The sequence below is a fragment of the Heteronotia binoei genome, unplaced genomic scaffold, assembly GCF_032191835.1.
Source record: "Heteronotia binoei isolate CCM8104 ecotype False Entrance Well unplaced genomic scaffold, APGP_CSIRO_Hbin_v1 ptg000825l, whole genome shotgun sequence".
NCBI lineage: Eukaryota > Metazoa > Chordata > Lepidosauria > Squamata > Gekkonidae > Heteronotia > Heteronotia binoei.
Window position 1 is genome coordinate 144,230 of NW_026800106.1, and position 144,179 is coordinate 288,408.

The 144,179-nt window shown below is 40.6% G+C and overlaps 1 protein-coding gene across 1 annotated transcript; it reads right to left on the reverse strand.

The window, feature by feature from the left end:
- Positions 1 to 11,306: 11,306 nt before the first annotated feature.
- LOC132590825 (E3 UFM1-protein ligase 1-like) lies at positions 11,307 to 52,460 on the reverse strand. The gene is made up of 20 exons (XM_060263756.1): positions 52,227 to 52,460; positions 49,626 to 49,771; positions 48,661 to 48,689; positions 47,736 to 47,833; positions 44,711 to 44,825; positions 42,408 to 42,538; positions 40,830 to 40,888; positions 38,571 to 38,717; positions 37,473 to 37,648; positions 36,202 to 36,381; positions 31,479 to 31,602; positions 27,568 to 27,685; positions 26,809 to 26,813; positions 25,850 to 25,970; positions 25,580 to 25,746; positions 23,319 to 23,449; positions 22,518 to 22,598; positions 17,038 to 17,123; positions 13,826 to 14,006; positions 11,307 to 11,553 (listed from the first exon to the last, which is right to left on the reverse strand). Exons 1-20 carry the CDS (start codon positions 52,301 to 52,303, stop codon positions 11,338 to 11,340), a joined length of 2,388 nt encoding a protein of 795 aa, XP_060119739.1. The 5' UTR covers positions 52,304 to 52,460; the 3' UTR covers positions 11,307 to 11,337.
- Positions 52,461 to 144,179: the final 91,719 nt, after the last annotated feature.

Consider the following 144,179-nt stretch of genomic DNA (forward strand, 5'->3'; position numbering starts at 1 on the left):
GTATAGCCCTTTGTCAATTTCAGTAGGGCACTGCGCTGTACTGAAATTCTTAGTATCTTATTTCTTTGTATCCGTCATAATTAAAGGGATTAAATTTGCAATGGATATCAGAGGTAGGGTCATTTTAAGCAGAGAGAACATTAACTTGGGTGGTGCATTAATGTGACCAATATTATTTGGAGCCATTGGTACAAAACACACACACACTTACTCTCTCTCTAAGGTTGCCAACTCTGGGCTGGAAAATTCCTGGAGACCTGGAGCTAGGGCCTGGGGAGAGCGGAATTTGGAGATGGGAGAAAGTTCTACAGGGATGTTATGTCATAAAGTCTGCCCTCCAATATCAATTGCCGATCAGTTGATACCATTGTGACTGCAAGTCCCCCAGTAGCACTGGATTGATATAATATCTTGGATATTAACACTATTAGCTACAGAGGTGGTTAGTAATTATTTTTAGAGAGCTTTTCTATTGTTGTTACTCTTGACTTGTGTGTGAGATTATGACATAGCGGTTGAATCAATTACAGTTTTGTATAATCCTATTGCTGATGTTATAACTTTACATTACTTGGATATCACAAATGTGTTATTGAAGAGTTGGTAGAATTTGTGCATATTGTATCCACAGTGGCTTTTGTAGACCTTTCCTTTGGATTTTGGATCCACTGTGGCCATTTGTTGTTTGTATCTTTTAGTGTACATATACACAGGCTGGCAGAATTAGCCACTCACACCTAATAAAAGGTGGAAGTTATAAAAAAAAATGATGGAAGAGCAGTTTTAAGGGTGAAATATTTTTTTGTAGACCAGCAGAATGATCATATTACTTGTGACAGAATCTGTTAATGTTGCTCTGAAATGAGGCAATTAAAAAAAAATGAAAAGCTTTACCGTTTTTCTTAACAAGGAACTTCAAGAACTGTGGCAGTCAAAGACGATCAAACAAACGGATATTGCCATGTTAATATTTCCTCTACAATTTCTACAGATCATGCAGCACTAAATCAGGGAAGAGCATGAAATTAAATGACATATTGTTAGCAGATTGAAAGATGTATTTGTCTCAGTCAGCTCTGGAAAGAATATTCTGAGAAAAATCAACTGATTGTATAATATAGAGATAAATCTGAGAATAAGCAGACAGAAGTAAGCCACACATCAGAAAACTGTTTTGTCACTGAAAACATTTCTATTAAGATCTAGGTATAACATCACGATAACTGAGGACTTTTGGAGGGCATACATACCACTTCAACATTAACAAGTGTCTAACAGTTTTAACCAAATGTCCTTCATAGCAATTTTTTTTAAAAAATATGAATTTTATATGGAAAATGGAAGTGTAATATAAAATGGCATTCATTTTGGGGAAAGGTTACTTATTTCTCACATCATGTTATTGATACAAGAATAAAAAAGATCCACAGTACCTTTTTTGAATTAAACATCCACATGAGGATTTATCTTCTTTCCACCCTTGTTAGTTTAGCCAGAAAACTGTTAAATGTTGTAGTCTGTTACAGCCCCCCAAAAGTGCAACAGCACTGTAAAGGCCAGCTACTTTACAGCGATACATACATTCCCATGCAAAATCCTATGCCATCTGAAATATACATATCAAAAAACTGGTACCGTTCTCTGAAATCAGCACCTAGATTTTTCCTTATCTGACCTATTCCTCAAGCTGGATAATAAGATGAGGGAGACAGTTTAAGTGCAGCAATAAGCTCCATGTATATAATTCCAGTGTCCTATTGTTACATATATTGTGGGAAAAGAGCCTTGTCACTGGCACAATTCCATCTTCAAGAGACACACCTACATTTTCCAATGGGAGGCTCTTATTGCAACTGGCATTCTACTAAGCAAACTCTTGGATCTCAACAACAGGTATTAAGTTCAATTTGTGTCTCAGAAAGATCATGACAGAACTTCTAATAAAAATAATTAAAAAGAATCAATATGTTCTTTAAAGTTCTGGTTCAGTATCACCACAGGGCTAACACGAAAAGTGATTGCAGAAACTGACAGGTTATGGGTTAGGATTCAGAGATCTATTTTAGGCATGCCAGAGTGTCGTGATACCTAATTAATACTTGGATTAATATTCCAATTCAAAGCATATTTACATAGAAATAATTCACACTGAATTCAATGGAATTTATTTCCAATTATGGCCCAAGCTTTCACTGACTATCTTATTTACTCAGATATGTGGACATGGTTGATGCAATAGAGGCAAAAAGGAAGTTCAGCAGACTGAGAACAAAAATCACGTTAACTGAGCAAATGAGTTGCCTTTAATCACAGAATTATCCCATTAACAGAACATCATGGAATAGCCTCTGGAACTCTTAAACACTGAGCTTGTTTAAACAGGCTCAGTGAATTTTGCAAAATAGGAAGAGAATGCCTTTGTCTTGACAACCAGAAACCATAAAGTTGTATGTTTGACAATTGTTGTTCCAAAAGTCAATCTTGTTTTCTACTTTTATTGCTATTATAATTATTACTATGCACACACACAAAAATCCTTCCTTGGCACATCTAATACTAGCTAGTTTGTATATTTTATACATATTTGTTCTTTTTTCCCTTCTCTGGAATATTTTTAAGCAAAAGTTTAAGATACAAACAGGAAAATGCTCTGAAGAGGACATGGGGAATAGGAATGAGCCTTTAGGTTCTGCCAGAGAAAGAAAAGGTACAACATGCTTTATATTGCAGTGAACATTCTGGATAGTAACAGGTACATGCATTTGAGACAGCGGGGGGAAAGGTTACTTTAATACTCACATTCTGCTGCCAGTTGCTTCTTGTATCTTGTGCATCTAGATAAACGAAAAGATTCTTTGGAAGGTTTCACAAGATGACATCCAATATAGGTTCAGCTGGATACGTTGGGTCTCAAGAGATTTTAGCTTTGTGCAAGGCCACTAGGAAGGTCACATTACTTCCTTTAGATCTTAAACAGCTAGCTCCTTTGTTATTTTTGTCATATACCACTTTCAAGTTGTAGTTAAAATATGCGAGAGGAGGTACTTGGAGAGATTTATGTTTCAGAAGGGAGGAGCCATTCCAAAGATCTGGAGATGTCAGAAAAGAAAGCCCAAATTGCAATATAGCTACGCTCCTATTAAATGTGGTCATTCATATGATGTGGAGAGATGGCCATCTGTAGTTGCTGGCTATACAGTACACAAAGTATTTCCCACAGAAAAGAAGTGGACCAAGATGAGAGTCTCTCTGCAATTATACCTGCAGTGTGGTAAGCAGCTGGCACATTCACTTCTTACTTTTGTAGGGTCAATTTACAACTCAGAGAGGATCATTCTGACTTACTTGCATAGGGATATCATCACACTCACAGCTGGGCCATACTTGTATTAGTTTCAAAAGAGCTGGTGTGGGCAAAAGTGAGTAGCCCTCAGAAGCTCCATTTTCCCCATCATTTGCTTTGCTTTACTTTTCTGCACTGAATTTTATTATAATATTCTTGCACCACTAAAAAAAAAAAATTTGAGGTGCAGCACCCAGTAAATGTTTATATTATTAGAAAAAACAATCATTGTGTAAAGCACTACCACTTTATCTTTTTTTTAAAAAAATTCAAACGTTATTGTAACAAAAAAAAAGTAGTCCCTTGTGCAAGCACCAATAATTTCCGAATCTAGGGTGATGTTGCTTTCACATTTTCATGGCAGGCTTTTTACAGGGTGGTTTGCCATTTCCTTCCCCAGTCATCTACACTTTACCCCCAGCAAGCTGGGTACTCATTTTACCGACCTCGGAAGGATGGAACGCTGAATCAACCATGAGCTGGCTACTTGAACCCAGCTTCCACCAGGATCGAACTCAGGACGTGAGAAGAGCTTGGACTGCAGTACTGCAGCTTAGCACTCTGCGCCATGGGGCTCCTTAACTAAACCACTTTAATTATCTTCATGTCCCAATATAAAAAATGAGAAAGGAACTGATTTCACACTGAACTATTACTTATTATAGGCTAGACTGGTACTAATAACAATATTGGCACCAATAGCAATATTTGGTGGTGGTTCTCTGAGGTTTAAGGCAATGGTTCTCCCAGTCAGGGGGATATCAGATTCTACTGCAGTACCATAACAAGACTTGTCTATCTCAACCCCTCTTCCTTGAAGACAAAGCAATTTTTTTCAGACCATGGTCAAAGTTGAAAGCCAACTATATCTACCACCACTAGGGTTCCCAACCCCCCGCCCTGCTGGGGGACCCCTGGTTTAGGAGCCTTTCCCCCCGATCTCCAAGAACGTGGAAGCGGGAGGGGTGGGGAAAATGGCGCAGCCTCGTAATCCTTGCATCCTCTCCAGCTGCTACAGGCGTCTCCTCGGGGAGTCTGGCCGGCGGAGGGGGGGGGGAGCTCCACCCCCAGAGGACCATGTGCGTTTCTACCTCCGGAGGCTTCAGTCGCTGATTGAAAGGCTTCCTCTTGGGATGGGGTGTCTGTGTTACTTTGAAAAAGTTGGCAGCAACTCGTGAGTAGAGAGGCCGATCCCCCTTCAGCGTTGCCAGAAATGGGGGGGGGGGGAGAAGTCTGCTGAGTACTTCATTATTCTCTATGTGGAGATCGATTCTCATAGGGTATAATGGGGAATTGATCTGGAGGTTTTGAGGGCTCTGGGGGCGCTGTTTTTTGAGGTAGAGGCACCAAATGTTCAGTATAGTATCTAGTGACTCTCTCCAAAGTATCCACCAAGTTTCAAAACAATTGGACCATGGGGTCCAATTCTATGAGCCCCAAAAGAAGGTGCCCCTATCCTTCATTATTTCCTATGGAAGGAAGACATTTAAAAAGGTGTGCTGTCCCTTTAAATGTGATGGCCAGAACTCCCTTGGAGTTCAATTATGCTTGTCACACCCTTGTTCCTGGCTCCGCCCCGATGTCTCCTGGCTCCACCCCCAAAGTTTCCAGATATTTCTTGAATTGGACTTGGCAACCCTAACCACCACTGCTTTTTAACTGGTTCGCTCAAGGACACAGGTTTTGTGAGATACTAGGTCTTTCTGTCTGATATAAATAAATGATCCTTGAGGACTTAAATTAGTCAGATTAGAGGGGTTTTTTTTAAAGTGTAGTATAGATGTCCTCCAACACACATCAAATGTGTCAAATAACAACTTACAAGTAACAGTGAAAGACTAGTAAAATGTTTGAAAACATTATGTAGTTTTATTAAAATATTTCATATTTTTGTCTAGAATTTCACTATAACGTATTTGCAAAATGAATGTCTGTAACTAGGATTTTATATTTAATAGCAGGAAATTAAATAAACTTAGTTCAATAAAACAATGACCAAAAAAGAAATACCTTACCATGTTTCTTTAAAATTGCAGAGGCAACTCAAGAGTATTTATCTATCTACCAGTTTTGAGGTATGTTGTTTAGTGAAGAACACAAATGCAAAACTGCTAGAAGTTATAACCAAGTATACATAATGCTGAAGTTCCCAGTTAACAATATATAATGATTGAGACACAGGCTAGTAACTACATAGTAGCAGCACAGTTCTAAAACTTGTGAAATGAGATACTGACATGTGGAATCAGGATATAGGTTTCTGTCTCCAATCCAACATGCAAACTGTTCAGAGTCCAAGGAAAGTACTGAACTGGATGAATAAGAAAGGTCTGGTATCTCAAGGCTTATTACAGGGCTGGAGGCTTCAGGCAAGTGCTTCACCATGTAGTAAGCCGATTCTTAAATCACTACAGTTGTTTCTACTCAAAATTTGAAGTTAGAAAGGTAGAAAATCGATGATTAGTAGTAAGTCATTCAGTGATATCTTATAGTTACATTATAAATACCATTCTAATGGCAGGTGAACTACATATTCCTTTACATCTAGCATGTTATTGTGTACCTCAAAACCAGTATCTGTAAGCAACAACATCAAGAAGAAAACACAGGACCTAATTTGTTATGGCAGAAACTTTTAAACAAAGAAGAAAGTGTCAAACAGCAAAGCCTCTGCTTAATCCAAATACTGTTTTTTAAAATCCAAAAAGTCTCTCTTCAGCTACCCATATACAGTGGCTGAGCCAGAATAAAAACCAATATAATTTGCTTTTATATGGACTCAGCTATGAGAAGGCATAAAAATGCCTTCTCCAAGCTGCACCACCAGCACAACTCAGCAAGTGAACTCAGAATGTCTTTTCAAATGCCTTTCAGTTGCTGAGTTACACAGTTGCTGTGCAATCGCCACCATGACAGTGGCACAGCTCAGCAAATGAACTCAGAAGGCATTCAAAGACACAGTCTCTTTAAATGCCTTTTGACTAGCTCACTTGCCAAGTTGTGCCGGCACAGCTTCTGAACTAAAGTGAACTCACTCACTGATTAGTTCTCTTGCCAAGTCATGCCACCACCACAGTGGTGAGACTTGGCGAGTGAACTGAGAAGGCATTTTTTTCCTCCATTGAAAGTAATGTGAAGTAACTGAAGTGGCCAAGTTTGCGGATGACACTAAATTGTTCAGGGTGGTAAGAACCAGAGAGGATTGTGAGGAACTCCAAAGAGATCTGCTGAGGCTGGGTGAGTGGGCGTCAACATGGCAGATGAGGTTCAATGTGGCCAAGTGCAAAGTAATGCACATTGGGGCTAAGAATCCCAGCTACAAGTACAAGTTGATGGGGTGTGAACTGGCAGAGAATGACCAAGAGAGAGATCTTGGGGTCGTGGTAGATAACTCACTGAAAATGTCAAGACGGTGTGTGATTGCAATAAAAAAGGCCAATGCCATGCTGGGAATTATTAGGAAGGGAATTGAAAACAAACCAGCCAGTATCATAATGCCCCTGTATAAATCGATAGTGCGGTCTCATTTGGAATACTGTGTGCAATTCTGGTCACCGCACCTCAAAAAGGATATTATAGCATTGGAAAAAGTGCAGAAAGGGGCAACTAGAATGATTACAGGCTTGGAACACTTTCCCTATGAAGAAAGGTTAAAACGCTTGGGGCTCTTTAGCTTGGAGAAACATCGACTGCGGGGTGACATGATAGAGGTTTACAAGATTATGCATGGGACGGAGAAGGTAGAGAAAGAAGTACTTTTCTCCCTTTCTCACAATACAAGAACTCGTGGGCATTCAATGAAATTGCTGAGCAGTCGGGTTAGAATGGATAAAAGGAGGTACTTCTTCACCCAAAGGGTGATTAACATGTGGAATTCACTGCCACAGGAGGTGGTGGCGGCTACAGGCATAGCCAGCTTCAAGAGGGGGTTAGATAAAAATATAGAGCAGAGATCCATCAGTGGCTATTAGCCACAGTGTGTATAGATATGTATATAAATTATTGGCCACTGTGTGATACAGAGTGTTGGACTGGATGGGCCGTTTGCCTGATCCAACATGGCTTCTCTTATGGTCTTAATGGAGGATAGGAGCACCTTCTTTGTTGGCCCACAGAATCAGACCTCCTGATCCAATTTTTAACACTTTTTTTTCTTTTTTAGAAGAAGCATCAGCAGCTATACTGAAGCTCTCAGGCCTCTACTCCCCAAAACAAAACACAACAAAACCCAAAAAACCTCCCCAAATTGATTCTTTATTATATCTTGTGGGAACCAAAGCTTCCTATTAGAATACAACGGAGGTGGGGGAAAAATGGTTTTCTGAATATTTCCTGAATCCAAATACCATACTGGTATTGGAATTCAGGAATATCAGTAAATACCAATATTTTTCAGGTTCAATATACCTGAACCCAAAAACACCATTTTGTTTGCACATCCCAATGCCTATCATTTAAAACTTGATTTAACTTACATCTGTAACATTAATAAAGATAATTATTGAGACAACAGTGAAAACAATATAAAGAAGAGTTTGATTTGGAATAATAACAAAAATATCTTATTTGATAATTATTTCCTCAATAAAAGAGACATTTTTAAAACACTCACAAAGGAGCTAATGATAGCTTATTAGGACTCACTTTTCTTCTTGAAAGATTAAATTTGGTACACTGATATGGTCAGTAAAGTTCCAAAGAACCCAAGATAGAGACACTATTAAACAATGCAAACTGGCAGCCATGAGCTTATTTCCCCCTCAACGGTCAAGAAAACACACTTTAAGGGAGGGGTGTTGAACTTATTTGTTATAAGGGCCAGATCCAACATAAATGTGACCTTGTCGGGCTGGGCCATGAGCGTCATAAAATGTAGTGCCAGGTAGTGGAGATATAAACTTTATAAAGGACAGACAAAACACATGAAAACATTAACACTCGTTGGACTTAAAGGTGTTTTCTTTATATCTCTCCTGTGGGATCCAGGGAACTGGACAAAGAAAGCTGTGGTTCTTTCCTTCCCCAGGAGGGGGAGGAGCCTCAGCCAACAGAAGGAAGAGAGGTTGTGATTGAGAGAGCCTGGCAAAGCAAGCTATCCCTCCCCAAGGACAACAAAAAATAATTCTTTTCTTATGTGCAGAGTAAGAAAAAGAGCAAGGATGTGGTAGACCCACTGCGAGGGCAGGAAAATGAAATTGTAACAGGCAATGATGAGAGAGAGGAACTGCTCAATTCCTACTTTTCCTCAGTCTTCTCTTCTGAGGGAAACAGAGCTCAACATGGCAAAAACAGAACATATAATGTGGGTATGAAGTTCCAAACTAGGATCAGCATAGGGGTAGTACCCAAACACCTAGTTTCTTTAAATGAAACTAAGTCCTCAGGGCCAGATGAACAGCACCCAAGGGTTCTAAAAGAAATTGCAGATGTAATTTCTGAGCCTCTGGCTATTATTTTTGAGAATTCTTGGAGAACAGGAGGTGACAGAAGATTGGAGGCAGGCAAATGTTGCTCCCATCTTCAAGAAGAGGAAAAAGGAGGATCCGGTAACTACCGACCCGTCAGCTTGATCTCTATACCTGGAAAAGTTTTAGAACAAGTCATCAGTCAGTCCTGGAACATTTAGAAAGAATGGCTGTGATTACTAAGAGCCAGCATGGATTTCTCAAAAACAAGTCATGTCAGACTAACCTGATCTTGTTTTGAAAAAAGTGACTACCTTGCTGGATCAGGGGAATGCTGTAGACATCGTTTATCTTGATTTCAGTAAGGCTTTTGATAAGGTTCCACATACTATCCTTGTTGACAAGTTGGTAAAATGTGGTTTGGATCCTGTTACCGTTAGGTGGATCTGTAACAGGCTGACAGATTGCACCCAGAGAGTGCTTGTGAATGGTTCCTAATCCTCTTGGAGAGGAGGGACAAGTGGAGTGCCTCAAGGATCTGTCCTGGGACCTGTTTTGATCAACATCTTTATCAATTATTTGGATGAAGGAATAGAGGGAATGCTTATTAAATTTGCCGATGATACTAAACTGGGAGGTGTTGCAAATACAGTAGAAGACAGAAACAGGATACAGGATGACCTTGACAGGCTGAAAAACTGGGCTAAAACCAATAAAATGAATTTTAACAGGGATAAATGTAAAGTTCTGCATTTAGGTAGGAAAAATCCAATGTATGGTTATAGGATGGGGGAGACTTGTCTTAGCAGTAGTATGTGCGAAAAGGATCTAGGGGTCTTAGTGGATCATACGCTGAACATGAGTCAACAGTGTGATGCGATGGCTAAAAAAGGCAAATGCAATTTTAGGCTGTATCAACACAAGTATAGTGTCCAGATCACGTGAAGTGATGGTGTCGCTTTACTCTCCTTAGGTAAGACCTCACCTGGAGTATTGCGTGCAGTTTTGGGCACCACATTTTAAGAAGGATATAGACAAGCTGGAACGGGTCCAGAAGAGGGTGACGAAGATGGTGAGGGATCTGGAGACCAAATCCTATGAAGAAAGGTTGAAGGAGCTGGGGATGTTTAACTTGGAAAGGAGGCGGTTGAGAGGTGATATGATCACTATCTTCAAGTACCTGAAGGGCTGTCATATAGAGGATGGTGTGGAATTGTTTTCTATGGCCCCAGAAGGTAGGACCAGAACCAATGGGTTGAAATTAAATCAAAAGTTTCCGGCTCAACATTAGGAAGAACTTCCTGACTGTTAGAGTGATTCCTCAGCGGAACAGGCTTCCTTGGAGGTTTCTAAACAGAGGCTAGATGGCCATTTGACAGCAATGAAGATACTGTGAATTTAGGGGGAGGTATTTGTGAGTTTCCTGCATTGTTCGGAGGTGGGTGGGTTGGACTAGATGACCCTGGAGGTCCCTTCCAATTCTATGATTCTAAGGGAGGAGCCTCAGCCAATGGAGAAAGCAGGGGCTTCACTCTGTAGTTCCTATGCAATTTAGCAAGCCTGGCAAGGCAAGCTGTAATGCAGCAGAAAGCAAGAGAGGGAGAAGGAAAGTCGACAGCCCGTTGCTTGGGGACCTGATAGGAGCCAGCCTGATTTGGCCCCTGGGCCACATTTGACACCCCTGCTTTAAGGAATCTCTTAATTATCTCAGACTGTTAATTAATCATCTTTTTTCCTCACTAAGGTTATAGGCATATGTTATATATGAAAGTAACAAAAATACTTTATTTCCAAGCTAACTTTCTAAAAAATTCAACATGATACATGAAATCTTTGCAAAAAGATGGTTTTGGTCATTTTTCTCTCTCAGTAATATGAAATTTGCTTTTGGTATAAGCTCATCTTTCTGATTATGATTAAACCTTCATACAAACAACTAAAAATTCTTGACCAAGAAGTCTATCATTTAGGTACAGGGAGATGAAGTGTATGAGTATCCCATATATTGACAGTGAAGATTTTAAAAAAATTATTCAAAGCAAATGCATCTTGCAGCTCTGCAGATATGTAAGTATTCTTAAATTAAACAAAGATAATGAAATGTATTGGAGCAAATCACTTGGGGCTAGAAAAGTCCGGTCATTCATGTTTCAAATAGTTCTCCAGACATAACAGTTCTGTAAAACATGAAATCTTAAACAGCAATATACAAGCTAAGACAATTCAACAGAAGGCTTTTACATTACCTCATCTATCCTTTCAAATTAATGCTGTAAACTTCATCTAAATACCTGAGAATGCTTAACTAAAGGAAAGATAAACATAAATATTTGTTCAGTCTTCCTATTTTTTTTTTAAATAAAGAGCCGAATGTTGGTGTTATTATGCCATGTATTTACTTGTGCTGTATTAAGGGATACTCCAGCTAAAACACACTCCTAACTTTCCACCTCCAGCTGCGTAATGTTATTGCAAACATTTTCTAAAAGTCAAGGCTACTTCAAGCATCATAAACAAAGCGAACATCTTAATTTTCCTCATTAAAAATACTCTGACGCTGAAAAGCCTGAACACATTTTATTAAGACTATCATTCCTCAGTTACAGATGATTTTCTGGGCCGGAGAACAAGATCTTTGACTGAGGCAGTGAGTTCTTGCAGTTCTTTTCGGATTGCTTCCGTGCTCTCTTCCAGTTCCAGGTTATTATCCAGGGAATCGTCATCTCCTTGCCCTATCTTCTTATTTTGGCTTATCAGTTGTTTCACTACTAATCCCTGATATCTGACAAGAGAAGAATGCTGATCCTGGTAAAAAATAAATAATTAAAAGAAGGGGTTAGTAAGGCAGCAGCTCAGATAACATGTAAGCATGTTTTTATTATATTATTATTTCTGCAGGTTTTACCGGAAGGCAACTGCGCTAGAGAAATGCTACACAAAAAATAACCATCAATGTAGTTCACAATACTGATATGTAAATCACAAAGCAAGGCAATCTTCACTAAATATCTGCTCAATTTAGTTAACAAATACAAGACCAAATAGGGAGCACACACATTATTCCAACAGAAGGGAGATGATTTTTAAGTACTGACAGAGTGTGAGGCAGAGAAAGAATATCAACCATTTGTGAAAAGCAAATAAGGATTTGGATGTGTGTGGTTTTGAAGAGGCCAATCATGCCTTCAGAAAAAAATTCAATCATTTACAGGGGAATTCTCAGAACACTTTCCTGGGAGTAAGCTCCACTGAAAATACCTGACTAAGATACTGAGTAGACCTGTTTAGGAAGGCACTGAGAGACACCCAACTGCCTCTGTTTTCTACTTGCACATCACTGTAGATCATGAAGTAATTTGAAGTGTAGTAAAAGAAAACAGAGTTGCATTCTCCTGTAACAAGCAGACTTGTTCAGAGTGTGATGGCTTGCAGAATTCCACAAACCTGATTTCTTGCTAAGAAAAATTTGCCAACAAATAAATTGAATAACATCTATTTCCTCCTATACTGTCCCATGATTTTTAATCCTTCATCTGGAAGATAGCAAGTTTAACATAGTTTAGTGGACTCACTATATTTGACAATAATTTTAGACCTGTTTGGTTGAAAAAGTAGAATACATGTTAAAAATAAACAAATGTGCATATAATAATGCTGGTCCTAGGGTTACATGAGATACTGGTTTCAGTTTGGTGGAATCCACTAGGAAAGAGGGAGACATCCAGAGGTGACATAAAAAGAGAAAATATACATGTTTGGAAAATGAAAAACTCATCTTTTAAGACAGTCTGCAGTCATATGATTAAACTAGTTAATTTGTCCTGTTTTCAATAGCTATGTCTGAGAAAGATACTGTCAACCATTGAGCATATCTGCAAAACAATGTTACTGAAAGGTGATTTCAAAGATTCAAAATATTCAACAAAGAATACTTTGGTGCCAATACTCCCTATAAGCTGTGGAGTCTCGTGAGCAAAAATTCTGCTTCACGAGCTACTGGCATTAAAATTATGAGCAACTGCCAAAATCAGTTTGCTCTGGGGCCATGTTCCCTGAGCTAAGACAAAACTGTGTGAGCTGGATGCTAAAAACTGTGAACTAGCTCACACTAACTCAGTTTAGAAGGAACACTGTTTGGTACATCTTTTAACACCTGAGAATTTTATTGTAAGATTGCTTATCTCTTACAATAGCCAGTTTGGTGTAGTGGTTAAATGCGTGGACTGTTATCTGGGAGAACCGGATTTGATTTCCCACTCCTCCACTTGCACCTGCTGGAATGGCCTTGGGTCAGCCATAGCATTCACAGAAGTTGTCCTTGAAAGGGCAGCTGCTGTAAAAAGCTCTCTCAGTCCTACCTACCTCACAGGATGTCTGTTGTGGGGGGGGGGGGCGGAAGTAAGGGAGATTGTGACCACTCTGAGACTCAGAATATAGGACGGGATATAAATCCAATATCATCTTCTTCTTTACAGAAGTACAATCTCCAGGTTTCCACTGGCATAGTCAAATCACTTTCTATGCTGGAAATCTAGCTGAATCTGACACATCTGGAGACTCACAATTTTGGGGAAAAACAGAATCTAAGTGACATAAGAGAGAACAAAAGCTGTGTTGTAAAGCTAAGGTGGTCATTAATTTTCTGATTCTGTCTAGTAGGGACTAAAATTTTGTTGACGATGAGAACTGTTTAAATGGCATGCAGAAATACTATGTCCTTTGAAATGGTGCATTTTACTGCAAGCAATAAAACAGCCCACACCACACAGAACACATTTTAATAGTTAACATTACAAAATTCCAAATTCAGTGGACCATCCTCCAAAGTTATCTCCCAAAATGAGTTTATAGCCATTACCCAACCAATTCCATCATATGGGTGTGTGTGGGAGGGGGCTATTAAACCAAAGAAGCAAATGCCAAGATATAATTATTTGAAAAGTCGAAGCGGGTACTTCCTTATCTTTTGTCTCTCTCTCTCTCTCTTGGCTTGGCTTCGTGAACGAAGATTGAAGATAAATTACAGAGTAGAAATTCCAGTATAAAAAAACCCTCCATTGGTCTTCTCTATAAATACCTCTGGGATCTTTGTACTTAAGAAAGTAATTATCTGTGGTACACATCTTCCTGGTGCATGAAGCATGCAGTGAGTAGAGAACTGGAACAGCAAGACTGATGTCAGATGGAGAACAAGGGCTGGATCTTCTGTCACTTTCAGCTGTTCAATGAGAGCTTGTCTGTGTTGGAACAGGATTTGCCTAGAGAAACAGGACATATGCTTAAAACAGGATTTCACCAATTTAATTACTTGCAGATTTGGAATAATGACAAATACATATATGAGACAATGTGGCCTAGTGGACACACTGGAATTGAACCTGAGGCACCACTGTTGAAAATGCAGCTCTGTGGTATGCTTTCTTCTGGGCAGCATTCAACACGAAAATCTCACATTTCCCCATTTGTACTGCAGTGATAACAGCCACTTACTCTTGGGTTAGTGATAGCGACTTACTCTTGCATTACTTTGCTGTTTAAAAAGCATAAAGAATAATTTACTGATGCTAAATTGCCAAAAGTCACGACTGCTACCAAATGCATTATTCTAAATATATTATTCTAAATACTTTTGAGCTGCAATGATGTTATAAAGCTAGGTGGTAGCTGAGTTAGTCTCTTACAGCAAAATTAAACAGGACTCTGGTGGTGTCTTCACTGGGAGAATGAGCTCTGACTCAAAGAACCTTATACTGCAATGAATTCTGTTAGTCTATGCCAGGGATGGCCAATGGTAGCTCTCCAGATGTTTTTTGCCTACAACTCCCATCAGCCCCAGCCATTGGCCATGCTGGCTGGGGCTGATGGGAGTTGTAGGCAAAAAAACATCTGGAGAGCTACCGTTGGCCACGCCTTATGCCACCAGTCTAATGATGGTAAGGAGCTCTATTGATTTGGAACATCTGTTTAAAAAGGCCAGCAGTGCAATTCAGGATGTCCTGCTGATTCTGAGGAATACTCTGAAAGGAGCATTTATGACCATGATGCATTAGAGAAGCTGCTGCAGTCTCCCAATTAGTTAGATATGGATCTTTAACTCTCCAGTTACTTACCCTGCACTAATCCTTACTATTCAAGCACTGCCCAACTGATCAATCACAGCAGAAGCTGTCATAAATAGTAGTAAAGCCAGAGGACAAATATGTGCTAATCCCACCTGCAATATCTGATCATAATTTGTGAAGTACGCTTTTTGCAATTTTTGTTTAAACAAGCCACCCAATTCTCTCAGCCTCTAATACAGTACCCATAAGCAGCAACGTTTACCCATCAGTACTGAAGGATTTAACACACTCACGAGATAGATACTTGCACCTTGTTGACAGTGCAGTCCACAAGACTAGGGAATGCCAAGCTTAAGATCAAGGTCCTGCTAAGTGGTTTGATATCTATGTAAACAACATCCCTTAAGACTGTATATGTCTGATCAAGGTACAGATCATGGCTGCATACTAACAAAGAAGAACAAGTTAATAAGAAAAGTGGAAAACCGCTTTTCTGAAAAAACAGTTGCTATTAAAAGATATCTCAACTGTCTACTTATTTACCTTCCCCCTCTCACAGCTACGGCTGTTCTTTTATCAATAGTAACTACTTTAACAAGCATGCCCAAAATCACTTTCTTTAAAGCAATGCCCCAAACCTGTTGATGTTCACTGCAGGGTTTTTTTGTCCTCAAGATGGCAGCTGAGACCTCAAATTCAAATTCTCTACAACATTAAAAGAGACTGCAGGTTCTCTCCTGCCAGCACTTATGGAGGCATAATTGAACAGCACTCAGAGGCCATGAACTATGTTGAGATGGAAGAGGAAGGAGTGACTGCAGCAGTTTGTTCTTCATACCTTCTCTACTTGGGCCCTGCCTCTTAATGCTGGAAGCGGGTGGGGGGCAGAGGTTGGGATGCTCCACAGGGTGAGGAAAACTGGGACTTTCCTTTTGAGAAGGCAGAAAAGCAATTAATAAGATGTTTGGGTATGAAATTAATTGAAATCTGGGTGGAACTAGATCTTAAGGGGAGAGAAGATGGCTGTGATTGTTGTTTAGGACTCAGAACACACTTCTGCTTTGTATTCAACTTATGACTAACTGCCAAGGCTGATCTTCCATGAACATAATATCACTAGTTTGCCAATAATTATAGCTGCAGTAATTATTATTATTAGTGTTAATTACAGCAGCAATCAGTATAATTCTTGCGTATAATGCCTCAAAGATCAAAGCACTTACAAAAATTAAGGACACAACAATAGGCCCTACTTGCATGCAGGCTTACAGGCTACTAAGGGAAAAAAAGGAAAGAAAAGGAGACATAAAAAGAATGGAATGATGTGGCACAGGCCTGCATAAACATAGTATGCCTTATATGCCTTAAGGACATATAAAACATTGTGGCAATCTCCTTTCTTATGTATGATGGTCTGAATGTTTTGGCAGTTACTGCAGTGAAACAGCAAAAGGCAACTAATAATAGTTACAGACAGATACCCAACAGAACAGTTGACTCCATGCCACTCTATAAGTGATTGACATGAAGATATACACTGAGCCTTTAATGCAGCTCTTCTGGAAGTGGGACACTTTCCATTTTGGACATTCTGATGTGCTCCATGGCAACCAAATCTCTCAACCAGGATTCCACTGTGCATTTCATAATTCTAGAATGCATCAATACAAGTAGAAGCACTGATATTTATAGTGTAGTATTACACACACACACAAAGAGGAAAACTAAAAAGGGGAAAAGTTATGTGAGAAAGCTTAATCAAAATCCTGATCATGTATTTTTATTTTAATGGCCACAGGTCACTGTTTGAACGGGGATCTTGTTACAGTGCCATGCACATGGAAGCTGTGCTGCAGCAGGAAACAAGTGGCTTAGTATTTTGGTGCTCAAATCCACTGCTATACTCAGTTCACAGTCTTCAATGAGTTCACCTATTGCCATCCATCCATAGCTACCACCAGCCAAATCCTCCTGGGAAACTCAGAAAATCATTATGGTAATAGTTGATAGTAAAAAGAGTTCTTGGGATGGGTGGCACTGAGGGAAACTGTGGTGAGAATGGTTCATCAACAAAAGCGAGGGCAAGATATGTAGAACTCACACTTATGGGCAGCCACCACTGATTATTATATTGCTGCAGAATCAGGACACCCTTCCAATATAAAAGCAGAGAATTTGCTCCTATTGTGGACTCCCCAAAGCAAAAATTGAATTGCAAGAGAAGTACCTTTCTTTCTTCTTATCCCCTCTTTTCACCATAATATCACAAGCTTCGGTAGCAGCATCAAAAGCAGAAATAAATTCTTCCAAGCTCTTAAAAAAAAAAACAAAGAAGCAAATATTTGGCTTTTATGTCCTTTTCACTCGTGCCAATTCAAATTCTGGAAATTTCCCCAGCACTTGAAACATTTTTGTTCATGCAGAAGTAAAGCCCATGGAGGAAGGAATCCAAAACAAGTAAATGAATTCAAGTAGCGAGATATAACTACATTCAAAAATATTTGAAGAAAAAATATTAACTTGTTAACATTTAGCACAATATATAAAACAGATGAAATATAGTAAGGTAAAAGACTTGCTGTTCATACTTCCACCAATCAAGTATTCATTTGCTAGTCTAAGACCCCCATAGAATGAATTCCTTTCTCATTAAGGTCGTGGGGTCATTACGCATTTGCAACATACTAACTGGATGGAAATTTAGCACTAAGAAGGGCTGAGGAGAGCTCACATTCTTCATTGCTATTACTTTATAGAGCATTACTCTACAAGACTTCAAAACGCTGTACAATAGGCTACACTGAGATGCATTATGTTTCCTATGGCCAAATAAATACACTTCTAACACAAATTTATAGTTTCCAGTGAAAAATGTAAGAACATGAGAAACACCATGTTGAATCACACCAATGGCCCATCTAGTCCAACACTGTGTCACATACTAGCCAAAAATGAGGTGCCATCAGGTGGTCCACCAGGGGGGCCAGACTCTAGAAGCCCTCCCAGCCTTACCCTCAATCACCAAGAATACAAAGCATCACTGCTCCAGACATGGTGTTTCATCTATACCTTGTGGCTAACAGCCACTGATGCATCTCTGCTCCATGTTAATCCAGTCCCCTCTTGAAGCTCTCTATGCTTGTAGCTGCCCCACTTCCTGCAGCAGTGAATTCCACATGTTAGTTGCTCTTTTGGTGGAGAAGTAATTCCTGTTATCTTTTCTAAGCTTACTGCTCATTAATTTCAGAGTGCCCATCAGTTCTTGTATTGTGAGAAACAGAGAGAAGTCCCATGCATAATTTTGTAAACCTCTATCATGTCACCCCACAATTGTTGTTTCTCCAAGATAAAAGCCCTAATCTCTTTAAACCTTTCTTCTTAAAAAGATAGTGTTCCTTCCATCCCCTTAATCATTTTAGTTCTCCTTTTCTGCACCTTTTCCAATGCTATATCTTTATTAACGTACAGTGACCAGAATTGTATGCAGCACTCCAAATGAGATTTATACAGGAGCATTATGATACTGGTTGATCTCCTTTCAATCCCCTTCCTAATAATCTTCAGCATAGCATTGGCCTTTTTTATTGCAGTCGCACACTGAGTCGACATCTTCAGTGAATTATCTACCATGATTCCAAGATCTCTCTCATGATAGTTACTGCCAGTTTAGACCCCATCAATGCATATTTATAGTTTTTCTGGCTCCAATATGCATTTACTTTGCACTTACCCATATTCAATCTCATTTGCCCATTGATACCCCTTTGCCCAGCCTTGAAACATCCCTCTGGAGCACCTCACAGTCCTCCCTGGTTCTTACTGCCCTGTCATCCACATCCTTAGCCACTTCACTGCTTACTCTCAACTCCAAATAATTAACGAGCAAGTTAAAAAGCACCAGACCTAGTACTGAGCCCTGTGGGATGCCACTGCTTACCACCTTCCACAGTGAAAACTGTCCATACATACTCATTCTTTGTTTTCTGTTAATTAACTAGTTTTTAATCCACAAGAGGACTTGTCCTCTTATCTCACGACTGCTGAGTTTACTTAGGAGTCTCTGAAGAGGAACTTTATTCAAAGCTTTCTGGAAGTCAAGCTAAACAAGACCTACAGGGTCGCCCTTGTCCACGTTTGTTCATCCCTTCAAAGAACTCTAAAAGGTTAGTGAGACAAGATCTTCTCTTACAGAATCCATGCTGATTCTTCCTCAGTAGCTTTTGTGCCTACTAACTGTATCTTTAATAACAGATCCACCAATTTACCCATTATCAATTAGATTAACCAGCCTGTCATTTCCTGAAATCTCCCCTGGAAACTTTTTTAAAGACTGGGGTTACATTAGCTGTTAAGAGCCCCATGCTGCAGAATGCTAAAGCTGCAGTACTGCAGTCCTACGCTCTGCTCATGACCTCAGTTCAATCTCCGGTGGAAGCTGGGTTTTCAGGTAGCCAGCTCGAGGTTGACTCAGCCTTCCATCCTTCCGAGGTTGGTGAAATGAGTACCCAGCTTGCTGGGGGGAAAGTGTAGATGACTGGGGAAGGCAATGGCAAACCACCCCGTAAAAAGTCTGCTGTGGAAACGACTGGTGCTTGCACAGGGGACCTTTCCTTTCCTACATTAGCTACCTTCCAATCCTCAGGAATGGAGGAAGATTTTTTAGCAATAGACTGCATATTTTGTCAGGAGACCCACAAGTTCACATTTGAGTTCTTTTAGAATTCTTAGATGTATGACATCTGGGCCTGGTGATTTGTTAGTTTTTAATTTGTCCATCAGTCATAGGACCTTCTCTCTCATCACGTCAATCCAACCCAGGTCTTTTGACATCCCTCCTGAAATCGGTGATTCTGGAGTGGGCAAGCGCCTCCCATCTTCCACAGCAAAGACAGAAGTAAAAAATGCATTCAGGTTCTCTGCTATTTCTCTATCATCTTTTAGTAATTCTTTTACCTCTTGGTCATCCAAGGGCCCCACTGCTTCTTTGCTTGGTTTTCTGCTTTTAATGTACTTTGATTCCCCACTCCTCCAGTTGCAGCTGCTGGAATGGCCTTGGGTCAGCCGTAGCTCTCACAGGAGTTGTCCTTGAAAGGGCAGCTGCTGTCAGAGCCCTCTCAGCCCCACCCACCTCACAGGGTGTCTGTTGTGGGGGCAGAAGATAAAGGAGATTGTAAGCCTCTCTGAGTCTCTGATTCAGAGAGAAGGGCGGGGTATAAATCTGCAATTCTTCTTTTTTAAAACATTATTTGTTAGGCTTTTAAAATACTTATTTGTACTTTTCCTAACCTTTGGTATATGTGTTATCTGAGCTTCCAGTATTGTAGTTTTAAATAGTATCCAAGATTCTCAAAGAGATTTGACCCTCCTTACCTTTCTTTTCAGTTTCTTCTTCACAATTCCCCTCCTTCATTTGAGATAATTAGTGCTATTATTATTTATTCAACTTAATGAATTGCCCCATCCTGGATAGTGTCATGCTCTGGGCAATTTATAACAGCTATCCTTTCTAAAGTTATTGTGCTGATCTTCTTGGGCAACTCTCTATTTATATAAATGTGACACTTAATTGTATTTATTTATCTATTTCCTTTACCTTACATCCCACCCTCCCCACCAGAGCAGGCTCAGGGTGGCTTAAAGATCAACTAGCATAAATTAAAACAATAAAACCATTAACATATCTATTACATTTAAAACATCATAAGATGCTACATCCAGTCTTCTTCATGTCTTTATTAAGTCCTCCAGATATAATAGAAGGTCCCAGCTCCACAGTGACTCATCCAGTACAGTGCAGGTGGTGATCTCTGATTTAACAATCAAAGGCTTAGTGGAAGAGCTCCATCTCACAGGTCATGCAGAACTGTAGAAAATCCCTCAGGGCCCTAATGTCCTCAGGGAGCTCATTCCACCAGAGCGGAGCTGTGACCAAGAAGGTCCTTGCTCTGGTTGTAGCCAACCTGGCCTCTCTAGGGCCAGGGACTGAAAGATGTCAAAACCATGACCATAGTATTCTCCAGGGAATATGTGGGGAAAGGCTGCCCCATAGGTATATAGGTCCCTGGCCATACAGGGCTTTAAGGACCATAATAACATTATGGTCACTGTTTCCAACTGGTGTTATCACATTTATATCGCTTACAAGGTCTTGAGCATTACTTAGTACCAAGTCCAAGATTGCCTCCACCCTGGGTAGATTCTGTGACCATCTGCTTCATGTCACAGTAACTGAGAATATCTAGAAACCCAATCTGTTTCCCCTACTTGAACACATATTGACCCAATCAATGTGTGGGTAATTAAAATCACCTATTATGACACAGTTATTTCATCTAGCTGCTTTTCTTAATTATTTTGCTGATCTGGTGGGCAACAACAAACTCCCAGAATTAAGCTTCTGTTTTGGTTCACTATTTCCACTCAATAGTATTTTTGTAAGCAAATCTTTTTCTCTTATATTCTCAATTTTACTGGACTGTATACCCTCTCTGACATACAGAGTCACTCCACCTCCAACCCTTCCCTCCCTACTCTTCTGATATAATTTATATCCAGGAATCACTGTATCCCACTGATTATCCTCATCCCATCAAGTTTCTGAAATGCCCACAATAATGTTTATGTTCTCCTCTGACATTAAGCATTCCACCTCCCCCATTTTATCCCGGATGCTTCTAGTATTTGCATACAAACATCTATAATTCCCCAGACACTTTAGGTATGCTTTATTGTTTGATAATGTTTTCCCAAATATTTTTAGTTTAACTGCAGCAGCTGCTTTCTCTCTCTTTCCACAGTAAAAGGTAGCAGCCAACAAAGTGTCCACATTGACATCTGAAGAAAAGGAGCTGCAGTTTGCTGACCACAAGACCTAAAACTTCAAATCTTCTTTTAACATATTTCTTTTTCTTCCCATCCATTACCCACTATAGAGAATGTGGCCCATTGCTGCAATAAAGTAATGCCTTTAAACATGTAGCATAATGAGGTGGTAAAATGAGCTGTATCCCTTCAGACTACATTTTTAATGCTCATCCATATAAAACACAAATAAAAATTTAGCAGTGTATGTGTGTGGGGAAATTCTAGCAGAATCTGTATTCTCTACATTTAGAGAATTACTATGATAGTGAGTCTTTGATAAATGTCATCCCTCACCTGCAGTCTGAGGTGGTGCAGCCCATTCTACCATTTCATAAGTCTGCCACCCTATTACCACTTTACTCTGCTGCCTGTATAGACCAGTCTGAAGTCAAACTGGTACAATGTAGTAAGAGAGTACTTGTGTGTTCACTGCTACTCCTTATGGTGAAAGACAGCATAATGATAGGAATGTCTGTAAGTTCTATTTAATCTATTCTTTTTATGAATTCCATTCCTAATAGCTGAATTGCAGCTGTTTTAAAATCACTCTGAGGGTTTTTACCAAGAATTCACCTAATAAAGTCATAATATGAAGTGACTGATATGAAAAAATATTGTTTCTGTCTATAAAAACAGACACATATACCCTGGTTTTCTGCAGTTATGAGTAAAGTGCTCATGAAATGTCTCTTCATGCGTGCACAGACAATTACTTCAAAGTTGTTTAGCTAATTAGGCTACCCCATTCTGAAACTATTACCAAAGTAAATTAAGAATACAAAATCCTACAATAAACTAACAATGAAGATACTACAATTCTGCTAATTTATGCCTGGAATTTACCTTGCCATTCAAAGAAATGTGGAGCTTTGTTAGAGGGCCTCTCATCTCTTCATGCAGTGTACTTAAAATCTTCTTTCTCATCTATTAAGAGTTGGAAGAAGGATGTAAAACACTGAAAATAATATTTGAATTTCATATAAGTAAATAATTTTAGAGCGCCAAATGAATAACAGTTAATGAGATTATGGAATCTCTATAAGAGATCATGGCATTCAAAGCTATACCTTGGTCCTCTGCAGGTCTTAAAGGAGAAAGCCTTCTCTCTGAACCTTTTTCTAAAATCTTTGTATCCTCATTCCATAGCTGCAACCTCCCCAGTCTCCTAACATTATATATTTGGAACCATGTAAGCCTCAACACATTGAGAGAAATTCAATTCAGCCACTGGACACAGCAGGTGAATGAAAGACCACAGAAAGTCAGGGGACTTAATGACAGATAGATGTATGAGTTAAGTCCACGCAGAATAAGTCAGGACACTGGAGGGAAAGTGCCTGTTTACATTTTACTCAGCAGTTGGGTAAAATAGTGCCTACATGTCTTCTTTTGTATACACTAATAAAAATGCTAGACACTACCTTTAAAAATGTTAAACTGAACACTGACTGAAGGAGCTTGGAACAGCTCCATGAAGCCTGTGGCTATATGCAGATGGCTGGAAAAAGCACACATGCCTTACAAGGCTTGGGGCCAACAGTCTGGAACTGAAAGATTATGAGTCAGTGTGTTAAGAAACCATGACGCTAATCCACAAACTGGGAATTTAGAAACATTAGAGGACAGAAAATGGTATTACTATACCTCACTGGTAATGCCAGTGTAGTCTTCTGCCGCCATCATTACATCAGCAGCTAGGAAGTTGAAAATCATATTGGCAATGTCTGTACAAACAGTCTTCAGCATGTGTTTGGCAATGTTAGTTTGCGTCTCATCTGCAGAAGATAAATGGAAACAGAACATTACAACATTTGCAAATTTACTTTGGTATCAGTTCATTATAATTCTCCACATTAATTACCATCACATTATCTATGCGCCATGATACAGAAACTTTTATTTCAGCTGGGTTTTTTAAAAATAAATTAAAGTTTAACTTCAAAAAAGTATGAACAACCTATAAAGACTACACAAGATTTTTATTCAAACTGGTATCTTTTTCAAACAAAGAGGGAAAAAAAACTGGTTTTCATTTGTGGGGCACAAATTATAGGACTCAGTCATTAACTCAAAAACATTCATGCAGTGAAAGAAGTAGATAGGAAGATTACAAAAACACAGCTATGGAAATGAAAAGCTCAAGGAAAAGAGTGGGTAATAAAAGAGATGAATGATTGGAAAAAGAAGCCAAGTTATGTTAAGAAAAATATTGTTGTTGTTCAGTCGCACAGTCAAGTCTGACTCTTTGCGACCCCATGGACAAAGTCATGCCAGGCCCTCCTGTCTTCCACCATCCTCCAAAGTCTGCTCAAATTTGTGTTTGTTACATCAGTAACGCTCTCCAGCCATCTCATCTTTTGCCGTCCCCTTCTTCTTTTGCCTTTTGTCTTTCCCAGCATCAGGATCTTCTCCAATGAGTGCTCCCTTCTCATTTGGTGGCCAAAGTATTTGAGCTTCAGCTTCAGCAACTGACCTTCCAGGGAACAGTCTGGATTGATTTTCCTTAGGACTGACTGATTTGATCTTCTTGCAGTCCAAGGGACTCTCAAGATTCTTCTCCAGCACCACATCTCAAAAGCATCTATTCTTCAGAGCTCTGCCTTCCTTATGGTCCAGCTCTCACAGCCATACATTACTACTGGGAATACCATCGCTTTGACTATACAGACTTTTGTTGGCAGGGTGATGTCTCTACTTTTTATTATACTGCCCAGGATCGCCATAGCTGTCCTCCCAAGGAACAAGCATCTTTTAATATCATGGCTACAGTCACCACCTGCAGTGATCTTGGATCCAGAAATGTGAAGTCTGTCACTACTTCCATGTCTTCCCCTTCTATTTGCCAAGGTGTTATATTAGCATAAGAGCCCCATGGTGCAGAGTGTTAAAGTTGCAGTACTGCAGTCCTAAGCTCTGCTCACGACCTGAGTTCGATCCCTGGTGGAAGCTGGGTTTTCAGGTAGCCGGCTCGAGGTTGACTCAGTTTTTCATCCTTCTGAGGTCGGTAAAATGAGTACCCAGCTTGCTGGGGGGAAAGCGTAGATGACTGGGGAAGGCAATGGCAAGCCACCCCGTAAAAATGTCTGCCATGAAAACGTTGTGAAAGCAATGTCATCCCAGAGTTGGAAACAACTGGTGCTTGCACAGGGGACCTTTCCTATATTAGCATATAATAAACCAGCAAGGCTATTTCTGAAGAATTAAAGCAGGACTCTCAATCATAGTTCCCTCTAAGCTGTGTTAGCGGGTGCTAGTGCACAAGATTTTAACAGCCAGCTCAAAGGATTTCTGCTTCAACTCACAACTTCTACTGGAAACAATGGAAAATGGGGGCACCTCCTTTTGGGGCCCATATAGTTGGACCCCCTGGTCCTATCTTTTTGAAACTTGGAGAGGTTTTATGCTGCAAATTTGGTGGCTCTACTTTGGTAACTAAGAATACTACTTAGTTACCAAAGCCAGTTTGGTGTAATGGTTAAGTGTCGGACTCTTATCTGGGAGAACCGGGTTTGATTCTCCACTCCTCCACTTGCACCTGCTGGAATGGCCTTGGGTCCGCCATAGCTCTGGCAGAGGTTGTCCTTGAAAGGGCAGCTGCTGTGAGAGCCCTCTCCAGCCCCATCCACCTCACAGGGTGTCTGTTGTGGGGGAGGAAGGTAAAGGGGATTGTGAGCCGCTCTGAGACTCTTCAGAGTGGAGGGCGGGATAGAAATCCAATATCTTCTTCTTCTTCTTCTACTTATTCCAGTTTATATGCAAAGAAAGCATGGCATACTTTCAGTGATGGAACAGTGCCTGCACTCTTCATATCTTAGTCCAAATTATCTAAATTGCACTTTCTATTTTTCCCAGATGTTCAGACTTCTAATCAATAGTAAGTTACTAAAACTATAAATTTACTGTACCTGTAAAATGCTTTGCTCCCTTTTCAAATAACCGGACATTACTGTACAAACTGGAAACATCTTCCTGCAAGTCCTTGATGGTCTTTTTCCTGTTTGCCCCAGATGAATTAGAAACTGAGGACATAAACACTGAACGCAGTACTTCCTGATAGCTTTTTGTTAAAGGCCTGAAGATAAGGAGAATAAAAGAAGGTATGTTAAACAAGAAGAAGTCAGCATTTCTCCAAATCTGTGAAGACTGACCCAAGATAAATAAATGAATTCAATTACCTTACTAGATGGTCAGCAAGTTCTAGTATCAGATCTTCAGGGCAGTCCCTTATGTGTTTTCTTAAAACATCCTCAATCTCTTCATGTGACATAAAAAGGGTCTCCATGTGTTTGCTCCGATCTGGAATGATAACACTGAACAATATAACACTATACTTCTTAAAGCCAATGCAAAACATGTTCCTCTTAATTGCTGGGCTCTTGCATATTACAGAGATATAGAATGTACTGACCACTGATACATAAAGTATTCCAAGCCACTATTTTGTTTTCTGTAAATTAACTACAAAATGTCACAGCTCTTCCTGCCCCTTCAGCCTCTACCTAATTTGATAATCAGGTGAGAACAATTTGGGAGTAAAGTCAGTTTTGGGGACTTTGGGGAAACCACATTATGGAATTATTTTACCCTATTCATAGTGTGTCCAGACAAATACTTAACAAAGAATACATTATTCACAAATACAATTTAAGATGAAGTTAACATTTGTTGTTTATTTATTTATTGTTATTTAGTAAAACGTACCTATGCCACCTTTCCACCCAGTTCAGGGTCCCCAACGCAGAAAACATTAAAATATAAACACAAACACATATCAACAGAGGGAAGGGCTAGTAACAGTTAATGAAGTAACACCAAACAAAAGAAAGTAGTCACCTGCTGCTGGTGACTACTTTCAGTGATGGAACAGTGAAAGTAGTCACCTGCTGCTGTTGTTCTTTCTATAATTTGTTTAATATTTTAGGCTGACTTCTTTAGGGCTTTTGGAACGCGTGTGCGTGTACATAGGTGCATGTAATAGACACACACATATATAAACTATCATATATCTATGATACTTTATGATGAGGATGTTTTTCATCTTCACCAAGCCTGGCAAATGGCTCCCCATTTGTCCTGCTCACACCTAGCCATAGTAATCCATTCAACAGTCACTTCCAGATTAGATTACTGTAACTCGTTCTATGTTGGCCTACCCTTGAGTCTGACCTGGAAGCTCCAACGGATCCAGAATGTGGCAGTGCGAGTCCTGATGGGAATATCACAGATGACATATATTCTGCCTGTGTGTGCCAGCTACATTGGCTTCTGGTTGAGTACCAAGTCAGAGTCAAGGTTTTGGTTATGACCTTTAAGCCTTGAGTGGTCTGGGATCAACATATCTATGGGACCGCCTTCTCTGCTATGTCCTTGGAGGAGCACTACGCTCTACTTCTCAAAACTTGCTGGTAATCCCTGGCCCTGAAGAGATCCAGCTGTCCTTGACGAGGACCAGGACTTTCTTGGTCCTGGCCCTGACCTGGTAGAACTCTCTGCCAGAGGATACCAGGGCCCTGTGAGATCTTTTACAGTTCCACAGGGACTGTAAAGCAGAGATGTTCCACCAAGCTTTCGAGTAAGGACAGTGATTATTGCTGAGCTGGCACCCCATGTGCCCCCCACCCCTTTGGGGTCTTCCCTTGAGGCAACATCTGGAAATCTGGATTAGAAGAATTTTAATAGGACACCATCAGGATCTATACATTGTCATCTTAATCTGATTTTATTGGTTTTATATGTTTGTATTTATCACTCTTGTACATCGACCAGAGGCTGGCACTAGCTGGGATGGGGCAACTCATTAAGTTGAATGAATGGGAAAAAAAACACATAAAAGCAGAAGCTGATCTAGTATTTCTTAAGCATTTCAAGTAAAAACAAGATTACAGACTTGTGCTTACTTGCTTGCGATTCCTCATCACTGTCAACATCCTTTCTTCCCTTCTTCTTGGTTTTCCTAATCTTAATTTCTCTAGCATTTCCACCACCACCACTTCTCACACTTCCGCTGCCCTCTGGTAGAAAAATTATTTGGTTAGCATGCAGAGCATATGAAGAGATGTTCTCTCAGGCAAACACAACACACAACTGAAATCCCTGTAAACTCAAATAAGGGTAATAGTAAAGCTTGATGTACTATGCAGAGAAAAAGAATAAATACTGCCACTCTTTGATATGTAGGAAAGGGACAAAGAACACAGTTAAATACTTAACTCTAATTTCCAATTCAGTAGTAAAACGAATTTGAACGCGATGAATACGAAACTACTTAATTTGAACACAGGCAAAATTTAAGAAAGCAGACTTCACAACAGGATCTGTGACCACACACTGCTGCTTAAAGATCAAAATAAACACCTTTAGCCAGCAAACAATGGCATTAACCCACAGTTCAGTGATGCTGAATACAGGAACTTCACTTACATTTACCTATAACTGTTGTATGCATTATAAATAGAATTAAGTATCCCCTGTGCTTTTCATTCAAAATGGCCCCATTAATCCTCAATCATCCAATCACAACAATAGAGTCTGAGCTGACTGTGATACAATATTTTGTTCTATAGAACACTGCACGAGCAAAACATTAACAAAAATATTTGTTCACCTTATGTAACACTTATTCTTCTATAAGGTACACTATGACATTAAAATCAGCTGCAAGTTCTGTGATAAATATCACAGCATAAACATTGGTACCCTTGACTGACTCGCACCATGACTAATCTCAATGTTTCATGTAAACAGAACCACAGCAAATCTTATCATCTGCTAAAGGAAAATACTTAATTAAATCTGTATTCCTTATTTACAATAAATACCAACAAAAAACAAGCACATGCAAGAACTAAGCTCAGCAGTGCTCACAGTTCAATCAACTGTTATGACAGTGATAGATTCAAGCGAGTAGTCTGAAACAGCAGAACAAAGCTGCAGTCCACTGGCATCTGAAGAAGTGTGCTTGCACACGAAAGCTTATATCTTGAATAAAATTTCATTGGTCTTAGAGGTGCCACCGGACTCAAACTATTACACAATGAATGCACATCTTAAGTGTACATTTGCTTGTAAGAAAAAGCCCATCTATGGTTCACTTTACACATGAGCAGTACCTGGATAAAGGTGGGACTTAAACTGCATGTTCAGCTGTTGAACGTAACATAAGAAATACTCAACATATATAAATTAAAAAATTGAAAAGCACCCTGTACACAGATTGTACATACATTCACTGTAAGTTGTTAACAGGTCTATCATCCTAATATATAGCATATAAGATGAACCCTTTATCTGGTTCATTGGTGCAAACTTATCTTTTTTAATTGTAAAAAATAGTTTTAAAATCTACAGTTATTTCAATTTTTTTAAAAAAATATATATTACCCTTTATTTCTTTCATAATTTCTCAGAAGACTTCGACAGCCAGTTGGAATTTTGTATGTTTCTGTGCCCCCCTACCTAACCTAGTCTGTCTCAACTTCAACACAGATATGAACTACTGAAGTGTACTTTTCACATTCAAGATGATCAAGAGATCAGCAGGACTCTGCAGATGGTGGCACCAGGTTATGCGAAACAGCTAAGTGAAGTGCACGGGTTTTTCACTAGGTCTGCTTCCACTCTCTTCTGACTCCTGTGACCAGTCACACACAACTCTTTGAAGACATGAAAGACGGCAACAAGTCTCCACAGGTGAACTTTCATATTCTGGGGTGAAAAGGAGCTCTCATGTTTCCCACTGTCAACTTTCTCAGAGTAACTGGGGAATTATTTCACTGCTCATCTGTCTGTTTCCTTGTCATTCTATGGCGGACAAAGCTACTAATAACCAGCAGGAACTGGATGAAGATGGGTAGCCATGTTAGTCTGTAGCAATAGAAAAGAGTAAGAGACCAGTAGCACCTTAAAAACCAACACAATTTGTAGTGGGGTATGAACTTTCATGAGTCACAGCTCACTTCTTCAGATACAGCTAGAATGTGAGTCCATCAGTCTTATGTATCAGAAAGTGGAGTGATTTCAGAAGTCAAATGACATTAGCAGGCAAATGACAACAGCAGGAGTGATTGGATAAGAAGTGATATGAAGAGAGGTAACAGGCATGGGAAAATCAGCATCAGTAATGAGACAGGAAACCTAGGTCTCAATTCAATCAATTAATTCTTCATGAATAATTCCTTTGTAACTGATGAATAATGCCTTTGTAAGGTAACTGCTACTGAATATTCAGTTGCTGACCCAAAAGTAGCAGTTATTTTACAAGGGAATATAAAACAGAAATTAGAAAGTCTGCTGAATTACAACTAGTAATGAAGCTCAAGACCAGGGATGTCAAACATGCAGCTGGAGGGCCGGATCAGGCCCCCAGAGGGTTCCAATCAGGCCCACGAGCAACTCACTGTTATCTGCTTTCCTTCTCTCTCTCTTGCTTCCTTCTGCATCACAGCTTGCTTTGCTAGGCTTGCTCAACTACCTAGGAGCTACAGAGCAAAGCCTCTATTTTCTCCCACTGGCTGATCAGCAGATGAAGCAACCTATGTACAAAAGCTTGCAATGCCCAGCCATTTCATATTTTCCCCTGGGCCTTAGGCTCAAACCATTGATCATGGGAATTCTGTAATGAATGTCAATAAATCAAAAGTAGGTTTGCAATGTACAGATTTACACCTGAACAAGACCTGAACAGCATACTCAAGATTGCTACAGTACAGACATTGTCTCTAGATTTTGATCCAATAATTCAGGGCAAGAGGTGTCAAAGATCAGAAACAAACAAAATATTGCAGGAGTGCTAATCTTTTAAGCATGTTTTAAGTTCTTAAAAATCTGTTGTGTTTGTGTTCTTTATAAAGTTTGTATCTCCTCTACCTGGCATTACATTTTATGACACACATGATCCGATCCGACAAGGTCTTATTTATGGCAGTTCCGGCCCTCATGAGTTTGACACCCCTGCTCAAGAAAATTCATCCACCTGGATTGAATCGAAACCTAGGTCTGAATCTTGATTGAATCAAGACAGATCCTGACTGGGATGGCTTCTCCTGCACGAGAAGCTGGCCCCAAGATCTGTGTGCCATTGGGAGGTCCCTCCCTGCAGCACGCAGACCAGGCTGAGATGGCTGCTCCTGCAGTGTGGTTTAAACCACATTGCAGGAGAAGCTGGCCCCAGGATCTGTGTGACACAATGAACTCTCTCCCTGCCGCATACAGACCTTGCTGGGATGGCTTCTTCTGCAGTGCAATTTAAACTGTGCTTCAAGAGAAGCTGGCCCTAGGATCTGTTGTGTTGTGATTAGCAAACTGCTCCCTGTGGCACGGCAGCTTCTGGAGCTGGCTTCTCATGAAGGCCAGTTTAAAATGGGCTGCATAAGAAGCCCACTACAAGCCAAACCAGTGGGAACAGTCTGCTCCCCCTCATCATAGCTGATCATTGGGTTGTCTTCTGCAGTCCTTTTAAAGGGGCTGCAGTAAAGGGGCTGACAAACTGAGAGGCAAGAGTAATCTGCTTCTGGCTCTCCACTGCTTTCAAATCTAATAGTAATTCCCAGTCCCCCCCGCTGCCCCCTGGTTTCCCCAAGAAAACTTAGATCCATTTGGGAAGCCTAAATATACCAGAAAAATACCAATAAGGTATTTTTTTGGTATATTTTAGGCTCAGGAAGATCTGAATGCACACCTCTAGTGGCAGCCACCTCCTGATTTCCCCCATACTGGGGTGGGGGTGGGGCGCACAGGGCATTCAGTCAGTTTAATTTTAAAAGACCACCTAAAATATTAACACAGTTAATGATCCCACTTTCCTACCATTTGCTTTCTTCCTTCTTTCATCCTTTTTGTCTTTTTTACTCGAAGAGGCATTTTCGATAAGAGAAGACTGCTTCAGGTCCTCTTCAGTGATTAAGTGAACTGGATTATTATTTTTCATTTCCTGAAATGAAGAACAAAAGCATGTTCAAATGTGCTATATAGAATTCACTTTAAGCTCCCAAGTTTTTCAGTACCAGGCCTCCCTCTTGCTCAGTATGGACATAAGGGGCTTTCAACAATTTGAGCAAGGTACCACTAATGTGCAGGTGGTACTCTAACTAGTAGTTACACTGGATCTCTGGGACATAAAGCAGAGATCTTTCTGGCTTGGCAGCCGTTAACTGGAGATGCTAGGGCTGCGTGTGTGTAAAGTGCCATCAAGACGCAGTCAACTCACAGCAACTCCACAGGCTATTGCTAAACTTGGGACCCTTGGCATGCTAAGCAGGTCCTCTAACATTGACTTATTTTACTTTAGATCTTCAGATGATTGTATTCAGATCCATTCTACTAGAAAATATATGACTGGTTTTTTTCCAGTTTTTGACTGCATTAGAGTCCTGCTTTTATAGTCTTGAGATCTGACTCCCTGGCTATACTGAATGTAAGCCCTTTAGAGGCTGTGACAAGTGCCAAACATAGTGCTCTGGCATCTCTGGGGAAGAAAATGCTACTGCCTTAGTTGTGCTCACCCAGGGAAGCCATAGCGGCATATAATGTTTCCCAATAGTATTATAAATCCAGTATTTGACTCAGAGAACTGTAAAATGGATTTTACTGAGGTCATAGATCTTGCTGCTGGAGGCTGTCTGAAAGCATCTAACTGTCCTACCTGTGGGACCACAAAACCATTTAAGAACATTTCTGTCAAAAAGACAAGATTGAACGAATTGTTGCTATGATAATAATTATGAATGTCTCCCCTTCCTCTATAATAATGTATGTTTCGGACAAATGTAATTTCTCTAATCCATTTATACAGCACTTTTACAATAATGAAATTATCTAAATTTTTCCTTATGTCTCCCATCACAAAAAACTTGCAAAACCAGTAACTATTATTTGCTATTACTTTTACATTTATATTATTTACTAGGAATAAGGCCCATTGTGAGAATAAATACAATGGGCTCTAGAAAGAGTCTCTTGGCTAGTGCCCCAGCCTTGCCGGTGGAGGGGCTGGGGAGGGAAGGGGAAGATAGAGGGAGGCAAGGCACATTTAGAAGGCTGACATGAAATCCCCCCCACAGACACTTCCCTCCCACTCCCAGTTCTCCTGGCCAATCTCTCTAATGTGGCACAAATCTTGTCCTCTTGGAAAGCAGGGGTGCTAGCATGAAAAGTCAGTCTTGTGTGGTTGCACATAAGAGCACCACAGACATTGCAGTCTCCAGGCACAGTGTCCCACAACTCAAGGCCCCCTTCCATGGATAGTCTTCCAAAGACCTCTCAAGACATCTGCACCCAGAAGGAGGGAATGGAATCATGAAACACTGCCCCTATCTGGCAGCACAGAAGGCTGTCTCTGCAACTTAAAGGCCAGGTCGCCTTGCCTCCTGAGCTCACAAAGAGCCTCTGGACCTCTCCACACAGAAGAAGGGAACAGTGATGTTACAGAGCGCTGCTGCAACCTACACTCCACCATTGCTGAGGCACATGCACAATGGAGCAAGGGAGTGCTGGTGCACGTGTCAAAAGTGAGTCGCTGGCAACAAGTGGAACAGTGGCTGGAAGCAGTGGGAGCAGTGGCTGGCTGGTTGAAGTTGAGCTGGCTGAAACTTAACCCAACTAAGACGGAGGTCCTGTATATGAGTCACGGGGGGCTGGGATCAGGCATCCGGCTCCTCACCCTGGATGGCGCATCCCTTGTGCCAACTCAGAAGGTGAGGAGCCTGGATGTGATACTGGATGCCACCCTCTCTATGGAGGCCCAAGTCACAGCTGTTGCACAGTCTGCCTTTTACCATCTCTGGCAGGCCAGGCAACTAGCACCCTTCCTGGTTCCTCGGGACTTAGCTAGTGATCCATGCAACGGTCACTTCCAGGTTGGATTACTGTAACTCACTCTATGCAGGCTTACCATTGAGGTTGACCCAGAAACTCCAGCTGGTGCAGAGTGCGGCACCATGATTGCTGACTGAATTGCCTGTACGGGCGAGCAGTCGGCTGATGCTGCGCAGTCTGCACTGGCTACCAATCGAGTACTGGATCCACTTCAAGGTATTAGTACTGACATTTAAAGCCTTGCACAGCCTCAGACCGGCATACCTGAGGAACCGCCTCTCCCCATATGAGCCCTGGAGGTCATTATGTTCGGCCACCCAACATCTTCTGACCATCCCTGGCCCAAAGGATGCCTGCCTTGCTTTGACCAGGGCCAGAGCTTTTTCGGCCCGGGCCCCAACCTGGTGGAATCAGCTCCCTTTGCAGGTTCGGGCCCTCCCAGATCTGTTACCATTCTGGAGGGCCAGTAAGACGGAGCTGTTCCACCAGGCCTTTCGCTGAGGCAGGCAGGTGTCGTTATTTAGCTATACCATCTAACTGGCCTCCCAATGCTGACTACCATCTGGATTTGGAGGAAATCGGGCTGATATAGTTGGCATCTTTGGACACCTAAATTAAATGTCTACCTTATCCATGCTGCCTTAACTTACATTAAATCCGAGCTATCGGCTCAACTGTCAATTGTCTTAAACTTTTAATGTTTTAATTGTTTAACTGTTTTACTATTTATCTATTGATGTATTGTTGGTTTTTAACTGTTTGATATGTTGGAATCCGCCCTGAGCCCTTATGGGAAAGGGTGGAATACAAATCCGCAGAAATAATAAATAATAATAATAACAACGGTTGCCATTTTTTATATATATATATATAGTCCACTTTTCTCAATGAAACTCAGGGTGCATTACACAGTGTAAGTCAATACAAACAGGATGGGACATCCAATAAGCATTACAAAAATTAAGACTGCAAAAATCTGAAACTAAGCAGAAACCTGACACAAAGCATAAGTATTAACACAACCTGTAAAATGGTGCATAAATTGCATAGTAGGATAATACACATAACAAAAGATAGCACATAATATGCACAGTAGTATTGTCCACAGCCTCCTTCTTTCCTTGTATAAAAGCATTCATCTTGAATCAATTCTGTTATAATAAAGTCCTATTACCTGTGTTAAAAGCCCTCCTGAATATCTAAGTTTTGCATAATTTATGAAATGCCAGAAGAGTGAGAGCCTTCCTGACCTCATCAGGCAGGCCACTGCATAAAATAAGGGCCACAACTGATAAGGCATGTGTACAAGCAGTTGCTGATTTTGTCTATTTGCAGGGTGCCCCCAGAAACCATTCTCCTTTGGGTTGCTGTACGCAAAAGAACAGTATGTGTATGAGGGGGCAAATGGGGAGTCTGCAGAAGGCAAAAATTACCCCCTTGTCCTCCACAAAAGAAAAAAAAGAAAGCTGTTTTGTGAGAGGATGTGCAATTATGCCAAAGGAATACCACCTTAGGATCCAAGTCATACTCAGATTATTTTTACTTGAGGAAATGTATTGGTCAGGTCCACACACAATACTATTTTGAGATTTTGATTTTATCCAGTGGACCATGCCCCCCTTTTCAGGAAAACTTTGATACATGCAACCAATATAAATTTGATATTCCTGTGTTTTTTTTTAAAGGGGCACTTTAACCTAAGAGAGAGAGAGAGAGAGATTAAAACACATCAAAATTGCCTTTAGTTCTCACTGTGGTGCTAGTACGCATACAGTCTAGAACTAATCAACTAAAGAAGCTTTCAACACCACTTGTTATTTTGTTCTTGATTATCCAGCAGAAGAACCCAGAGTCCAACATTTCATTATAAAATGAATCACAGACAGCACAGAATTGGAAGTCTACGAAAATATCCAACTAATAGAAGTAGAAGAATGGTTGTTAAAGTTGTTAGTATATGCAGAGATGGCTAAACTTACTTCTTTGATTAGAGAAAAGACATTATCTACTTTTTTGGTGGACTGGAAACCACATACTGACTTTTTGCATGCAAGGAAAAATGATTTGGTGATTTGTAGAGTTGAGGATTAAGGACAATTTTATATGATAGAAAAGGAGATTTATGGATGTAACTCAGTTATGACTTTAGAGTAAGTAATCATGCTATAGTTTTGGATTTAGTAATAAGTTATATTCGTCTTTGTGAAATTTTGGAAATTTTATGGGTATGTCTCTTCAATTTCTCCTTTTTTCTTTGCATTTCTTTCTTTTTCTGTTTTTATCTGTATCAAAAACTCATTAACAATTTCTTTAAAAAAAGAAAACGAATCACAGACAGATATGTTCAAGGCAAACCAATCTGATGGCAAATGAAGGTAAGCAGCCTAATACTCCCTTAAAATCTGCTGAATGTTTTTTTTAAAAAAATCAAGCTCTCCATGCAAAACACAGAACATATAAGAAACTTGATTCCACAGACAATGCATAGGTTTTTGAAAAAAAGAAAAAATGTGAACATAAACATCATGAGACTCCTCAGGCAGTTCAGCAGATGCTTAATAAACTGATTTTACAGCTTGCCCAGGACTTCATAACCAGGGCACAGGATGGATGCCAAACACTTGGTAGTCTACAATACATGAGTGGTGGGCTGCACTGAACCTGAGAGTTCTTAGTTGTTCCACCTTTTTCTAAACAGGGGCTCAGGAACACAAACCTTTTCAGCTTTCTGGTGCATCAGGTCATTAAACAGCTCAGCACAGTTGTTGATAAATTTCTCACTGACCACCACAGTTTCACTAAAGACCAAACTTGAGGGCTGATTACTGAAAGATCTCATCACTTGCTGAAGCAGCATGCTAGCATCTTCTGCCGATAATGAACTTGGAAGAAGAGGCTAATATTAAACACAAAATTGGGAAAAGAAGTCAAGTTCAGATTATTACTCAGCTATGTGCTCACATACAAAGTCACTTGTATATACTAGTTATGGTGTTCATGCAGAATGCAGCATTCTGAGGGCCAACAGACAACACATAAAAGATCTACAGTTAGGATCTTCTGTGGTTTCTGTATAGCCAACTAGCAGTCATAGATAGCTCTGAAGACTGGAGAACAGTTGTTAGGAAAAAGAATATTTAAACCACTCCTTTCCATTCATCTTCTATAACATAAACCAATCCTTGAAGCTATTAGGGATGTAGTGTCCTACACGAGGAGAAGACACTACAGCTTGAGCCTGTCTTTTCTTGACTGCTTCAATTGCTGAACAGGAATGGAGGGAAAAGGTGATCTAGCTACTAATAAGCTAAAACCATAGAAATCATAATCACAGATCTCTTGAATTTAATCGGAAATCCAAAATCTTGGTTTTTAGGTCAGTATGTGGGAAACGCCTGCTGAAAACACAAATGCTATTGGAGAGTAGGAAGAAGAACATATTTAATAACCTATGTAAATTTCTGTGTTTATAGGTATAAATGGGTGTGAAGATGCAAATAAATGTTTAAAAGGTTAACAAAACCCAACATTTTTGATAGGGGAAACTTTTGCTAAAGGTTTTAAGGGAATGGAATAGGCTGCCAAATAAAATATTTAAGAAGCATGCATAGGATAAATTGTTTCAAATTACTCACACTGATCAATAAATTAAATATTATTGAAATAAATTAAAAATAAATTAAATAAATTAAATATAAGTCTGAAGCCAACTGTGCTTTGTTTACAACCTAACCCACTCAGTAGTGGCCACTCTGATCTTTAATCCTGTACTGTTCGGTCTGGAAGGAGAGATATTTATGTCTCCAAGAAGCCTTTCCACTGGTATAACTGGTGACAGAATGTTGGGCAGAATGTTACTAAGCTTTCATACACTAGTTGGCCCCTATTCACTCAGACATACATATAAAGCATAACTGCATAAAAAATGACTTTGTAGATAAATAGATATAACAAATATGGTAGGAAGACACAAAATACAGATCATACCACAATATCCACCCAAGTCCCAGAATTGATGGCTTCATCCACTGAGGCTTCCACTTGATCCATAATCTCCTGTCCAACACAAGATGTTTTCAGAAACAAGAGCTGCAAGGACTTGTACCTTTTCTTTATATAGTTCACAGGGTCTGGGATGCCAAGTCTGGACAATGCATCAAATTCTACAAAATGACAGAAAGTCTTTGATTTTAAGTCTTAAGATTTTAAGGCTACCACTTTATCTGGCACTCCCTTCTCCCCACCTCCAATGCTACTTTCTCCCACTTGCAGGACAGTAATGTATACTGTATATAAATTGGCACTATTCAATGCTCTTTAATTTTTAACTTGATTGTTTTAAAGCTGGTTTTATATTGTACTTTCTGTTGTTCTTAACCACCCTGAGTCCCATGAACTCAGGGAAGGGTAGTATAGAAACTATAAATAAATAATTTTTTAAAAACTGAGGAAGGGTGACAAACCTGTCTTTTTGCATAACTGATCATTTTACAGCGTTTTGTTTCTTCCTCATAATGAAGTGTGATGGAACTCAGACTAAAGGCCACTGCTTGAGAATTGAGACAGCTAGTACTTCCCCAGCTCCACTCACACACAAATATACTCACTTCACAAGACGGAATCTGAAATGCTCCATCCCTGCTTTACTCTATGTTCCCAGGGGATGAATAAAGTAGCAAGAAGGTACATGAAACCTATGCCCCACTCCACCCTTTGCTTTCCCCATCTGCCATTAAGGACTTTGACATGGGCAGATTAACTGCAGGCAAGGCTGCTTTTCCAAACTTGGCCTGCCCAGTGTTATTACTACCAGGCCCTGAGAAAAAAAGGAAATGAAGATCTCTTCCCTGTAAGTAAAAAACTGTATTTGGGGTGGGCAGGCAGTGTAACAACAATGTACTGCACTACCTTTTCTCCTGTTGAATCTGACTGCAAGAAATTCTGGGGGTGGGAGGAGAGGAGTGTCAGAAACATGTATTTGACTTCCCCACAACCCTTGGGCTGTCTTGAGAACTATCCTAAAACTTAACTTCACTTGACAAATAACTTTTAGATACAGATTTATGTTTACATGGAAGCCATTACCTAAGTAGCCATTTTGCTTGAAAAAAGAATCCACCCAATTGCTCTGAGTTCTGGCGTAGATGTCAGGGACAAACACAGCCTTGTCTTGCCTTCCACCAACAACTGTGCCTTTCAGACGTCCAGCATTAACAAGTTCCTCCAAGACAGCTGATGAAGAAAATGAAATAGCCACATCATTAAACATATCTGCACACAAATGAGGGTGCCTGTCTTTTCATGAGTCACAAGAATTAGGAAATCAGGCTTTGTGGATCCACATCTTCACAGCATCATCCCCTCCCTGTGAATATTCATAAGACCAATGTTTTTCTTCCGTGACACTGTGGCTGTAATTTCTTTGTTACCTATTTCCACAACTTTTCATATATCAGAATTCTGCTAGTGTTGCTGACCTTTTAAAACTATTTGATGTATGTTGTGTGCCACTTGAAGAGCCAGGTAAGCTGAAAGCACAGGATATAGATGTATAAAAAATTAATAAATGATCACTGACATTTCCTGGATGATACTTTGACATAGTTTCCCCTAAAGCCATTTTGAGTTTGAAAGACAATATTCAATGCCTTTGGGCTGAGCTATTTAGTCACAGCAGAGCAACAGACATTTCAAAGGCCAAATCCAGCACTGCTGCATTCAAGGCAGGAGCTGCTGTGTTGGCATTATGGCCGCATACTGCTTTGTCTGTCCAGATAAGCAAAATTAATCAGATGAATGGCATTGTTGCAGGTTCAGTTTAAAGCAGAAAATGACATACATGGATCAAAATTGATAAACAATGTGTGCTGAAGATGATATGGAGTAATGTCTGAAGGTGGAGACTGATGGCAGAAGAATGAAGGTGGAAACTGAGGGCAGAAAAAAAACACAGGTAAATGACATTGAGAAATGTTAGTCTAGTGCAGGAACCACTTTTCTGTGACTTTTTGCGACATGGTAAAGTTTTGAAGCGCAGAACAACCACATGGGCAGGGCTTGTCAAGAAACTTCCCCCCCCCCCAGCTAATTACTGGTCAGTAGCTAAGCAGGATAGAGGGTAACAAACAGGTGGGAAGGTTCCAGACAATTCCAAGCATCAACATGGAAGCCTGACCAGAAATCGCAATTACGTATGAATTTCCTAATTTTCTCCCTAGTGGGGACCTAAAGACACCTATTAACATCATTCTTCATTGTTACAAGGATCCTGTGAGTTAGTTTAAGCTGTCAGTGAGTGAGTGGCTCAAGGTCACCCAGAAAGCTTTCATGGCAGAGTGGGATTTCAACATGGATCTCTGAGATCCTCATCAGACACGCAAGCTACTACACTGCACTTGGTCTGGCTCCCGTAGTGCTGCAGCAACATATGAAGTAACCAGCAGACAGGAAAACATGTATGTTCAAGATGTAGACAACTAGAAATAGGTTGTGTTCCCAGAAGATATGCAAAATATGATGCAGGGAAAGAAAAAAAGAATTAGATAAGGGAGCAGAAGGAATTAAGTTGGAATGCTCTGAAGGAATCATGAGATGCAATGGTTCAAGAGACATACACTAAGGACTTCAGAAAGGTTTTGTTAATGAGATAGGGCTTCTTAAGGGTTACCACTATAAGGCATTATCTTTCTTAAATGAAAGGTAAATAGTGATATAAAGTACACATTTCACTTACTGGCATATAATGCTATGAACATTACAGAGAGTCTGGCTCCACTAACACCAAGCAAAGCCTATAAATAAGAAGCCAAAGCAGTTAATGTGACTGAGTTATGTGAATTCTGTACCCCTGCATGTGCTTGGCTGATAAAACTGTTTGTTGCCAAGGTCAAATAATTGAACAGATGACAAGACTAGTATTGTGCTTCTTGTTTCATCTTTCTCTGGTAGCTGTTTCATCATCAAGAATTTTCATTGCCAGTGTCAGGAAAGCTCTAAAGTTGGAATGGTATAGGAAAATGATTGCTTGTTGAGATCTGTACATGTTCTGTCAAAACTGTTTACATGAAACCTGTTTAAGTTAGACATGTAACAGACATATAAACCAGGCAACATGCATTTCACTGGATCAGTTTAAGCAGTGTTCTTTTTTAAAAGATAAGGTATGCAACCACCCTGATATACAACATCAGGCTGGAAAGGCATCACCTGTTTGGGGAGATTAATGGTCTATTTATAGACTAATGACATTAGACTATTACTTATCAGCAACTCATGTAGTATGCCTCTTATACAGAGAGACTACTGAAATTGATATTACCATGAAAGACTCTGAACAAAACTCACTGTAAAGCAAATGCTCCTGGAAGCCATGCCGAGTTATTAGGTTAATTACTGCTGTAGGTCTAAAGAAAGAAGAAAGATATATCACAAGCCAGGAAACATTTAAATGAAAATTCAAGATCTTATGTTTATTTCAAGTCAAACACCATAACACTAAACGGTTATTTCTAAATGCAGCTTTCTAAGCTTCAATACCTACAGTGCTGTGAAATTTGGAACGATTTACATCATGTTTGTAGCATTTAGGAGTGTGACTTTGGTGCTTTGCATATTTGGCTTATTTTATTCACAGTCCAGAATTTGAATATGTTTGGGTGCAGACGGCATGAAGTCATTCTGCTCTATTAATGCATAACTGCATATACTTTCTGATACTTAACAAATATGTTGTCAAAAGACACTACTGGCAGGCTGTAATAGGGTCTTATGGAACTTCTATGACATTTTTTGGGAGTAGCAAAAGGCTGTGAAGAATGAATGAGTTCTGCTTTCTCCACTATTGTCAGTGAAGACATTTTCTGTAGTGTCAAAGAAGATACTAGCTATTTGACATTTATTTTCATACATATGAAATTTGTTATGGTCGGACCAACTGTATTCATGGGAATATTACTTTCCTGTTGTAGTCTCCAAGATTTGACTTGGGCTGTCTTGTCCTACAAAGTCCATGATGTAGGCTAATGCCATTAGCAAGCAATTCTTGACATGCAAGCTCAGTTTACTCATAACAGGGGAGAACATAGTATGGATGGAAGACTGGAACGGAGTGGAAACGGTGGGTGAGAGAAAGTCCTCTCACCTTTCTAATATTCCCTGCATTCCAAGACCTGACAGTTTTGCAGACCTAGCCTCATTATGCATACAGAATAGGATGGCAGCAGGTAAAGAAAATTTCTGTGGCTGACTTTATGGATAATACCATGGGCAATGCACTTTCTGTGTGAGATGCTGTCTGGGCTGCATGAGCTGGATGGCAGTACACATAAACTGAGAGGTGCTAAAACAATTCCAATGTAAATTAGGCAGGAACGAAGTCTTTAAAAGTATGCATGCCCTCACTGCTTTGTAGCTTCTAGCTCTTTCTCACTCTGTCCCAGTAGCTGGGCTGTACTTGGATCGCTAGATGGAAGGTAAGAAAAAAAACACACAAACATAATAAATCTGCTTCCTATGAGCTGCCTGATGCATACCCACTTCCTGTCATTGTGACACACATTGTACTATTAGAAGGCTTTGAAGCATTACAATTGTTGATCTGACAGCCCACAATCCAAAAAATTGAAGTGTGAAACTACTAGTCTATATGATTACGGCAGAGTGCACTGTAGAAAAACAAGCATGAGAATGATGCAGTCATCATTGCTAGATATTAAAAATAGAATCTAATTCAAATGTAGCCTTTTAATAGAGAGTCTTAACATAGCAGATTACTGCAGCTATGTATGCAACCTGCACATCTTCCCAAGAAGATTTTTAACACAGTTACAAATTTACATGTTTAAGAATCAATTCTTCATTCCCCCTCCATGTACAGGGAAAACAGTATAACTCCCACAAGCAGAAACGCATGATCAGATTTACCTTGTGATGGCACTGAAGAGTCCACGAATGCGGGCCCGATGCCGAGTTACAAATGCTTCTGTAAAAATCACCCCTCGGTTGTCCTGATCTATTTGCCCATGGATAATTTTACCCAGACGTGCAGAGAATGTCTGAGAACAGAATCACAGAATTTGATTGGACAAATGATTTAACACTGCATTGAGTTTTGAGTGCATGCCACAGGTGTTTAATAAAAAGATTTAACCTCGACAGAGTCAGGTATTACACAACCACAACCACAACCACAAAAGCATCCCCATCACTGCCTGCCATATAAGAGAAATCTTTCTGAGCAATCTGGGGTGGAATGGGCATTTAGGGGGATCTTTGGAAGATCCAGTGTTCTCTCTAGTTATCACAAAGCTTGATATTCTGAAGCCTGGCAAACATGCTCTGGAAAGTTTAGTTCAGACATCACAGTAACAATCTGTATTCATCCAAGAGCAACTGATGGGAGTACCCATCTTCTACAATATTCTGAGCTACATTTTGTGGCTCTGTCACAAGACTGGTGGGAGCCTGAGCCTGTTAGATTCCCTGAACATGAAAGATTCCCTGAACAGCTTTTGCTCTGCCTTGCCCCATACAGAGGGAAGGGCAAAAATGATTTCATGGATGAAGTCTGTATTATTCCAAGGCACATGGAACAATCCATCTAATATTACTTTTCCACTCTAGAGCTGCCTCCTCTCTCTGGCATCCTGCAGCTGATGCACAGAAACAGGCACACATACACATAAACAGTATCTAGTAGAAAGCCCCTGATCGACTTTCTCCTGTCCAGGACCACTGTGAGATAAATTCAAACAGTTGCAAGCACATAAGCAGGGGTACTTCATTGTATTATTTCCTTGAAGCATTCCACAATGTACATGGGTACCAGTAACTAGCAAGCCCAAAGCTGCAGAGAGTACTATGTGCGATTCACTATTAGACATATACCTTTCCCCCTCTCTGAATTTCTAGTTTTTGTTTTTTTAAAAAAACTGTCTAGCCCTTTTCCTTACAAAGAGAGAAAGGAAAATGTGCAAGCAGACTTTTCTCTCAACTGCCTTGGCAGGAATGGGAGAGATGAATCTCAAGGTAACTCTGGAGACAGCTTGCTCCATACCAACAAATTCAGTCTCACTGGTCCTATTCCATAGCAGTGGCCCCCTTTTTTTCTTTACTCTCTTTTTTAACAACATCAGTTAAAAGTGAGAAACAAAGGCAGAAAATGCAGTTTTTATAAATGGGGGAGAGCTGTGGCCTCTATTTGCAGCAATGAATTTCTCTCAGAAGCATCTGGGGCCATAGGTGCAGGGTGCAAGAGTAAAGAATGAGCCTTCCTTCTCATGCACTTTTTTTTTGTTATTGAAAGCCACTGTGGCACAAACTGCTTGAGAGAAAGAATATGCACCCCTAAGCATAGAACGCCCTTTACTCATCAATAACCATTTTCATTATGATTCAATATTAGCATTCAGGCTTCTTACTCTTTTTATCAAGAACAATGTTCTGATGCAGTAAACAAGATCCAGGACATCATTCTTGGAGGAAAACAACTAATAATCAAAATACAGCAAAATAATTTTTGTGTGGCTAATTGGTGACACAATTTGAGGTCCATTTAGAGTATTCAGAACAACAAGGCATTCTGCACATACCAGTATGGGTCTAGTCTAGTGAATACCAAATCTTTCAATAATATTATAAAGTGATACTGGCAATAATATGTAAGAGTGCCATATAAATAAAACATACTGCCACTTATTTTCCTCATATATTCATTTAGGAAAGTGCATTTTTATTTATCTTTAGCTACAGATTTCCCCCCCATGCAATCTACAGATCAACAAACTTTTTCCAAGACTATTTTTAAACAGTATGGGTCAAGGCAATGACTTGCTCTCCTGGCACCTGAGCACAAAGACTATTGTTCTTTTTGAAGAACCAAGCAGATCAGATAGCATTCATTTACTGAACTAAGCAGATCAGATAGCATTAGTTTACGTTTGAAGGACATTGCTTCATGTCTATATTATTAAGTACAGAGGCTGCCGGAAAATGGAACCAAGATACAACACTGAGATTTGATACTCCAGTAACTGTGTTTTGTAGAAACAAGCAAATTAAAATAATGCATATTGGATCACATAAAATTCAAGCATCATAATTTTACTACAGCACACTGTCATCCAGAAAATAAACCTATTATCCCAGAAATAAGGACCATAAAATAGTTATGGGGATAAAATATCATCTACTTGGGACATTTTTGCATTATGACAGTATACAGTTACCTGCTTCAAGAAGTCTCCTGGAAGGTCATATGTTTTACACAAATCAGATATTTTCACTTGGCCTGTTTCCTGTAATTTGTCATTGGTTTCTTCTGCCACTTGATCTAGGTAATGCCTAACACATGAATACAAGTATAAAATGTTGATACACAGTTCTAAATTTGCCTCACATATGTATTCTTAAACCAGTTATTTCAGCATTTTTTCGTCTGATACTATGGAAAAAGTTCACAGATGTAGTTTGCTGGAGTGCTTTCCACCACCTCTTTCTTCCTCCAGCAGCTCCCTGCAAATTCTACAAGTCTTCTAATGAACCCTGGGAAATTCTTGTAAACAAAATGTACTGTAGCATGGGGGTGGGGGATGAAATGAAGGGGGAAAATCATGCAGAACAGCCTACTGCTTCTTTCACTGTTTTGCTGTGGTGTTCATAGATAATAATTGCATCCAATTAACTCTCCTCTCACCATAGTTCGTGTTACAGTGCATTTTGTTTACAACCCCCCCCCCCCCCTTCCTCACAGAAGATTTTTTGGGATGTGCAGGAAGCTGGTGGGAGAGAAAGGCAAAGAAAATCTTTATTTCATACATTAAGATGTTATAAATATATCAGACCTTTAGAAAAACATCAGTATAAAACAGGTCTCCAGTTGTACCTTAAAACAAAACAAAAAAAAATTATTCCAGCATAAGGTTTTGCAGAATAAATTTTGTTAGTTTTTAAGGCGCTACTGGAGTCCTGTGGGTGACAATGTGGCAAATGAAGTTCAGTGTTGGTAACGGTAAGGTGATGCACATTGGGACAAAAAAATCCCAGCTTCAAGTACAGTCTAATGGGGTCTGAACTTGGTGAGACTGAGAAGGAAAAAGATCTTGGGGTTATAGTGGATAGCTCAGTGGAAGTTTCAACCGAGTGTGCTGTAGCAGGGAAATGGCAAATTCTATGTTAGGGATTCTTAAAAAAGAGACTGAGAATAAAAGGGCCAGTATTATAATGCCCTTGTATACATCTATGGTACTGCCTCATTTGAAATATTGTGTGCAGTTCTGATCACTGTATCACAAAAAAGAACATTGATGAACTGGAAAAACTACAGAGGAGGGGTTGGAGTACCTTCCCTATGATGAAAGGCTGAAGAGTCTGGGACTTTTCAGTTTAGAAAAGAGACAATTAAGGGGGGTCATGATAGCAGTTTATAAAGAACTTCTGCCTCTCTCCAAATACTAGAACTTGAGAGCATCCAATGAAGCTGATGGGCAGTAGGTTCAGGACAGACAAATATACAAAAAGTGGTTAAAATGTAGAATTTGCTGCCTGAGGATGTAGTGACGGCCACAGGACTATCTATCTAAAAGGGGATTAGATAGATTCATGGCAGATAAGTCTATCAATGTCTACCAGCAATGGTGACTGAGGAGAACCTCCACATTCAGAGGTACTACACCTCTGAATCCCAGAGCCAGGAAGCAACACATCAGGGGAAGGCCTTGGCCTCTATGCCCTGTTGTTGGTCGTCCAAAGGAACTGGCCAGTAACTGTGTGAGACAGGATGCTGGACTAGATTGGCCTTCAGTCTGATCCAGCAGGGCTTGTGTTGTTTTTATTTTGCTTCTACATAGATAGCTACCTATCTGGAATCTTTACATGAATGGTAAACTGAAGTCACAGAATTCAGTTCCTTGTATTCTTTCACCTGCACCTGAAAGGCTTTGAGCTAACATACTATTTTCAACTTCTAGGAGTATTGCACTCAGGTTTGACATCACAAGCAAGTCATGATGATCCATGTCAGCAACAGATTACTATAAAACCATATCAAGTTACTGTTGTCTGTACTATTTCAATCATAGTTCCTAAAACCAAATACAATCTATTCTGCCAAAGATCCCAGATAACAGTGTCCATAGGAGAGTAGATCCAGCCCCTTTGCACAGCAGCTTCCAGCATAAGGAGTCTTCAAGACTTCAGACTCTGCTGGATCCACCCCAAAAGCAAGGCAAGCTTCACCAAGAAGTTCCTGAATTCCAGCTTTTGTGTCTAGAGCAACTAGTTCAGATGATGGAATGCTTCCAGATCCTTTTACACATTTCATGTCATTTTGCTTCAGACATCAGATATAATATAGGACACCTCTCCTATCTTCTGTGTGCATTTCGCTTCCGACAGTTTCCTGTCTGAGGTGCATTCAGTCATGCCACACATCTGCACACATCTGTCTTTTTCTTTTATTTGGATTCATTCACTCACAAAGAATGACAAGAAATAGGGCAAGAGAAGCCTTTCTCTCTTTCACAGAATCAAAGAGTTGGAAGATACCTCCAGCGTCATCTAGTCCAACCCCCTGCACAATGCAGGAAACTCACAAATACCACCCCCTAAATTCACAGGATCTTCATTGCTGTCAGATGGCCATCTAGCCTCTGTTTTAAAAACTTCCAAGGAAGGAGAGTCCACCACCTCCTGAGGAAGCCTGTTTCACTGAGGAATTGCTCTAAAAGTCAGGAAGTTCTTCCTAATGTTGAGCCGGAAACTCTCTTGATTTAATTTCAACCCATTGGTTCTGGTTCTACCTTCTGGGGCCACGGAAAACAATTCCACACCATCCTCTATATGACAGCCCTTCAAGTACTTGAAGATGGTAATCTTATCACCTCTCAGCCGCCTCCTCTCCAGGCTAAACATGCCCAGCTCCTTCAACCTTTCTTCATAGGACTTGGTCTCCAGACCCCTCACCATCTTCATCGCCCTCCTCTGGACCCGTTCCAGTTTGTCTATATCCTCCTTAAATGTGATGCCCGAAACTGAACACAATACTCCAGGTAAGGTCTTACGGAAAGTTAGAGAACTGCAATAATACTTTAGAACAGCAATTCTCACTTTTATGGCAGTTCAAACTGCTTCATAAAAGCTCAAGAATGATTCCTCAATCATAATTCATAACTATTGGCCTTCATTTGACATTCATTGCACCTAAAAGCATGATATGAATTTCCACTATATTTAATTACCCTTGAAAGAACTCACTCATCTATAAGCTGTCCCAACACTAGTTGAATGGTTCGATCTGATTTGACAATGTCATTAGCTCGGCTTTCAATATGCAGCAGATCTACATTTATTACCTGGAGGGGAGGAAAAAAAACAGGTTCGTGCCTAGAAGTCAAATTAGATTGCCATTAAAACAATCTATTTTCAGGTTCATAATGATTATACACCAGCAACTTTTCAATTTCAATACACCAGCAATATCTGTATTGGAACAGAGATTGTGGTACCGGGAAATAAAACAGCTATTAACTCAAACATACAATGTACATTTTCAGTAAAAAAAAACTAATTATGAAAAGCTTCAATTACTTGAAGTTTAGAAAAAGAAGGAAAAAATTAATGGAAATGAAACATTAATTAATTTTGTGAATGCCCCAGTGATCAGGCATTTCTATTTATATGTTCTCTGTTATTTAATAAGAAACTTCTAAAGAAAATCCTGCTTCCTTTATAGGTTAAATCAGGTATCAAACAAATATCACAAATAAAAACATTTGTTTGTATAACCAAGTAAGAGACCATCATAACAGTATGTAAAGAACTGCTACCTACAGTTACTAAAAATAAACTAGAGCTTAGTGATTAGCTGTGTATACACTATTTTATGACTATATATTTATTTGTTCATCAAGCTGCAGTAAATTTATGGTGACTCAAGAAAAGAGACGTTTAGAAGTGGTTTGCCTGCCTTAACACAGTGACCTTGCATTTCCTTAGTGGTCCTCAATCCAAATACTAATCAGGGTTAACTCTTCTCTGCTTCCATAATCTGACAAGATCAGGCTAGCCTGGGCTAGTGAGGTCAGGACCATTTAAATATACAATCTACTATAAACTTTACAATGGTTCAATTAAATACAGATTTCAGACTTCTTTTCTAAAAAAAAAAGATAAAAGTTACCTGTTGCAAATCAACAATGTTTACGCGACCTATAAGAAGAAGAATGTATTAAAACAGGTTTTAAGACACTGGTATAAACAGTCATTAACAAAGAAAGTAAAATTTTAAGACTGTTCATTTAATTTTATAATCCAATCAAACATTCAGCCAGATCTTATGTATGTTTACTTGGAAATAACCCTAGTCAGTTCACTTAGACTTACACTCACACGGTATGTGGAGGACTGTAACTTCCCTTCACATGCAGCTTTACCAGCATGGCTACTCCAACTTCATGTACTGTTATTCATATGCTGTTCCAGCTTCACAAAAAAGATAAAGAGGACCCAGCAATTACTTGAAGGCCTGAGATTCTGGCATACCCAGAGAGTTTTACACAGTCACAATGACATTCAAATCTAATTTAGGAGAGGATGCTATTCCACAAAGGCAAAAGCATGGATGCAAGAAAGCATCTCCTCCTCTGAAGCGAATTTAGAAGATGCCTCATAGATGGACTTCAAAAGTACATCAGGCTTATACAGAGCTCTGTATCTATGTCATTAGTTGGAAGTGAGTTCTACAGAAATAAGTCTGCTAGTCTGATGAAGGAACAAGAAAAGTGGAAGGATGAAAGTGAAGCTGTGAAGAGATCATTACCAGAAAGAAAACTAGTTTTATTACTCTTTCTACACATAACAGGACATTAATTATTTCCAGCCAAAGCATTTGCCAGTGAACACATCTTGTTCGGAGTGAAACTGTTGAACAGATCTGGATGCTAACCACATCACAATACACTGACAGAAGTTTATTAAACTCAGAGGAAGTACGACACTATCAAGCACTAAAATCGCATCTTGCAGGTGACTCAGCAAGACAAAGACATGTTTCCTATGACATATATTTTTCCCCAAGAGCAAATGGGATGTCACATCTTCATTCTTTGAATTTCTAAGGGCATCGAGAAACAAAGGGACACTTACCACCACGAACATGAAGTTCATCACGTATCTCTCTACTAATTTGTGCAGGAGTAATATACTCTTTCCCATCAAGAGTATGTACAACATCCAGCTGTTTTTCAGCAATCAACTTGGCAATGATCTCTATGCAATTACGTTCCGATAATCTGCACACATAATAAAACAAGGCAAACATCTTCAGGTACAGCCTCACACCCCTGGAATTTAAACTAGTGATAACATTGCAACTATAAGAATCTAGAGAAGCTTCAGCACAATATTTGTATTGTGTTTATGCAGTGTAACCCTAAATAGTAACAGCCTTCTAACTTCAGTTATCTTAGTGTAAATAAGGTAGCACAATTACTCCCCTCAATCAGCTATATTTGTAGGATAAATAAGAATTCCAGTTAATATATACATGTTATTACTGGTGCATATTAATTAATTCAGATTAATACAAATGGAGAAGTAGGTTGCAATCCTATGTCCTTGGCAACAGCCAAGCTGCCCAATCCACTGTATCACAATTCAGTGATGTGAGCACCATTTCAAGGCACAAATCTGAAACACATAAAGTGTTTACAAACCATGCTTAGTGATTCAAAAACACGGGGGGGGGGGGGGGGTTGCCTGTGTCCTACAAGCCCTTCATACCTAGGATTTTACTCAAACATGCAACTATGCCAATGGCTGTAGTCAACAGAGTAACAGTTATAGTCTGGAAGACTTTGGTTGGAATCCCCACTCTACTCTGAAAACTTGCGAAGTGTCTTTGGACCAGTCACACATTCTCAGCCTAACCTACCTCACAGAGTTGTTGAAAGAATAAAGTGGAGGAGAGGAGAACAACATAAGCACTTTTGGGTCCCCATGGGAAAGAAAGACAGGGTAAATATAAATGAATAAACAAAAAAACTTATTTATTCACAGCACAAACACAGTTTGCTCACTTCTTTTGCATCTTTCCACCTTCCTTCATGTATGGAGCATGACTGAGAGCTTCTGCTGAAATGCAATTTGTTGTTAAATCCAGATGGAGGCACCTGGGAAAATGATACTCTCCTCCTTCCTTCTCTCTGAAACCCTGGGATTACAAATGTTGATTTAATCTTAGTTTAGAACTCCATTGTGTTAGAAGGAAAACTTCAAGTTGCCTGTGTGCCTGCATGTACCCCACATATGAAGGAGTGCAAAAGGAACGTGTGAGCATGGTTCAGAAGCCATGCTTATAACTGTCACAAACAGTGAGAGCCAAGAAAGTGATTTAGTACAAGATTTCTGTGGTGAGCTCTTTCAATTTTGGCTCTGTTTCAAATACATTTAACATAAAAGTGTGAGCTGCTAACATCAATGGATCTCGAATGCATTTCAGTTCCCCAGTGCTCCACTATAATGATTGTCCACAAATCAAAACAGTTGTCGGTCTCAGTAAAACTCTTAAACACAAGGTTTATACTATAACCAGAAGACTGCCATAGAAATTTTAGTCATGTGTGGATATATAATATAGAACAAAGTGTCTGTAGAAAACTATTATGAAAGCCTCAGAAATATTTTTCCAGACATACTTTGTGATGGCATAAACTTAAGCAAGAACATCACTTTAACTATCACTATCTTCTTACAGATCTCAAGCGAGTATACCTGTTTTAATACACACAAATAAGAAACTGGGGACAGAGTTGTCTTCTTTTAGTCTTCTGACAAATGAAGCTATCCAACAGGATAAATGTATATTGTGTAGGCATAACTTTCCAGCTTTTCCTAAATTTCCATGTTAGGAATGGCCTTTTGGCAAGGATTTCACTACCAACAATAATAAAGGATGGCAGCTATGAGCGCTTTGGTGAGACGATTGGTACAGACGACACAAAACCATGTTTTTAGCTGGTTTGTCAAACCAAGTTTCTGTTTGTAGGCACCTAGTCTGTTTCAACATATTCTGCTTTCATTGTTTTTGCTCTGTTTACAAAGTTTCTGCAATAACTACCTGAGGGTATCATAGGGGAACAAGACAGAATTAAGTCAAGTTGTCCCCATTTGTACATCATATGAAAACTGGTTGATAATACTAATTTTAAACGTTGATTTCAGATCCTGGTTTAACAGACCCTAGTTAGTGGACTGCCTACGTTCTGGTTTGAGGAGCCATCTGAAACTATGTGGCTTCTGTGTGTGCGCATACACAGGGAGGCAGAAGATATTAAGTTATGAATTTTCAGGACACGTTCCTGCAAGCAGAAATATCGCTTAAAAATAACCAAAAACCAACCAGTTACTCCTGTGGCTTTAACAGCAGAATGCAAAAACCGAGCTTTTCTTATCATGGAGATAAATCGTTAGGGCAAGTTCCACCTGCTGGGTGCTTGGGTTGTGTGAAAAGCATGACAGATTGCTGACCCCAAGTTAACAGGAAACCTCAGCCTATGTTTTTGGGCGGAATGTTACGGTAGCACCTGCAAGAAACGCTGCTTATACAAGCGCAAGTGGAAATGCTACAGGGGAAAGCGGTTAAGGCACGCCAGCAATAAAACTGACGGAGGAGCGAGCTACCGGGAAGGGGCTCCCGCCTGGCTCCGCCTCCTGGGCTTCCGTGTTATCTCTCCCCCCCCCCCTCACCTTTGTGACGCCTGGGCAAATTGGGCGGACTGGAATTGCTGAGACAGTTTCAGAATCTCTTCCCACGTAGCCGCCATAATCGTGGCTCCGGGAAAAGGAGAGACAGCGGGAGACGGAGAGTGAGAAGAGCGTCCAGACAAGGCCTGCTGAAACTCACACGTCAGCTGGAAAGTCTCTTCGACGACGGGTTGCGTGCTGGGACAATCCACCTTCTCGCACTTCACAAACGGCGTCCCCACTGAACAGCGCCATCTGCAGGAGATAGCTTAGTATGTGGTATTAGAAGCAGCGGTCTGGTATGAAGGAGGGGGGGAGCGGGATGCTGGGATTGGCGTCGTTTCAGTGCGAGCTTCGCATCTTCCAGTCTGTTTCGTGAAACATCGCCCTTCTCATCTCCAGTGTAGACGTAGATATTTCAAGAATCACTGTTGTAATCACATGTGTCAACAGTACTCAGTAAAACAGTTTTCTGAAATGATTTGATTTTTCTGCATGTTAGAAACTAGTTCCGTTGAAATAATGAAATGCAAGGAAAGGGCGAGATTGATGCTGCACGTTTTAAGGGATTTGCCAAAATAAGATTAAAGAGTCCTCCACTTCTTGACTTTTATCCTTGCTTTCTTCCAAGGAGCTGCGTTCTCTGAACGCACATTGATTAAATAAATTAGTGGGTTTATAACTACTAGTTTTGTGCCCTATAGTGGCATTCACCTATTGTGTCTTGTGGCAGTTTGAAGACTAACAGATTTTTTGTGCATGCTAGAATTTACTGTCAAGTGGATGCTACATTCAAATTCCCACCAAGGCCTGCTTTCTATTCCCCATCACCTAGGCAAGACTTTTTCCTCTCCTGGGGCAGTGCCATATCTATGGAAGGGACTGCAAAAAGCTGTGAAGGCAACACATTATTTTTTACAGGAACAATTATTTAAGGGAGCCTTTGGGTGAATATGGTTTTATTTCTGGCTCTTTTTTGTTTGTACGTTGATTATAATTTACTTTTCGTGGATTGGACTCTTTCTACACATAACAGGACATTAATTATTTCCAGCCAAAGCATTTGCTAGTGTACACATCTTGTTCAGAGTGAAACTGTTGAACAGATCTGGATGCTAACCACATCGCAATACTTCTGGGTCACTTCAGAAGTGACACAGACTCATTGCTGCAATGTCAGCTGGGTCTCCCTTCCATTACTTTTTAGTCCTCCCATCCCTGCCAGTTGCCAGGAGAGACCAGACAACCTTATGTCCTTGAAATATATTAAAATTGCTTTGTACAGGTGCGGTATATTTTTTCTTTTCTATAGGTATTCCTGAAACAAATAAGGAACACTTTCTTGAAATAAAGAACAGATAACAAGCCTATTTTGAGAACATTGTCCAGAACTGCAGACAACAATGTGAGATAAATTGAGGTGAGAATTGCAGACCACTGAGTATACCAGAAGGGTTTAGTGGAAGGATTAATAATCATAAAGCATGGATAAAGCACTGAGGCTATTCCACAAATGTTCTAATCCCTTTCCTCAGGAGCCTTGACAGAAGCATTAGTAGTACAATTTTTGGAAGAACTGTTAACACCTTTTTGCCTGGTCTGGTACCCAACAGCTGGAACTCTTAAACTGAGATTTTAATTGTTCATGTTCGGGGATTTTTTTTTACAGTGTTCTTGTAATCTCTTCTGAATCTTCAAAATGGAGAAGAACAGAGTGAAAAGCATGTAGATCAGTTGTTAATTCCTGAAGTAGTAAGTAAGTAAGTAAAAAGTAAGTAAAATTTTATTTGTATCCCGCCCTCCCCCGCCACAGCAGGCTCAGGGCGGCTAACAGCATTCAAAAATAAACAGTACAGTAATAAAACATTGAATTAACATTAAAACATTAAGACATTAAAACCAATCAATACTTAATTAGAACAATTCTAAATCTAACAGTACATCTGGCGGTAACATTATTGTTTGACGCTATCTCTGTCGGTTGGCATATCAATAGCAGATCCCTGAGCCGGACCATTTTAGCGTGTTGTACACTTATAGTTCAGCTGTTCATAAACGCTAACTTAAAGAGGGTAGTCTTGCAGGCCCTGCGGAACTGATCAAGGCTAGTATAAAAATAGTGGTGATTGCCAATATATATGTATACAATACAGTCTCTTATATATTAACATTTTAAGTCATGGAAATTCTATCAAATTCCACACATATAATAAAAGACTGCCAGTAACTTTAGTATCTAGCATAAACAATAACCAGTGTGACTCATTGAATGCTCTGAGTTAAATATGTTGTCGAAGGTTTCACGGCCGGAGTTCATTAGCTGTTGTAGATTTTCTGGGCTGTATGGACATGATCTTGACATTGTGAGACCTGATGTTTCACCAACTGTGACTGGCATCCTCAGAGGTATAACGCAGAAGACTGGAGTTCTCTCTGGGTCAAAGTGAGAAGAAGATGGTAGGCAGGTAATTTATATCTACTCAGGAAATTGGGGTAGGGGCTGAGTCATTATCTTGTGGGAGCCTCCCAGTCTGTGACATGTTAATGGAGGAGCTTTCCTGAGGGGGTTCTTTTGTATATGGATTGGCTACTGAAATTCTAATTTTATCTGTAGTGCTGTTGTGCAGTTGTAGACAGGTTTACATCAGGACCACACAATGTAGCATCCAGACAAGAATAAAACAACATGAAAGACACTGCACATTTGGCCAACCTGAACAATCAGCAGTGGCTGAACATAGCCTAACTCAAACAGGACACAGTATTTTATTCCAACACTGTAATGTTGGACAACACATCCCATTACCATGTTAGATTGCACAGGGAAACCACTGCAATCCATAAACATAAACACAGTTTCAACAGGAAGGAAGAGAGTTTAAAAATGAATAGGGCATGGCTTCCAGTCCTAAAAACACACAAGATGCTCTGCATCTTACAACAGCACTACAGATAAGATTAGAATTTCAGTTGCCAATCTACACAGCCATATAGTCTAGAAAATCTACAACAACTAAAGCTCTGAGTGGACGTTGCAATTTATAACTCAAAATTTTAAATCTACAACTAAGAAATGATACATTGTCTTGGGGCAATACAGAGCTGTGTGGCTTATTGCCTGACTTATACTGAGGCTTTTTGCCTTACTGGAATACTGAAGCTTTTTGCCCTATTGGAATTTGCAATTGCATGTCCAATAATTTACCTGTGCTGAGGAAGAAGATTCATATCTTTGAAACATGGGACAGCTACTTCAGACTCTCTGTTCCTTGCCAGGTCGACTTATTCTTGGATTAAGACAACTTGAATTGTATATATTGGACTGCTAGTATGAAACACATGCTTTGCTATGGTATTTAATTATCTTAATCCAGTTATAATACTTCTCCCTTGTCCTGATGCAAGGTCTTTCGTAGTCTACATCTAAACTGCTTTGGTGCTGGTGAGCAAAGCCTTCTTCCTGTATCACTGTTGCTCCGGAGTGGAGCTGAGATGGAAGATTAGTAGTATGCCCTTTGACACACTTCAGCTATTTTCTGGAAACAAATGGTTTATTGGGTTCATGTTATGTTTTATAGCTGCTGTTGAAATTTTACTAGCAATAAAGATCACAAAAATGGTTTGATGTTTGTTTCTGACAATTTACAGATTCTTAGAGGATGTATGATAGCAGACAGCAAATTGATTAAAAAAATCACTATGCCAATATTGTAGCACTGACTGATGTTCAGTTGCAAAAAATACAATAAATGCAGGTTTAATAAACAAGAGGCAATTCATCCCCTGTATCTTATTGATTCACACTGGTAAAGCTGTTCGCTGACCCTAATTAGAAACAGTAAAGGAAAATTCCACTGATATTAATGTTGTCACAACAAATTAATGCTGTGTGACAAACTATGTTACAAAATACTGTTAATACCCACAGGTGTTCAAAGACATTGGGTTACCACACATCAAGCAACAAAAAACTTATTGTTGATTAACCAAGTATGTTAATGGAATGATGTGAGTTCTGTTACTGTTGCTCAGAGCTACCGAGGATTCTTTGAGATTTGTAAAATGGACACATGGATGGCAACATATGAAAGCCAATATGGTTGGTTTTAAAATAGTCTGACCTAATTTTTGGCCTATTTTTTCTTCCACTTAAATATTTTAGGTTCACCTTCTATACTGGAAAAACATATTGAGAAAATCCAGTTCTGTACTAAAGAAGACAGAATACCTTACCAGGACCATTTAGTAGGGTTGGCTTTAGAGACCACATTTAACCAACATTATCCCAGTATGTGTAAAAATGTAGCTTGTTGGCAGGCTCTCTTTATTTCCCCTCTTTGTTCTCCTGTGGCTATTAACAGGTGGTAGTTTTGTGTCTGCAAACCAGAGTTCTTACGATGCCATCAAAAGCAGAGTTACATTCTTCTAAGCCCATTGACACCAGTGAACATAGCAATGACAGGGTGTGAGGGTTGCCAGGTCCTCTCTGGCGACATGCAGGGGATGGGGAGTAAGGTTGCCAGGTTGGGAAACTCCTGGAGATTTGGGGATGCAGCCTGGACTGGACAGGAACCTTTGTGGATTCCAATACCCTAGAGCAGGGGTGGCCAACGGTAGCTCTCCAGATGTTTTTTGCCTACAACTCCCATCAGCCCCAGCCATTGGCCGTGCTGGCTGGGGCTGATGGGAGTTGTAGGCAAAAACATCTGGAGAGCTACCACTGGCCACCCCTGCTCTAGAGTCCACCCTCCAAAGCACCCATTTTTGCCAGGGAAACTTTGTAGTCTACAGATGAGCTGTAATTCTGGGGGATCCCCAGATCCCACCTGGAGGCTGGCATACTTAAAATCTGCTTAAAATTGCACAGTTAGAAACCCAGTTTGTGAAGGGAAAACTAACTCTGGTTAACCCATGCATCTTCATTCATATATCAAAGGAATCTAGATTTATTTTCTAACTGGGATTCTTCCCTTAAGAAAGGGGGTCAGAGAGGGTGTCAATGTTTGGTTAAAAATGATTTCTGAATGTAGTTGAAATGTTGGCAGGAATGCTGAGTCCAGCTGCTGTCTTATACTAACTTTAACCATAGCATTGATAATCATTTGCATGGGAGCAAGGCTTTTTTTGTAGAAAAAGCCCAGCAGGAACTCATTTGTGTATTAGGCCATACCCCTGACATCACCATTGTTTCGCACGGGGTTTTCTGCAGAAAAAGCCTAACAGGAACTCATTTGCATATTAGACCACACCCCCTGATGCCAAGCCAGCCAGAACTGCATTCCAGTTAAAAAAAAAAAAGCCCTGCAAGGGAGGTATCTGACACTTCTCAGAAAAAATTTTTGTGCAGAGAAATTCACGTATGTGTTACAATATTTTAACCATGCCACTTGAAAACTAATATGTAATATTAGTTTTCAAGTGGCATGGTTAAAATATTGTAACTAATAAACTCTATGTCTGTTATGTAAGCATAACGGCATAGAGTTAACTAATTTTAGATTCTGGGCTTGATGTTTTTTCTATTATCACTTTCAGTGGTAATCTATACTTAAGATGTGAAGCTGCAGTCTCCTTTAAAGCCTCTCTGGCCCTAATGGCACCACCGTGTAAGCATGGGTTAAAATCCTTCTAATCCAATATCATCTGATAAATAATATCCCTTTAAGCATCTATAAAAGGACATTTTTTGTTCAGGCTGTTGGCAGCTTTCAGCAAAGACCTGAGGTGGTGGAGTAGATTACAGCACTTCGCGGATACAGGGTCACATTTTGGAGTGTCCCCCTATGTAAAACTTCCCTATGAATAGAAAATGACAGCAAACAGCTTGTTTCATGGCACTTACTGACTCCATCATTCCATTGTTTTGCAGCTTGGAAATTATGTAGAACAAAGACCTTGAGTATAGAGTTGCCAATCCCAAATTGGGGGCAGGCGATCCCCTGGTTTGGAGGCCATTCCTTGCTTCAGGGTTATCAGAAAGTGTGGGGGGAGGGGGAATGTCCACTGAGCACTTTATTATATCCTATGGAGACCAATCCCCATAGGGTATAACGGAGAATTGATATGTGGGTATTTTTGCCTTGGGGGGGGCTATTTTTTGGGGTAGAGGCACCAAATTTTCAGCATAGCATCCAGTGCCTCTCCCCACAAATCTCCACAAGTTTCAAAAAGATTGGACTAGGGTGTCCAATTCTATGAACCCCCTCCCAAAGGTGCTTCCATCCTCCATTATTTTCAATGGAAGGCATTTAAAAGGAACATGGCCCCTTTAAATGTGATGCCAGAACTCCCTTTGGAGTTCAATTGTGCGTTTCACAACCTTGCTCCTGGCTCTGCCCCCAAAGTCCCCAGATATTTCCTGAGTTGGACCTGGCAACCCTCTTCCTATCTTGCCTTTTCCTCCTGAACAGGAAACCTCAAGAAAGCTTGCAATAATACACAAAAAAGCTTATTATTCCACATTACAACAAACATGAAGCCTTAATTAACAATAACAATAAAATAGAAATAAGAGGCATGAAAAGTATGCATCAAAACAGGCTAGCTGGGCTTTGCAGGCCTCCCTGAAAGCTAGTGAGGTATATGCAAACACCTAACTTCTTCCAAGAGACCATTCCAGAAAGGCTGGAGTTGAGGAACCCTGAAAATAAGCAGAGGGAAATCTTGCAGCCCCATGGTAGAACAAGAAGGAGTCACTTCGTGGAATGGAGTGGCTCATGTCAGACACCTTGAGGTAAAAGCTGACTATGTGTTAGAAGATTTCACAACAGTAGAGCAAATTACTGAAAACTATGCTTGTGTACTCTGAGCAAACACAGCCATCAAAATTCTGATCTTGGAAAGGCCTCCATCTGCAGTCTGAAATGGCACAGTCCATTCTACCTCCTGGGGACTCTGCTACCTTGTTGCCATTTCATTCCTCTGCATGTGTAAACTAGGTCAGAGACCCAAAAGATGCTGCATTCTGTGCCCATTGCATGATGCTATGATCATAGGGTTTCCAATCTCCAGGTGGGGCCTGGTGATCTTCTACTTTTACAATTGATCTCCAGACTATAGGGATCAGTTCGTCTGGAAAAAATGGCTGATTTGGAGAGTGGACTGCATTGCATTGTTTACTGCTGAGGTTTCTCCCCTCCTCAAACCTTGCTGTCCCCAGGGTTTACCCTGCAAATCTCCAGGTATTTCCCAGCCCAGAGCTGGCAAAACTTATGTGCATTAGAACACTAATGTGGTACCCAGGGGGGCACCATGGTTCCCATAAATGTGTTTCCTGATGCTCACTTCCTTCTTCTCCAAGTATTTCCCCCCCAAAGCAAAGAGCCAGTTCTGGCTTTCAGCTGCTTCACTGGGGCCAGAGGTGTTTTAGAAGAGCCAAAGAGGCATCACCTTTCTGTCTCCAAGCAACAATTGTTCAGAAACAGCCACCTCTGTCATAAGAGCTTTAGAACCTTTAGATTTAGATTAGAATTAATCAGATTAGATTTAGAAACTTTAGATTGTGTGACTGATCTCAATCTCCATGGAAGCTGTTTTTGCTCTGCTCTATTACCCCCTGTGCAGCAGCCATTTTATAGTGGTTCCCCAATACTTTCCCTCAAAATTCTAGTACTGACCATAGGCTCAACAAGGTTAGGGACTCCTGACCTGCACAAGAGTAGCAATTTGTAAAATACTGGTGGGTGATATCTGAAAAATGACACTGAACTTCTTTGGTAAACTGCAGCTGTTCTAAAGCCTCTTGAGATGTGTATAAATATAGGTTGTTAAGAGATCCAATTTTCTTCTACTTCTCCGTGGGTTCCTAATAGTCACATGTTGGAGGCTAACAATAGCACCCATTTCTCCCCCAGATCAAAATATCTGAGTACTCATTAAGCCTTTGTTTTTGGAGGTCATTAAATCCTTCCCCCCGCCCCCCCTTGGGTTGGAAAGCCAAACACACTAGAGCAATTTGCTAAGTAAATTTCTGCAGTCTTATGTTATGCCAAACTTTCTTTGATCTTGTTTCAGGAAACTGTTGAAATGAAACACAGGGGTTTACTAAAACTATTCTACCGTGTCTTTTGAGTACCATGCAGAGCATTACAGCAGACAAGAGATACATTTTTAATGCTTTCAGGCTTTTGCACAGTGTGATATCCAATTCACTGTCATGTTAGGAAGATACACTGGAAAAATATTAAAGCAGGATTAGCCACCTGCATGTCACTGGGCAACTAAATGCTTGACTGAAGAAGTTAGCTCTGCCTGTCATTTATGGCACAACCTGCCATTATGCTATGAAACTGTTTGTTGAGGGCAGCATGGAAATATCCAAAATATATAAATTCAGTATATGCATTCATACCAGCTGAAATGCTTAGGCTGGTTATGAGTTAACTATTTGCCCCTGAGGTTCTTTCCCTTCACTTGGGAAGCGCTTTTAAGTGGATTTTGTAGGCACGTGTCCCGGAATTATTTTATGTGCACCTGACTCTAGAAAATCCCATGGATTGTTCTGAAACTGGAAATTTTAAATAGCCTTGTCATTTTTAAAGCAATGTGTGTGTTAAGTGCCTTCAAGTCACTTTCAACCTCAGTTTGGCCATTTTAACTTCTAGCGAGATTTCAGGTTTGATTTTATTTATACCCCACTTATTTGTCTTTTTGGCAGTCCACAGTACCCATAAACATCTCCCCCAACATGGCATTTCAAATGAATCAACTTTCTTCCTGTCAGCTTTCTTCATTGTCCAACTTTCGCACCTATACATAGTAATGGGGAATACTGTAGTATGAATTATCTTGACCTTGGGTGACATATCCGTACATTTAAGGATCTCTTCTAGATCTTCCATGGCTGCTCTTCCTGGTCTCAATCTCCTTCTAATTTCTTGGTTGCAGTCTCCCTTGATGATGGTGCCAAGGAACAGAAAACTTTTAGCAATTGCAGTTCTTCATTGACAACCTTGTGTGTGTGTAAGTACCATCAAGTTGCTTCCGACTGATGGTGACCCTATGAATTAATGTCTTCCCAAACATCCTGCTGTTAACAGCCTGCTCAGGTATTGCAGATTTAGGGCCATGCCTTTCTTGACTGAGTCAACCATCTCATGCTGGGTCTTCCTCTTTTCCTGCAGCCTTTAACTTTTCCTGCCAGCGATAGCCCACCAAAGTTGTATAAATAAAGATTAAGTTAAAGACCTTGGAGTTGTGTAATTCCTCAATAGTCATTGCTTCTCTTCTCGATGTTCAGCTGTAATCCTGCTTTGGCACTTTCTGCTTTAAGCTTCATCAGGACTCGTTTGAAGTATTCACTATTATAAAGCAAAACATTACTGCACAAACAGCTCTTCTGGGAGTATGCCCAAACCATGGAGCTGAAGCTTCTATTTTTGCCACAACTTCAGTCATTCTTGCGAACCAAATTATAGTTCCAAAGGGACAATGTGATAATGTTCATGGCACTCTCATCAATGTTCAAGCTGGGAGAGATTCTTTTCCCAAATTGTAGATACAAGCACAAACAATTTGTATCTCTTTAAGAGTGTTCTTATGTGGGAATTGTCATAACTGGAATCATATACATTCTAAGAAACTTTTTCCATGGAACAACCTTTTTTTCTATGGAACAACCTTTTTACAAGTAAATTTCCAATTTAGAGGATTGCAGCCAATCAGGATTAGTTCATTGGTTATGGTCTTAATCGTAAAAAAGTATCTACAATTTTAAATGAGGTTCCATTCGATCTTTATGGTAGTAATATAGGTTCTGGTATGATTTTGAAATGTTTTAAACTCCCATAGAGGATGGTGTTGCAATGGATTAGGTAAATATGTGAAATATAGCCCAGTTCAACTCTCAAAATTATTGTGTTAAAAATTATTATGTTAAAGGCCCATTCAAATGGAGGTATTGCAATGGGTTTCAGCCTTGAAGAATTTTTGTTAATGTCATACATTTAAGAAACTAATATGTAACACACAGCTGCATGGAATCAACAGAATGGTCTTTAAAGTAGAGTTAGGCTGATTCCGCATTTGGCGTTTGCCCTCCTTTCACTCCGGGGTTGTTCCATGCGGGCCAGATTTCCCGATTCCGCATTAGAGGATTTCCCCCGGATTCAATTCCCAATCTGTTCCATGTTTTCTGATTCCACATTACCACTGCTCCCGGAGTTCCCCCTCCCTCATACGTTTCCCTTTTTTTTTTACACGCATGCGTGTTTGCGTTACAACGTAACGTCTTTATTTGCATTACAACGCAATGCCAGAGGCATAATACTGGCAAAGTCACGTGTTTTCCTTTCGCCCTGCCATTGGCAGGTTGAGCACCATGAAATCTGAGTCGGCAATCCACCGTTTTTATCCACACACGCTGAATGTTAAGCACACAGTTTTCTGTTAAAACCTATAACAAACAGATGTGTGAAAGGGGGGGAAGAAATATGCAGAGGGGTTAAGGGAGAAAGTTTCCCCAACCTATCAAAAATATAAAGCTGTAAACATAATCAAATTTCCGCTCCCATTTGAGGCCATGGGGGGGGATCGATAAAGGTGACAATCACGCATGTTTAAAGTAGTTCGTGCAACATCACTTTTTATTTAGTTGCGTTGCAACAATCTTATTTGGAAAAAAATATAGCAGTCAGGATTGATTTTTTCGGAAGGGGGAAGAACGTAATCGCAATGCAATGGCACATTATCAAATTCACGTGGAATATAGTAAAGAAGGGGGGCGGGTGCAAGTAAGTGATGCATTCGGGAAAAAAATAGCATTACATCGTTATATTGTTTTGCGTTGTAACGCAAAATGAATTGTTTTAAAAAAATTAATCCATTTCAGAAAAATATTGCATAATTTTCAAAGGGAGTAAAATTGCGGAAGTATGACAAAATAACTGGGCGGAATCATGGGCGTGGAGTTATTTGGGTGTGTTCTACTGATGCAAGAAGTTTGACAGCGCACTGGCTTGAGTTCCGCACATAAAATTCTGAGCCTCGGAACCGCAGCAAAAAAATTATCTGGTATTTTGCCGATCTTCTTAATCCGGGGCAGCACTGCTTCGGAGGTGGGTCAAACTGCCGCCCCGGGTCAAAATGTGTGGAAACCAACATCTGCCCCGGGGGAAACACAGCGTCAGAGCCAGAACAAAGGCTAATGCAGAATCACCCTTAGTGTTTCAGTCTTTTGCACAGAGCATTTGTTAGTAGACTCTAAGAGGCTTTTGCATTCAGTTATAGAAGAGGCACAGGACTGGCCTGCTTAAAATTTTATACTTAAGTGGCTTTGAGCTAATTTGCTGTCAAAAGAATGGCTTACTCATAATTAAGAATGAATGAATAAATAAATAATTATTATAAAGAGTATAAGAGCAATTGGCCATCTATAAGAACAGCTTGCTTCTAATAAAAATATTGCAGAGAGCTATTGGCCAGCAAACTCCAGAAGGTTTGTGCATCTGGTTAAATGAATAAATTTGGACTGGCTTAAGCTCCTAATATAAATATATGTACTTAAGTGTCATTGAGTGGTAAGTTTTTTACAACTATATGTAAAATTAAGGATTAACTATTTCCATTCAGCTTTGTGGTGTGTCTTGTTGTTATTACCTTGTTTTATTCCAGGATGAGAAAACTTAAGATAGAAGATGTTGCAGAATAGCATTAACAATGGGTTGTTACAAGAGGCTTGTAAGCCTAGAAGAAATGTAGGAAGGATTACTCCTGAGGAAGTCCATTGACAAAATGAGCCTATATCTGGGTGCTCAAAGGACCTTTCTTGTAATATTGGAATGTGGGAATGGACCTCTGTGATAATATCATTATGTGAAATTGTTATTTCTAGTGAAGTACAAAAAGGTTATTTAAAAGGTTTTTAAATGGTTTTATTAAACATTGTTAGCCAGTGCAACACAGTATTTGTTTCTTTCATTGCCTGTCTTATTAACTGTGATCCCTATCTGACTCAACTGGGGATTGGCAACCGTAGTTGGAGCATTGAACTACAATTTAGGAAACTCATGTTCAAATCTTCACTCTGACATGAATCTCAATGTGAAGTTAATGCTTCTTTCTAAGGAATGACTAAACTTTTCACTGATTAATGGCTAAGGCTGCTTTGTGGAAGTTCTGGAACTGGACATGAAGATCTTTTCAGCACTTCTTAATAGTTTGCAAGCCTGGGTACTGCAATGTTTCTGGGTTCTAAAACAGAGATCAGAAGAATCAGGAGTAATTCAGAAAGTTTTAATCTAAGGAGCAACTGCAGCAGGTTATGCGGGCGCTCGCAACTAGCCTAAACTGCCTGCCTGAACATGTAACCTTAATGAAGCTCTTTAAAGTAACACACTAGACTAATATAAAGGAATATCTTAAAATTATAAATTGTATCACTACCGGTACTATTTATTACTTTTTCATCATTGTCATTCTGCTTTCTAGGCCAGTGCTTGTTCTGTGGATCAGGACAAAAATGTCAGCTTTTATGGAACAACAGGGAAGGGGGGGGGGATGAACCTTTTAAAACTGAAAAACAGCTATAATCTGAACTACAGAAAATCGGATCATTGTATTCTTCCTTTTCATTATACAAATGTTGCATGTTTCTTGGACAGTCTGGTGTTAGGTTATTAACTGGTCTTTCTTTTCTTTTTAATTCTGTATGATAAAGACTAATTTAAAAGCATGAGAGAAACTGCTGGGTTTGTTATGATTAAGAACTCAAAGAATTTATGCTCCTAGTTTTCTTCTTTATATGGAATAATTTATGTTGTTGTGGGACACGGCTTCAGTTGGAAAGGCTGCAAGCATGCTTAAGTAACATCCTTAAGGGTTAACACACAGCTAGACCTGACTGAGAAGAAAAGACAGAAGAGTTGATCTCACAGTGCAGGCACTGAGACCAAGACAACTAACATTCCAGCCTTATCTGTCTATAACAGAGATATAATTTGCATTATGCCTTACTGCATTTCTACTGCATTTTAAAGTAACAATAGAAGTAGGGGGATCCAAGTGGGCAGCCGTGTTGGTCTGAAGCAGCAGAACAAAGCAGGAATCAAGTCATACCTTTAAGACCAACCAATTTTTAATCAGAACGTAAGCTTTCATGCGCTCTCTTAAGCACACTTCATCAGAGGGGATCAGGAGTTGTGAGCTGAAATACAAGCAGTCTGGCAAACTAACTGGTCACATGGTCACATAAAACAGTATAGCTAGGCCATTTGGTCTGGATAGCCATAAAAGGTAATAAAACTCTCTGTCAAATAGAAGTAGGGGGTTCTTAGATCCCAAACCAGATTTGACCAGTCAAGACAGATGCACGCATATTGAATTTTTATTCTACGCCACAATTTGTAGCCAATGAACTGATGCCAACTTGGCAAAATGCATCAGTAGTGTGTGGTTGACTCTCACGATGAAATTATGCTGGATGTTGCAACCAATTAGTAAGTGTATATGTCAACATGTGCCAATGTGTCATCAAGGATATATACAGTACTGCCCACCCTGAAACGGGGGTTAGAGCAGCTTGCTATGCAGGCTTTCTATTTAGTGCAATTTATAAGAAAGTATAAGGAACCGTATCTCCAGGATTTTCCACAGTTTTGTGCCTCTGTCCTTCCTCAGCCTTTTCTCTCCAAGATGCTGCTTTCCCCCCGAAGCTAGTGTTTTAAAACATACATCAGTTTACCAAACATCAAATTCTACCCTCCTTATAGCCAGTATTACATCAAAGTAATACATACTCACCCACAGTTTCTCTATATCAAACACGGATCAACACATGTTACTCAAAGTTCCTGTTTCTGGCTCTCAGTGTTCTCACTCTCTGATCTTAATTTAATAGTGAGAGCTCCCCCTTCTTACCCTTCTTAAAGGTACATACACTAATATACAATGTTTTGCTACTCCACAATGCATCATACAAACAGATTATAGAACAAGGTATAATTAAACAGTAATCACAGAGCCGAAAAATCAATAGTAAGATTCATTCTTATTGGTGCTACTGTCTGGAGCTTGTGAATCCAGTGGCACTCTTCTTGCAACAGAATTTTCTCTATATTTTCTTTATTATAAGGTTTAGGTTGCTATTTATATAGGACAAAAAAATCTCAAGTCCTTAACCTGATGGCCACTCTCCTTAATATGTTGAAATATTGATGTTTCAGGCACCTCCCTTTCCAAATGCACTCTATGTTCCAACATACGTACTTTAAAAGTGTGGATTGTTTTTTCAATGTACCACATTTGACAACTACACAAAGCCACATAAATTAAAAAAAAATGAGTTGCAATTAGAAAAGTGGCTCAATGTGATCTCTTTCCCAGTTGCTGGATTCACAAACTCCTTTATTGTTAACATTTTGCCACAGGGATAGTTTCCTGTGGTTTTTTCAGATACACTCTGTTGTGTGTATCTGAAAAATACATTCAATATTTCCCACCGAGTATAGCAGTTAACAAGATCATCTTGTGCCTCTGGAATGTGGTTACTGACATTCCAGGCTGCTCTAGACTACCCCTAGTGGGATTTTGCAGAACCTGCAGTTTGAGAGAGATGTTAGTAAGAGCAGATATATTGTCTCCTGCTATGCTATGCTGTCAGGGCTACCTATAGGACATTTTCGCTGTGGGACCTGCAAAGCTTGTCAATATGCCCTTAATATAAATGAATATGTGGATCCCCACACTCAGATAAGAATTAAAATGTCCTCTTTCACCAATTGTATCTCAAAATGTGTGATTTATGCCCTGATCTGTAGGTGTTCTAAAATGTACATAGTTTGCTGAATGAGGGTGGTTAAAACCCCACGTGCTAGAACATATTTCTTGAGCTCATCGCAGGGTCCCTGGAGTTCCACTTGTACAGCACTGTATTGAAACTGGCCATTATTGTGAGTCCTTAAGATTCTTTGTAATACAGAAAGCGGAAAATACCAGATTTAAAGTGGAAGATACACAAAGGATCTTATTGCAAAAATAAGCCAGATGGATTCATCGTCTCAAAACAATTGAACTGTTGGTCTCAATCAGTCCAATGATCTGTCATGTTTTATTTGAGGTCTGATAATTGTAGGCAATGTTTGCTGGATAAATTTGTAAAGTCTGTATTGTGGTGCTTGGTACGTTTAAGGAGGCTAATGTACAACAGCTGTGATGGGTTATCACTGTAAGCATTTGTTCATTGTGGAAAGCTATGGCTCTGGAAAGATGCTGCAAGACATTGACTTCTGACTTTCTCTATACAGGCAGCCTCAGATTCAGTGGGAGCTCACAGGAGCACAGCTCCTGAACCTTTGTGAGAGTTCCACCTCCTTGTCCATTGAATAGTAGGTGCAATTGCATAACAATCCCTGGATGAGCTCCACCACCTATTTTTCTACAAAACAACACCTGTATACAGGTATTTGGTCTGATAAACCCTTTGTGATACATATGATAAATACTGATTTTGTTGTACTTTGTTTGTAGTGATATTTGTAAATTGGCTTATGGAAAAAGCTGCAATCTGCGAAATGTGATCTATTACAAGCTGGCAATCACATAAAGGACATTACCCTTTCAAGCCAATCAAAGGGAGTGGATTTGCATTTGGATTTATGAACTGAGAATGTTTCTCAATTTTAAGGACTAAGGATTTGCTGCTCCACCCCTGGAAGTTTTCTTTGTCTCCTGTGTATGGATGGTACCTTTCTCAAATGTTTGAATTTTTCAATTTGAGGGAATTTATTTCCAATATAACTGAAACAGTATTGTTTATATTGTTTTTTGTTTCATTTGGGCACAGTTGTTTTTTCTGGTTTACCTTTATTGTGCTGCCACTTGGTTTGCTCATCACTATGTTGGGGCAGGGTGGGGCCACACTCCCTCAGTTGTGAGCTCCACCATAGCTGGCAAGGGGGTGGAAGGCTGCTGTCCACCCCCCCCCCCCCGGTCATGACTCATGTAGACAAGGAAACCAGTAGATGAGGAAGAGGGCTCGGCTCTCCCTTTTAAATATGGAAGAGGACTTGGTTTTCCCTTTTAAATGCCGCTCAAGTCACAAGCCCACCCACAGCAAAGGAAGACTCGGTTTGATGGCAGTGCCTTCAATGCACCTTCACCAGCTGAGCTAACCAGGGTCACATGATGGTGGGTTGCTGGGCTGGCACAGGCACAGTGAGGCCACTGCCAAGCCAAATCCTTGAGGGGCATTTAAAAGGGGGAGCTGAGTCCTCTTCCTCATCTACTGGCTTCCTCATCTACAGGAGTCACAAGGGTGGGGGGGATGAGCAGAAGGTAGCTGTCTACCCCCTGGAAGCCCTCTTCCTCTTCTGCTCCCTGCAGGTGGGTGAGCCATTCTATTGGCAGCTTCCAACTCTCTTATTTATCTTTCTCTCTCCCTCCTGTCCCCTGCCCCACAGAATTTCCCAATGCCCCACCACCCAGAATTTTCTGGCTACACCCCTGGTTGAGAAGTAGCTAGGGTTCAATTCAGTGCTGCTCAGCTCCCCATGCTCCCAGCCATACAGCCAGGAAGAGGTTGACTTTTAGGTGAACTGCCAGCAGTTTGGTGTAGTGGTTAAGTGTGCGAACTCTTATCTGGGAGACCCGGGTTTGATTCCCCCACTCCTCCACTTGCACCTGCTGGAATGGCCTTGGGTTAGCCATAGCTCTGGCAGAGGTTGTCCTTGAAAGGGCAGCTGCTGTGAGAGCCCTCTCCAGCCCCACCCACCTCACAGGGTGTCTGTTGTGGGGGAGGAAGGTAAAGGAGATTGTGAGCCACTCTGAGACTCTTCGGAGTGGAGGGTGGGATATAAATCCAATATCTTCTTCTTCTTCAGCAGCAGATACTTTAAAGTGTTCACAAAGTTTCCTGTCCATCTCATTCTTTTAAAAAATCCTATTTGTTTGTTTAAAAACTTTTAAAGAGAAGTAATTGGACAAAGGTACAAATTTCTACTAATTTATATCATTACAAATAACAAGCCTAATTCTGCTGTGACTTGCAAGCAGCCTATTAAAACCTGGGTTAATACACTCTGATATATAGCTGACCTTAAAGTCATGATGTCCCTCCTGCATTGCGTTGCTGCCTTGTTATCCACAGCTTAAATCATCAGGTGATCTGTTGTATTTCTGTGCTTATTTTTACTGTACCATATTATGACAGGGTGCTGCATTTTTGCTGCCCAAACAACTGTTAATATGTGCACTTAATAGTGTTTCAGTTTTAAACATGACAAAACAGCATCATTGTTGTGAGTGAGAATGACTACAAAACCTCAGGATTGTTGCAGTTGCTAGCATTTATTTATGCCAGGGAGCCCTTGCAAACCTATTCAAGTTATTACATGCTAATCTTTTCACAGCATGAAACATTTCATTTTTGTCCTCTTTTGGCTTTCATTCCTGCATCGGTGAAAGAGCATCTTAATAATGGCATAAAGCCCAATGAACAACCACAGGTCTATAAAACGAAGCATACTCAGGGAAATATTGCAGATTATAAAATAACTGGATAATCAAAGTGAGCACAAAAAATTTACTAGAGCTTGACACGGGAGAATAAGAACTCAGGCTATCCTGGAGCCTCCACCATGGTCTGGGACATCTTGTATCCTAATGTGTAGATACAAGGACTGGGCTTATCCAGATGTAAGGGAAGCATGTTATGCATGGATCTCAGAGGGAATGGGGGGGATGCTGAGAACAGGGGATCTTTGCCTGTTGCTAGTGAGTGTGTTCCTGGCTGAGACAGAATTTGTATTCTGAATCCCTGGCTCACAGCTCTTCTGCCAGCCACTAAACTACATCCATCCTCTCATATCAGGCAAAATGCTATACAGCATTTTCTGGTCAACATGCCAGGATATTGAGTCATCTAGAGCAAGGGTGTCAAACATGCTGTTCGGGGGCCAAATCAGGCCCCTGGAGGGCTGCTATCAGGCCCCCAAGCAACTGGCTGTCATCTGCTTCTTTCTCCCTATATCTTGCTTCCTTCTGCATAACAGCTTGATTTGCAAGGCTTGCTCAATTGCACAGGAGCTACAGAGCAAAACCTCTGTTTTCTCCATTGGCTGAGGCTCCTCCCTTGGGGAGGAAGGGGGGAGGAATAGCTTGCTTTGCCAGGCTCTCTCAGTTGCACAGCAGAGCTACTGAGCCAAGCCTCTCTTCCTTCTATTGATGAACACAACTGGAACTGGTGTGAAAATGAGCTATATCAGATAACCACAGAAAGCAATGTGTGAAAGTTTAATTGCTTCCAGTGGTTATCTTATATAGCTTTCTTCCTTCTGTTGGCTGAGGCTCCCCCCCCCAATCCCCTGGGGAAGAAAAGAGCCAGAGCTTCCTTTGCCCTGGTTCACATGGGAGAAATACAAAGAAAGCATCTTTAAGACCAATGAGTGCTAACGTTTTAAGCATGTTTTAAGTTTTAAAAAAATATATTTGTGTTTGTCTGTGTTCTTTATAAAATTTATATCTCTGCTACCTAATCTTAAATAGGTACACACATGGTTTACCCAACATGGCTCAGCCCAGCCTAACATGGCCCGGCCCAACAAGGTCTCATTTATGTCAGATCTGGCCCTCAAAACAAATAAGTTCGACACCCCTGATCTAGAGCACTGGGAATCCACCACCCTCCCCCATTGACAAATGTTTGGTACCTGCAGTAAACAAACACTGTTTGTATGGCTCCATGATAGCTGGTTTCAATCTATATATGAAATTCTCCAATGGAATTCTCCAAAAAATAGAAATAAAACCAAAGAGCAGCTGGAGGTGACTATTTCCCTCTAAATTACTTGCAAGGAAACATTCAGACATTTTTATTTTCTCATTAGTGGGTTGTATGTGCAAGCCTTGTTGGCACATGGTGCAAGGTTGATGTGATGGCAGAGGACAGCAGGAATGTAAAGTGCTTTGCACATTTCTTCAAAATGGTTTACCCTATTTTATCATCCTTTTATATCAACTTTGCTATTTCCCTCCGCTCTAATCTTAGTTTTCTTCTGCCCTCATATTACTTTATATACACTGTGTTTTCTTTTCATCCCATTATGGCCAGCCTAATCATGTCATGTAGAGCTTGGGAGTAGAGTTGCTGAGGGAAAGGTCTGCTAATTAATAGGATTAATTTGATTGTGTCACAGGCTCTCACGGGTGTACATTCTGGAGACAATAGCAATTTGTTGCTGCTGACACCAGAAGCATTCTTTATAACGAGGCTTTCAGCAAACTTGGGATGCATCATTCAGTGTTTTATTAGTTTTTCCAAAGACAGGGCTAGCTTCAGGGCTTGGGGGGTGGGTGGGGACTTCAGACAGTATAATCCTAATTTAGAAAAGAATTCTTGTCATGGTGCCTTTGACATTCTTGGGTGCTCTTTCTTTCTCTCTGGAGGTCAAGGTATCATACATAGTTTTCATCTCATCTATATTTTCTCCTCACAGCAACCCTACACATTTTGGCTAAGATAATCAGTGGCCCATGTCAGCCACTATTCCAAATAGCATATAGCACTATTCCAAATAGATTGTTGTGGCACTTTGCCAAGTGAGAACAGGGGGCACCGGTTACTAGTTTTGAGGTCTCAGAAAACACCCTATGTACCCCTTGGAACTGGTCTATTCAAAAACCTGCAACTTATTTATTTATTTATTTATTTGAGTATATTTCTATTCTGCCCATTCCCCGCGGGGCTCAGGGCGGAGTACAACGTTTGATAAAACAATAAAATACAATAAAAAATTGATTATGTTTAAGGAGGATGTCTGTAGTGGGCTAGTCCTGGAACGCATAAATTGAATGCTACAAAAATGTTAATGATTAAACCCTGTATAGATCCAGCTCTGTGTTCTACATGAAATGATCTCTCTTAAGAGAAAGATGTCTTGCACAGTAGAAACATTTTAAATAAAGGGTTCCAGGTCCTTACCTGGTGTCGGGAGGGGTTGGAAGGGAGCTCTCTGGGAGTGTGCAGGGGAGGAAGTCACCGTGTGTGTCATCCCTGATGACATCACATGGAAGTATGTTATCATGCTGGAGACGTCCCGCGGTGATGCTGTGGTATTTGGGGCAAAGCTCTATGGTAACCATAATATGATAATCATAGAGTTATGTGAACCTAGGTAGTATAATAAAAAGTAGAGACATCACCCTGCCAACAAAAGTTTGTATAGTCAAAGCAATGGTATTCCCAGTAGTAATGTATGGCTGTGAGAGTTGGACCATAAGGAAGGCCGAGCGCAGAAGAATAGATGCTTCTGAGATGTGGTGCTGAAGAAGAATCTTGAGAGTCCCTTGGACTGCAAGAAGATCAAATCAGTCAGTCCTAAGGGAAATCAACCCTGACTGTTCCCTGGAAGGTCAGATGCTGAAGCTGAAGCTCAAATACTTTGGCCACCAAATGAGAAGGGAGCACTCACTTAGGGTTGCCAAGTCCAATTCAAGAAATATCTGAGGACTTTGGGGGTGGAGCCAGGATACTTTGGGGCCAGAGCCAGGAACAAGGGAGTGACAAGCATAATTGAACTCCAAGGAAGTTCTGGCCATCACATTTAAAGGGACAGCACACCTTTTAAAATGTCTTCCTTCCATAGGAAATAATGAAGGATAGGGGCACCTTCTTTTGGGGCTCATTGAATTGGACCCCCTGGTCCAATCGTTTTGAAACTTGGGGGTACTTTGGGGAGAGGCACCAGATACTATACTGAAAATTTGGTGCCTCTAACTAAAAAAAACAACTCCCCCAGAGCCCCCGAAACCTCCAGACCAATTTCTCATTATACCCTATGAGAATCCATCTCCACATAGGGAATAATGAAGTGCTCAGCAGATGTTTCCCTCCCCCCCTCCCCGCCGTTTCTGGCGACTCTGAAGCGAGGGAGTGGCCTCTCTACTCACGAGTTGCTGCCAACTTCTTCCAAGTAACACAGACACACCATCCCCAGAGAAAGCCTTTCAATCGGAGACTGAAGCCTCCGGAGGTGGAAAGGCACATGTTCCTCTGGGGAAGGGGCTTCCCCCTGCCAGCCAGCTGACTGGGGGTGGGAAGGAGCCTGGGAAAGTGGAAGAACTCCTGCTGGGACCTGGGGATTGGCAAGTCTACACTCACTGGAGAAGATCCTGATTCTGGGAAAGACAGAGGGCAAAAGAAGAAGGTGACAGCAAAAGATGAGACGGCTGGCATTACTGATGTAAAGGGGTTTTTTGGTAGCAGGAACTTCTTTGCATATTAGGCCACACACTCTGGATGTAGCCAATCCTGCAAGAGCTTACAGGGCTCTTAGTAGAGGGTCTACTGTAAGCTCCAGGATAATTGGCTACTTCAGGGGTGTGTGGCCTAATATGCAAAGGAGTTCCTGCCACAAAAAAAAGCCCTGTTGATGTAACTAATACAAATTTGAGCAGACTTTGGCAGATTGTGGAAGACAGGAGGGCCTGGTGTGACTTGGTTCATGGGGTCACAAAGAATTGGACTCGACTGTGTGACTGAACAACAACACGTGTGATGTCATCATGTCGGGGACATCCTGCTAGCTTGTGGCTGTTGAGAGTGGGGCTTTACCCCACCAGCCAGCTGGCCAGCAGTGGCAGGAGCTCTAAAAATTGGGGAATCTCTTACTCCCAACTGGGGGCTGGCAATCCTGTTTAAATAAATTAATAATGCAAATGGAATAATCGAAGTATTTTTGTAAAGTATTTTTATATAAAAGTATTTCATATAAATTCTGTTTTATATACACAATAAATCAGGACAAGAAGACATTCAAAATATTTATTTAAAATATGTTTTTGTTTAATAGAAGAGAGGCACTCCAAACCTATTTGGGGGAGGGATGGTAGCTCAGTGGTAGAGCATCTGCTTGGTAAGCAGAAGGTCCTAGGTTCAATCCCTGGCATCTCCAAAAAGGGTCCAGGCAAGTAGGCATGGAAATCCTCAGCTTGAGACCCTGGAGAGCCGCTGCCAGTCTGAGAAGACAATACTGACTTTGATGGACCAAAGGTCTGATTCAGTATAAGGCAGCTTCATATGTTCATATTCAAAGATAGTATGCCTGAATATTAATTTATCAGGAGCTACTACAAGTTTTGACTCCCATTACTAGCTTTTAGGCTTTTTGGGGGGAGGGGGGGGAATCTGGTTATCCGCTGTAAGAAACTGGATGCTGATTAGATTGATTTTTGGTCTGAGCAGGGCTGTTATGTTCTTAAACCTGAGCTTCTTGGAACACAAATGAAGGGCCTTAACACATGGCCCCGGGAAAAAGGACTTATAATTTAGCTGCCTTGAGAGACAGAAATTAGAGGTTTAGGTTTAGGTTTTAAGCTTGCTGGAATTATTTTTACAAAAGACCATCAGCACCTGTGCTGATAAATGCTTCCCTTCCAGTTCTTTTCAAACTGTTCACAGAGCCTGTGTGAAACACTTCTAATATTATCTCAAAGGACTATCTTGAACATGCTCCTACGAAAATAAAAGTATTATATAACAGGAAATGATAATTCTGAACTTTTCAATAGCAAAAGCTATCATGAGATAAAGCAACAACTTAGATGCCAGTGAACTAAAAATAATATATCTATTGATATAATTTATTATAATTTCTATTATAATTATTTGGATTTTTCTTTTTTGGCTCTGGAATAAAAATGTCTTGAGGCAGATCCACACATTGTTGAATATTATGATGTCATATTTTACCTTCTGGATTTGTGTCCACATAGTGAATGTTATGAATGCATAATATCCAACAATGGATATGAATCCAGCCTTTAGTCTAGCCACATAAATTACCTGTAATCTACACAATGCCAATAATTTAATATAATGCCATTTGGTAGTCTGATCCCCAGGCTACTTACTTTATTATTACACTAATCTCTAAGCTAACAACCATTGATTTTTCAGTATATTTGGATCTAATTTTTCACCTGAAATATGTTTTCAGATTTCTAGTGTCACTTTGAGGTCAAAAACTGAATTAGGACAAAGAAAAGGAGATACAAGGAAGAATGATCAGAAAAGGAGCACAGAGGTGGAGAAAAAAAAATGGGTGGCCACATTACCTTCTGGTCCTTGCTCCAGAAAATATTACCTTGTGATGGTTGTTGCCTGTCTCTAATTGAAATCTATAATTCTATTACGGATGCATCTGGACACATTTAATCAAACCATAGCCTGTTGTGCAAATTGAGATCCAAGTCCACAGCTTATCTCTAAGCAAATTATACTCAGCATGAGAGCCCAGGCTCTGAATACAGACTTCGTAATAAATGTTGCCGTCTCCCACAGGTCAGCTGGGAAATTGGGTTGCCAGTGTTCACAATTTCTAAAGACTGGCAGGGTAGCTCATTTTCTAAGCTGCCTTTTGGATATCTAAGTAGGTTACCACATGTGGTTACGTATTCTTCCGCATCTGTAGTGTTTTGCTGAGAAGGAAATGCTTAGGCATAATTTCTGAAAAGCTGGCCAACGTCTTTCAAAATGGCAAAATGGGGCAGCTATCAATAGCTATCCAGGGATTATTGTTATTCTGGATGCCTGTCAACTGAATAACATGGAGCATATGTTTGCTGTCATTCTATCATCAAACAAGACATATCTATATATACACACACACCATTTATATATACACTATTTATATATATACCATTTATATATTAACCATATATGGGGTGGAATGCTAGAAGGAGCTCCTTTGCATATCGGGCTACACACCCCTGATGCAGCCAATCCAAGAGTTTACAAAAGCTTTGGAGGATTGGCTTTATTGAGGTGTGAGGCCTAATATGCAAAGGAGTTCCTGCTAAAATTCTATCCCTGACCATAAATATATTCCAGTGGAAGATCCATGCTGACCCTCAGTTAGTGCTTTAATTTGGAATTCCCACACAACTATATAGTGATTTATGTGTCTTGTTCAGTGTGAATATAATTTTGTTGTTCAGATTTCATTTTTTTTGTTTATTTTGTGATAATGGACTCTAGATGGCAGAGTGGATGAGTGAATACTGCACACTAAAAACAGAATTTTCTCACAGCAAGTGTTACAGTGACAGCATTTTCTCCACACTTCATTGTATTTTCTCTTTTTATTATTTATTTACTACTACTGTTTCTACTTCTATTTTCACTGGTGAACATACTACACAAATTTATTATCTGAGAGAGAGTTCTATAGGTAATCTGAGGGTTTTTTTGTTGATGGTTGGGAGCACATTCTGACCTTTACTTTCCCTTATAATGAGAAATGCTGAGGGGAAATTCTGTGAAGCTGGCATATTACAGGATCACTGAACCATTCTACTTGCTGTAGGCAGAAGGTCTCAGGGCAGCCAGCTGTATGGGGAAAACTGTGTTGTTTTAGAGCAATGAGTGATCTAAAAGACTTCCAATGACTTTCTTGTTAATGGGCTAAAGTTCCAGCAAGTTTCCTGTGAAGACTAAGTATCTGGGGATTTTCAGAGTGCCAAAGGCTGGCTGTTCTGCAGCTAGGTAGAGCATATCAGAATACAGGGGTGGGGGAGAAGTCCCCAAACCTGGCATATGGACAAGATAGCCTTTCTTCATGGGGCTCTCGTTGTATGGAGATCAAAATCACTGAATGCACAAGTGTTTCCTTACAGGCTATGGGAAACACTGTTGTTATGTGTTGGATTTCCTCCTGGGACAACAGAAGGAAGAACAGTCCCCACACCCCCATCTCATCCTGGGTTTCTTATTTTATTCCTCAGATTCCCTATATCTTAACTTTATTTATTTAGGGCATTTATAGAGTATTTAGAGTATTTCTATTGTATGAGTATTCAAGGCAGCAGAGTTCATTATGATTAATTACTGCTTTATTTATAGACCCCCTTTCAGCTATAATAGCTCCCTAGATGGTTACAATAAAAACAAATTAAAACAATGTACAATTAAGGCAATAAAGTAAATCAATTTATGGTGGCAGGAGACACCAGGAGGGGGATAATGTTCTGTCCTCCTCCTCAGCGTTCTTATTATTGTAGTCTCAAGTTATTAAGAAGTATAAAAAGTAACAAGTAATGGTTCATGTTAGCAATATCTCTGTTGCTACTGCTCCTGTCTTTTAACATCAACATGTTCCCTGAAGGAGTGAGCCTGCACGCATAAGCTTATACCCAGAATTAAACTTAAAGGTCTTAAAGATGCCACTGGGCTCAAACTTTGTTCTGCTGCTTCAGATCAAAACGGCTACCCACCTGAATCTATGTTGCTCTGTTATTCATGTACCAAGGCTGATTTTTCAGGGTTCTGTATGTGTGTGCTGAAACTGAAAAGATGCATGTTGCCCCTTTTAAATAACAATCATGTGTATTGGGAGAATCGCCTGGAGCATTAACTCTGAGTGTGCATCGTTGCTGGGTTCCCAATACTCAGGAGTGGACCATAACCACTAAATAGGGCTAGGGTTTTGTGTGTGAGAGTACGGCTCTCATTATTCTAACTTATGGTTTGACAATAAATTAGGTTCCTTCTTCCACGTGAATATTATCTTCTTGTAGTTCTGTAGTACGAGATGCTAAATCCTCACTTCAGTGTTTGTGGCAGGTTGGAAAAGATCACACATTGCCTTTCTCACCTGTTCAACTGTTTTCAGCTTCCCTAATGCTCAAGGTATTTTACCGCACCATTGATTCTTTACATCCATATGACTGTTTAATAATAATATTTAATTTGTATCCCGCCCTCCCCGCCAAAGCAGGCTCAGGGCGGCTCACATAGCATAACATAAAATGCGAGGATTATAATAATAAAAACAACTATTACACAACATTTTACAATTCACTTATATATACTATTACATTAAAACCATCTAATTAAAACCATCAAATTCAATTCCAGCAAATTAGTTTGGTGCTACATTTTTGGTGTTACTCATCTTACAGTTTTTTGTGATGACGGTACAATAGATTCCACATTAGGAAAAGGCCAGCTGAAAGAGGGTAGTCTTGCAGGCCTTGCAGAATTGGGCAAGACTCCGCAGGGCCCACACCTCCTCTGGTAATTGGTTCCACCACTGGGGGGCTGTGATTGAAAAGCCCCTTTCTCTTGTAGCTTTCAGTTTGGCCTCCTTTGGCCCAGGGATTGTCAATAGATTTTGTGAACCAGATCTCAGTACCCTCTGGAGCACATATGGGGAGTGATGGTCCCTAAGGTAGGCAGGTCCTCGGTCATATAGGGCTTTAAAGGTAATAACCAGCACCTTGTAATGAATCCGGTACACAATTGGCAGCCAGTGCAGTTCCTGCAGCCTCGGCTGTATGTGCTCCCACTTAGGGAGCCCCAATGGCTGCCGCGTTCTGTAGTAGCTGCAGTTTCCGGGTTGGCACAAGGGCAACCCCATGTAGAGGGCATTACAGTAGTCCAACCTTGAGGTGACCGTTGCATGGATCACTGTTGACAAGTCGTCACGCTCCAGGAAGGGGACCAACTGCCTCGCCCGCTTAAGTGTCTGCTATCTGGGACTCCATTGACAGGGAAGGCTCCAGTAGCACCTCCAAACTCTTGACCTTGCATGCCGTTTCCTTCAAGCTAGAGGAACTGAATGGGAAAAGATAAAGGAAGAGCTTCCCTTAGTACCTTCCCAGCATCCTACCCAGAATAGGTAGCATTTATAATAATATAGTTATAATAATAATTATTATAACAATGTTATAAGATTTGTGAATTACCCAGTCTCTGAATACATGAGGTTCTCGGCAATGTAAGACAAGGTTAAAAACATCGGTATAATATTGGTTTTAAAATCTATAAAACAGTCCTTCTTATATTAAAATGGTTTCAAGATAATTTCTCTGATCTGTGTTGCCGTCTTGTGGGTAGGATGAAGAGGAAGCCAAATCAAGATGGATGGAAGAAGAGAAGAAGAGAGTGCTGATGAAAACCATTGCTGTCCTCAACCAAATGCCTGGCAGAATATCTCTGCCATGTAGTCCCAGCAGAATTCCATTAAGTTCTGCAGGGTCCTGATGGTATTCGGCAGATAGTTCCACCAGGTCAGAGCCAGGGCCAAAAAGCCCTGGCTCTGTTTGAGGACAGCTGGATATCTTTGAGGCTAGGGATCACCAGTAGGTTGTTTTCAGTGGAGTGCAACACCCTCCTGGGGACATACCAGAGGAGGCGGTCCCAAAGATATGCAGGTCCCAGACCACTCAAGGCCTTAAAGGTGGACATCAGAACCTTGAACCTGACTGGGTACTCCACTAGAAGCCAGTGTAGCTGGTGGAGCACAGGTTGTATGTGTGCCATCTGTGGCATTCCCATCAGAACTTGTACCACTGCATTCTGGATCAGTTTGAACTTCTGAGTTAGTCTTAAAGAGGGGATTGGATAAACATATGGAAGTAGAGGTACATCAGTAGCTATTAGCCACAGCTTATTGCAGGAACTCTCTGTCTGGGGCAGTGATGCTCTGTATTCTTGGTGCTTGGAGGGGAACAGTGGGAGGGCTTCTAGTGTCCTGGCCCCACTGATGGACCTTCTGATGGCACCTGGTTTTTCACCACTCTATGACACTGAGTGTTGAACTGGATGGGCCATTGGCCTGATCCAACATGGCTTCTTTTATGTTCTTTTGTTCTCAAGGGCAGACCAGTACAGAGCGAGTTACGGTAGTCTAACTTGGAGGTGACTATTGAATGGATTACCATGGGTAGGTCTGGGTGTGACAGGAAGGGGAAAAATTGCTGTGCTTGGTGTAGGTGGAAAAAATACTAACTTGGCAATGTTTGTGACCTGGGCATCCATAGTTAAGGAGACATCCAGGACCATGGCCAAACATTTGACAGATTGCACTGTTAACGGCACCACAACAAGAGTGGGAAGACTATGCTCCAGTCCCAAAGGTCCCCTCCCCCTCCCCCAGCCACAGAACCTCCATCTTTATTGGATTTAGTCTCAGCCTACTATTTTGAAATCTATACTGCCTCCTCTGATACTTTCTCCCCCAATAAATAAAAGCAATTGTATGACTGTGGCATAAAGAAGTTTGATTTTCCAACATGTAGAGTTTATTCAATGACATTTACAAGGGACTGTAGAGACTTAATTTGTGAAACGGCTTTATAAATTATGTGGCTCCAAAGAGCAAATGAAGTAAATAATCAGTGAGATAACACTGAAATATTTCTCAAGTACAGAGAAAGGAAGACCAACAATACTTGCTTTTATAAAGAATTAATCGGAAGAATTGATTTCACAATATCATTTCATACAAATAAATATTGTAAAAATATACCACAGAGAGTTTTTAAACATGTGTACTAAATAATAATAATAATAATCTTAAAGTTAGTTTGTAAACTTCTAAAGATCATAAAGCCTCTCACTAGCTAAATTGGCAGTATGTCATTATAGAACTGTGCTGCACTGGTATAAACCTGATGCACCCTATTTGATTCCATGGCTCAATTGCCCAAGAGCAGGCATGAGTGGTGTGGGGTAGGAGACTGCATGCCATGGGCTAGTATGGGAGGTGTTGATAGCATTTTGCTCCTTGATTGGCATTTCGGGAGATGTTGCTATGGTCTCTATTAAAGTTAGTATGCTCTTGAACTTGGGTTTTTAATTTTTCTCTCAGTTGAAAGACAATAGTCTTTCAACTAGTCACACCAGCATCAGCAAAGGATCACTATCTGAGGAATGGGTCTGGACTTCTAAGCTCTTTCTCTGCTACTTTTACTTGTGCATGTGAATATATACTAAATGCATTTGTTTAGGAGACACAATGCCCTCAATTTGCCTTTAATAGCTGTATGGATATTTATGAAAATTGAGCTGGTCTGTGTTGCACATTATCCTCGGCCCTATTCAAAACAAGAATATAAAACCATCTGGATGTTTTGCCAACACTGTTATTTTTTTTTTGCTGATGAATGGCTAGGCATATTTGCACAGGAGTTCTATGATAGCAATTCCCCTCCTTCTCTCCTTGCTTTTATTTTGCAGTAAGATTATAGTTGTTGGAATGCTTTCCTCAAATCTGTGTTTTCAAAAGGCAAGCTGTTGTGAACAACATTTTCCCTATGTTTCCCCTCAAACTAGCATTTTGTAGTATTTCAAATCGTTAAGACTATTACTAGAGAATGAACATAAATATCCATATATTCATATCTATAATCATGTTCTTGGAGGGAATGGTTTTGATGGGATAATAAAGCACGCAAGATTCTTTTGTTATTTTTGTGCACATAAATGCTGCTTCATGAAGCGGAGTTTCCACCTAAAGTCTGCTGCAATTACATAATGTCATGAATGTAGTTGCTTAATACTGAATGAAGAGATTGTCCAGGCCAGGACCTCAAACCTGAGCATCCCAACAAAAATTACCAAGAATGCTTAGGCAGAGCTTTGTAGCATGGCAGAAGTACCCCAGCAGGATCTAAACTCTGCCTCAAACTCCAACACCAAAAATACAGAGCTTATTCAAAGCCTTTTTTTTCTCCCCATGGCAGAAGCATCCAAGCAGAAAAGGTACCCAAAAGGTGTGTGCTCCCAAACCAGTACTGTGACTTGACCAAGCTACAAACAACTCCTCAGAAGAAGACCACTTTATTTGGCTTGCCTGGCTAAAATGGCCCCATTTACTAGGATGGTTCTTCTCATTCTTCTCCCGGATCTCATGCAACTAAATGTGCCCCCAAGAGTACTGAAATTTCAAGACTTGGGGAGGGGAGGTAATAACTTTAGTTGATGCTGTGATGAACAGCCTGTTTCCTACAGGCTTGTACTGAAGGCCAGGAGACCCAGGAGCCCCCCTCCATCTGTACTGTCTAGTAGAATCTACTCATGTCCTGACATCATGATGTCCTGCATTGGCTACCCTTGCCTCCCAAACAACAGTGTATGAGAATACAGGTAAGGCCTGACAGTCATTTTGGAAGGGGAGTGGTACACAAATACAGCTGTTTAGGTGGCTACATCAAATTTAGGTTGCCCCTGTTGAAATTGGCAGACTTCATTGCCAACTTAAAGTCCATTTCTTACAGCAGTCAAGGAAGGACTTGTTCCAATAGGACCGGAGGGGAAAAAAATGCAAGTGGTCCTGCAAATGCCTATAAGAAAGTCACAGCAGAGGGATAACTCTGTTTTCAGTAATAATTAAAAACTCCAACTCATTGCCTTTCATAATATTTTTTAAAAATTAAATCCAATTAAGAATTGCTACTTTTCAGTGAACAATAATTACTTATCAAAACAGCTCAAAGTTTTATATTGTGGCCACTGGAGTAATGCATATTGAAAAATCTGGATACCCAGTGAATAAATATGCCAGAGTGATATAGAATATTAATAAAAACACTGAAGCTTGTCTCACAAGATGATATAAAAATATAGTCTTAGCTTACCTCAATGAATAATGAGTCAAGGTTTATTGACGTTCCCTTGGCGTAGTATATGATAGCAACCATATATAAAAAATTAAAATCTATTTTTGTCATAACATTTCAGCCATGTAAAGGTGGAAGGCGATCACTTAAAGTATCTATTTGGTTTCCCCTCAGGATTTGTCACTCTGAAATTAGTGTCCTGCAATCAGATTTTTCCTCCCATGGGACAGTTGCAATTATCACACAAAATGGTCGTTTCAAACCACTGTCAGCTATCTGCTGCCATGGATGGGTATACCCTATCAAGATTGCAGATATTTGTTTTATGGATGTTAGAGCCAGCTATCTTTAAAATAAGTCTTTGAAAATATGGGGAGAAGATTACAGCCACTTTTCAGCTGTCTAAGAAGACAGACTGTGGCATAACTATCTGCACACAGCTACAAGGTTACATAAAGTCTTTGAGAAAAGCCAGGGAATGTTTTGGAGAGTTGTAAGAGAGAAATTTCTCCTGAGCACATCCAGAAATGCAGTGAGCTTCACAACAAAATTGGGCATGGTGTGGGGGATTTTATCATGATCCATGATAAAATCCCCCACACCTTTTATATCCCCCCCCTAAAATACTTATTAGCACTTTGCATACTAAGCTTGCCAACACTAGCCTGGGAAATTGCTGGAGATTTGGGGATAATGCCTGTGGAGAAGGGAATGTGGAGACAGATTTCACTTAAACTCTATTGTATACCATAGAGTATGCCCTCAGAATCTGCCCTTTTCTCCAGAGGATTTCTAGAAGTCCGGCAGCACTTTAGAGACTAACAAAATGTATCCTAGCATGAGCCTTTCATGAGTTCACTTCCTTGGGTGGATTTTCACTTTATGCATCTGATGAAATGTTGACCCATGAAAGTCCATCCTGGGATGTATTTTGTTATCTTTAAGGTGCCACACTGGATTAGGATTGCCAGGACTTCCTGGCCTTTGGCAGGAGATTGAGGGGAGGGGGGTAGAAGATGCCTGATCCAGGTTGGGAAACGCCTGGAGATTTGGGAATGGAGCCTGGGGAGGACAGGGACCTCAGTGGGGTACAATGCCATAGAGTCCACCTTACAAAACATCCATTTTCTCCATGGCAATTGATCTCTGTAATCTGGAAATGAGCTGTAATTCCAGGTCCAAACTGGAGGCTGGCATCCCTACTTGGATTTATATTTAATTTTTGCTGCAACTGACACTACTAGCCATCTGGATTTAAAAACAGTGTAAGTAGGAGGGTAAATACAAAGGGAGCAGTCTCCAAGGGTTTAGAAGGTTGTAACTCTGTAACTCTGCTGAAAGAATCTCTTTTGAATATCCTTATTGTTCCTTTCAGAGTTTGAGTGAACTGCTCTTGCCCCTCCCATGTTAGCTTGCAGTGCTTTTCTACTGGAAGCATATTTTCCCAAACCCACACCTGTTACTTTTCCAGAAGATAGTTATATTCAAACTACGCTTTGATGTTTAAGGATAGGGAGGGAAAGGATGGATTGTGATATTGTCAATCAGTCCCAAATGCAGTTCTTCCCAGGGAAGGCATCTGCGGTGGAAGCAATGACAAAAACTGAGATTTTCATGATATGCCAGTTTAGACAAAGTGATATCAAGCTGGCAGGGATGAAGATGGCTAGCAGCAACTGAAGAAAATTCCAGAGGGTGTTTCCCCTGTGCTACAGGTATTTAAAGCCTAGGTGTGCCCAGAGGCACAAGCTGAAGGTCTCTTTTTTCTTCTGGCTAAGCCTGAGGAACATAAACTAGAGAGAGGAGGTTCAGCCTGCAGTAGGGGAAAGACAGAGGAAACTACTCTGCATTTTGACCTTTGCCTCTTTCTCCTGCCTGTCCATTTAAAGGTTCTCTGTGTTGATTTATTTATTTAGTGATATGCTTGGTGTCTGCAGGAGAAAAGTGGGATATAAATAAATAAGCAAAAAAATACAGCTTGCCAAAAATCCCAGTCTCCTTTTCTGCTGTAGAAGCAAATGGTTTAATATATGCACATCATTATTTCTAAATAATTAAAACACAGAAGGGAGAAGATTATCTGATCAGCATTATAATCATATGAATGATCAACTGTAGGAGGTGCCTATGCTCATTTACTCTGTTTTGTCTGAATTAAATTGCATCTCATTAACATCTGAATTAAAAAAATGTTTGAATGCAAATAGCCTTTCAGTTAAGGCAGCCAGCCACAGCAGAATGAGAGTTTTAAACCCTCGGAAACAGCATCAGGTGAGGTCACTATGATCTGTTACTGGTTCATCCTATTGGTTTAAGTGGAACACTTTTTGAAAAATGGGCTAAGAAAAATGACATGGGCGTATAGTCAATGTTTACTTTCCCTTTCAGTGCGCCAGTCATTCCACTATAGCCTTGCAGGCACTTACAGCTATTCATTCTATTCAAAAGCCATATGGGCTATTATCCATCAGTATGTGGTCCAAATCCCTGAAAGAGTGGTCAGCACGAGCATTCATCATTATTACTGTTTTGGAAGGAAAATGACATACTGTTTCCCATTGTGTAATATAATGATACACAAATTGTCTCTGATGCCATAAACATTTTCAATTTTTTTTTTTTTTGCTCATTAAAGCTACAGTTGCGTTCTAACTTCCTGCGTGATTATTTAGTGTCTTGTTGCCATGCAGACAGAGATGAAGGTGAAGAAGGGCAGCAATTATATTGAATTAAGCAGCCCACATTCTCTTTTCATTATGATGCACTTGGAAAATGTTTTCGCATGTGAGAGAAGTCAGCTTCTCCTATTTGTGGGGATGCCTGCAGTGAATGGAAGACTGTCAGAACAGTATGCAGCTGTATATAAACCCCTTCAGGGAAATCACATTGTGCCAGAGAAATAATTTCTTTTTGGAAAAATGTTCTACTTTCTACAGAGTCAGTGAAATATTACTAGGTTGTGTCTTATCAGGATATATGGAAAGCTTTCTTGATATATGAGACCTACTGGTAATCTCTATTAAATTTACCTGCCAACGGCAAAACTGTCATCTTTTTTTTTGGGGGGGGCAGGATTTACTTTAGCATCTAGTTAGAACTTCTGGGTGACCAAAAGAGCTTCCAAAGGGTCAGAGTTGTTTGACTATCCCAAAACTTCTCAGACCTATGGGCCTAGAAACACTGGAAGCTGATTTGGGAGTAGGGTTGCCAACTCCAACTTGGGAAATTCCTGAGAGATATGGAGGTGATGCTTGGGGACAGCAGAGTTTGGGGGGGAAGCTCAGTAGGGATGTAACACGAATCCTCCTTCCAAAGTTGCTATTTTCTCCAGGGTAACTGATCACTGTAGTCTTGTAATTCCAGGATAATTCCAAAACCCACATGGAGGCTAGCAACCCTATTCGGGAGTTTTATGAAAAATTGATAAAGTTTTTGCAAATAAATGAATAAATAAATAAATCCAAAACATTTTCAGTGTTCAAACCTTGACAAATGGCTTCTCTTGACTTTCTTGCAACACATGGTATTGATTTTAAGTAAAAGAGGATTTTAAAACGTTGTCAGAAGGATGTTACTTGAAGTAGGTACCCTTTGTGTAAAATAGAAAACAAAAGAAAGCATTACTTAAAGACCTACCATTGCATGTAGATATTGAATAGGTTGTGAGGGCATCAGCTTCCAGTTTTGACTGGTATTTGTGGCCTGTCTTTGGTGATAACTTGCTGCCAGAGCAATATGACTCCTCAGCCTACCCTGAGGTTCTCATTGTTTGCCTTCATTAACGGAAACTAGAAAAATACTCTCTGAAATACTTTACAAGTTAGTATTATTTATCGGTATTGTTCTTAAAATTAAGTGAAAGATTTAAGCTTTTGAAAAGAATTTTTCAAAATCAGATTATGAAATGAAAATCTGAGAGCAGTCAACACTAAAAAAGTTTAGCTATTTTCAGATATCTTATATTCCTTTTGCAGTATATTTGTGTTCTTGATGCATATGTACCTACCTACTCATATATTTCTATATTATTTTATTGTTGTACTGCATATGCTGTTGTCAATTCAATAAATCAATAGATTAAAAGTAAAAAAAATTCCTGAAAAGTTTTCAATTTTTGTAGAATTTAATTTTAGCTCTATAAAGCACTTAACTTAAATATGTCTATATGGTTTCCACATACAAAATAGCTCTAAAATAGTTGAAGGTCAACAATTCCACCTACTCAACCTTCATCCTTTGGGAAAGGGGAAGATGGACATCAGATGTGTTACACCATCTGTGGAACAACAGCAGTTAATTCAAAGTATAGCTTGTTGTTGCTGTTCATGTAATTGTATTGCCGTTGGGAAGACTGCAGCTCATGTAATATTGTTTCAGGCCATCTATGGCATTTTCTAGGCTACATCTGTTGCCTACTCTGAGTGTCATTTAATATGGATGACATTTTGTACTCCTAGCACATGAAGAAAAAGTTACAAATATCTTATACTTTGAGAGAGAGAAGATAACATAAATGGTGCAACATGTAGTCAGTATTTCCAATACAAGTGCAAAATAAAATCATTATGGACACAGCCCATTAAAATGTTCCTGCAGAACAGCCCTTCAAAATGAATGAAAGTTCTGTGCAGTATCCATCCTTTTCAGTGAGAGTTTTACAAGTGAATCTTCTATTTAAATAAATGGAGCCAAAATAAAATAAATTCAGGGGTGCCAACTGAATCGATTGAGACTATGGATTAAGACTTCAAACATGAGGCATTTGAGCATCTGCTGCTGCACTTGAGGACTGCTGAACATATAATGTGCTGTCTTTTCTGGCTAAGGATTGGTGCATACATGCATGTATATCACTGGGTCTCTCATTACTTGATACCTTAAAATCAATACTTTCAGCTGAATGTGCGAACCCTCTGTTGAAAAGCATTGTGTTTTAAGCGCACACTGGATAAAATATAAATTCTCTCTGTAAATCCCATTTGTATATGCGAATCATCATTTGATGAGCACCAATCAAACACTGATGCACACATTTACTGTTAAGGATCCTGCTCTACAAGATCCTTCATTTGCATGACCTTGTTAAATGCCTAGCATCCTGATTGGCCAGTTCCAATAGAATGTCCAATTGGGATGCAGGTTTCAGGATCCTGGGTTTCAGTGTGTGCCTGCCTCAAGCTCTGGCAATAGAACAGAACCATTAACACAATTAGGGTTGCCAATCCCCAGGTGGTTAAGAAAACAACAAAACACTGTGTAAATTACACGCTTCAAATAAATGCTTTACATTCTTTACTCATGCATCACTTATTATGGCTAGCATCAAATGCTCTTAACCCAATACTGAAACTTAAAGAGTCCACAGTCCTCAAACAAAGGCTCTATTGCAAATAGGATCCAAACTAGATGCTGCAAACAATAGGTACCAAATCCTGCTATCTTTATATCACTCTTGCTGGTAGACACAGATGGTACTTTATTTCCTTGAATCAATCCTGAGGTAGCAGTCCTCTATTCAACAGGTGTGGCTACTTGAGTCCCAGGTTTAATTCGTGTTTCATTTGCCACTTCCACTGGCCGTGTATTCTTGAGTCAGGAAATTAATATACAAAATAAAGTTAGCAAATAAAATTACAAACAAAAACAATTTACAATTTTACTTACAAACGGACTTTCAGGGTTGGAAAATGCCAAGCTGAACTGCTTCTCAGAAGGGGAGCAGGCTGGAACTTCTGTTCGGGGTAGTGGAAGGCAATCTAATGCCTACTGCCTACTTTTCTCAGTCAGAGATCAGTCCAAGATATGCACAGGAAACTTTGAGGAGATTTACCTTGGCTAAAAGGGAGTCCCGGGGGGGGGGGGGGGCTCCTTTGAGGCTTTGAGGGATCTCCGGAGATGAGTTGAATTTTCATCATCTGCAGAATTTTCCAGAGCCATTTATTTGACATAAGCTCAACAGGATCCTAATCTTCTTTGATACTGCCAAATAATTTGCCAAATTATTTAAGGGTGTTAAAATAAAGAAAGAAAAGATGAAAGAGTATTTACAAAAGATTAAAATAGCACCCTTAACAGAAAATATGGGAAAAGTTTTGAATGATCCAATTGAAAAAATAGAAATTGAAGCAGCAATTAATGCAATGGAAAATGGAAAAGCATCTGGGCCAGATGGATATACAGCTAAATTTTTTAAAACCTTCAAAGAGGAGTTAATACCGAAACTCCAGAAATTGATGAACATGATAAGAATAAAAGGGAAAATACCAAATACGTGGAAGGGAAGCTGTTATTTCGTTGATTCCAAAGGAAGATAGAGATGTCACGAATGTAAAAAATTATAGGCCAATCTCACTATTAAATAATGACTATAAAATATATACAAGAATCTAGGCAGAACGGCTTAAACAACATTTGACAAATTTTATAAAGGAAGATCAAGCGGGGTTTCTCCCCAAAAGGCAAATAAGAGACAATATTAGAACTGTTGTAAATATTGTAGAATATTATGAAAGACATCCAGAAAAGGAAGTAGCACTATTCTTTGTGGATGCAGAGGAAGCATTTGATAATTTAAATTGGGACTTTATGTTTGCAGTAATGGAGAAAATGGAGTTGGGAGAAAACTTTATAAGGATGATAAAAGCAATATATACTGAACAACGTGCAAGGTTATGTATAAATGCAGATCTTACAGAAGACATGATAATTAGCAAAGGTACAAGACAAGACTGTCCGCTTTCCCCACTGTTGTTTATAATGACTCTTGAAATCTTACTGATGCAAATCCAAGAAGATAAAGAAATAGAAGGATTAAAAGGATTTACTTACAAATACAGAGCATTTTCAGATGATATAATGTTTATAAATGAAAATCCCATACAAGTCACACCTTTGTTGTTAGCTAAAATACAAGAATATGGAGAATTGGCGTGACTGTGTATTAATAAAGAAAAATCAAAACTTCTATGTAAAAATATGGAAGTAAGCAAACAAAAGGAACTGCAAAAGATAACAGAATGTGAAGTTACCTTTAAGGTAAAATATTTGGGTGTGGAGATAACAATGAAGAATATTGACGTTTAAAAACAATTATGAGAAGCTATGGCGTAAAATGGATGAAGATATGATAAAATGGAATAAACTTAATTTTCATTGCTTGGCAGAATAGCTGCAATTAAGATGAATATTTTGCCAAGAATAATGTATTTGTTTCAAACTATTCTGATTGTGAAAGACAGTAAACAATTTAATAAATGGCAAAGGAAAATTTCAGAGTTTGTGTGGGCTGGGAAGAAACCAAGGATCAAAATGAAAATCTTAATAGATGCAAAAGAGAGAGGAGGATTCCAATTACCAGATTTAAAATTACATCATGAAGCAGTTTGTCTAGTGTGGATAAAAGAATGGGTGACACTGTTAAGCGTTGGAAGGTCATGGAAATAAATTTGGCTGGCACGCTTATATGTACTATGGGAAAATAAGATGGATGGTTTTTTCTCTCACCATTATATAAGAAATAATTTGCTAAATACTTGAATGAAATATAAGAAGTATGGGGATGAGAGAAAACTGTTATGGATAGTGCCAGCAGAAGTAATAAAAATAACAGCTGAGACGGGAGAAGAAAAGTGGTTGACATACAATCAACTATTAAAAATACAAAGTGGCAAAATAGAATTGAAAACTGCTGAAGAGTTGAATAATAAATATGATTGGTTCCAAATGCAACAAATAAAGAGCTTGGTGGAAAATGATATTAAAACTGAAGGAATAAGAAGAGAGCAAACAGAAATGGAAAAAGTTTTGCTTGGAGACAATGAAAAATTAATTTCAAAATTATATAAATTACTTTTAAAATGGTCTACGGAAGATGTAGTGAAATCTCAAATGATTAAGTGGGCAATTAATGTAAATAAAGAAATACAGATGGAAACTTGGGAATATTTGTGGAAGAATTCTATAAAGCTTTCGACGTGTCATAGTATTAAAGAGAACTGTTTTAAAATTATGTACAGATGGTATATGACTCCTAAAAAGTTGGCAAAGATGAACAATAAGATGCCAGATAGATGTTGGAAATGTAAAAAACATGAAGGTTCTTTCTACCATATGTGGTGGACTTGTGAAAGAGCAAAAAAGTATTGGCAGATGATTCAACAAGAAATTTCTAGGATTTTGGGATACGAATTAAAGAAAGTTGCAGAGACTTTTCTGTTGGGATTACAAATGGAAAAATTTCCAAAAGAAGATAGAACTATAATCTTGTACTTGCTTTCACTGTATGCACAGTTGTGGAAGCAAGAAAAAATACCAGAAAAATGGGTTTGGATTGTAAAAGTTATGACATGGAGTGAAATGGACAAATTAACAAGAATTTTAAGAGACTATGATTTAGAAGTTTTTAAGATGGAGTGGAAAAAGTTTAGAAGATATGTAGAAAAAGAGTGGAAAATAAAAGGACATTGGACAATTTTTGATAATGATTAAGTCTTAGAAGGAAGAAGAATATTAATCTTTGTTTTTATTAGTTAAGGGTACCTTTAAATGTTAGTATTTTAAGTAAATAACACCTGCGGGGGTCAAGTAACGGGGGGAGGGGTGGTTAGAAAGTAATATATGGGATAGATAAAAAGAAGTTATTAACGATGCAAGAAATAGATATTGTTACCATATGTTACTAAATAAAATTGTTTTAAACATAATTTTACTTACAAACATCTTACCCCATGCTAAAGCAACTGCTCACATCAACTTGCTTAGTATTTCTTGGTTTGCACGAATGGTTCTCTACCAAGAGCACTCCAACATGCATCAAATGGTCTACAAAAGGCTGTTTTCAATTACTACTTAAAGTAATAGAATAACAACTTTAAACAAACATTATAGATCCAGGGAGACATAATCTGGAATTTATGAATAAAGAAGGCTTCTTTCTAACAAAATTTTAGAAGCATTTCAAAATTAAATCAATGTCCTTTAAGAGCATAGACTTCTGCATGCTGAATGTCCTCAAAAGAGTGCTTTAAATCTGTACAGTGCTGGACAATCGGAGCTTCTTGGACACCCAGGCGAACCTGGGACCTATGTTCCAAGAAACGTGCCCTCAGGCTACGTATACTCGATCCAATATAATATTTAAAACATGGACACAGCAAAACATAAATAATTTTTGACTTGCTGCATGTACTGAAATGTGTAAGTTTTCAAGTGAACCCATTTATAGTGATTTCTTTAATTTCCATAGTACTTGGACAGATTGAACAATTTTTGCATTTATAATGTCCTGTGGACAAAGATTGTACAGAAGAGCTTTCTTGCCAACTATCTGAATGTATCAGCATGTCTTTAAGAGTTTTACATCTCTTCCAACCAAATACTGGAAAAGAACACCCTTGCAAATCTGCTATCATGTGCCAATGTTTTTTAAGAATATTTACTATTTGTTTAGATCGAACTGAATATTGAAAGGCACATGCAAGCCTTTGTTCTGACTCTTGTTGTGACTCTGATTGCTCCTGTAACAACTCTTGTCTATCCTTATATCTAGCTCTAGTCACAGCACTCAACAAGATGTTCTTAGAATAACCTCTCTGTTCCAACTGTTTACAAAGATTGCTGCTTGCTTCTAAGTAATCTGATTCCCTAGTGGAATTGTGTTTGATCCTCATAAGCTGTCCATAGGGCAAATTAGTTTTTATATGAGGAGGATGAAATGAGTCAAATTGAAGGAGAGAGTTTCTATCTGTAGGCTTAGTGTATAACCTAATGCCCAGCTTATTGCAGTCATCTCTGTATACTATGGTGTCTAAAAAATTAATTTCAACTGGATGGCTATGTACCTCAAATTTAATAGTTGGGTGAAGGTCATTACACCAAGTAGTAAATGCATCAAGGGGGGGGGGCAGGGGATTCCCCAGTTTGGAGGCTCCCCCCCCTTTCAGGGTCATCAGAAAGCTAAGGGGGAGGGAAATGTCTGCTGGGCACTCCATTATTCCCTATGGAGACTGATTCCCATAGGGTATAATGGAGAACTGATCCATGGGTACCATGGCTGTTTTTTGAGGTAGAAGCATCACATTTTCAGCACAACTTCCAATGCCTCTCCCCAAAATACCCTCCATGTTTCAAAAGGATTGGAACAGGTGATCCAATTCTATGAACCCCAAAGAAGGTGCTTCTATCCATTATTTCCAGTGGAGGGAAGGCATTTAAAAAGTGTGCAGTCCCTTTAAATGTGATGGCCTGAACTCCCTTTGGAGTTCAATTATGCTTGTCACTACCTTGCTTCTGGGTCCACCCCAATGTCTCCTTGTTCCACCCCCCAAATCCCTAGATATTTCTTGAATTGGACTTGGCAACTCTAAATACAATACATAATATTTACTGAAGTAAATCTGCTCTATATCTATTGCCTCTGAAATTATTTAGAAATAATGGCAAACAGTGGTTTTGTGCATTCTGTAAAAGCCTTGGGCACATAAACTATTGAGTTATTTCTACTTTTGTGGCAAACCATAATATAAATTTATTTCTGACTCAAGAAACTACACCTTACCTTTCTGAACCATTGCTTTGAATCTTGGTTTGAATTTTGGAATATAATGGCATTGTGGTTAGCTATGAAAATATAAATAAATAATTCGCTACTCACATGCAACAGAAAGGGAGCACCAGGAGCACAAATGTCTAGATTGTGTCTAATATGGTGCATTTTTGGGACCCAGGGATGAAATCACAACTTAACCTCCAAATTATTCAATTTAACCATTACAGGAAACATATACTCCTAGAGAGAGAAAAATATTAAATTAACATGATGTCATGAAGTATAGCAAATAAGAACCATATTTATGCACCATATTAGTGCGCCATATTAGTCCAATAACAACTTTTATCAGTATTTTGTTTGTATTTTTAAGGTGGTTCCTACAGGAAGCCTTAGTGCTTGAATGGGAAGTATTTTGGCCAGCAATAAATTAGAAGAATTTGCTTTGAGTAAAAGGAACTGGCTTACTCCATCATATACAACTTAACAAGACAAGGACTTGTATAATACTGATGAAATGGCAACACAAAACATGTGTATTGTAACTAGTTACTTGTATGCTGTATCACCAAAATCACTATGGGCTCTGTTGAAATTGGTTTAAATGTCTCTTATGATTGTTGTTGTGATTTTTTGTATCAAAGATATCTGTCAATTTAAAAGTAATTTTATATTTTAAAAGTATGTAAATCCTCAAGTAATTATATACAGTATATTAAAAAAGTATGGTAGCCTATTTATATCACAGTTTGTTGTTTGTTTTTTGAAATATATCTCCACTGTGATCCCATTGTTGATTATTGCTTCTCCCAACTGCGGATTGGCAACCCTAGCAAAGACTCTTAACTTAAAAACAGCTGTCTGGTTTGATGTTACCTCCAGATTTCCTTGGAGCACAAATGGGCTTGCACCTAGTCTTTTCAACAGGCTCCAGGCTTTCCTACTGGAATGCCTGAAATCCACATTCATAGTTGCTTTGGTCCATTTTTGTCTATGTGCAGTGTTAGTTCATGGAGTGCTTCATCTGCTACTTCTGGGTCTGATGCAGACTCTTGCTCTGATAGCTCCAGTCTAAAATATATTCTTTCTGATGGCCTCAAGGAACGTGCCTTTTGGCTGTAGATATAACAGTACCAACAAATCAGCAGTAGTTATTATATGTTGGAGAAACCTCTCCAAGACACCTATCCAGATCTTCATTGAAACCTTTCCAATTCGTACTCTTACAGTTCCACTGTGGTGTTGGAAAAGACCTGATAACCGGTATTTTGATTCCTAGCTGAAGGATTTCTAGCTGTAGTGCTGACTGTGTAGGAAAGCCTTAAGAATACGTGTCGATTTAGCCTGTAGGCAAAATGAGTGGTATCCTTAAAGTGCTTGGGAGAATCAGGCCACAACTTTATTAATTACGGTGCCCATAGATCTTGGTGCAGCATAGGTTGGGGACAGTGGGGGTGGCTGGCAGTCCAACTGCTGTCAGCAACTCTCTTTCCACTTCCCTGTTGTGGCTAACCAGGGAAAGAGGGCTGGTATTAGGACTAGAACCTGCATAGTCAACACATCAGAGGTGGACTGTCATGAACTCCCCCAGAGCCTCTTAAGGGGCTACGCAGGAAGCCCACCCTGCATAACTTGTACTATGTTCCCTAGCCAATGTCTAAATGCTACAGGAGGCAGCCAGCTTTGTTTTTAACTTTTTATCTTTTGTTCTGTCCAAAGATAAAATAAATATGACACCCTCAAAATGCTGAAAACTACAAGAGTCCCCCACAACCCCCCTTTTCTTCTTTTTCTAGCCACAGTTTTGTGTGTGCCCCAAGTGAGAAAAAATCCTGACAGCATTGGTGTATCGTCTTTTCTTACATGCTTGTTTGTTTTGTTAAAAACTGATCTAGAGGGAAAGGTCTGCATAGACTATTTCATTTTCATTAATTAACTAACTGCATTTTTAGATGATTCACAAAAACTGCAACCCTAAGAATACTTTCTTGGGAGTAAGTCCCATTAAATATGATAGAATGTACTTCTAAGTAGATCTGCTTAGGATTGCTCTCAGAGGATGTTTGTACACAGGAAGTTCTTTGACTTGGTTGTAGTTTATGGTGAGCTCGTCCTCTTCTCTCCTTCACATACAGGATTTTTCCTTTGTTGTTTCCTCTTTCTTGCTTGCTGAACAGCCCCTGTATCTATTTTCTTCTTATTTGTTGGTCTGTGGTTGTCCCACCATGTCACATTTTGATGCTGGACTGGAGGGAAGCAACAAAATCTCCTGCTTGTATTCTACTTCTGTAATGGCACACTTTACAGAGAGGCGTTTGAAAATTCAAAATAAAGTATTTTATTTAACTTAGAGGAGAAAAGGTCAGGTGGAATCAGGTGTGGGATGTATGAGGTGAACCTATAATAAAACTGAGGTAACTTTGTAATCACACTAAACCCAGTTAATAAGTTGCCAACAAATAGGTGTTTTAGCTTTCCAACATGGTCACTGAAACTTTAAGGAGAGAGGCTTTCTTTAAGTTTTTGCTTTAACTCACAGGCATAGATTTCTGAGTTTCACTGACACTTCACATTTAGAAGGCAGGAATGTACAGCCAAATTCCCAACATCCTTCTCTATACACAGACCAGATCGCTCCTCTATCTCCCTTTTCACTGGACAGGGATTATTTCTCATAACTACCCACTCCTGCTACTTTCCCAGTCATGTATAAAAATATTTTTATAAACTGAAACAAAATGCAGATTAATTATAATGCATCACTAAAATATGTTGTTGCTGATTGCCCCCCAAGTCAGAATGAAGAGACTTAAACTGTATTTTGGTAAAACGGGCCCTTTTAGTAAACAAAAACCTTATTGTAACTTGTACGGCAAGGGTTACCTGAACTGGACAAGCCCCAAGGTTGTCCATGACCATTCCTTGTCCAGATATGGGTGAGCCACCCTGCCCCTGGCATGAGCCACAGATTTGGCTCATGGCAGGCCAGCCAGGCTGATCATCCCACCCCACATTGGCATCATCACCCAGGAAGAGCCAATCTTGTGGGGAGGCATCACATGATCGGCATTATGCAACATTGAGCTGTGGAGCTCATCTGCCACTCCTGCTGATCGCCTGCACTCAAGTGGTGCTGTGCCCTGGGTGCTCCCCTGGGTTTCCATAACCCCTTGCTCCTTCTGCCAACGCTAATGCCAAGCCTCTGCTTAGGCATTAGCATCCCACCAGGCAGCCCAGAGCTGCCTGAAGCCCTTGCCGGAGATCATTTAGAAAGGCCCAGTTACCAGCATCTGAAAGATGCACCCCGTCAGGTCTATACAACTTGACACAGTCAGCTCGAATTGATGGGTGAGGCAGAAAATTCCCCAAACCCCCATCCAATGCCTTTTGCAGGGCCCAATTGACTTTTCTCCTAGCCCTTTCGATGCCCACTAGGTCCCAAGCCCTTTGCCAGACCCGATGAGGCAGGGTGGCAGACCACACTAGGCAGACCCCAGGCCACCTCCCCACGATGACCTGCAGGTCCGCCACCACCTGTAGAGAAAGGGCCTTCCCTTTCATCCACCCAAGGTCATTACCTCCAAGGTCTATGACCAGTATATTGGGAGGAGGACCCCTCCTCCCCTGAAATAAGAGAGGCAGTAAACCGGGCCACTGAAGCCCATGGCGACCCTGCCACTCCACCACGGCCCATTTGCTGAGACCCAATTGGGAACCAACTGAAGACCTCCGTGCATAGTGGGCCGCCCAAAACACAAAACTGTGCCCACAGACGAAGATCCGCAGCCTCTCCTGACGAGCAAAGCACCTGAAAGGAAAAAACAGTCAACCAAGAACCTTACTTGCCCAACAGAGGCATAACCAGGTAGAACAAGGTTCCAATGTTCAAACTGGAGAAAGCAAAGGACGCACATAATTTTTATTTATTTATTTATTTGTTTGATTTATATCCCGCCCTACCCCACCAAGGCGGGCTCAGGGCGGCTTACAATACAAAAAGCTAACAAAAATCAGTTTAAAATACATTAATAATTATACAATAAAATACATAAAAATAAGAGTGGTAGGCCTCAGAACGCCACCGACCTACTCTCTATATTACTGTGCCAGGGTACCCCATTGCCGCTACTGTGGAGGCTGCTCCAATCCTGAATGAATGGGTGGCAAATTTAACCCCTTTGAGCCCAAGTTTATCCAAAGCCCGTGCAGTTACCGCCCAAAATTGAAATTTGGTGAGCGGGGTACCGTCCCTGTGACGGAATAACGGTCCCTCTGCATCCCCTCTAACTGCCGCGTACTGCCGCAATGCCCTAACTGGGCACAAACCAACCTCCCCACAAGGCCCAAGAGTAACTGTTATGCCTTTGCCCAACTGATCTGTTTTGGATCGCCTAACCATCAGTACAACTTGGTCACCTTTAAAGGTAACATCACCGGCCCGTAAGGCATGGTTAGACTGATCCTTATGCGACTGTAACACCAGTTCGCTAACCCTGAAAGCCCCAAAGAAGGCTGTCAGCGCTGCTGCGTGGAACAGGGCAACTTCATATTGTGAAACACTCACCTCAGGCGAAATCTGGCCCAATCCCTTAAGCAGGGAAGGGGAAATAGGCTGCCGTAAGTCCGCCCTTGTCCCCCTTTCCCGAGACCAACCCTCCAGCATCTTCTAGACCCTAAAGTCCCCAGTGTTCTCTGTCAATCCCTGGACCTTCCTAACAAAGGCAATGGCCGCTAACTGCCCTCTAATGGATTTAACTGCTAAGCCCCTTTCCCTTTGGTGTACCAAAAACTGCATCAAATGCAGCACAGGCACGGGCCAAATGTCCCGCAATTCCCCTGCAGTTCTAAATAACCTGAATTGCCGGACAGCCCTCTTGTACGCTCTTCTGGTACTTGGAGCCAAGGCTAAACTGATTGCCCTACTGGCTTCGACTCTCCAAGCTGCCACAGGTCCTGAGGCATCCTGACCGGCCATGGGTCGGCTTCTGGAGCCAGCTGGCAAAAAAATCTGCTGGCATGACAGGGTGTCTGCCACACCATTACAAACACCAGGCACGTGCTTAGCCATAAACAGCAGGTTCATTATTGGTACAGATCTGGAGGACAATGAGTTAATCACATGGACCACAGCCAAGTTGTCACACCAAAATGCACCACGTGGTTGGCTAGTTGATCTCCCTAGAGCCACAACGGCACTACAATGGGAAAAAAATTCCAAAAATGTTAAATCCCTGCAGAGCCGACCAGCCAACCATTCCCTGGGCCACTTCTCAGCACACCAATGCCCTCTGAAAAATACCCCAAAACCTATGGAACCCGCAGCATCAGACGTTATCTGGAGGTTAGCTTCAATCCACATGTCATCCATCCAAAAGGAGATCCTGTTAAAGGATTCCAAAAATTCCTCCCAAACCTCCAAGTCTTTTCTCATACCTGCAGTTATCCTCATTCTATGATGAGGCAAGCGGAGGGAACCCATTGCATCACATAGCCGCCTCAGGAATGCCCTTCCCAGTGCAACTACTCTGCATGCAAAGTTCAAATGCCCCACGAGCTGTTGCAGCTCCAGCAGAGACACCTTACGTTTCCCTTTAATCGTTGCAATGCGCCTCCGCAGCACCTGGACCTTGTCATCCGGAAGCCGTGAGGCTTGATTACAAGAGTCCAACTCAATAGCCAAAAATGTCAAAACTGACGCCGGGCCTTCCGTCTTTTCGTATGCAAATGGCACCCCTAGCTCGTCAGCCAGTTGGACAAATGCTTCCATTAGTCTGGCACATTGCTCCGAGCTAGCAGGACCCACGAAAAGGAAGTCATCAAGGTAATGAAACGTTTTGGTCAACCCTGACTTAACTTGGAGCGTCCATTCCAAAAAGGAGCTGAATCGCTCAAAGGCTATGCAGGAAATTGAGCAGCCCATTGGCAAAGCTCGATCCATAAAATATTTACCATCAAACATAAAACCCAGCAACTCAAAATCCCTAGGGTGGACGAGTAACAGATGAAATGCTGACTTAATGTCAAAATTTGCCATTTCAGCCCCCTTTCCACACACCCACACCACTTTGACCACCTGGTCAAAGGAGATGTATCGCACAGAACAAAGCTGATTGGGAATGGCGTCATTCACGGATCCCCCCCTTGGGTAAGGCGGTATTCCCCTGGTGCCTTCTTAGGCACCACCCCCAGGGGAGATACCTTGTGGTTGGGTACAGGAGGAGCCTCAAATGGGCCAATCACTTGACCTTCCCGGCATTCCTTAGCAATTTTTCCCCTAACTATCTGCTCCATACCCTTAACAGAACAAAGATTGGACGTCATACAAGGCGCCCGAGTGCCCTGATACGGAATCCGAAACCCATGAGTAAAACCATCTAACAAATAAACTCTATCAACCACTAAACAATATCCCTCTAATAACTTTTTAAGTACTCTCAGCCGGATGGAGCTGGGACCCTTTTCCAATCTGTGGAAGGTTATCCCCGCCCCCTGCTCGCTTTGTGCCACTCCTTGTCATGGCTTTGGTACAAGATGAAAAGGCATGAGACCCCCCACACAATGGGCACTTGTGCTTAAATTTACAAGCTTTCCTTGAGCAAATGCCCTGGGAAGTAAATTCCCAACATAACAGTATGGGTTGAACCGACTGGCCCGCTACTGTGGGGGCTACTGATGAGTTCTGCAGTTTGTGGACTAGGTGACCACTATCTGCTCGATCACCAGTGTTGGGTTTAGAAGGAGACATCAGCTGTACAAGAGTGGGCCTGCAAAGGTATTTGAACGCCTTTTATGACTACTGTAATTGTAATTCACTCTCTATCAATTATGCCAAATCTAAAGTAGTTGTCTTTTCAAATTGCTGGGGCCCACAGAGATGGTTTATTGGCAATTCAACAATCGAGCAAACAAAAAATTTTAAATACTTGGGGATCACTTTTAACCACAAGTTAAGCTGGGTTTCACATCGTAACAACACCATCAACTTGGCTAAGTGTTCAGCTGCTCAAATTAAACAGTTTTTCTTTGCAAGGGGCAACCAATTAGTTCCAGCAGCTATTAAAGTATTCAAAGCCAAAACGCTTGCCCAAATCCTCTATGGTATCCCTATATGGATCTCAGCTTTTACCAGGAAAGTGGAGGGCATTCAAGCCTCATTCTTTAGACAAATTCTTGGTTTGCCAAAATGTGTGTCCTACTTTGCTCTCTGCTCTGAAGTGGGTCAGTCTTTGGTGGAGACAAAAGCCTGGATTGCAGTGTTTAAATTCTGGCTCAAAATTCATTTTAGAACAGATCCCAACAGCCTTCTTGATTGTATGAAAAGAGACCCATATATTTCGTCCTGGACAGCACTGCTTCTGTCTAAACTCAATCAATTGGGGTTAGAGGTAGATGATTTTTCTACCTCTGAAGAGTCATATATCTTCTGATGTATTAAACTGAGACTGTGGGAATTGGAGGAAACGAAATTACGGCCAACTCTCCCTTATACTTGCTCTCCAGCTTCCTTAGGTCTTTATGCTTTTTGTGGCAAAATGCCCAATTATCTATCAGACCTAACCACTCCAAGTCATCGCAGGGCATTTATGTTGGCCAGACTAAACGCGTTTCCCTCCAAAGTTTTACAAGGGAGATATCAGCGAGTCCCTTTAGCCGACAGACTTTGCTCCTGTGGAGCGAATACCCCTGACTCAATCCAGCATATATTGCTTGATTGTTCTTTTTACCATAACCTCCGTAAAGATTTATTTGGCAAGCTTTCTTTTTCTCCAGATTTGTCTATTCTGCCACCCTGTTATTATTTATTGAGTGATACTGAGGGGGTGGTTAGTGAGGCTGTGGCAAAATTTCTGGCTGATATCCTTAAATTTAATTCTGACCATGTTTGAATGTATCTGTAAGCTCGGTTTTATTTTGATTTTATCTCCAATGTTTAAATTTTTATATTCTGTGTATTTTTATCTGAATCTATTATGCCATTAAAGGTTTGGTATGGTATGGTATGGAGACATCAGCTGAAGCCACAACTATTGATTTATCTGGTTCCAAGGAAGGGCCGGGTTAATCGCCACCCACATTCGGAAGGTCTCATCATACTGCATCCAGGCTGCACCGACAAAGTCAGTATATACCTGGTAGATGATATTGCAGTACTGAAACAAAGGTGCTGTACGAAAAGGCTGCGCCCTCGCAATAACCCCAGCATAAATCAGGAAACCCGGCAACCAGTTAGCCCAGGTCCTGTCAACCTTCCTGCGTTTCAGTTTCTCCTTCTCTTTCTTGTCAAGGTCCTCCTTCTCCTCCAATTCCCTATATAGCAGGCTAAATACATCCACGTATTCGCCCCGTAAAATTTCCCCCCGCATAGCAGGTGTCAAATGGTCCCCCAATGGCATCGCTGTATCTCCAAAGGGGAGAGCTGGAAATGGCACTGACCCATAAGGATTGGCCAAATAGTCCCATGCCATCCACTGACCATTAGGCCACTCTGATTGCTGCGGCATCATCATCTGCCCCCCCCCCCAAGGGAGAACACCCTGCACTCCTTGCCCTGGGGCTCCTTGCGCCGGTGCTGCTGCTGGAACCCCAATTTGGGACTGCATAACCCCACCTAATCCAATCTGGCTTGCACCGCTGAGAAGGGCCCCCCACCGTCCATGTTGGACCTGCTGTCCTGGGTATACCCACGGCACCCCCTGCCCCCCAAATGAAGAAGCAATGCCAGCTGCACCCGCTCCCACTGGTGTAGAAGGGGAACCCCACATACCCCAAGGCCATGTCTGGACTTGTTGAGGCTGCAAATACTTACCCTCCCCAGCTGGTGGTGCAACCACTACCATCACTGGTGCTGACTGTGCAGGCCGTTCCAGTTCACCAAGCATCTCCTGGACCTCCACCCCTCCATCAGACTCAACTTCCATGTCCGGCTCCACTCCCTGCATTTGCTCTGCTGGCTGCTCCCTGCCACTGCTGCCTTTCTGTAATGCACAAAGTCTTGCAAGTACCTCTTGATCAAAAGACATCATACCCGACCGCCCTGTGACCCTGGAACTCCCAGACCCCACGACAACTCCCTGGCAGAACCCCTTTCACGTTCAAGAGCCCCCAGCTGATCCATAATTGCACGCTGCATCCATGATGAGTCCTCCGCACCATTATCAGCCTTGTCTATACGGACCCTCTTCCTCTGAGGCCTAGCAGGTTGCTTGCCCTTAGGTGTTCCCTGCCCTTTCTTAGGCCCCATCTCAAAAACTGAAAATATACTGACCTGCCTGCGTCACCTTCTAAGTGGGGCTACCCCGTGATCAAACCTGGGACGTTCTGGCACAGCAGGGGTTGCCAAGCCAAGACTGTGCTGCTGAGCCACAGAGCCCCTTCCTAGTAAGGAAGATAAGAAGGGAGAAGGGGGGGAGGGTAAATACAATACCCAGCCAATAAAATACTCCCTCTGAGGATCTATCGCCCTCACCTTCCCCACAAAATGCCCACTACAGAACCATGTTCTGAAGGGGGGGGAGGGCTGGAATGGTCTGGCTGGGGGGGGGTAATAAGCAGATCACACACCTACCAATCGATGGGCCCGCTTTATTCAACCCCCAATTCCCACCATGCATTAAATAATGCCCGCCTAAGGGCCCGTCACAAACGAGCCTCCTCCCAAGAGCGGCCCACCCCCGCACAGGCTCTTCCACCCTGAACTAGCCAGCCACCGCATGCCTGTCCTCCGCCGCCACTTCCCGCTGCCTCCTCAATCGCTGGCCTCCCAGATACTCGACTCTGGCCTGGCAACACGTACCACTGCCAAGAGCCAAGAAAGAACTGCAACATTCGGGGCTGGAACGGGACTCTTATAGTCCTGATGCTCCACCCCAACAGAAGTCCCAGATACCCAGAAAGCCTCTCAGTCTCCTCCTCCTCCAAGGAGGCAAACGCGCCCCCCCGGCCTATGGCCGCTGTTGCGGCGCAGCCATAGATGGGCCGAATTATGTTGTTGCCATTAATAGATGTTGCCATTAATAGTTGTTGCCATTAATAGTTGTTGCCATTAATGCACGTTAACATAAGCTCCCATCTCCAATGTGCAGGTTTATGATGTGGCTGCACTAAATGAGCTATGGAAGCAATCACTGGATTAATGGTACTGCTGAGGGAAAGGTGGAGTATGATGTAGTTAGGAAGTGAACCAGTGTCACAGAAGAAGTTCTATGTAATCCGTGAGGCCACATCAAATCCCCCCAAAACATAGATCTACTCATAGGCAATATTTTTCAAACTGTAGGCAGAAAAGATCTTCATCTGCTTATGCACTGCAAACTTGAAGAGTGGGGAATGTGGCCAACTTATTTGGCTGAATAGCTGCACACCAGGGGTCACCCAAGATGGGGCACTAATAGTTTCTTAAGGCTTATGCAACTGTTAACTAATTAAGTTTCAAACATTAAAATCAGAAACTGATGGCAGTGTCAAACACTAATGCCATAATGAAGTAATACACCATAATCAGCAATAATGATTCCTTTTTCCAGCAGTCTTGTGCTAATTTTTAAATGGAGTAACTCATCCACCCAGCAACTATATAGGTTACTCTTTGGATCCCTTGGGTTAGATGAGACTTACTTGTATCTTGTAGTATCAGTTTCAATACTTAATTACACTCCATGTGCTCCTTTCTAATTCTACTGAAATATTTCTTTTCTTTGGTTCTTTGCAATTTAGGGCTTTAGGCTACGTTATAGTAAGCACTGCTGCAATGTAAAATTAAGCCATTTAAAGTAATTTACATTTATGCATTTTTGGTTCATTTGGTGTCCCTTTCTAAGCCAATTTGTCCACATGGGTACTTAAATTGTATCAATAAAGTAGCTTGAGGATTTGTTTGTTTTTTTACCTACTCAGAACAGATGTCTCAAATTAACAACTAATCTACTATCACACATACAACCTGTTCTGGACAGGCTTGATTCAGATATATGCATACACTTAAGAAGCCCTAGGTGTCTAGTTAGCATTCCTGTATCAGATCATTTAATTTCTGGCAAGAGGTACAACTCAACATTTTTGGTTCATTATGGGTATTTAACACAAGTAACACTGTTAGAAGGGTAGGGAAGGAAGCCTGGTATAGCCCAATTTCATCAGCTTTTTCTGCCCTGACCCCAATCTGGTGGAACTCTCTGCCAAATTCCATCCAGGCCCTATGGAACATAGTACCATCCCTCAGGGCCTGTAAGGCAGATTTGTTCCACCAGGCATTTGGCTGAGGACAGCTACAGTTTCATCTTGGCACTCCCACTTTCACTCCCCCTACCCCTCCATGAGACAGCATCACCACCAGGATTCAGATGCTATCTTCTTGAGTATTTGTAATGTTTTTATTGTTCTATTTATTTTGGTTTTATTTACTTGTAAATGTCAATCTTCTTGTTAACTGCCATGACAAGGCAGTCAAAAATACAAATAAATAAATATTTTCGAAGCTAGGCAGGATTGGTACTTGGAAGAGAGACTGCCAAGAAACACTATGCAAAGAAAGGCCATGGCAAATCACTTCAGTTTCTCCGTTGCTTTGAATATCCCTTGCTGGGGTCACCATAAGGTGGCTATGACTTGCAAGCACTTTACACACAATACTATTAGAAAATCATTGCATCCATTTAATCATTTTATTATAACATAATAATTTGTATCTTTAACACTAGCTTAAAAGAAAATTATACCATCCGTTACTGCTACACAGAACACATTAGCTGGAAAAAGAATTGACAACCTGCTGGATAAGACTGAACAAATATGAGATAAACCCTAACCCAAAAGATGACTGCACAGAAATCATCAGATTGTAATGAATTCATGAGAAATGACATCAGGGATTTTGCACAAAAGATTCCTCTTTGTCACTATTAGCATGTTCTTTGTTACAGAACCTTTATCCACTCTGTCTAATTTGGACCCAACCCAGATTTGCTAACATTTGGACTTATTTGGAGCTCTTGTATAATGGGGATTAACTTCAGAGCCCAAGTCTCCTGCCTCTTTGTTTCCAAGCCCAGGAAGAAACAACTCTCTTCCGAATCTTTTTCTTCCTGTGTCTGTCCTACTTGTGGAAAGAATCCCCCCCGACTGCACTTGAACCTGGTCTTTAGGATACCACAATGTCTTTTCATTGCTCAAGTTGTCATCTTGGTAATGACACACAGTTTTGCTTTTCCTTTCCCATACAAGTTGGCTTTCTTTCATTTTTGATTCTTCACTGGAGCTCAGGACTAGTAGCTCTTATTTGCTTTTCTTCCTGCCTTTCTCTCTGTGATCTCTTGTACTGAGGAGGGTAAACTGCTCTCATTCTCTGTGTTTGGAGATGCCCTCTATCAAGACCTGCTGATTTTCCAACTCTAGTAAGTTGTATGAATTCCTCATAGTAAACACTTTCTCTGATTTTAATTCCCTTTGGATTCTTGATACATTTCTGTTCTTCCAGCTTTGCTGTCTTATACTGGCACATCTGTGCCCCTATATAGAATATTATGTGGAATGTTCTGTGTCACGTTCCTCATACACACAATGCCTCCCCATCATCTAATGTCGTGTCCCCCCCCCCCCCCCAAAAAAGCACACAGAAATGTGAATACAAGTTTGATCATACGGAACATTCTATACAGTAAGTGTGTAGAATATTCCGTATGATCAAACTTGTGTCTGAAAGAGATGTTGGTCCTCCTTAGCCCCTGGGGAGGGTTGCCAGATCCAAGTTGGGAAACTCTTATAGATTTGGGGATGGAGCAAGGGGAGGACAGAGACCTTGGTGGTCTCATTTTCGCCAGGAGAACTGATCTCTGTAGTCTGGAGATAAGTCTGGAGGCTGGCATCCCTAGTAGGATTTAATGCTCACTACCTCAAACTAACATGTATCTGCAAGTTCTAAGACTGGTTTATTTCTAAGATAGCAGTTATCAGATGTTATGGAGAAAACATTCATTATTAGGTTTCATTACTGGTGTGCCAAACTGCCTGCAGAGAAATTTTGTTAATTTACCACTGAAGAATTTGCTCCAATAGGAGGTGTCATATTTAATCTCAGGTCAACATCTCATTCTAAAGATTAGTACTACCATATCTGCATTATCATTGTGACATCCCTGCAACACCTGAGTGAGCTAATTCAGTTAAGATTATGACATTGTATAGACAGAATGTTTGATAGACCTGTCACAACTAGCTTGAGCACAGAACTATTGGCTTTGCTGGTTTAAATTCCAGTATTCTATTTTGAGTTCCTTGGAGAAAGAGTGGGATAAAAATACGAAGGCTATTCCCAGGTGCATTGGGTTGATAATCTGATACCACTCTCATGGTTAATGACTCCCATCCAAACCCCACCTTTTCCTCTACTTCCTGGTTATTTATTAGGAATGGGCATGAACCAGAATCTTGAAGCAAAATTTGTGATGAATTATGGTGGTTTGGGAACAGAAGTTCATGACGGGTTCATCGGGACAAACTTCCATGAACTTTTAGAGCAGTTTGTGCATTTTGTGCAATTCATGGAGTAGCAGGAAGCAGGAATTTAAAGGGACTTTGAGTGTCTTAAATTCTGTTGTGTCTTGATTTCTGTTCTCTGCTAAAATGGCAAAAAATGCTGAGTAGTGGGGAGGTCTCATCTGTTTGGGGCTTTCTGCAAACCATGTTTAAAGGGGCTGCAGTCCCTTTTCAATTGAGTTTGCAGGGCCACAAACCACAAGAACTGGTTCAGTTAATGATCAAACCTTCCAGTTTGGGGTTTGGTTTGTGGTTCAGCCATGAATCATGAATCAAACCACATATTCCCAGTTCATGCCCATCTCTATAATTTATTGCAGGACATACCATCTCCCAATTTTTAGAGCACAAGGATGAATCACCGGTACTACTACAAGTGAAGTAAAGGTGAAGTAAAATCTAAACTTGATGTATCTGGTTGTCAGACATGTGTACAGAAAGAAAATAATTATTGTTTTTGCAAGGTGCTTAGACTATAGCTCTGGTTAATCTTCTGGGCATGGGATTTCAATAAGTGCCAAACAGTCAGTAAGAAATGACTTGGTAAGATACATTTTATTTAAAAGAATACTCTTGTTGGTTTTATGGATCATTTTGGCACATGGATAAAAATGTGATTTCTAAGGACTCGAGTGGTTTAGAAATAAGTATTTGGAGTGAAAGACTGGAAGATACTAGGTTGGAATCAGAAACCCTGATTGAATGTGTTTTCCTCTTGTTGTTGTTATGGTAGGCAAATCCCACAACAGGAAGCCATGAATGGCAACTGACATTTAAACTGGAGAGATGCCAGTGTAATGGAATAGTTGCTCTCAGAGCTTTCCAAAATAACTTAGTTCACAAAAGCATTTAAAGCTTCATGTATTTTTAAGATTTAAGTTTCCTGTAGCTTAATTTTTTTAATTTCATGCTATTCAATTTTGACTTTTCCACTGACTGCATTCTAGTTCTAACTGCTTTTATACTTCCTTTAACTTAGCAGTTACATATTCAAAGATAAGCCTCCTTTTGCATTTTAAGAAGAAGCAAAGGTACATCTCAAAGTCTGGAATAAATAAAGTACAAACTTCTGTGTTTGAGGCACACAGGGAATTGCCAATGTACCTATTACCAAGAAGTAGACTCATCTATCTTTGCTAAATGTGAACTCTGTCAAATTGGAAACTTCTACTAGTCAAACAGGACAAAATAAAATAAAAAAATCTTATTTTACAATGAAATACTAATTGATTTCTGTTTTAGTGACTGTGTTCAAGATGCTTCTGGATGCATTTCTGGTTTATACAGTCTCATCAATCTGAAGAGCTTCTGGAATCTAAATCACAGTCGCTCAAGTATACCACAAACATTTTATAGGCAATTGGACCACAGTGCAGTTTTACTGAGGGGATAAATCAGCATTTGTGATACAGAACTTAACCCAATTTTTTTCAGACCTAGTTATTAAGATATACTGATTTCTGTGGTCTATGTTACATAGGGTTGGCAGGTTTGATACAAGAAATACCTGGGGACTTTGGGGCTGGAGCCAGGAGTGTTTGGGGTGGAGCCAAGAGAGATTGGGGGTGGAGCCAAGAGCATGGGTGTGACAAGCATGATTGAACTCTGAAGAGAATTCTGGCAATCACATTTAAAGGGAACATGCTCCTTTTAAATCAGGGGTGTCAAACTCATTTGTTACGAGGGGCAGATCTGGCATAAATGGGACTTTGTGGGGCTGGGCCATGCATGTCATAAAATGTAATGCCAAGTAATGGAGATATGAACTTTATAAAGGACAAAGGACACAGACAAATACAATTAAATATGTAATTTTTTAAAACTTAAAATACAAACACGCTTAAAACTCTAACAATATTTTGTTTAAAATGGAAAAGTGGGGGAATAGTGGGATTTGGCAAAGCAATTTTTAAAATAAAATAAAAGAAAAAGCACAAAGATCACAGCAGAAATTGAAAATATAAACTAAAAATATAAAATGCTCTGAGCCTAGAAGTATTGCAAGCTTCTCCCCTCCCCGCCCCACACCACCAGGTTTACTCAGATTGTCAATGGCTCTCCAGTGAAATATCCCTCTTTGGCTATGGATTTCCCCGGTTAGAGTACTCACTAGGCACCAGTTCTCAAATCCATTCAGCAAAGACAAAGTGGCTCAAAGCATCAACTCTTTTATTTGCAAGGAGGCAACCAGCAAGTAATAGCTTCAGCTGTCTGTACAAACGTCGGAAAATGAAACAACTTGAGCTCTACTCCATTGAAACACATTGCAACACAGACAAAGTTGCAAGGAAAACTTGGGAGGTGTTTTGAGAAGAGGCATCAGATGGCATACTGAAAATCTGGTGCCTCTACCTCAAAAAACAGCCCTTCCAGAACCTCAGTTACTCATGGATCAATTCTCCATTATACCCTATGGGTATTTGTCTCCATTGGGTATAATGGAGTGCTCAGCAGACTCCCCCCCCCGCCCTGTTTTCCAATAACCCTGAAGTGGGGGGAGGGCATCCAAACCAGGAAAATCCCCTGTCCCCAACTGGGGATTGGAAACCCTAAGTTACATGATGCAGCAATGTGGCCAACCCCAGATCATTCCCACTGCCATTCACATCCACAGATGCCTGGAAATAAGACCCATTGGCTGATTACAGACTGGCACTTTGGGCTGACTCAGAGACACCTCTGAAGTTGGCCCAAATAATCCCTCCACACAGAAACATCTGCTGGGCATCCCCAGCCTGCATTCACCCCATCCTTCCGGCCCCTCCACCCGACTCAAAAAGCAACCACTTTGAAAGTAGTAGCAAATATTTGAGCCGGCCGGTAGTCGCCTCCCCACCATCTGAAAGGGGAGGGGCACAAGTGAGGCGGCTTAGCGGTGTGGAACTGCCAAGCCGCCTAAAGCTGTTTCCAGGGTTTTTTTTTAAATAACCCAATGAGAGCGCTGGAGTGCTCATGCGCATCAGCGCTTCCCCCCCGAGGGGGAACAAAGAGGAATCCGGCTTCTGAGTCGCCTTCCTGTGTGGAGGCGCCGAGCTGCCTGATGGACTGGAGGCAGGCAGCATGCGAGTGATCATGTGGAGGCTCCCGAATGGCTCTTTTTGCGCCGGTCTGATTCTGGATGCCTCCCAGCCACCCCAAAATGCCCGTCTGTTCTCAGCCATCGTGTAGGATTATGAGCAGATCTGCTATGATTGCTCTCTCCTTCATGTATGAGGCCCATTTGTCAGGAAGTCATTTTTTTAAAATACATTTATTTTCACCAATGAAAATAGGGTTGTGCTTGTAATAGTCCAGTCCTAACACTAAGGCTTAATATTCAATAACTTGATAACTGTTACGTATTTCTTTTCTTTCCTACCTACTCTATCGTAGGGCTCTTTCCTACCTACTGTATATCGTATTGGATTATACTCTCCTCTTCTTCAACATCTAAGAAAATAACTGTTCTGAAGGGTAAATCTTAGGAAGACTTAGACATGAATCCTCTCTAAGAGTTACTGAAAATGTAATGTTTTTCTCATAGAGTCTCCAGTAATTCCTAAAGAAGCATGATGTAATTTACGTTTTTTCTAGGAAATGAATTCACACCATCACTGGTGGCTCCTCACCATTTCCTCACCTCCCCACTATCCTGCTACTTGCCAAGCAGGCAATCCTACCTACAATATGTTAGCAACATTTAAAAATATTCTGCAGTAATATTTTAATGTCTAGACACTCTGGGCAGGGAGTGGACCCTGAAAAATGACAATATTAGGAACATGAGGGGGAAAAACTAGAAGAAAGGAACACTTCCTGGCAAACAAGGATAGTCAGACTATATGCATTTGTGTACAGGTAGTCATCTGAAGGGAGGTTATCATTTAGAAAATAGCTATGCTGCCGCTCCACAGAACCTTCCTGAGGGCTTACAAAATAAAACATAATAAAACCACAACATATTAAAAGTTATAAATTAATAAACCCTTCAAACAGGCAACTTCAACATTTCAGTTGAATGCAGTATCTGAATAAGCAGAAAGAGAGCTGGGGCAGCACCAGAGCGTGGGGAGGAAAGAGGTAAGAATTAAGTACTACAGAATGTGGTGAAGGCCTCTAGTTTAATTTGCTTAAGAGAGGGATTAGACCAGGGGTCCTCAAACTACGGCCCGCGGGCCAGATGCGGCCCGCTGAGGACGTTTATGCGGCCCGCCGGGTTATGGCAAAATCAGACCGGAAGTGACGTTCGACCTAAACTCGCGTTAGCAACGCACACTTCCGGCACTGGGCTGAGGCGGCGGAGACAGAGTGTGAGGTGATACCGAGGTGAGGTGAGTTCCCAGGCCGGGGTGTGTGGTGTGGGGAAGGGAGAGAGATGCAGAAGACGGAGAACTGACGGCCCCCCGGCCTTGTACAGTAACAGCAGTCTGGCCCTCCAACAGTCTGAGGGACAGTGAACTGGCCCCCTATTTAAAAAGTTTGAGGACCCCTGGATTAGACGAATTCATGGTAGTCAGGTTCATCAGTGGTTATTAACAAAATGGAACCTCCATGTTCACAGGCCTTCGTAGGGTTGCCAAGTCCAATTCAAGAAATAACTGGGGACTTTGGGGGTGGAGCCAGGAGACTTTGGGGGTAGAACCAGGAGACTTTGTGGGTGGAACCAGGAGACATTGGGGATGGAGCCAAAAGCAAAGTTGTGACAAGCACGATTGAACTCCAAAGGGAGTTCTGGCCATCACATTTAAAGGAACCGCACGCCTTTTAAATGCCTTCCCTACATTAGAAATAATGAAGGATAGGTGCACCTTCTTTCGGGGCTCATAGAATTGGACTCCCTGGTCCAATCTTTTTGAAATTTGGAGAGAATTTTGAGGAGCATCATCAGATGCTATGCTGAAAATTTGGTACCTCTCCCTCAAAAAACAGCCCTTCCAGAGCCCCAGATACCCCCAGATCAATTCTCCATTATACCCTATGAGAATCGATCTCCATAGGGAATAATGAAGCGCCCAGCAGACACTTCCCTCCTGCCCCTGCACCCGCCCCCATTTCTGATGACTCTGAAGTGGGGGACTGGCATCTCTACTCACATGGTGCTGAACTTTCCTATGCAAACGACCTCTGAAAATGGAGGTTTGGGAGGGTCTGGCCTGTTTCACTGCCATTGGGAGCAGCCATGTTGTTCTTCCCCTGCCCCTATTCAGCCTTAAAGAAACAGACACACCATTCCAAGAGGAAGGCACATGGTGGCTGTGGGGGTGGTGCTTCCCCTCACTGGCCAGCTGACTGGGAGCGGGAAGGAGGCTGGGAAAGTGGGAGAACCCCTGCTGGGACCTGGGGATTGGCAAGCCTAGGCCTTCAAAACCCTTCAATTTACCAGTTCTGGGGCGCAACAACAGAGAGAGGCTTGGACCACCATACCCTGCTTGTAGACCTTCTGAGCCATGTGGTTGACCACTGTGTGAAACAGGGTAGTGGACTTGATGACCATTGGGTTGACTTAATGTTTTTATATGAAAAGACAAGGCTCAAATCAGTACAGAAAAATAACAGTCTTTCAATGTGTGTAGATTTCCTGATACATTTTTTTTAAAAACCTCTAAGAAAAAATCTTGCAAATAATCTTTCACAGATAAATGGGTTTAGTGGTTTAGGAATGAAGACACTAGGGATACTTAGAATTACTAAGACCATCAGATCACTGGTGTTAAACAATCAAAGCAAGATCTAGAACTTGTGCCATTTTTCTGATGGTCCTGAAAAAGAGAATGGGAGTGCTTAAAGTCATCTAGGTCCTCTACAGAAAGACTACCTCTTGGCTCCCCTTTAGAATACATATCGTATTTTTGAATAAGTGTACATCTATTATTTATTATAAATATTATGTATTTATTTTTGTATGTATTATTTTTCAGCAGAATCATGATTAGCTGGGTCTTCAGGGTGACCAAATATTTTGTGCCTTCAAGCTCCCCCTCTTTCAGTAGCCCTGATGTTGTGAGATATTCTATGATATATGAAATTCAGGCTGCATTAAATGCCTGCAGGCTTGGATCCCAGATAGTGTTTCAAAAGATGTAAGGATTTCTGTCAAGGGATGGGAACAAATCGGCTCATGAACACAAGTTTGTGATGAATTTTGACCATTTCATGGTTTGCAACCTGAAGAGCCACCATGAACTTCCACCATGACTTTAAAGAAAGCAGGCTCAGCTGTTTAATGCCAGTAGCAGAAAGCTGGGGCTTAAATGTCTGTGAGCCATTAAAACCTTGCTTTCTGCTCCCCACCACTTTTCTCAGGGGAACCTTTGCTTTCTGCTCCTCAAAAAAAGCTTGGAGCCATTTAACCCCCTACTTTCTGTTCCCTGCCACTTTTCAAGGGGAGCAGAAAACAGGGTTTTGAATGGTTTAGAGCTATTTGATCCCTGCTTCCTCCTGCTTTTTCAAGGGGAGAATCCAAGTATTGGTTCATGGTTTGGCCAGAACCCACAAAGTGAAACAAACATAAAAAATGCAGGTTTTGCCTATTTTTATTTCTGTCTGCAGAAAATGACTTTCTTCCCTCCTCTCTCCAATAGCAACGTGAAATCTCCCACAAATCTTGTTCTTGGGGAAAGGACCTAGATATCCCAGGTTAGCTCAATCTTATCAGATTTTAGAAGCTAAGCAGAGCTGGTCTGGATAATATTTGGATGGGAGACCACAAGTACTAGGGTCATTATTCAGAGGCAGGCAATGGCAAATCACCTTGAGTGTGTCTTGTCTTCAAAACTCTACATGGCTGCGACAAGTCAGCTGCAGCTTGATAGCAAAAACAAGATTTTGGAAAGCATTTTGGCTGCTGCAGGAGGGAGGAAGTGAGGAAATCACACTTTGCAGGTGGAAATTCTTGAGTGAGCGGAAAGTCTAGTCTGGATCAAAACCATAATTTATTAATAAATTATATAATTATGTTTTTAAAAACCAATTTCCACAGCTCTCAAAAGTTAAAGTCTGAAAATGCTTATGAAAGTTTATACTTAAACACAGAATACAACCATGGAAAAAAATGAAGTCACAGAAAACTTTCTTTACACTGTGATATCTTCCCAAATTATAGAAGTTTCTAAGGCATGGGGGATAAAGATAGTAATCAGGATTGGAAACTTTGGTCGTTACTTATGTAACTTTTCCACTTTAATTTGACTTTAAAGAAGCAGGTGAAAGGCCATTTGGCACCAGCCAATTTGTTTTACTTCAACTCTCTACAAGGATCACAGTTGCTTAGCAACCAGTCATTCTCCTTCTGTGTCTGAAGTGGGTCATAAGAACATTAAGAGTTTGTATGGCTTGGGCCAGAAGCATCATCATAAAAGTAAAATGCCTTCAAGACTTTAATCTTGATTGTTCTGTTCTTATCTATCATTTAATAAATGTTCTGAATCACAGCAAAGTCAAAAGATTAATAATTAGGCATGTATTTTTGTATAATGTATCATAAGTTTGTGCAGATAACTCAAATGATTTATAGACCTGAAAATGGCATTTATTTGTGGGTTATGACTTCCATTACAGTGGATCCTACCTCTTGGTTATTGTGGTTCATTAGATTTTTTTTAAACCACATGGTTACTCATGGTTTTTTTAAAACCAGCATCACAGAATGCTACAAAAGGGGTGAGGGAGATATTTAATTATTTACAAGAATATAAGAAAGCAAAGTGCTACCCTTTTCCTGTTCACAAGTTGTAATTATTGTTTTATTTTTCTTACCAAAGAAATTAGATGTGATATAGCTGTAGAGTAAATCAATTTTTTAGTGATGCTTGCAAACCTCTCCCTCACTCCCCAATTACCTTCCATCTGTTATACATAGGCAGCAAAACCAGTTGCTTATAAGTTGCCTAGTGGTCTGTCATAAGTAGATCCTGTATTCAGGAAGATGTTCAAGTCTGCTCTAGAGTTTGGCTGCATTTGCACAGACCATGTGCATGAGTGTATGTATTATTAGTTTGACAACCCACTGACACTAGCATTGCAACATGATCATTGGGAACATGTGTGTGTGTGTGCATGCACTGGTGCAAGGTCAGCTGCAGCTCCACTACACTTGTATGGGGAAGAAGTCCTTCAGTAGAAGCTCTGGGGAACTTTTTTAGTTTTGTGCCACTAAACTGAACACAGATATATTTTTTTGAGGGGGTGGTTACACAAATGAGTCAGATGCAGAGCTAATTTCCAGCTAGGGTTGCCAGCATAAGGCTATCAACCAATAAGAGACTACCATAGTTGGCGAGGGGCTTACCAGTAATATAGTAATATCACCAAAGACAAGATTATGTTGCTTCTGGGGCAATTGGTAGTGACATAGTTGCATTGCCAGGGAACAGTCTAGCATTTGCCAAAACTCTATGGTATAAACCAGGGGTCCTCAAACTACGGCCCGCGGGCCAGATGCGGCCCGCTGGGGACGTTTATGCGGCCCGCCGGGTTATGGCAAAATCAGACCGGAAGTGACGTTCGACCTAAACTCGCGTTAGCAACGCACACTTCCGGCACTGGGCTGAGGTGGCGGAGACAGAGTGTGAGGTGATACCGAGGTGAGGTGAGTTCCCAGGCCAGGGTGTGTGGTGTGGGGAAGGGAGAGAGATGCAGAAGATGGAGAACTGACGGCCCGCGGCCTTGTACAGTAACGGCAGTCCGGCCCTCCAACAGTCTGAGGGACAGTGAACTGGCCCCCTATTTAAAAAGTTTGAGGACCCCTGGTATAAACATAGAGTTTTGACCAAATGCTACAGTATTCCTTTTGGCATGATGATATCACTTTTAGTTGCTCCAGAAGTGACTTCATGGTGTCCTGGGCAAAACCGTTGACTGTATCCCCCCATTTTTCTCTACCGCCCAGCTGAGCAGAAATGGGAACAGTGGAGGGCAGGAGGCAACTCTGTTTCCAACATGTATATTTTAGCTGTGAATATACCTGCTCAATCCAGCATTCTTCATGATTAATTAACTATAATAATGTGCTGAATTAAACCCCAAATTTCTGCTGATAGAAGGATTTCTGTCAAGAGGTTGCCTCTGCCTTATCCCTCTTGCTGCTGACAGGATTTCCCCAGGAACAGTGTGAGGAAAGAGTTGGAGGCGGAATTGGGAGGAATTGGCAAAAAATCACCCCTCCTTGCACACACACAGAAATTATCAATGGGATTCACTGGGTACTAGTTAATATTAAATCAACTGTTCTGAGAGCTATTTAGTGGAACTAAAGAAGAGAAGTCAGCATCCTTCTTTGCACTCTTCAGATCTTTAAGTTCTAAAGCAAAAGGAAACTGCAATAGATTATTTTTTTTAATCCGGGCTTTCATCTGTAGGAAAGACTCTAGTGCTGAAATCTGAAGTGTAACCAATTAGTAAAGTCAAAGAATACTTTTTGTGTACTGGTAGTATAGCAGAAAAGCATAAATTCTGCAGATGTGAACATATCTCTGTTTGGTTCAGAACATCATATTTATATTATTTTTATCTATCAGAATTATGTTATGTGTGAAATGTTTATGCGACTCTAGATGGCCCATGTTAATTATGCATTATTAACTTACATATTGTTTTGTTTCATGTAGAAAAGGCTGGTAGCATTAATCATGTTAAGCATCACACAGCTTTAGGCTAGTACTATTGAAATTAACGTGGCTATCTGAATAGCAAAATACCACTGACTGAGAATAAAGCACATTATACACGCACATATTACTACAGATTTTCAGAGCAGTAAGCCTTTAAACTTGACTCTGAATTCTGTGCCTGCCTTACACACCATTCTTTTTTCTGTAGTGTATTTATTCTACAGCAACATTTTTTTAAAAAATGCACTTTTCTAAATCAGAATGGAATGTCACTTGTGATGTGTTGGGGGTGGCAACCAAAGTTGTTTTTTTTTAATTATGCAATTGCCTTATAATAGCTGAAGAAGATACTGGATTTATACCCCACCCTCCACTCTGAATCTCAGAATGGCTTACAATCTCCTTTACTTTTCTCCGCCACAATAGACACCCTGTGAGGTAGGTGGAGTTGAGAGAGCTCTCTCGGAAGCTGCCATTTAAAGAACAACTGCTGCGAGAGCTATGGCTGACCCAAGGCCATTCCAGCAGCTGTAAGTGGAGGTGTGGGGAATCAAATCTGGTTCTGCCAGATAAGAGTCTCTATGCAGTAGTGTCCAGCAAGCACTTTCCATTTAAATCCTTGTGGTTCAGGTTTTGCACATGCATTCTAACATTAGTTCATTGAATGGAAGGGAACTGAAAAGAATGCAGGCAAAGGAGGGCCTAATATTGAAGCTGACCAGACTTTTTCTGAAACTGACAAGGAGCTGTGAAGTTGTTTTCCATTTTGTCAAACATTAGGGGATTCTCTATTGTGTTATATGTGAAAAATGGGAGAGTCACATGATCAGATAATATGGGGAAACATGTTGAGTGTACAGAACGCACAGTAAAACACACTGACACTAGCATTGCAACATGATCATTGGGAACGTGTGTGTGTGTGTGCATGCACTGGTGCAAGGTCAGCTGCAGCTCCACTACACTTTGCATGGGGCTGCAATTTCTATGGGGAAGAAGTCCTTCAGTAGAAGCTCTGGGGAGCTTTTTTAGTCTTGTGCCACTAAACTGAAAACATATATTTTTTTGAGGTGGTGGTTATTTTTGCCGATATATAGTGCAGCTGCGTAGTAATGCTAATTTCCTGCCCTTCCTTGCAAATTTGCCTGGTTTTCTCTTTGTGATTCTTTAATTTGATTATGTACACTGGTCATGATGTTGTCAGTTTTTTAAAGCCTCTCCTGTGCTAACTAAACTTTTTCTCTGAATGGATCCACTCCAAATGATTCCTCAGTTCAGCAGTTCACAGAATGTCCATATGGCTTAGCTGCCATTTTAATGTCAGGCTTTTAGAGTCTGCCATAACAGCTCCTCAGAATGAAAGGGAAAATGTTTTCAAAGCTTCAGACTTCCCATCCCAGTCTCTCTTTCTCTATACATCTCATGTCAATTTCATTCCACACTGATGACCCCTTCCCCACTTATTTTGTTTGTATGCAACACTGAAATCCTTTCTTCTAAAAAAACAAAACACTGGAGATATTGTCATTTGCCTCCTCTCTAATCCTCCTTTCAAGTCAATACGAGCAGGGAACTAAACCTCACACAGTTCCTTTTAAACTTATCCCCATTGTTTTAATTTTTTAATTCAATGATCTGAGACTAGTGATATCTTTGTATTGCTAGACTCATGCCGCTTGTCAATTTAAAAAAAAAACAATGAGGGGAAAATGGAACTTGTATGATGAAGGGGGAGGATGGCAGAAGGTGCAGAGTGGGCAGACTGTAGTGGAGAGGGAATGGCCTTTGAGGGGAGGCAAATGGGAGGGGGAAATCTGGGGGAATCTGTGTACTTTGGCTTAGAAGTTTTCAAGGGGGAAATCAACACAAAAGCACTCTAAGAAAACCTGCAGAAACAGTGACCAGAAAGCTAACTGAATGCTGAATGGAGGAGAATCAATGCAGAACAACAAAGAAAACCCAACAGACATACATGGTGAAAGCGAGGGAAAGCACAAGTGCATAATAGGTCTGTGATAGATATAGTCACTGTGATGGATATAATCACTAAATAAATATGAGAACACAAGAGAAGCCATGTTGGATCAGGCCAATGGCCCATCCAGTCCAACACTCTGTGTCACACAGTGACCAAAACCCCCAAGTGCCATCAGGAGGTCCACCAGTGGGGCAGGAAGCCCTCCCACTGTGCCCCCCTGAAGCACCAAGAATACAGAGCATCACTGCTCCAGACAGAGAGTTCCAACAACATGCTGTGGCTAATAGTCACTATGGACCTCTGCTCCATATGCTTATCCAATCCCCTCTTAAAGCTGTCTATGCTTGTAGCCGCCACCAACTCCTGTGGCAGTGAATTCCATGTGTTAATCACCCTTTGGGTGAAGAAGTACTTCCTTTTATCAGTTCTAACCCGACTGCTCAGCAATTTCATTGAATGTCCACAACTTCTTGTATTGTGAGAAAGGGAGAAAAGTACTTCTTTCTCTACCTTCTCTATCCCATGCATAATCTTGTAAACCTCAATCATGTCACCCTGCAGTCAACATTTCTCCAAGCTAAAGAGCCCCAAGCATTTTAACCTTTCTACATAGGGAAAGTGTTCCAACACTTTAATAATTCTAGTTGCCCCTTTCTGCACTTTTTCTGATCCTAAATATCTTGTTGAGGTGCAGTGGCCAGAATTGTACACAGTACTCCAAATGAGGCTGCACCATCGATTTATACAGAGGCATTATGATACTGGCTAATTTGTTTTCAGTTCCCTTCCTAATAATTCCCAGCATGGCGTTGGCCTTTTTTATTGCCATCACACACTGTCTCGACATTTTCAGTGGGTTATCTACCACAACCCCAAGATCTCTCTCTTCGTCAGTCTCTGCCGGTTCACAACCCATCAACTTGTATTTATAGCTAGGATTTTTGGCCCCAAATGGCCACACTGGACCTCATCTGCCATGTTGACACCCACTCACCCAGCCTCAACAGATCCCTTTGGAGTGCCTCACAATCCTCTCTGGTTCTCACCACCCTGAACAATTTAATGTCATCTGCAAACTTGGCCACTTCACTGCTTACTCCCAACTTCAAATCATTAATGAACAAGTTAAAGAGCATGGGACCCAGTTCTGAGCCTGCGGCATCCCACTGCTTACTATCCTCCACTGACAAAATTGCCCATTTATACTTATTCTCTGTTTCCTATTATTTAGCCAGTTTTTTATCCACAAGGGGACTTGTCCTTTTACTCCATGGCTCTCAAACTTACTAAGGAGCCTTTGATGAGGAACTTTATCAAAAGCCTTCTGGAAGTTAAGGTAAACAACATCTATTGGGTCCCCTTTGTCCATATATTTGTTCACCCCCTCAAAGAACTCTAACAGGTTAGTGAGGCAAGATCTTCCCTTACAGAACTCATGCTGAGTCTTCCTCAATAACTTTTGTTCATCAGTGTGCCTACTCATTCTCTCTCTGATAACGGTTTCCACCAACTTTCCAGGTATTGAAGTCAGACTGACTGGCCTGTAATTTCCCGGATCTCTTCTGGAACCCTTTTTAAAGATGGGGGTGACATTTGCTACCATCCAGTTCTCAGGAACAGAGGCAGATTTCAATGAAAGATTACATATTTTTGTCAGGAGATCCACAAGCTGACCTTTGAGTTTCAGAACTCTTGGATGTATGCCATTTGGGCCTGGTGACTTATCAGTTTTTAATTTGTCTATCAGTTGTAGGACCTCCTCTTTCATCACCTCAATCTGATTCAGGTCCTTCAATACCCCTCCCAAAATTAGCTGTTCTGGAGTGGGCAAACACTTCTCATCTTCCACAGTGAAGATGGAGGCAAAAAATGCATTTAGCTTCTCAGCCATTTCCCTCAGTAATCCTTTTATCCCTTGGTCATCCAAGGGCCCCACTGCCTCCCTGGCTGGTTTCCTGCTTTTAATGTATTTGAAGAATTTTTTATTGTTGGCCTTTATGTTTTTTGCAATATGCCCCTCATAGTCCCTTTTTGCCTGCCTGATCACAGTCTTGCATTTGATTTGCCACAGCCTGTGTTCCCTTTTATTAACCTCACTTGGACTAGCTTTTCACCACTTAAAGGAATCTTTCTTACCTTTACAGCTTCCATTACTTTGTTTGTTAACCATGCAGGCTTTTTTATACCTATTTGTGCCTTTCCTGACTTGTGGTATATATTTTATCTGAGCTTCTAGATTATAGTTTTAAATAGCCTCCAAGCTTCCCCAAGGGTTTTGACTGTATTTACCTTTCCTTTCAGTTTCCTCTTCACGTGCCTCCTCATCTCAGAGAATTTACCCCTTTTAAAGTTAAGAGTGGCTGTATTGGTCTTTTGTGACAACTCCCTATTTATACAAATAGTGAAATCAATAACATTATGGTCACTGCTCCCAAGTAGTGCAATAACTTTTACATTTTTCACCAGATCTTGGGCATTACTTAGGACCAAATCCATGATCACCCCACCCCTGGTAGGTTCTGTGACCATCTGCTCCATAGCACAGTCATTGAGAGCGTCTAGAAACTCAATCTCTTTCTCCTGACCAGAACATATATTGACCCAATCAATCTACGGATAGTTAAAATCACCTATTGTGACAGTTTTTATGTTTAGCTGCTATCTTTAATTTTTTCATCATATTATAATCGTCCTCTATCTTTTGATCTGGTGGGTGATAACAAACTCCCATAGGTAAATTTTGTTTTGGGCCCACTATTTCGACCCAAAGCATTTCTAGAAGGGAATCTAATTCTCTGAACTTCTCAGTCTTACTGGACTGTATACCCTCTCTGACATATACAGCCACCCCACCTCCAACACTTCCCTCCCTATCCTTCCAATATAACTTATATCCAGGAATCACTGTGTCCCACTGATTCTCCTCATTCCACCAAGTTTCTGAAATACCCACAATGCCTATGCTTTCTCCCAACACTAAGCATTCCAACTCCCTGATTTTACCTTGGAAACTTCTAGCATTTGTATTGAAACATCTATAATTTCCCAGGCAAGTTAGGCCCGCAACCTTCCTCCTGCTGCCTTGAGACTTTGGCAGAGAGTCCATACATCTCAGTGGACAGCTCTAATCCATTGCCTGGTAGAAAAGTAACAGCTAACCCTTCATCTCTTTGAGATGAGTCCTCCTGAAACAGAGACATTTCATCTCCTGTCGACTTTCCCCCAAGATTCAGTTTAAAAACTGCTCTGCCACCTTTTTGATTTTAAGCACCAGCAGCCTGGTTCCTTCTGGGGATAAGTGGAGACCGTCTCTTTTGTACAGCTCCCAAAAAAGCATCCCAGTGCCTAACAAACTTGAACCCTTCCTGCCTACACCATCATCTCATCCATGCATTGAAACTTCTAATTTGTGCCTGTCTCTCCAGCCCTGCGCGTGGAACAGTCCAGACCTAGACGCAGTGGGGATTTTTTGTTGTACAGAAAAACAAATATTTTATTTATGCTTTCATCTTCTGGAATTTATTACTAATACTCTTGTATTTTTGTATCCTTGAATAGATTCCTGATACAGAATTGAACTAACAAGGGTTCAATGGCATCATGATTACATATGCACAGGGAGTATCTGTCCTTGCACTTCTGCAGGCAGCTGACATTCCTGGAACTTTCAGTACCATCAGTTCTATATAGCAATAGCCCACTCATAGAATTACAGAATAACAGAGTTGGAAGGGACCTCCAGTGTAATCTAGTCCAACCTCCTGCACAATGTAGAAAATTCACAAATACTTCCCCCTAAATTCACAGGATCCACATTGCTGTCAGATGGCATTCTAGTCTCTGTTTAAAAACCTCCAAGGAAGGAGAGCCCACCACCTCCTGACAAAGTCTGTTCCACTGAGGAACCGCTCTGTCAGGAAGTTCTTCCTAATGTTGAGCTGGAAACTCTTTTGATTTAATTTCAACCCGTTGTTTCTGGTCCTGCCTTCTGGGGCCACAGAAAACAATGCCAAACCACACTCAATATGACAGCCCTTCAAGTACTTGAATATGGTGATCATATCATCTCTCAGTCACCTCCTCTTCAGGCTAAACATGCCCAGCTCCTTCAATCTTTCTTCATAGGACTTGGTCTCTAGACCCCTCGCCATCTTCATTGCCCTCCTCTGATTTTTTTATCCTTCCCCCACTCTCTGTTCCTTCCCCCACTCTCAAGCTATGCACTTAGTGATCATCCAAGACTTCCTTGCTACGTTTTGTGGAGTTAATTTTGTTGCAGGCATCACACATTGTTTGCACCTGCTATTGTCTTATGACAGAAAGTTATCTAAGTTAAGCAAAAATCTAGAAGATTCTGTTGTGGGAGCTGTATACCAAAATTATCCAGTAGGGACCCAAAGTGGTATACAAAGTGATATATTCTCCTCCATGTTGTTTGATAAAAAGCCTGTGAGGAAGGTGGGGCTCAAAGTATGTGACTAGACCAAGGTTACCCAGCAGGTTTCCATGGCAGAGCTGAGATTCAAAATTGGGTCTTCTATGCACTAGTGCAAAACTTTAACTACTATATTACGCTGGCTCCATTTTGCTTTATGAATGCTACTTTGAATGCTCAGTGGCCAATCTAAAACTAATCAAAAAGCTGCAGAAGATTTCTCTTCTTTGTTTCATTCTCAGCCTCAGTCATCAAGATGACAGGATATCAATTGTGCTAATAGATGCAACCCAAAAGATAAAGTGATTCTGGGTAGATATGCTTAAAGGCATATTGCAAGCAAGCAGAATTTTCTTGCTTCTACCTGGTAACTTTATGGTGTGTGGTCTGTTGGCTTTTAAGGGAAGAAAAAGAAGCCCTGTCCAATGAGAAGAGAGGAACATACATGAACACAAAATATGAACAAAAAGTACCTGACCAGATGCCATTACATGTTGCCAAAGGAAGGTAAAAAGAATATGAATGGAGTCTGAACAAATCTGGAGCCATTAATATATTTTTACCAATCAGAGTAACATTATAGAGGCAAGTATAGATCTAAGGAAACTGGACTGTGTTTTATACCTATTTGTCTTTTGCTTTTGTTTCTTGTAAACAATGATTGGTTATATACCTAAGTAGGCTTCAGATTCAGTGGTAGCTCACAGGAGCACAGCTCCTGAACCTTTCTGAGAGTTCCACCTCCTCCTTCTGAGAGTTTCACCTCCTTGTCCACTGAATAGTATTGCAGCCGCATAACAATCCCTGGACGACCTCTACAACAACTATGACTGACCCAAGGCCATTCCAGCAGCTGCAAGTGGAGGAATGGGGAATCAAACCCTTTTCTCCCAGATAAGAGTCTGCACACAACCACGATACCAAACTGGCTCTGAGACATTCAGAAGTAGCTTGCCACTGACTGTCTCTATGTGGCAATCCTGTTGGTCTCCCATCTGAGGTCAACCCTGCTCAGCTTCCAAGATGTAACAAGATCAGGCTTGCCCAAACAAATGTGTGTGCTATAATGTCCATGTTTGCTTTCCCTTCACTGGATTCCTATTGTAGTTGTTGGGAAACTCACAGTAACAACACATCATTTTATTTTACTTGAAAAAGAGGATGTGAAGTTGTTGTTTTGGAGGGCAACTGTGTTCCTTCATTAATCTGTGAACAAAAATAATGGTTTATCCCTATCAGTTCTCACAAGGGAACAAATCAAAGGCCAAGTTTAGCCCCTTTGAAGATGTATTTTTTTAGAATCTATTTTTGCTTATTTATTATTGTGGTCAAACATTGTTAGAATCCTCAGGTTATTCCTTGGAGATGTTTCTGCAGGCCAGTGTATACCCTGGTGGTGGTAGAAAGTGTTGTCAAGGCCCTGCTGTCTTATGGCAACACTGTGGGGTTTTCAAGACAGGAAAAATTCAGAGGTAGTTTGTCATTGGAAGTTTCCCATCCAAATACTACCCAGGGCTGACTCTGCTTAGCTTCTGAGATCTGATGAGATTGAGCTATTCTGGGTCATCCAGGTCAGGGATATGTACCCTAATACTGTCATAAACCATTACATCATCATGTTTCTTACACTATAACATTTTCCTCTTAAGTCAGGCAAAATGACTTCTTTGATGGGGACTAGGCAGAAAAATGACAGTTGTTCCTGTCCCCATATTTTTCTTAAATTGTTGTGGAAAAGGTGAACAATTTTTCAAAAATCAGCCCATCTCAGATACCTTCTCTCTGTGCCTTTTGTATGAGTGTTGAGTATGTCTCTGTGCTTTTACACAGTTTGTTTGATGTGTGTGTGTGTGTGTATACATGCATGGATGCCTCTCTGTCTCAAATCCATTCTGTCAAATGCCTGACAGGGCAAAATGATGATTAACAGCAACAGCAATGTGTTGCCTTATTCTCTGTGAGGAAGAAATAAAATGTTAGTTGTTCTATTAAGGAATATCTTTCTGGCATTTATTAAATTAACCATTTCTAATGCCACTAGACTGAATCCAAGTTTAAAGGATGCATTTAATAATATAGGATAAGGTCCATTTGTTGCCTCTCTTTCTATATTTATATAAACAATGACAAAAACCTGATGACATCAAACTGAAATTTGAAAGCCAGAATAGTATAACTGTTAGAATTTTGGGCTCAGAGCAAGTGATTTGGGCCTAAGAATTTGAATCCAGGTTCAAATCCCACTTCCATCATAGACTTGTTACAAGACTTTGAATAAAAGAACTGTTCTCAGTTCCATAAAATGGGAACATTGTTGATTTATATTTCATAAGATTGCTTTCAGAATGGATGCCCTTCTTTCTTCATAGCTTTTGTGGCAAACACATACGGGCATAGGCAGACAGAATGGCTTACCCAAGAGTAGGAATTTTCAAAATTGCTATCTTAGAATATAATATAATATGCTTAGAATATAATATAGATCTAGGGTTAGGGTTAGAATATAATATAATATGCTTAGAATATAATATGCTATCCTAGAATATAATATAATATGCTCCTGGTGAAGAAGTTGTGGGGAAAATACAGCAGTGCAAATGTTATGCTACATGTTACCAGAGCCTGCATCAATGACTTGTATGTCATCTTTCAAGAGAAAGTTTGTGAAATGGTTTAAAATTACTTTAAAATAAAATTACTTATTTATTGTTGAAATAACTTATTTTGAAGCTTGTACTATTGTTTTTCTTCAGCACTCTGTAATATTTATGAGTCCAAAGACTAACTGAATAAGGAATGGCTTAAAACAACTTTAATATGAACATTAGTAGACCATGCAAGGCAGATATGTGAATCACATTTTCTCAGCCATGAACTAAATCATCTAAAGTTTAAACCATGCACTTCAAGCAAATGGCTACTCTAAGAATGAAATCAGAAGAGCAGTTAAACCAAGGATTAAACAAACAACTGAAGAAAAACAGTCTCCCACAAAAAAGATATATATCGAAGGAATCACTGATCAAATGGGAAAAACTTATGAAGAAACATAACCTACAAACAGTGTTCAGGCCCACCAGAAAATACATCAGATGCTAAGGTCAGCAAAAAGCAAAAGAGACCTCCTCACTTCTTCAGGAGTATACTGCATACCCTGCAGTTGTGGGCAAGTTTACATCGGGACCCCACAATGTGGCATCCAGACAAGAATAAAAGATCATGAAAGACACTGCAGACTTGGCCAACCTGAAAAATCAGCAGTGGCTGAACACAGTCTAACTCAAACAGGACACAGTATCTTATTCCAAGATACTGTAATGCTGGACAACACATCCAATTACCATGTTAGATTACACAGAGAAGCCATTGAAATCCATAAACATAAACACAATTTCAACAGGAAGGAAGAAAGTTTAAATGACTAGGACATGGCTTCCAGTCCTGAAAAACACAAAACTTGTTCCAGGTGGAGAGCCCTTTTGCTCCCAGTGCTTCTCTTACAAGCAGTTTCTGCTTGCTGCGGAAAATTGGTGCACCAACTCACAGCTCCAGGGCAGCTTGTGTGAAAACCGAGAGAAGTGCCGGACGCAAAATGGCTCTCCACCTGGAACAAGCCATAGTGCAAAATCAGTCTGAGTTTTTGTCATGTGTATGCATGTTAAGGTCTAGAGAATATAATATATAGATCTATTCTCGGCCCTCGATGGTGTGCCTCTGTCAGCGGCGTACAGGGTTAGGAGCCTGGGGGTGCTATTGGAGCCTACTCTAACTATGGAGGCCCAGATAGCAGCCACTGCCAAGTCCGCATTTTTTCATCTTAGGCGGGCAAGGCAGTTGGCCCCTTTCCTGGAGGACGGCGACCTGGCAACAGTGATCCATGCAACGGTCACCTCGAGGCTGGACTACTGCAATGCCCTCTACATGGGGCTGCCCCTGTGCCGAACCCGGAAGTTGCAGCTAGTGCAGAATGCCGCTGCCCGGCTGTTGTTAGGGCTCCCTAGACGGGAGCACATTCAGCCGGGACTTCGGGGACTGCACTGGCTGCCGATAACATACGGAGTTCGGTACAAGGTGCTGGTTATGACCTTTAAAGCCCTTTATGGTCTGGGACCTGCCTACCTTAGGGACCGTCTCTCCCCACATGTTCCCCAGAGAGTGCTGAGGTCGGGGTCTCAGAACCTCCTTACAATCCCTGGGCCAAAGGAGGCCCGTCTGAAAGCGACCAGAGACAGGGCCTTTTCGATTGCAGCTCTCTGTTGGTGGAATCAGCTCCTGGAGGAGGTGAGGGCCCTGCGGAACCTTGAACAGTTCCGCAGGGCCTGTAAAACAGCCCTCTTCCGGTTGGCATATAATTAATTGTGATCGGAATGCCTGAATATTAAATCTCGAACATCAGATTATTGAATACTGGAAAAATTTGAAGGATTGATTAAGGGAAAGGTAGCATAGTGCATATTGATGTGAACGCTGCTGCCCGGCTGTTATTAGGGCTCCCAAGATGGGAGCACATTCGGCCGGGGCTCCAGGGTCTGCACTGGCTGCCGGTAATATTCCGAGTCTGGTACAAGGTGTTGGTTATTACCTTTAAAGCCCTATATGGCCTAGGACCTGCCTACCTTAGGGACCGTCTCTCCCCACACGTTCCCCAGAGAGTACTACGCTCAGGTTCACAAAACCTGTTGGTAGTCCCCGGGCCAAAGGAGGCCCGTCTAAAATCCACCAGGGATCGGGCCTACTCAATAACGGCACCTTATTGGTGGAACCAGCTGCCGGAAGAGGTGCGGGCCCTGCGGGATCTAGGGCAATTCCGCAGGGCCTGTAAGACAGTCCTCTTCCGGCAGGCCTATGACATTAGCTGACAATGTAAAACATCTCGGATGGAACAAAATGTATCTATAGGCCGCCAGTTTTATTCTATCTTGTTTTTACTAATTTATGGTTTAATTGTATTTTTAAATGTTTTAAACTGAAGTTGTTTTAATTATTATGTTGTAAGCCGCCCTGAGACACTTAGGTGAGAAGGGCGGGGTATAAATCTTAATATAAATAAATAAATAAATATTTTTATGTATTTTATGTATTTTATTATATAATTATTAACGTATTTTAAACTGATCCTTGTTAGCTTTTTGTGTTGTGAGCCGCCCTGAGCCCACCTCGGTGGGGTAGGGCAGGATATAAATCAAATTAAAAAAAATAAAAATTCTGCCTGCCTGCTCTGCCTTTTTAATTTCAGTGGGTTCTGGTTGGTGGCGACTTTCTTTTATATTTTTAGGCATCTAGTTTTTGGATTGTTTATTCCTGTTTTATTGTATTACTATGCCATTAAAGGTTTGTTTGTTTGATCTATTGACACCTTTCCTGGCACCTGCCAATCATTTTTAGAAAGTAGATGGGGTCTGATGGGGCTCTTCCCCAGCAGAGCGTCTGACTGGCCATTAGAGATCTGACTGCTGTGCAGATAAAACAAAATTATTTCAGTGACAGTTGCCAACATAGTGTTTTCTTCTCTCTCACCCTCCTCTTTCTCAGTGCATATATATATTTTAAAAATTGCTACTTTTATCCCCTGAACTTGGGCTTCCTCTGTGAGTGGCTCTGTCTCCTGCAGTGGCCATTTTGTGGTTGCAACTACCACCCTGTGTTAGAATTTCAAAAGTGCCGATAGTTTCAAAATGTTGGGGATCCCTGCTCTAAACAAAGTAAAATGATTTGATGGTATGCCAAGTCTACAAATTACCAGTTCCTTAATGCTATTAAATGATTTGTCCCCAGACCAACCTCATTACCTTCTTTGATCAAGTGATGAACATGCTGGATGGTTAACATAAGAACATAAGAGAAGCCATGTTGGATCAGGCCAATGGCCCATCTAGTCCAACACTCTGTGTCACACAGTGACCAAAAAAATTATATACACACACACACACACACACACACACACACTGTGGCTAATAGCCACTGATGGACCTCTGCTCCATATTTTTATCTAACCCCTTCTTGAACCTGTCTATGCTTGTAGCCGCCACCACCTCCTGTGGCAGTGAATTCCACATGTTAATCACCCTTTGGACGAAGAAGTACTTCCTTTTATCTGTTTTAACCTGACTGCTCAGCAATTTCATCAAATGCCCACGAGTTCTTGTATTGTGAGAAAGGGAGAAAAGTACTCCTTTTTCTACTTTCTCCATACCATGCATTATCTTGTAAACCTCTATCATGTCACCCCGCAGTCAACGTTTCTCCAAGCTAAAGAGCCCCAAGCTTTTTAACCTTTCTTCATAGGGAAAGTGTTTCAACCCTTTAATCATTCTAGTTGCCCTTTTCTGCACTTTTTCCAATGCTATAATATCCTTTTTGAGGTGCGGTGAACAGAATTGCATACAGTATTCCAAATGAGACCGCACCATCGATTTATACAGGGGCATTATGATACTGGCTGATTTGTTTTAAGTTCCCTTCCTAATAATTCACAGCATGGCGTTGGCCTTTTTTTATTGCAATCGCACACTGTCTTGACATTTTCAGTGAGTTATCTACCACAACCCCAAGATCTCTCTCTTGGTCAGTCTCTGCCAGTTCACACCCCATCAACTTTTATTTGTAGCTGGGATTCTTGGCCTCAATGTGCATTACTTTGCACTTGGCCACATTAAACCTCATTTGCCACGTTGATGCCCACTCACCCAGCCTCAACAGATCCCTTTGGAGTGCCTCATAATCCTCTCTGGTTCTCACCACCCTGAACAATTTAGTGTCATCTGCAAACTTGGCCACTTCACTGCTCACTCCCAACTCCAAATCATTTATGAACAAGTTAAAGAGCATGGGACGCAGTAATGAGTCCTGCGGCACCCCACTGCTTACCGTCCTCCACTGCGAAGACTGCCCATTAATACTCACTCTCTGCTTCCTATTAATTAGCCAGTTTTTGATCCACAAGAGGACCTGTCCTTTTACTCCATGACTCTCGAGCTTTCTTAGGAGCCTTTGATGAGGAACTTTATCAAAAGCTTTCTGGAAGTCAAGGTAAACAACATCTATTGGGTCTCCTTTGTCCACATGTTTGTTCACCCCCTCAAAGAAATGTAACAGGTTAGTGAGGCAAGATCTTCCCTTGCAGAACCCATGCTGAGTATTCCTCAATAACTTGTATTCATCAATGTGCCTACTCATTCTGTCCTTGATAATGGTTTCTACCAACTTTCCCAGTATTGAAGTCAGACTGACTGGCCTGTAATTTCCCGGATCTCCTCTGGAACCCTTTTTAAAATGGGAGTGACATTTGCTACCTTCCAGTCCTCAGGAATGGAGGCAGATATCAATGAAAAATTACATATTTTTGTCAGAAGATCCACAAGTTCAACTTTGAGTTCTTTCAGAACTCTTGGATGTATGCCATCCGGACCTAGTGACTTATTAGTTTTTAATTCATCTATCACTTGTAGGACCTCCTCTCTTGCCACCTCAATCTGACTCAGGTCTTTCAACACCCCTTCCAAAATTAGTGGTTTTGGAGCGGGCAAACACTTCTTATCTTCCACAGTGAAGACGGAGGCAAAAAATGCATTCAGCTTCTCAGCCATTTCCCTATCCTCCTTCAGTAATCCTTTTACCCCTTGGTCATCCAAGGGCCCCACTGCCTCCCTGGCTGATTTCCTGCTTCTAATATATTTGAAGAAATTTTTATTGTTGGTCTTTATGTTTTTTGCAATATGCTCCTCATAGTCCCTTTTTGGCTGCCTGAGCACAGTCTTGCATTTGATTTGCCCTAGCCTGTGTTCCCTTTTATTAATTTCACTTGGACTAGCTTTCCATCGCTTAAAGGAGTCCTTCTTACCTTTTACAGCTTCCATTACTTTGTTTGTTAACCATGCAGGCCTTTTCTTATACCTGTTTTTGCCTTTCCTAACTTGTGGTATATATTTTATCTGAGCTTCTAGGATTGTAGTTTTAAATAGCCTCCAAGCTTCCCCAAGGGTTTTGACTGTATTTACCTTTCCTTTCAATTTCCTCTTCACATGCCTCCTCATCTCAGAGAATTTACCCCTTTTAAAGTTAAATGTGGTTGTGCTGGTCTTTTGGGGCAACTCTCTATTTATACAAACGGTGAAATCAATAACGTTATGGTCACTGCTCCCAAGCGGTGTGATCACTTTTACATCTCTCACCAAGTCTTGGGCATTACTTAGGACCAAATCCAGGATCGCCCCACCCCTGGTAGGTTCTGAGACCATCTGCTCCATAGCACAGTCATTGAGAGCATCAATAAACTCAATCTCTTTCCCTTGACCAGAACACATATTAACCCAATCAATCAGCGGGTAGTTAAAATCACCTATGACGACACAGTTTTTACGTTTAGCCACTATCTTTAATCCTTCCATCATATTATAATCATCCTCTATCTTTTGATTTTTTGGGCAATAACAAACTCCCATAGTTAAATTTCCTTTTGGGACCTCTATTTTAACCCAAAGCATTTCTAGAAGGGAATCTAATTCTCTGACCTCAGTCTTACTGGATCGTATACCCTCTCTGACATACAGAGCCACCCCACCTCCAACCCTTCCTTCCCTGTCCTTCTGATATAACTTATATCCAGGAATCACTGTGTCCCACTGATTCTCCTCATTCCACAAAGTTTCTGAAATTCCCATAATGTCTATGTTTTCTCCCAACACTATGTTTTCTCACAACACTAAATGGAGGGAATGCCATTGACATTGTTTACCTGGATTTCAGTAAATATTTTGTTTTGACAAGGTTCCCCATGATGCTCTGGCCTTGGCCCCAGCTTGGTGGAATCAGTTCCCCATAGAGAACCAGGCTGTCTCTGACTTGTTACCATTTTGGAGGGCTTGTAAAATAGAGTTATTCTGCTGGGCCTTTGTTTGATTAGGCAGTACTCAATTCAGTTAGAAAACATTTGGGCTATGATTGCGTTTGCTTTACGAATTTGCTAAGAGGTATGCTGTTTTTTATTCAGTGTTTTAAATGTTTTATGGCTTATGTGCAACAGGTTAAGTGCATTATTGAATTTTTGTATGCTTTTTATCATATTATTCAGGTGTATTGCAGCTTGAAGAAGCTCTTTGCTAAAATGTCTATTACAGCTTGAATATGCTCTCTACCAAGAGGTTTATTGCAGCTTGAAGAAGTCCCTGCTAAGAGGTCTTTTATAGCTTGAAAAAGCTTTTGCGAAACAAGGGTATTAGTACAACCTTGTCCCTTTCCTCTTTGAAAATTTGGCTGCATCCATTGAGAGACATTCATCATTTGGAATATCACACCAGGATTACATGGAAAAGCTGGACAATTTTACCATATAAAAGAAAAGAACTCTTGGTGTAAATGCTTCCTTTTGTTCAAAGGACTGAGTATTATGGTTGTTTTGATGAAAGCAATATATGTGGGTTAAATACAATTATTTATATTTGAGTGGTTTTTCTTGTTATGTAATTGGATATAGAAGCTGGTTCACATGGGGCTTTTTGCTTTTTGTTTCCTTGGGCCTTTGGTTGAGGCAGTGAGCTTCCTATTCCATCTGTTAGCCTTCCTTGATACCATCATCCAGCTATTGTATTTTTTGGACCATCAGCATACTGATTTGTAGAAAGTGCCCAACTTAAACCACCATCTATGGGTTCAAACTTTTGTTTTATAGTTTTATTGTATTGTATTGTTCCGTATTGTTATGATTTTAATTGTAAGTTTTATTGTTGCCTAACCTATGTTGTTATCCACCCTGAGCCTGCTTGAGGTAAAGAACAGAATACAAGTCAATTAAATAAATGAATAAAATTGGAGTAATACAGAGTGAACTTTAGGATAGTTACGTGGATGGGAAATTGGTTGGAGAACCCCACCCAAAGAGTAGTTGTCAATGGTATTTCATCTGACTGGAGGGAGGTATCCAGTAGCATGCCCCAGGGCATGGTTCCGTCCCCAGTACTTTTCAATATTTTTATATAAATGATATAGATAAGTAGGTTGAGGGACCACTAATTCAATTTGCTGATGACACCAAACTGAGAGGAATTAAGAACACACTAGAAGATAGAGATAAAATTCAGTGAGATCTGAACACACTGGAAAAGTGAGTAGGTGTGAATAAGATGCAATTCAACAACAATAAGTGCAGAGTTCTACATCTGCATAACAAAAAAAAAATAGAAGCATTCTGTGACAGACGGCTGTTAAGAACAGGTTTCCTAGTAGGGTTGCCAATCCCCAGGTGGGGGCAGGGTATCCACTGGTTTGGGGGCTCTCCCTCTGCATCAGGGTCATCAGAAAGCGGATGCGGGGAGGGAAATGTCTGCTGGGCATTCTGTTATTCCCTTTGGAGACTGATTCCCATAGGGCATAATGGAGAATTGATCCACAGGTATCTGGGGCTCTATCCTCTGAGCCCCCAAAGAAGGTGCCCTTATCCTTCATTATTTCCAGTGGAGGGAAGGCACTTAAAAGGTGTGTGGTCCCTTTAAATGTGATGGCCAGAACTCCTTTTAGAGTTCAATTATGGTAGTCACAACCTTGTTCCAGGCTCCACCCCAAAGTCTCCTGGCTCCACCCTCAAAGTCCCCAGATATTTCTTGAATTGGACTTGGCAACGCTATCTCCTAGTGTTGGAATTTCAGAGAGTTGGAAGGTAAAGAGTTAACTCTTCACTGGACTGAAAAGCTTGAGTGACAGGCTGCTCACTTCCCTCCCCTTTCCTCTAATTGGCCAGTGCCATCTGAGGAGAAATAAATCTTTAGCTGAGTGATGAGGGCATGGCCTTTTTTTTGAATCTTTGGGCCAGCTGGTCTTTGGAAAGTCAGACAGGCAATTAGTTGGCTTGTGACAGAGGGAGTTGGAGTCAGTGAATCTGATGGATTCAGTCAGGCAGGTTCTTCTCTGGAGTGAAGGGAAAGGACTCCTTGCCTTTATGGTTTTCTGGGTTTAAACAATTTATTGGTAGCATATGGTTACAAAACTTAACTATTTCTTAATTTTTTTTTCCCATTAACCCATATGACATTTCCATCCCCCCTCCCTCCAATGTTGACTTCCCCGAGGTTATAAGTTCAAACCAATACTAAAGGCACTTCTAACTGCTCAAAGTTCAATATATATATTCTTACAACTAAAAAATTGTCCAATGTTTCTTTACTTTCCAAGTTTTCTCCATATATCCTTTAAATTTTCTCCACTCCCTTTTGAATATCTCTAAGTCATAGTCTCTTAATGTTCTGGTTAATTTGTCCATTTCACACCACGATAAAACTTTCATGGTCCATCCCCATTTCTCTGGTATTTTTTCTTGCTTCCAAAGCTGCGCGTATAAAGTCCTAGCAGCTGATAACAGGTACCAAATTAGAGTCCTATCTTCTTTTGGAAATTTTTCTAATTGTAATCCAAGTAAAAACGTCTCTGCAATTTTCTTAAAATCATAGCCCAAAATTTTGGAGATTTCTTGTATCATCTTCCAGAATTCTTTCGCTTTTTCACATGTCCACCACATATGGAAGAAAGAACCTTCATGTTTTTTACATTTCCAACATCTATCCGACATTTTCTTACTTATCTTAGCCAATTTTTTCGGAGTCATATACCACCTATACATCATCTTAAAACAGTTCTCTTTGATACTTTGACAAGTTGATATCTTCATTGAGTTCTTCCAAAGGTGCTCCCATGCTTCCATTTGTATTTCTCTGTTCACATTGATTGCCCATTTGACCATTTGAGACTTTACTACTTCTTCTTCTGTAGACCATTTCAATAATAACTTATATACTTTTGATATCAATTTTTCATTGTCACCTAGCAAGACCCTTTCCAGTTCTGTTTGTTCTCGTCTAATTCCCTCTGATTTTATGTCATTTTCCATCAAACTTTTAATTTGTTGCATTTGAAACCAATCATAATTGTTATTTAACTCTTCTGAGGTTTTTAATTCAATTTTGTCTCCTTGAATCTTAAGCAGTTGATTATATGACATTTCTCTTTTTTCTTCAGATTCAGCTGTTATTTTTATTACTTCTGCTGGCACTATCCATAGCGGTTTTCTCTCGTCCCCGTATTTCTTGTATTTTATCCAAGTACTTAGTAAAGTATTTCTGACATAATGGTGAGAGAAAAAACCGTCCATTTTATTCTTCCCATAGTACATGTACGCGTGCCAGCCGAATCTATTTCCGTGAGCTTCTAACCATAAAGGTTTTTTGTCTAACAGCATTATCCAATCTTTTATCCATGTCAAACAAACTGCATCGTGATACAATCTTAGATCAGGAAGTTGGAAACCTCCTCTCTCTTTGGCATCCGTTAAGAACTTCATCTTTATCCTTGGTTTCTTTCCGGCCCAAATGAAATCAGAAATTTTCCTTTGCCATTTGTTAAATTGTTTTGCATCTTTTACAATCGGGATAGTTTGAAACAAATACATTATCCTTGGCAAAGTATTCATTTTAATTGCAGCTATCCTGCCCAGTAAAGACAAGTTGAGCTTATTCCATTTCATCAAATCTTTGTCCATCTTACACCACAGTTTTTCATAATTGTTTTTGAATAAATCAATGTTCTTCATTGTTATCTCTATTCCAAGGTACCTAACTTTGGTTGTGACTTCACAACCCGTCACCTTTTGTAGTTCTTTTATTTTATTTGGTTGCATGTTTTTACAGAGGAATTTCGATTTCTCCTTATTTATGTATAATCCTGCTAGTTCTCCGTACTCTTTTATCTTAGCTAACAGCAATGGTGACACTTGAACCGGATTCTCCATTATGAACACTATATCATCTGCAAAAGCTTTGTATTTATAAAAGAATCTTCTGATTTTTAGTCCTTCTATTTCTTCATCTTTTTGAATTTGTTGTAACAGAATTTCGAGAGTCATTATAAACAACAATGGTGATAGCGGGCATCCTTGCCTTGTTCCTTTACTCACTTTTAATTCTTTGGTAAGGTCTGCATTTATACACAGTTTTGCATGCTGATCTGTATATATTGCTCTTGTCATTTTAATAAATTGTTCCCCTAAATTAATTTTTTCCATTACCGCAAACATAAAGTCCCAATTTAAGTTGTCAAAGGCTTTCTCTGCATCAACAAAAAATAAGGCCACTTCTTTTTCTGGGTGCTTCTCATAATATTCCACGACATTAACAACAGCTCTTACATTGTCCCTTATTTGTCTTTTAGGAAGAAATCCCGCTTGGTCTTTGTTTATAAAGTTGATCAAGTATTGATTCAATCGCTCTGCTAAAATTCTTGTATAGATCTTATAGTCATTATTCAGCAATGAGATTGGTCTATAATTTTTTACATTTGTGCTATCTTTATCTTCCTTAGGAATCAAAGAAATTACAGCTTCCCTCCAGGTCTTTGGGATTTTCCCTTCTTCTCTTATCGTATTTAACAACTTCAACAGTTTGGGTGTTAATTCATCCTTAAGAGATTTGTAAAATTTTGATGTAAATCCATCTGGCCCTGGAGCTTTACCCTCTTGCATTGCTTTTATTGCTGCTTCTACTTCAATTTTCTCTATTGGATCATTTAATGTCTTTTTCATATATTCCGTCAAAGGTGCCACCTGAATATTTCGTAGATACTCTTCCACTTTTTCTTTACTTATGTTCACACCCTTGAATAAATTTGCATAGTATTTAAAGAATTCTCTTTTAATTCCTTCTTGATCCACTATTGTTTTCCCATTTGCCATGATTTTATTTATAGTCTTATTTTCTTTTTTCTTTTTTTAATTGCCAGGCCAAATATTTACCAGGTTTGTTTGCACTTTCAAACGATTTCTGTTTCAAATTTTTTAAATTCCATTCTAATTCTTTATTCAGCAAATGTTTAACTTGGGATTGTAATATCGTAATTTCTTTTATTAATTTTTTCTTCCCTGGTCTTTTTTTCAAGTCCTTTTCTTTTTTATTTATTTCATTTTGCAGTGCTGACAGCCTTTCTTCTCTTGTTCTTTTGTCTTTATTATTCAATGTAATTAATATACCCCTCATTACTGCTTTATAAGTGTCCCATACTGTTTGAAATTCCATATCCTCCGTTTCATTTATTTGGAAGAATGCTGCAGTCTCCTTTTCTAAGAATGACACAATGTCTTTATTTTGTAGTAAATCCTCATTAATTCTCCATCTTCTTGATTTCCTTTGCAATTTTGTAGACCAGCATATTGGATTATGGTCCGCCCAAACCTTTGGAAGAATCTCAATTTTTTTTGTTATGAGGCCCAAGCCTTGGGAACCCCATAACATGTCAATTCTGGAAAAAGAATTATGCCTTGCTGAGAAAAATGTATAGTCTCTTACATCAGGGTTGAACTTTCTCCAAATGTCTTCTAGATTTTCCTGTTTAATCAACTCAAAGAAAGAATTGGGCAGCTTCCCTTCTTTATCATTCTTCTTTGAACTTGATCTGTCAAGATTATTTTGTATTGTCCCATTGAAATCGCCCATCATCAATACCTGATCATACGTCTCTTCATCCATTTGTCGATTTATGTCTTTAAAAAATTTGTCTTTCGCTCCATTGGGTGCATAAAGTCCTAGTAGTAACGTTTTTTTCGCCTCTATCGTCACCTCAACAGCAATATATCTTCCTTCTTTATCTTTAAAGATTAATTTTGGCTCAAGTTGTTCTTTGATGTAAAAGACCACCCCCTTTTCTTTTGCTCTGCTAATGAAAAAAATTCCAACCCCAAATTTCTATTCCACAAAAATTTACTGTCCTTGCGTTGTATATGAACTTCCTGTAAACAAATTATATTACATTTTTGCTTTTTAATCCAATGAAATGTTCTCCTTCTTTTCTGTGGTGAATTTAGTCCGTTTATATTCCAAGATAGTAATTTGTACTCCATTATGATGTTGGTTCTTTATTTTCTTCAAAAAAGCTATGCATCTCCTGTTTGCTTCTTATTGTAATCCTCTTGCCATTTTGTTCAAATCCAAGACCCTCCGGTATTATCCATCTATATCTTGTGCCCTCTGCACGTAGCTGATCAGTTAGCCTCTTGTATTTTTTCCTATCACTAATCACTTGTCTTGGTAGCTCTTTCATTATTTTCTCCCTTTTAAAATGGCAATCGTTATTTCTCTATGGTACAGTTCCAGTCCAGAGAGGTCTCTCTTAGTCTTTCTTGGTCTTGTACTCAATTCCTTCCTGGTTCGAAGGTCGGATGTCACAGCTTTTGTAATCCTTATAGGCTCTGAATTATTGTCCAGCCCCTTTTGGTTTCACTTCCTGTTACAGCTTAGTCTAATCTCGTGTCTAAGTCTCGCAGTTTTTTGAGCTACATGAAGAAACCGTAACCACAAAAACCCAAAACAATATGTCTTTCTCCAAATATCTTTGAAGGCAATTATTTTTGCAGCATTTAATTTTCACAGGCTGAATTCTTTTCCTACTATGCCCCCACTCAGCTCAGTTCATTCAAAGTTCCGCAGTTTATGGGCATATATACACGGCAACTCTCTTTTCTTTCTTCTGCGTCACCAGCCTCGGACTGCCAACCTTCATTCTTATCTTAAAGTTCTTTTGCTGTTGTTCACTTCCAAAGCCACAGAGCTCAGCTTAACAAGGTAAAAGTGTTTTTTTTTCATTCAATTATGCTTTGCCTTCGTCTGTTGATAATCCACTCAGTGTTTAAACTATATTCAAAGTCTCTCAGAGTGAAGATAAGAATGATGAATGTACCTTTTAGATGTTCTCAACTCCCCCGGCTCATATTTTCTTGCAATTAAAGTCAGTCCCTCTAGAGTGCTTGGATTCCGACAGCCTTGAGTGACTTTAGAGTCACTTTAGAGTCACTGCAGACGATGGTTGACAAATCCCATTGCCGGACATCAAGAACTGAAGGAGTCAGTTCCCTGACCCCCCCAGATCGATATCGACAGCTTTAAGGGAAAATAAGTCGTCTTGGATTAACCCTTGCCTAGGGTTAATGAGCATAGACCTTATCAGGGGTCTTTTATATCCTGAACAGTGACAATAAAATCCCCCTCTGTTAGGGAGCTGCAGTCTGTCTTCCAGCCAAACAGGAAGTCCTTGCCTTTATGGTTTTCTATCAGTTCTGAGGAAGAATTCAGTATCAGAACTGAACATCTAAGGGTTAGACTAAACTGAAATTTGTTTTACACAGACACCAGAACTGGGATTGAGATTTTGGCAAGGGTGATTGGGTAGTATGCTGAAACTCCTATTCAGGCCAAAAGAAAATGGCCTTATCTTCTGAGGAGAAGAATAATAATTTCTAACCAGTTGCACAGGAGGTTTTGCTCTGAGGAGACCCCTGGTCTGTCATGAAAAGAATCAATTTAGACACCTTGGATATTGGAAAAAAGTGTGGTTTCCAAAAGTGGGAAAGTTTAGGTACACAAATAAAAAGAGCATCTCCAGGAAACCTGAAGAGTCATAGGAAGCTTTTGGAAGAAACATTGTAACTATAACTAAATAGCCAAACACCTCTCACTGTTAAGATCCAAGAATATATGAAAATAAGCTTCAAGAGCACTAATTAAAAGATGTATAGTCTGTATTAACAACTTTTACCTCAGTATTTCAAACCCCTGACTACACCTATATATTCCCAGCATGTTAAATAAAATCATCTTTTATGTTTGAATGTTATACCGTCTCAAGTTCCATTTGAAAGGGAAAAACAAGAGGGCTCCTGATTATTCTATCAATTTCCTAGGCTAAGCTAAATGACAAATTAGATCTTCATGACAGAGTGGGACAGACAGATTTTTAAAATAATAATCCACACTACATGGGAGTGCTCAGTCACAGCTGGGAACTAATTTTTTGTCAGAAAACCTGCCTGATAGTGAGGAAATGCCAGGGGTCCATCATACATGCATATTAGATGGGGGGACACAATTCTGGGTAGCAATGTGTGTAAATAAGATCTTGAGGTACAGATGGACTTTAAGCTAAATATGAACAGTGAGTTGCAGCAGCAAAAAGGGCTAACGTGGCCCTGGGTGTATCAACAGGGGCATAAAATCCAAATCTCAAGCTGTTACATAGTCCCTCTGTACATGGCATTGGTTAGGCTGCTCCTGAAATACTTTGCGCAGTTTTGGAGGACTCACTTTAAAAAGGATGAGGACAATGAAGTGGATGCAGAAGAGAACAACAAAGTGATCAGGAGCCTGGAGGAAAGGCTGAGGTGCTGGGGAATATTCAGTCTGGCAAAGAGAAGGTTGAGGGGGGGCCATGATTACTTTCTTTAAATATTTAACAGGCTGTCAGTTAGAAAAAAAAACCAGTAGCTAGAGAATTTTCAGTGAGAATTTTCAGTAGCATGACATCACTTCCAACATAATAAATAAATAAATAAAAATAAAATAAAAGGGTGATGAGAACCCACCAGGTTACCTATTACCCCTGCCTTCTTGCCTTGCCTTCCTTCATGTTTCCCTGACTTCCCTCCCTCAACCTGGGCAGGAGGACTGGTAGCAGGAAGACTGGCAGCTGTTGCTGCTGTGGAACACATCTCCTCTTTGTATTTTGGTGATATGGCATCTTAGGCATTTAAGTGCATCTCTTCTTTGGCTGCAGCAGTGGCGCTGTTGGAAAGCTCCTGACTGACCTTGGAGCTGGATGAGCTGCCATTGGCAGTGGCCTCATTGCACCAACCCAGTCACCCTGGGTCAAATGATACTGGGTCACATGATGCCAGCAGTCAGGTCACCTGGGGTGGTTGGGCTGGTGCAGTGAGGCCACCATTTTCTGGTCTGTCTGCTGGCTGTGGGCCAGCTGCTCACTGCTGGGGCAGTACCAATCGTCCCAGGCTCCCAGGGGTGGCAAGCAGCGAGTCAGTCCCTGTGGTATGCTGGCTGCAGGCTTGCTGCTGACTGCAGGGACAGTGCTTAGGAGAGCCAGGCTGTGAAAAAGAGATATGGCAGCTCATGCAGGCTTGAGATGGATGGGAAGGAGAGAGGAAAGACTGTGAGGGAGGGGGCAGGGCACATTTAGGAGGGGGTGTCACCCTCAAATGCCCCCTGTGGCTACAGCCCAATGGCAGTTGAGGATAAGACTAGCAATAGTTTAAATTAGGAGGGGAAAGATACCAACTGGATATTAGCATTTTTTTTTTACAGTATGAATAGTTCAGGAGTAGATTTGACTACACAGGTTGTGAGCTCTGCCTCACTGGCAGTCTTCAAGCAGTGTCTGGATAACACTTGTCAGGGATGCTTTAGACTGATCCTGCATTGAGCAGGGAATTGATGGCCTGTATGGCCCCTTCCAACTCTATGATTCTATGAAATAGTAAATTCTGTCACCACACTCTCAAATAGGCTGTTCCTTGAAGCGTCTCAGCTGATAGTAGGGTTGCCAACTTCCAGATCAGGACTAGAGATCTCCTAGAATCAAACTGAGTCAACAGAGATCAACTCCCCTGGAGAAAATAGCACTTGTGGAGAATGGACTCTATGGCATTATACCCTGCTGAGGTCCCTCCCCTCTCCAAACCCTGCCCTCCCCAGGTGCTACCTCCCAAATCTCCAGGAAATTCCCAACCCAGGATCAGCAGCCTTAGTTGATGGCCTCAGTGGTTGCTGAAGGTGCTGGAGAGGCAGTCTCTTGTTGCTGTTTCCTCCTTAGACAACACCCAATGGGGAAATGTTTCACCATATACGACAGCTGAAAAAGGGAAACTATGCTTAACCAGTGTAAAACAAGAAGACTTTCACAGAAACTGATGAATCTAGTATTACTGTAGTAAGTTTGTTTGCTTGTTTGTTTGTTTTGGCAAGGGGAAATTCACCATCCCTTTCAGTTCAATGGATGAGCTCCAGTTGGCTTCAGTAAGTCTAGCAGGTAAAATGCTTTTGAAACTGAATAGAATTTAAACCTCTGCTTATTATACATTACAGGGTTGCCAGTCTTGTGGTGTGGGTGTGGTGGGATTCTTCCAAAATTACACTTGATCTCTTGACTACAGAGATCAGTTCCGCTGAAGGAAATGGCACCTTCAGAGGCAAAGTTCTATGGGATATCATAAAGTCTAGGAGAAACAGAAGTCCTCCTCAGATCTTGCCTCCAAATTTCTGGAAATTTCCAAAGCCAGAATTGGCAACCTGACTTTGGGAGCAGTTGTTATAAATCCCTCCTCTCCATCAATAAGCACTTGTCACATCATTGAATCACAACCTAGTCCTACATAAAATATTCTTTTTAAAAAAAATGCTAGTGAGTTTTTCTGGAAAAAAAGAGAATAATGGTGTTTGTTAAAGCGCGCAAATAGAGAGCATCCAGTTTTTGAAGATTAAACCACATTTTCCTTACCATTGCACCAGCTCTACAAGATGCCATTTGTTTTGTGATGATATATGGGCTCACAATTCTGCAATCAAAGTTACAGACACATCATGATGATCTGTTCTGAACTTGATTTATGAATCTGACACTGGTGAAAATAATTTCCTCTTTCACATCTTGTTTGTGAACATGGGCCTAGATTTAAAGTTTAATCAGAAAAGATGCCAGAATGAATTACTTTTGCACACCAAAATTTTTATAGCAATTTTAGAAACCCTTTCTTCATGTTTGAGGTTGAGCTGGATCACAGAGGAATACTTTACTGTGTGGTCCTAGAGGGGAGAAAGCAGCTGGGTCATAGAGAACTGGTACTGGGCAGCAGAGGGTGACTCAGGTCAACAGTGGGACATGTAGACAACTTTAATTAAAGGGGGATACCTGGGGAGGGCCAAAGGGAAGAACACCACCTAATGGGGCCTTTCCACCCTGCTGAGCCCACCCAAGGTTTGTTCGGTTGCCATGCAGTGGTGGAAATGGGCCACCACTGGTGTTTGCCTCAGTTGGCTGTCTTCTGGCTCTCAGGACAATCCTAGTCAATTTTGGGGGTCCAAAATTGTGGTTGATCCTAGCATCCTGGGCTAATTTGGATGTGCAAATGAGGTGTCAGAGAAACTGAAAAGCATGGATGTCATAGGGGGTCATTGGGCAACAGGATCATTGTCACAGCCAGGCCTCATTTTGGGTAGGAACCTTATGAATCTGACATTGGTGAAAATAATTTCCTCTTTCACATCTTGTTTGTGAACATGGGCCTTAAAGTTTAAAGTTAAAGCCAGAATGAATTACTTTTGCACACCAAAATTTTTATAGCAATTTTAGAAACCAGTTCTTCATGTTTGTGCTCTTTCTTTCTCTCCTCCCCATACTTGCTTCTGTTCAAACCCCCTGTGAGAATTTTGCTAAACTCTAAAATTTGACAAACTTTCTAATAACTGAAACATAAAGTAGATAGATGGAAATCTTCATCATGCCACTGTGGCCACATAGGAGACAGTAATTTTAAAAGTATGATGGAAGTAGGGTTTTATTATGACAATTATAATTCAAGAAGCATTTTAAGGTTGATGCTGAGTTGATATAATTTAGTACACCTTTCGGTGATGTCAGGGGTGTGTGGCATATGCAAATGAGCTGTGCTAATGAACACCAGCACCTCTTTTTCTATGAAATGACCCCTGTTCACAGCCATTTGTGAGTCAGGCTTCACTCTGGCCCTCTAGGAGGCAATGGCAACCATAATGATAAACGTGTTCCCTGTGGACAAAGTGCAGAGTCTCAGCTGCCAGCCACTTCAGAACTAGGAGCTGTATGTGAGGCTTCCCTGCTCAGCTGTTTGGTTTAAATGGCTCCAAACCATATGAGTTTGTGGATCTGTTCATGGTTCAGCCAGGAACCGCAAACCAAACCACAAAAATGTGGTTCATGCATATCCCTAGCCAGATGTGCAATGATCTGGGCATCATGGACACTGTCTGAGAACTTGGCCACAATATCCATGAAAATGTCCTGGTGGTTGCAAGTCTCCTGTATGTTGTCTATATATATGAGGTTGCCTTATACTGAATCAGACCTTTGGCCCATCAAGATCAGTATTGTCTAATCAGATTGGCAGAAGTTCTACAGGGTCTCAGACAGATACCTTTTACATCACATTTTGGTTGGCCTAGGTGCTAGGTATTGAACCTGGGACCTTCTGCATGCCAAGCAGATTCTCTGCCACTAAGCCACAATCCCTCCCCTGTAGAAATTATGGTGATTTCAGTGGGTGCTAGGCACCTGGAGGGGCTGCTTGCCATCATGAGGGATGTAGGAGAGGGATAGGGGTTCACAGAGAGTCTGTTGAGGGACCTGTCAGAGACACTTTGCCTCTCCTGGCCCCTCCCCATCAGCACCCCTTCCTCTCTACTTCCAGCAGGAATGGTATGACACCTTTGTCCAATTCCATCCTGAGACACCTGATTTTCCGTCCATTTACCTATCCCTTTGTGACCAAGCTGCTCTAGTTATCTGTTTTCTTCTTTCCTGTCACAGTATGATATTTTTGCCTGTTGGCTCAGCCCAGGAATCTGAGGGAAGGGCTGAGTCCCTATCAACTTAAACAATTGAAATGGCATTCAAGGCATTTTGAAATTCCAAATTAACAAAATATTTTATTCAACATAGAGGGGAAAGGTCAGGTGAAATCAGGGGTAAAGTTTCTGAG

Bases quoted from the DNA above. Each gene is read 5' to 3' on its own strand.
- LOC132590825 (XM_060263756.1), bottom strand. From the start codon at position 52,303: ATGGCGGCTACGTGGGAAGAGATTCTGAAACTGTCTCAGCAATTCCAG. The intron at 48,690-49,625 runs GTAAGTGTCCCT...TTCTTCTTATAG, and splicing joins TGAACTTCATGTTCGTGGTG to GTCGCGTAAACATTGTTGAT. The intron at 11,554-13,825 runs GTATTTATAGAG...ATTTTTTACCAG, and splicing joins TAAGTACAAAGATCCCAGAG to GATCAGCATTCTTCTCTTGT.